This window comes from Leopardus geoffroyi, chromosome D1 (assembly GCF_018350155.1).
Source record: "Leopardus geoffroyi isolate Oge1 chromosome D1, O.geoffroyi_Oge1_pat1.0, whole genome shotgun sequence".
NCBI classification, from domain to species: Eukaryota; Metazoa; Chordata; class Mammalia; order Carnivora; family Felidae; genus Leopardus; species Leopardus geoffroyi.
In genome coordinates this window covers 114,655,572-114,794,115 of record NC_059329.1, presented here as the reverse complement: position 1 = coordinate 114,794,115, position 138,544 = coordinate 114,655,572, and the positions used below count along the sequence as shown (strand labels likewise).

The 138,544-nt window shown below is 60.9% G+C and overlaps 2 protein-coding genes and 1 long non-coding RNA gene across 19 annotated transcripts; 1 reads left to right on the top strand and 2 right to left on the bottom strand.

The window, feature by feature from the left end:
* Window positions 1-1,452: 1,452 nt before the first annotated feature.
* Window positions 1,453-20,548, bottom strand: LOC123602112 (toll interacting protein). The gene is made up of 6 exons (XM_045486375.1): window positions 20,348-20,548; window positions 10,056-10,205; window positions 8,696-8,878; window positions 7,418-7,570; window positions 6,511-6,601; window positions 1,453-3,862 (listed from the first exon to the last, which is right to left on the bottom strand). The coding sequence occupies exons 1-6, from the start codon at window positions 20,378-20,380 to the stop codon at window positions 3,648-3,650; spliced, it is 825 nt and encodes a 274-aa protein (XP_045342331.1). The 5' UTR covers window positions 20,381-20,548; the 3' UTR covers window positions 1,453-3,647.
* Window positions 20,549-41,761: 21,213 nt separating this feature from the next.
* On the bottom strand, window positions 41,762-45,478 carry LOC123602756. The gene is made up of 3 exons (XR_006714537.1): window positions 45,465-45,478; window positions 43,209-43,328; window positions 41,762-42,491 (listed from the first exon to the last, which is right to left on the bottom strand). It is a non-coding gene; the product is annotated as an uncharacterized LOC123602756 (long non-coding RNA).
* A 25,481-nt stretch (window positions 45,479-70,959) lies between these two features.
* BRSK2 (BR serine/threonine kinase 2) lies at window positions 70,960-133,122 on the top strand. 17 transcript variants are annotated; one of them, XR_006714372.1, is made up of 22 exons: window positions 70,961-71,387; window positions 107,552-107,646; window positions 108,900-108,985; window positions 111,555-111,695; window positions 112,725-112,841; window positions 113,511-113,544; window positions 113,716-113,784; window positions 113,895-114,041; window positions 115,103-115,134; window positions 115,467-115,631; window positions 115,724-115,821; window positions 115,907-116,057; window positions 118,128-118,193; window positions 120,249-120,309; window positions 121,048-121,255; window positions 121,869-121,917; window positions 125,266-125,389; window positions 126,727-126,907; window positions 126,979-127,068; window positions 127,259-127,353; window positions 129,609-129,656; window positions 131,295-133,122. XR_006714372.1 is itself a non-coding variant. In XM_045486357.1 (21 exons), exons 1-21 carry the CDS (start codon window positions 71,294-71,296, stop codon window positions 131,026-131,028), a joined length of 2,280 nt encoding a protein of 759 aa, XP_045342313.1. In that variant the 5' UTR covers window positions 70,960-71,293; the 3' UTR covers window positions 131,029-133,122. The 17 variants fall into 17 exon arrangements, 13 of the variants coding, with proteins under 13 accessions (XP_045342313.1, XP_045342325.1, XP_045342317.1 ...); XR_006714373.1 differs by lacking the exon at window positions 131,295-133,122 and adding an exon at window positions 130,853-130,921; XR_006714374.1 differs by lacking the exon at window positions 131,295-133,122 and adding an exon at window positions 130,805-130,825.
* The last annotated feature ends 5,422 nt before the right edge of the window (window positions 133,123-138,544 follow it).

The following is a 138,544-nucleotide window of genomic DNA, read 5'->3' as shown; positions in this document are numbered from 1 at the left end:
ACAGGACAGTGACCCCAGCCCTTCCCAGGGGCACCCCGGGATCAGATGGGCCACCAGGGCCCCGTTACCATCCGCGTCTACGGGGCCACAGACCCACCCGCCGTCATGTCTCGGCTGAGGGCACGGCTGCGACACCGGCAGACCCCACCAGTGATCCCCTTGATGTTGAGTAACAGCTCCTGCGGTTAAGGGGGAGCCCCGAACCCCAGATCTGTGTCACACCGTCATGGGCACTGGGTGCCACGCTCTGTGGGGCGCATGTGGCTCTTGAACCACTCCACGGTCTCCTGGGCAGTGTGCAACCCGCCGGCAGTCTGCCCGTTCAGCTGCCGTGTCCAGTGGCTGTGTCTCACTTCCGGCGGTTGCGGACTTCTTTCCGGTCTCTCAACCTCTCGTCCTCTGCTCCCACTCTGCGTTTTGTCCTGTTTTCCCATTTGAAGTCCCCGCTGGTGTTCGGGGCAGGTCTGAAGGTCTCGTGCTCCCAAGCCGTGCTTCACGGCCGCTCCCGTGCACACAGAAGTCCTGGGGCTGTGTGCCCGCTCGGTCCCTGGAGGCCGGGCCCACACCGTGTCCTTCCAGGAAGAACGTGTTTCTGCTCCCGGCACGCAGCATGATCTCTCCTCGGGGGCTCCCAGGGCTGCGGGCTTCCAGCAATCTCCGGCTTGCCTCCTGGGGCTGCCTTCCCTTCCAGCTCCCTCTCGCACCAGCCGGACAGCGGCCCCTCCATCGGGAGCCAGGCCCGTGGCCTTGAGAAGGCTCGTCCTGGGTGCCTAGGACCACAGAACCTGCCAGCACGACGGAGCGCCTGCCTCGCGGTGCGCATCTGGGGAACGTTGGGGAGCAGACGGACGGACCCCCCGTCCCCCCCAACGCTCCATGCAGCCCCCACAGACGCTCGGGGATGTCTTCTTCTAGCTCAGCCCTGCAGTGAGCTCGGCCTCGCTGGCACTCTGGGTGCTGCGTCCAGGGTCCGAACGAGGCGTGCTCCTGGCTTCCTCACGTGCCGTCGGCATGAGCTGTGGCCGCTGTGGGCAGAAGGCATTTATGGGGACACAGAGCCAGCGGCAGCGAGCCCCGTGGAGCAGCACACCCTGCGGGACCCCACCTCGGGGACGGGGTGGGGGCACGGGGCCACCTCCCTTGCGGGCCGGGCCGTGAAGGCCGGCCTGCTGCCGCAGCCCCTCGGGCACGCGGGCGCCCTCCGGAGACCCACTCGGAGCCCGAGTCCCCGGAGGTGAGGTCGTGACCCCAGGCGCAAACGCAGGACAAGTCCCACCCGCGGCACCGGGGCCTCCTCCCCGTCCCTGGAATCCAAACCGCAAACCTCCTGCCCTTTCAGGGTAACGTTCTGAACCGAGCCAGCGGCTTTTCCCTCTAGTCGTACATCCTGCAAGTGATTTATTAGCCAGTGTGCTCCAAGCAAAGTGAAAAACCACTCGGGAACCAAGACGGTCAAGTTTCATCGGAGGAGTTTAATTCTCTATTTTTATAGATATCATTTATTAAATTAGAAGGCTGATAAGCAAAAATATATTTTACAAAGATAGATCTGGACTCTGCACCCCAACAGACACTCGAGAAAGCTCTGAGGATCGTTCCCGCCAGCACGCCGCACACGTGCCGCTGGAGGGGGTCTGTTCGCCGAAGGAGCCGCGGGAAGAACCCACGTGCACAGACACCGCGTCCTCACCGCCCTGACAGCGCCGGGGCTGCCACCAGAGGAAACGCCACCGACCAGCTCGCGGAGGGCGGAGGCCCCGGGCCCCGGGCACCAGTAGCCGCCCTGGCTCGTGGGAGTCCGTGGTGGCCACGCCGCGGCCGCTTCGGAGGAACCGTGCCGTCCCCCAGGAGGAGCGGGCCGCCACAGGCACGAGCCCACACGCGGGACAGCGGGGCGCGCAGGAGGAAAGGACAGCCTAGCACAGGCAGCAATGGCCGGCTGGGTGCAGGCTCTCTAGGACGCCACAAACACGGTGTTGGCAAGAAAAGGGGAGCAGAAGCGACAGGTTCAGGGTCCCTCTCCTGCCAGCCCAGGCCCTGTGAGCTAGCCTGGTGCCTGTCCCCGAGGGGAGCACGTCCCTGACACGCACAAACACCCCCACAGCTTTAAGGCAGAAGGCGGCACTGGGGCCCGGGGGGACCTGGGGTCCCGGATGCGTGTCCGTGAAGGTCGCCCCCAAGTGAGAGCCGCGGGCCTGCCCAACGCTTTCGCCCGTTTGGGGAGGAATCTGCGCGAGGACGCGGGCCCAAACCGTCCGATGAGGGAACTCCTGCTTCGCGAGAAGGCAGGGCGCCCACGTCCTAGCCGGTGGTCGGGACTCAGTGGAGGCAAATCTTCATGGAGAACCCTCGCCTGGTGAGGCCGCCACGCCAGCCGGACACGCTCCTTCAGGCTTCTGTGCGCCGACCCCGGGCCACCACGCACTCGCCGCTGGCGGCAGCATCCTCCAACCGACAGGAGGCCCCGCGTGCAGCGAAGGCTGGACGGAGTCCGGTCCCCAGGCCGAGCCTTCGCAGGGCCACACCGTTGGGGGCTGCGGGGCCCACGGCAACAAGACCGTCTGGAGGCAAGTGTGCGTGCACGCGCCTGGGCTAAGCAGTGCCCGAGACCCCTCCCACGTTGCACATTTCCACAAGGTGTCCCCCACCCCGTCCCGTCCTGTGGTCACAACGGGAGCCTCGGCCGCCACGCGGTCCACAGCGCCGCACATGCACCCCTTGCCTCTAGGAAGCCTTAAACCTTCATCGGTTTGCTATTTTTTTTGTCCAAACTGAACCCACAGGACTGGTACACGTTTACTTAAATCAACGTCAGTTGTAAGCCAACGGTTCCTGATACCCTTTAATAAACAAATACAAAGTACTGCCCCTTCTACTTTTCACCCTCGGTTTTACGTTCTGTTCCAAGAGCTGGTCAGGGAGCGGAGGGGCAGTCCCTCGGAAAAACAGCCCACAAAATCGGCGTGAGACACAGCAGGAAAACGCTTAGCGGGGTCCCCAGGGCAGCCCTGCTCCAGAGCCCACGGGTGGGGACAGGCGGGTGGACGGACATCAGCGCTGAACCTGCTGCTGGCTGGCAACACAGAGGTCAGCTTGCCCAGGACGCTGGTGAGCGGCCCTGGACCACAGACAAGGAACAAGGGACGGACGTGAATTTGAAGCTTGACTCGTAAAAACCATCCCAATCGGCTGTCAATGTTCTATGTGCCTGAAATACAAGGTCTACCCCGACTGAGTAAAGTAACCGCATGCCATCGTCAAACCAGGAGGGCACGGGACGCTTTCTAAAGCGCCGGCAGAGTCAGGCTGCTCGCACGGAGCGCTCTCGGGACAGCGTGCGGAGAAGCACACGGCACTTGAAGACACACGTCCCTAAGCGGCAGGGGGGAGAGCGTGTGGACAGGACACGGCCCCCGTGCCCACTCTTCTCCCGACAAAGCGAGGGACAGGCCCGCCCACACCCGCACCCAAGCAGTGGTGGCACTCAGTGGCTGGGGACCAACGACCCGCATGCATCCCAGACGAGGGTGAGGACTGGGGCTACAGATGGCTGAGAAAAAAGGCTACATGGGGCTCCTTCACAGGAACGGGGAGGGGGGCGGGGCTGGCAGGTCGAGAGGGGCAGAGGCAGCGTGGCGGCCGGGGCCCTAAGACTCTTCGCCCATCTGGAGCAGGGAGTTGATGGCCGCGTCCCTGTCCCCTCTCTGGGCTTCCAGCACGGAGCGGATCACCTCCCGGTCCATGTTGGGGAACATGTCCTGGATGGCCTTCAGGTCCTCCTCGCTGCAGCGGGGCTGGGTGCTCACGGCTGCCGGGGGCAGGGCCACGGGCACCACGCCAGGGCCGCACACGGCGGGCACACCTGCAAGTGAGATGCGGTTGAGGGGCACCCACGATGGTACTGACGCCCACACCGAGCTCCGGCCCACGGCCCCACGCACGACTCCACCGCCCGCGGCCTTCCTCCCCAGCAGGTGCTCGCCATCCCAGAGCCGGGACGCGCCGCTCGAGCTGCGGTCTCTTAAAGTCCCGGATCATACCGCAGGGGCCCGCCTGCGGGACCTGAAGGCCACAAAGCGATTCTGCCAGGGAACGGCCGGCACAGGGGGTGGACGGCCCGCTGGTGACCACGGCGCGGGCCGTGTACCAGGCGGGTCCCTCTGCCGCCCCCGAGCACGCTAGCGAAACCCAAGAGCCAGGCACGCACCCGCGAGCATTTCTTATCACACGCCAAGCCGGGAGGAACCGCGGACCCAGCTCTCCAGTCCACTGTCTACAGGATGGATGGAAACACGGGCAGAACAGCGGCGGAGGATTTTCCAGACCAGGGGGCACCTTTCGCCATCTCTTAGGAACTGGCGTCCTTCACGCCCTGGCTCCACGGCCACCGTGCCTCCCAGGTACTACTTTGGCGCAGGAAAACCCGGAAGCAGAGAGAACTTCTGAAAGGCTCTTTCTTAGCGCTCCCAGGATCAGCTCCCCCATGGGACCCCCACCCCACCCCTGCAGCTCATGGGTCTGCCTGCTGGGGGGGGGGGGGTTGCACCTATAGTTAGCCCCCTCCCGTGGGGGCCACAGCTCAAAGGTTCTGCCCGCCCTCCGGAAGCAGGGTCCGCAGACACACGCATCACGTACGCGCACACCCATGCACACAAACACCGCAGGTCACACGTGCGCACGCACACACTCGCACACACTTCACTCGTCACACACATGCACACCCTCCTGATGAGGTCAGGGAAGTCTGTGTTCGCAGCAAAGGAGATGCTGCGGCACAAACTTCACGCAAACAGGGGCAGCGGGTGCAAGTCCTCGTTTGCGGGAAACGCGACTGGGGCCGGTGGCGCCTCGGTCCGAGACGTCCAGGCAGAAACGACTTCCTCTCCTTGGTAACTTCCCGCAACTCCATGTCCCAAAGCTTATCGATGCACGTCAAAAGAGAAGTTCAAAGTCTCCAATTACACAGAAGTCTGGCCTTTCCCAAAATAAACATTTTAGGGCAAACTTGAGCACAAAGTTCTCATATATACAATGAACTAAGAAACCAGAAAAAGGCCTGCGACACATCTGGTCTCCTGAGAAGGCAGACTTTCCGTTAACCGAATGTGTCCTGGTGCCGCTGGCCGTGTGGGTCCCCGCACGTCCCCCAGAAACACGTGTGAGGTCCCCACCCGGGCACACGTGAACAAGATGGCCGTCGGGAGCAGCGCCCGGAGAAAAGAGGTACAGGCACAGACCCCAGGAGGGGCCCCGTGACCACGGAGGCAGAGGCAGCGAGGCAGCCACAGCCCAGGCCGCCTGAGCCCCAGAAGCTAGAGGGGACCACAAGGGTCCCACCCCAGCACCTCTGCTGCCGACTCCCGGGGGCACGGCCCGCCCATGCCTCGACTTTGTGCTTCGGCCTCCAGAAGGGCGAAAAGAGATTCCTGCTGCCTTAGGCTATCACTGTCTGTGGGACTCTGTTACAGCCGCCCCGGGCGCTCATACCTTTGGCGAGCCCCACAAGGTGCCTGTTCGTCCTCCAACCTCCAACGAGGGGCAGTTAAACCATAAGCTCACACAGACCCTTTAACCGCCACAGGGAAGGGCGCCACTGAGACCCAAGGACAGAGGTCCTCACACTGACCTCAACGCAAAGCAGGGCTCCCCATGGCACTGTGCTCTGACCCAACTCCCTGCACCGTGCCATCTCAGGTAGAGGCCACCGTGACCCGGGGCCGCCCCGCCTCCCTTCTCTCAGGGAGGGATCACCGTCCTGCCTGCCCACCTGCTGCCGCCTCTTCCGTTCTGCCTACTTTTACGGCCATCTACCGCAGGGGCTGGTGAAGTCCAGTCACCGTTGCGGCCAGGAGCGGGAGTCAGCCAACAGCTGACATTAGAGTTTGAAAATTCAAAGGCGTGAAAGCTACAGTCCAATTGGATTTTGCCGTACAGCCACAAATTGCTACTTTTATAAAAGTGAATGAACACGACACAACAGGAACATCAGGGCATACGGTTCACTCTGCCCCACAGAGCGTGATCTTTCGTGCCGATAACGCATACGCTAACATGTTTAGAAATTACGTTTCCATACCTTGTCAACTTCAACTTGCCAATGATCAAGGGAAAAAAACCCTATATTCCACAGACGCATAAAAGATTCAAATATGGGGCGCCTGGGTGGCGCAGTCGGTTAAGCGTCCGACTTCAGCCAGGTCACGATCTCGCGGTCCGGGAGTTCGAGCCCCGCGTCAGGCTCTGGGCTGATGGCTCAGAGCCTGGAGCCTGTTTCCGATTCTGTGTCTCCCTCTCTCTCTGCCCCTCCCCCGTTCATGCTCTGTCTCTCTCTGTCCCAAAAATAAATAAACGTTGAAAAAAAAAAAATTAAAAAAAAAAAAAAAAAAAAAAAAAAGATTCAAATGTAAGACCAGACCCTCGTGTTTGGAAGGGCCCCACGAGTCACATGCAGACAGGGCTCAGCCTCCACGCTGCACTACGAGAGCCCGGGGCAGGAGAAGTGGCACGCACCTGTGATGGGCACGTAGCCGACACCTTGCTGGTACACAGTGGGCATCAGGACCACAGGCTGAGGCGGCATCATCACGGCAGCCGGCAGCGCCTAGAACACACCAAGGACGATCACAGGGTCACAGAAGAACACAGCACACACCGAAACCTCCCGTGTGGCCCTGCCCACGTGGATGTCCCAACACTGCCCTGGCGGAAGGTCGGGGCGAGTGGTTCGGCTACAGGGGTTGTTTAGAGCCTCCGATGGAGATGCGATCGGAAGGGAACACGGTTCCGGGAAGCAAGTCAGTACTCTCTGCGTCAGCACCCGTAACATTTCCTGACTGCCTCTAAAATCTTAACCGCTCAGCTATCGCGGTCACGATTCTGTGTTTACGCGAAAACTCTGTTAAAGTCGCGTAATGAGACATTTGAGTAAAATCACATCGGTGTTGGGATTTGCTTTCAAACAGCCCAGGGATGAGCAGCGGGGACGAAACTCTGCCGGGCTGGGAGACCACCCTCACAGCCCGACCACCCCCCTGCCACCACACCTGCAGCGGACTTCCTTGAGGCAAAGTGAAAACGAGGACACCACCACTCCCTTGGGGGGACAAAGGCAGTGGCAAGAGCCCAGGGTCCCAGACCCCTCCGCCCCTGCTTCCCACCCCCAGAGCAGCGGGTTGACGATGGAGCCACACAAGCCAGGGGACCCGAGGGCTGGCAGCTTCTCCTTTAAACGCCGTGTGGCCCTGAGACCCCTCTCTGCCACGGGGCGAGTCTGCCCCCCGGCCACAGGCCACCACACAACGGCGCTCCTCCTGCCAAAACACCCGATACCTGCTGGCCAAGGTCCCGTCCCTCGGGGACAAACAGCTCCACTGAGCTTAGCTGCCACTCAGCCTGCCCACACGGCCCACGCCCTCACCGTGTAGGACATGACCAGGTTGATCATGCCCTCCTTGTCGTCACCCTGCCGGCCACTCAGGCTGTACCACTCGTCCTCCACCTTGCCCTGCTTCAGGGACTCGGGAATGGTGACGTGTGTCCAGGCGATGCGGTCGTCCATGGAGAAGGCTCGCTGAGGGAGACACGGGGAGACACAGGGGCCACCACTGCCCTGAGGCCCCGCCCTCACCCAGCGGTCCCGCCCCACAGTGCCACCTCCTACCCGAGGCCCCACCCACAGCCTCACCCTGAAGCCCCGTCCCTGGGCCTGCCTCCTCCAAAGAGTTGTTCTTCTCCCCACCACCCCAGTATCTGGCCCCTGGCATTGTGCATCCTTCAGCCCTGGTCCAGGCAGTGAGGGCACAGCCTGGGGGGTTTGTGGGGGCTGCCCCTCTCTCTGCCTTGTACAGGTCCCCACCAGGGGAAGAGAGGACCCCACGGGGCCCCGCCCTCATTCCTGTAAGGTCAGGAGAGCCGTGGTCCGTGTCTGGAGATGCGTGGTCTCGTCTCTGCCCGCCCTCCCTGGATCCCTGGCAAGTCCAAAGCCCAGCGGGCATGGACGGGGGAAAGGAGGCACTCTCCCTGCTGACCATGCCCTCTGTCCTTCCCCTCCTGTTGCTAAGCAGAGGGAGAGATGGGGTAGGGGGAAGGAACCTGGAAGGAAAAAAAGCCGAGGGCACCACACTGGCGGGGGGAGGGGTCCACCTCTCAGCCCTGCTGCCGCCCAACTCCCTGTCACCTCTCATCCTGCCGACCAGAGCCCCCGGAGCTCCTGGGCCGGGCCGTGGGAGGCTGGGCTGTCCCACACAGGGGCCCGGGAAGAGCCCCACTGCATCTGATCCCCCTCAGGAACACCCGGGGGGCTGGCAACTTGCCCAAGAACCCCACTCCCACCCAGCATGGGGTCTGACACACTTGACATCCCACCTGGTCATGAAGGCCGGCCTCCACGAGCCTCGGGTTTGGGGACGAGTTTGGCACTTGGGGAAGGGGAGACGCGTCAACACCGTCTCCGAGTGCCTGGTGTCCCTGTCCCTGCTGATGCTGCTTCTGAATGTAGCTGCATGGGACGTATACCCTCCCCCGCCTCCGAGGACACCCGGGGACACCCGTCACAAAGCCATGACGTGCCCTGTGTCGGGGCACACCTGCAGCTCCTGGGCAGCCTCAGTGGCGGGAAGGCAGGGCACCCGTGGCTCTGGCGTCGCCGTGCGCGGCCTGCATCTGCCGGGCCCGTGAAGGCGACAGAACCTCTCACCTCGTCAAAGATTTCCAGGTAGAAGGAGTCCACGCCGGGGGGCACCGTGCACTGGATGACTTTATTCCAGCGAGGGTTCTTGGCGCCATTGTGGGCGGTGGGCGTCTCGTACACCGCGTAGCCCAGGCGCAGTCGGCAGTACGGGTCCATGCGGGTCATGCCGTAATTCTTCGCCAGCTTGGCCTGAAACACGACCAATGTAACTAAACAAGCGGCCGCCACCCGAGTGAGAGCTGCACGTCCACCTCAGCCTTCCACCCCCCAACTCCTCACTTCCGGCATTTTCCCGGGAGCCGGACGTGGCTGCAATCGTGCCCGTGGGCAACGGGTGCAGCAGGCCACTGGTCAAGTGAAGGGAGCCGCTGGGCCACGCAGGGCAGCTCCTCCGACGTCCCCTCTGAAGAGGCTGATCAGAGCCAAGAGCCACCCTGGAGCCACGGCCCGGCTTCACTTTCTGTCCTCTGTCCACTGCTGTGGGTCATGAACCCCGAGGAGCCCGGCCTTCGGCCGGACAGGCTGCGTTTGCAGGGAGGAGAAAGCGTGGACGCGGACGAAGGCGGAAGGCTCCGGGGGCCCAGGCGGTCGGTCAGCAAACGCTCATTCCAAGTGGGTCCGACTGGACCGTGATGCCTCCACACAGAACCCCACAAGGGAACATGAGGGAACAGCCCTGGCGGGGGCTGGGCAAAGACCAGGGGAGGAAGGGTGACTACACAGGTAGCGGGAAGCCACGGGCCACGCCGCGAGGCCCAGCGGGCAAAGTGGGAGCCCAAGCCACGAGGGTCTGGGAGGACCGTGTGGAGGGTGCGGACTGGCGGCTCGTGTGTACCTGAGGTGACCCCGTCGGCCCTGAGGGCGTGGCCAGAGTTAGTATCTGGGACGCGTGGTCACCGTAAAACCCACGGAACTCGTAAGGCCCGACCGTGGCTCTGTCTGCTGTATGTGTGCGTCTCCTCAAAACTGTGCGCAGTGACTTCCCTTGCTTCGCGGTTTTACAGGAAGTCGTGCTGACCAAAACCACTTTAGATCCTGACAGCGCATTTGGCTTTCCTTGGGATCCGTTCAGCAGCCGGGGCCGGCCTGGAGGGGCTGCCAGCCCACCCTCACGCCCTCACCTTCCCGGCAGCCGCGAGGCCGTCCACACACAGGAGCCCGAGGCCGTGCCTGGCCCGGAGCACGAGCCCGTGAAGCTGTTACTGACTACTCCTGCTCCTTCTGCTAGAACGTGGCAATTGTCGCTACTTTTCACGTCTATCGCTTCACCAGCTACGTTTCAGGAGCACGCCTCAGCAAAGCACGCGTCCACGCAGAAAGTGTGGCACGGCAGCTGGGGCCGGCGCTCCCCGCGCGGGACACCCACCTGCACCACGGTGACGCTGAGGCGGCCCACGGCACCCACCGCGCCTCCGTACTGCAGCTGCCGGGCTGCCTGCGCGTCCAGCTGCACCTGCTGCTGCGCGGCCGTGGGCGTGATGCGGAGGAAGTCCTGCGGGAGCTCGCCGACGTACACCTTCGGAGAGAGCGCACGCGCGTTAGCGGGGTGGGAGCTCAGCCTCTTCGTCTACGCAGTGAGGGGCCCGCGGGTGGAGGGTCTGCAGCCCAAGCGCCCCGAACCACCGCGCTGCCCGCGCCCACGGCGGCTGCTCTCTGGCCAGGAGCCCTGTCACTCGGGACAAAGGGGTCGCACGCCGGCCTCCCTGGGGGCTCGCCACCTGCTCTGGCCACTGACCACGGACTCTCCTGCTCACACCGGCTCCCTGGACAGTCTCAGGCCACGTCCAGGTGTCACACACCCTCTGCCTGCGTGTCTGTGATCTGCTTTGCCTGCTGCCACCAGGGCGAGCTGGGCCTGTGGGCCGCAACGCGCTCGTTCAAACACGGAGCGAGACGAAATTGGAAGCTGGGTTTCTAGTCACAAGGAAAACCCTCTCCTGCAACTGTTCAAGCTCAGCACCGCCCCAGAAGACAGAAGGAAGAGACAAACAAGAGCCCCAGAGACCTCACCCCTCTGCCTCTTGCTGAACCCTATGTCCAAGAGGTGGCCTGGCCTCCCGAGAAGGGCCCGGCTCCCAGATGGGGTGAGGACGCGCCGGGAGGGGGGCTGCGCGGTGGCCCGAAGGTTCCCAGAAGCCAGTTGTCCGTGAAGGGGCAGCGGCTGAAGCGGGAGTCGGTTGCGACATATGGCGCTGCTGGCCCTGGATGAGGCTCTCCCGGCACACACGAGCAGAGGGGGCGGCTGTGTCCCGGGGCCAGCAGAGCAAGGACCCACTGGGTGTTCACCACCCCGAGCAGCCTCACACCGCCGTCTCCCTGGGTTCAGGGTCTGGAATGCCCAGATGAACTCCTGGCACAGCCCCTGGGGCCACAGACCCCCTCAGAAGGGAGCAGGGCCTGTCCTCGAAACGGGACACGAGCTGCGGCACGGGGCCGGTGCTGCCTGTGGTGGTCCGGGGTCCTCCTTAGCCGCCCCACGGGGACACCACACGGGACTCTGGACAAGAGCCTCCAAGCAGCATTATTTTCAAGAAATGCCAAGGGAAACCCCCGCGTGTCAGTGAGTTATGGCAGATGGCATTTACTGACGCCAGCCACTAGGGACCACTGCAGCCGTCCGGGTGCTGGATACCCTAAGGCCTCAATTGCTGGAGTTCTGGACTTCCGGATGGCCCAGGCATCCAGCAGAATTCCAGAAAGCTCCACACTCGCTGAGCTCACAAGAACCACTGGGGAAGCATTTCTCCCCAAGTGCCTTTTGCTGTTTCATTTCAAAAGTCCCCAGAAAGGTCTAGGTTCCTGTCGGTGTCCCCATCTCAGGCCTGGAGACCACCCAAACCAGGCCCGGAAACCAATGGAAACCAACTCAGGACCCCGGGCCCAGGGACTCCCCCCGGCAACTTCCCCCTTGGCAGCAGTCAGCTGGGTGCCCCGGCAGCTTTTCTCTGCCAAGCAAGAGCACACCTCTCCTGGCTGCACCCCACGCCAGGCCCTCCCACGCTGGGACGTGCAGGAGTGATCTCGGCGCCTGGCGGGGGCAGCATCTCATTCGTTCTCATTCTCTGTGTCTGGACCGGGCAGCCTGGAGGGGCCCTGAGTACTCATTACAGACTGAAGGGAAGGCAGCAGCGCCCGGGAGGCCCAGCGTTGCCAGGTGAGGAGAGCGCTGCCTCCCAGGGGGCCTCCCGGCTCACCAGGAGGGCCCAGGGCTCGCCTCGCAAAGAAGGGCGCACGCCCTCCCGGAGGGCCGAGATGCTGTGGCCGGCTTCACGGCTGTGAGACCGATGTCAGTTGCCAGCTGCTGTGGGCAGACGGGAGCCACGTCCCCAGCCGGAGCTCTACCCAGCCGACACCGGGCCGGATGCCGCCTTGCCGACCGTCCATGGGCCTCGCAGCCTCCGCCTGCAGGGTCTGTGGCCGGTGCCTGCACCCACGGCTGGCAGACAGACTCACGCACGCGGACCACATTCTCGTTTGGTCTGAGAGTAACTGCTCACCCCATGCCACATACTGCAGCTCGGAGGACCCGGCAGGGTGGGCTGTGGACCACACACGCATACGCAGGGATGGTGGTGACAGCGTGCTGCTCAGGCATGGGGATCGTATGTCTATCACCTTCGTCCCATCATCAGTACAGGACTTCCAGAACTCATCTGGGCTTAAGGAGAACACTCTGCTTTTTAATTGGGGGTGGGGGAGGATAAAATTGTATCAAAGGCCAAAGACATAGTATTCTTTTCCAACAAGGTTTTAACGATAAAACTATAAATGTGAGACGAGGATTTTTATCACATGAATTAATAGCACAAACAAAACACGGGAAGGGAGAGAAGTGGACCCCATGAGCACTGACAGGCTGGGGGACACCAGGTTCCTGAGAAGCCCGGAGGACATCGTGTCCCGTGGTCTTCTCCCACCCGAGGGACGCATTACAGAATCCCCGAGCGGCAGGCCTTAGGCTGTCACAGTCCCCAGAACAAGCAAAGTCTGAGATGGCCCTGGAGCGCAGGCCACGGAGCACCTATGGCAGCTGGATGCCACACGGGGCCCTAGCCGGAACCTGAGCCCAGGAGGGACGGGGGGAGAAACGTGGGGTGTCCAAATCAAACCTGCAGTGGCAGTCACGTACCAAAGCCAAAGCCAGGTCTCTGGCTGTGACCAGGGGACCTTGGTGACACGAGGTGCAGATACACTGTCTATGAGAGCACGCTACAGCTCTCCACACCGTCTGCAACTGATCCATAACTCTAAAATTTCAGGTTTGTTAGAAAAAATTCCAATTTAACTTAACAAGGAAGAAAGAGGAAGGACACCGTGCTTCACTTCCGACAAAGTAAAAATCTTACAAAATCTCGGTGATGCACCTGCTGCCCAGGAGCTACCAGACAGGCCTGCCCGCTGTCGCAGCCCAAGTTCGTCCAAGCGAGCAGGTTCCACCACCTTAACCAGTCCCTGCTCATGACAAAATGGTGACGCGTCAGGTGTCCCACGCACGTCCAGGCGCCGACACGAACCCTCCTGCCCCAGTGACAGTCTGCAAAGGCCACGGTAACACCGGTATTACTGACACGTATTAAATTTTCAGGACTGATTTTTGCCACATTGTGATGGAGGAAGGGTCACGTAGAAACACATGCTTTATCCTGGCTCCCAGCCTGGAGGGAAAAGAGAACGATCACTCCTGCTACCACGTAAATAACAGATCCCATCTGAAAATGTAACCTGGCTCACATTTACAGGCTGAACACACAGAGTCCCGACCCAGGCCTGGGGCAGGCGGTCTCTCAAGGAGCGCTGCAAAACCACTTCTGCCCGCTGCCCCTCGTCAAGTCTAGGGCTGCAGACTCACCGTCTAGGGCTCCTGTCCCGTGCGCCCACTCGTGCTCTACGTACAAACAGGACTCTTCAGTTAATGTGGGGCTAAGAACGACTCAAGTTTGTATGTCAAAAGTTAGGTTAAAAACTGCAAAGCCATTGACACTTCACTTGGTATCCGTTTTTGCTGAGCAACCTTTAATGTAACTTATTTACTCACGTCAAATTACGCATACTCGTTAGCTATTCATGCAAACGTAGTACCGACATACCCAAGAATTTAAAAATTCATTCAACTGTTACTTTTCCAGTGAAGGTAAAACATCTGGAAATTTTTAAAAAAAAATTTTTTTTTTTTAACGTTTATTTATTTCTGAGACAGAGAGAGACAGAGCATGAACAGGGGAGCAGCAGAGAGAGAGGGAGACACAGAATCCGAAAGAGGCTCCAGGCTCTGAGCTGTCAGCACAGAGCCCGACGCGGGGCTCGAACTCACAGACCGCGAGATCGTGACCTGAGCCGAAGTCGGCCGCTTAACCGACTGAGCCACCCAGGCGCCCCAAAACATCTGGAAAATTTTTAATGAACTTTTAACTTTCGCGTGATGTGAGGAAGTACTTCCTAATCCACTGCTGGATGTTCTTTTTGGCGCCTCGGCTCGGTGGCAGGACAGAGAGATCCTGTGGCACGAAAACTAACATGAGAGCAGCTGCCACGAGGCACAGCGCCTGCGTCCCCCACTGAGTCCAGGGCAACACAACGCCCAACAAAACCGTGGCGACGTGCGGGCCGTCAGCCACGCTGAGGTCTTGGGTTCCTTCCGCACCCTCCGGGGGCTGGCATCCGCCGTGAGGATGCACTCAGGCCTCCGGACCCCACACCGTGACCCAGAGGCGACCCCACACAAAGGCCTCCATGGTCCCTGGCTCATCCCACGGCTCTCGTTCCACATCACTCACAACTGTAACTGAGGCCAAAGGGGATGGAGGAAATGTGACCGCCCAGAAACAGAAGCCCATGTGGCCAAGAACCGCAGGGGTGCCAAGGGCCTGGCGGCGAAGTCAGGCGCTCAGGGGACAAGGACCCCCAACCTCGGGATGGTGTCTGGTGGGCCAGGGGCCCTGGAGCCTCCCCGCGGTCCCAGGGGCCTGTCGTGCTGCGGCCTATCACACCCTGTGGCCTGTCCCCCCAAGTGACCGCATGGGGGGTGGCTCTGACCCCCAGCCTGGCTGCTGACTGAGTCCCCACTGCAGGGGGCCGAGGCACTGGCCCCAACGTCCCACGGGAGGGAGCCTGGGCAGCGAGGAGCCAGGCCTGCCGTGTCTCTCACTGAGCCCCGCCTGGCATCCAACCGCAGAGTGTGACAGCGGGTGGGCCGGTTGGACGAGGATGGCAGTGTGTGGGTGGCACAGAGGCAGAGAAGCAGAGTCTGTGTCCTCTGAAGGCAGAGAGGCAGGGCTTCCTAAGGGGACAGAGGGGAGGCGAGGTCATCCAAATGTTCCAGCCTGAGTGCTGCGCAGGGTGGAACCACTTCCATATGGGACAGGTGGGGGGGGGGGGGATGCAGGGGAAGGTGTGAGGGAACCAGGGGCTGCGTGGCGCTGTCTGGAACCTTCTGGGGAGAAGGCAAGGAGAGGCAGGACACACAGATGTGGAGTTCAGGAAGGAGACCTAGGAGGAGAGAGGAGGCAGGCAGCCACTATGGTGTTGGGGACCCGAAGCCAGGGTCCCCAAGTGAGCGAGGACACGCAGAAAAGGGGGAGGGGCGCCTGGGGGGCTCAGCCAGTTGGGCATCCAACTCTTGATTTCAGCTCAGGTCACAATCTCGTGGTTCACAGGTTCGAGCCCCGCGTCAGGCTCTGGGTAGACAGCGCGGAACCTGCTTGGAATTCTCTCTCTCTGCCCCTTCCCTTCCCCCTCTCTCAAAATAAACAAATAAACCTTTAAAAACAATTTAAAAAAAGAAAAGAGAAGGAGCTGGTGCAAGGACAGTCCAGGTAGAGACAGTGGCCTCAGAGCAGGGAGAGGCTGCTGTCCGCTGCCTCATGGGTGACGACCGTGCCCAGAGTGCCTGAGAACTCAGCCGGGGGAGCCTCTGAACCCTGAATGCACCGCTGCCGTGCCCCTGTTCAGAACGCCCTCCGCCCACGGTCCCCCAAAGCTCAGGCGGCCTCCAGGGGCCTCCTGCCCTCAGCTCACGCAGCGGCCCTCCCAGGGTCCCTAGTCCTGCACCAGCAGCCCCTCGGCCCCCACAGCGTCGGGGCAGAGTGGTGGGAGGTGTGGGAGACGGTAAATGGTGCCCACAAAAGGGCACAGACGGCCGTGGGGAAGTGCAGGGTTCCTCGAGAAGCGGAAATGAAGTTGCAGGAACCTAGCAGCTCACTCGTTCAGGTGCTTCCTGCGGGTTGGGCCCGGGCCAGGCTGCATTCATGCCACAGTCCGTCCTTGCGCGAGTCGGGTGAGCAGGAGCAGAGACGCCAGACAACCGGCCCACAGTCAGAGCTCACTGTCGCTCAGCGAACCGGACCGAGACCTCCGGGCCCACAGTGCTGACCCAGGACAGGGTTTGGGGGATGGGGGGAGGGCCCTGGAAATGCGGGGGGGGGGGGGGCAGCGGCCGATGCCAGGGGAAGGACGGCGCGTGCGGACCTGGACGACAATCAGGCCAGAGCCCTGCACAGGCGAGAAGAGGGGCGGCAGGTGGCATTTCAAAACCAAACCCGGGACAGCCAGCCTCCAGCGGAAATTCTCAAAGCAAAACAAAGTGGCCCGGAGGTCTGAGGAACAGGAAGAGGAAACAGCGACGGCAAATGTAACAAAACTGCACCCCCGTTGGGAAGACGTCCCCCAGGGTTACGTCCTGATCAGGAGGCGGGTAAATATAACTGACTTCAGACCCCGGTAAGTCTGCATGTTAAAGCTTCTACGATAACCACGAAGAGGGCAGAAAAGAAGAAAAAACTGAATTTCAAAAACTGTATTTAATCAGCCCAAAAGAAGGAGAAAAAAAGAAAAAATGGACAAACATACGTGCAAAGGAAAACATCTGAAAAAAACATGTGTATAACTATATAAAATTACTTAACACGTTTCACTTAAAAAACAAAGACACTTCTTAGATTTGACTTTAAAAATCTACACACTGTTGACGATAAACCAATCTTAAATATAAATGTGCAGAAAGATGTCAAGTCAAAGAATGGGAAAAAAAAACAAAAAACCCTAAGGCAAACATTCCCACGCTAACATCAGACAAAACAAGAAAGGTTCTGTGCAGCCAGTAAGGTCACCGCACCCTAACAAGGTGTGACCTACGGAAAGGTCCAGAATTCCGACCCTGGATGCAGCAGCCTCGGGCCAGAGCAGAGAGAAACGGGCTGCCCACCAGCCGCAGGACCCGGGCCAGCAGGGAGGGGCTGGCAGGGCAGGTGGGCCCACTGGAGCAGAAGAAGGCGTGCCACGGCAGACAGTGTGAGCAGGAGGCCCGTGGGCTCGCCACGGTGCCCAGAAAAGAAACGCCAAACACGAGCCTGAAGAGAAAACCACTCTTCCCTGCGGATCCCGGAAGTTCCAAGCAAGAACGGAGCCTGATCCAGCCTGTGCCGCACAACTGTGTTTCAGGACACACAGTCCCAGTTAATCACCACGGAACACGGGACAAAATACAAACACCACCCTCTGCCATCCCTGATGAAGTCCCTGGTTCAGCAATAATTATCAGTATCTGCACACTGCTATCTACATTGGCGACTTCTTTGCATTTACTTATGTGATTACGTGTTCGTTTGTTTGCATTTACGTGCAAGTGAGAACGTTCTTACCACGTTATCTTTCAAAAACAATCGTTGTCAATGAGGCTGATGAGGACCTGCAGGGCCTCAGGTCACTGGGACATCATCTAGCAGACCACCTTGGGCCAGGAGGGAAGGGGGTATTCAAGGGGAGGGCGGTGGGCTCAGCCCAAACCTGCTGACTGATCAGCCCCTCTAGAAGGATGACCAGGGGTCGTGCTCAGCCAGGGCACCATCAGCCTGAACTCCGTGGGGGCCACCCACACGTCTGTGAGGGAGCCCAAAAAAGCTGATGCTGCCTCTGACTGAGCCTTGATCCCCATCCCCTTGAGCTGATGGCACCACCGAGGGAACTCCCCTGAGTTCTAACAAGGCAGGGGGCCCATCAGGTGCCTCTCAAGAGTCTGTGCACTGGACAGAAACCCTGGAAAGAAAAAGGTTGTCGTTACAGGAATACCAGCACTGTTACCAGTGGGGCAAACAGCACGGGTCAGGGGCATCGCTCAGCTGAGGCTCCGGGAAGAAACCAGCCTGGACAGACAAATGCCAAAGAACCCTCTCAGCCCCACTGAAGGGACAAGGCGGAGCAGGGGCAACCGGGAGGAGCTAACCCTGCCCTGTCCTGGCCCCGCCCCGCCCCTCAGGCTTCCCTGAGCAAGGACACAGGAACCCCAAGCCCCAGGCAGGCTACCCTAGGGGGGGGACTCTGCGGGAGGCGGTGGTCCCGGTGGTCGGACTTCAGAGTACCCCCAGTGAGTCCAGGCTCTGGGTCCCCTGGAGTGCTGGTGCAGCACGCTGGGATGGGGCCCGCCGGCACAGGGCTAACGTTCAGGACCCGGCACCCCAGCACTGACAAATGCTCGCTTCGCCACCACCAGCTGGGATGGCAGCTGCCTTCTGTTCACGACCCGGCACCCGTGTTAGTCCTGTTCCTCCACAGGGAGTGGGGCTCGATCAAGTCAGTGAGCCCTGGCTAGAGGAGAGCCACCAGACCCTTACCAACTGCCACCGCCCGCCGGTGAGCCCGGAGGGGAGCAGCGGGCCGCGTGCCAGGCACCAGCTGTGAGAGCAGGTTTACACTGTAGCGACCGGATGAAGTCCAAGCACCAAACCCATTCGCTGCCCGCGGGCCTTTCGTCTGGAAAAGCACCCTGGCCGTGCCCGCTGCCCTCAGTGCCGCAGGCGCCCACCCTCTCTCCCTCCGGGCCTGCCTGCTTCCCAGCCCCGGCCCCACAACGCCAGCTCCTCCCTCAGGTGTCAGGGCTTGTGACACCTCCCACAAGAACCCTACCCACCCCAACCCCGATAGCGACAGGCCACCTGGAGTTAAGACGCACAGCTCTTGAGCGCGTGGCTCGTCTGCGTGCTTATGACCCGTTTGTTTCCCGTGCTGCGCTGGAAGAACCTGACGGCGGGCATACCTGGCCGCCCCAAACACCACGAGCAACGTCACGGCTGAGTACGTCACTGGCACTCAAGACCCCGGCCCCTGCTGACACCTCCCTGGAGCCCCCCAGCAGCTCTGGCCCACACGTAACGTTACTGCACGTGGACAAGCCGTGTGCTGCACACCCACACGCGGATGCAGGCCACACAAGTGTCACACATGCCAGGAAACAGCGCACACCGAGGAAGTCAGACCAGGAACCCTGGGAGGGCACAGACCCCATACGTGTGAGCACTGACACTCCTACTCGCTCGCTGTGGGGTGACGGGGCTTCCGCTGTGTGCTGTCACCACGCTGAATGTCCCCTCGGTGCCGGGACGCGCTCACCTTCCCTGACTGCTCCCTTCACACGGGACACCGAGCCCAGCTTTGCATGTGTTTACACTCAGTCTCGTGCCACCAGTGAAGTCCGCACAAGTTCCCAGGAGGGAAAGGAGCTCCCAGGAGGCTGGGGACACGTGACAGGCCAGGAGCCCACTGCTCCTGGGAGGAGGATGTGGGAAGAGAGACAAGCTGCTGATTTGGTCCCTTGCTTCTCGGATCCCCCAGTTGCATAAAACGGGAACCTGCCGGCAGTGAGCCCGCCCGCGGTAAGTCACTGAAGACGGAAAGATGGACACACTGCGAGGAGGGGCCCAGAACTCCCTCACAGGCTCTGGACGCTTCCACACTCCGGTCCGGTAAGCGTCTCGACCTAACGTGGGCTTCTAACAAAACCTGGTTTTCCTTTCAAGCTCGGGAACAACGTTCTGAGAAGATTCTCCTCTAGAGTGCACAACAGGATTCATCCACGTCCCCTCTGAACCACGAGAAGCCCTGCTACCCGGGAGCCTACACGCAGGAGCTGACTTAACTGAAAGCACATGGAGGTGTCACATCAGAGGAACCTTTTTCCTACGCAAAAAGGCCAAAACAGTCCTCTACTGTCCGTGTTGAGCCGCTGTTGATAAAAACCTCCCCGTTTGTGACAACCTGTCCCTGATGCAGTCTGAAGGAGCTGCTGGGAAGCCGCCTCACCCTGGAGCCATCCTGAGCCAGTCTACACTTGCTCTCCTGCAACAGCCCAATGAGCTTTGGGGACCAGACAGGAGCCCTCAGAACGAGAACTGGGAAGGTCCCTCCCAGGTCCTCGGTTCCCACCCTCTCATTTGCAAAACAAAGAAAAAATAAACAACCACAGGGTTTGAGAAGTGGCCTCTGACCCGGGACGCGGCTTGTGAACCTCACGCTGCCTGGGAGAAGCGCAGGGACCATCTGGGGTTCAGGGTCCTCCTCTATAGAGAGACAGTCTGGAGGAGCCTCCTTCACGTGAGGACCATCCGGGGTGCGCGGGACCTCCTCTACCCGGAGTGCGGAGTGGCACCCACCAGGGTGCGGGGGGCCTTCTCCGTCAGGGGGACCCAGCCGGGTGCAGGCGGCCTCCCCCGTCCAGGGAACCCACCGAGAGTGCGGGGTGGGGGGCCTGCTCCGCCCGGGGTGCGGGGCCTCCCCCGTTCCGGGCCGGCCCCGCCGCGCTGCCGCCCCGCCCGGAGCCCGTCGTCGGGCCCTCCCAGAGGCTCCGGAGACTGCCGCTCCCCGCTCCCCGTCCCCCGCCCGGACCCTCACCGGCCCGCGCTGCGTGCTGACGGTGGTCGCCATGGTGCTACGCGGCCTCCGCCTCGCCCACCGGGAGCGGACGCGCCCGCAACCCTCGGCGCCGGAGTCTGCGACGCCGACTGCTGTCCCCGCGAGGCCGCCGCCGCCTCGGTCAGCTGACGGCCGGCCCCGCCCCCGCACCGCCCACTGCGCAGGCGCCGAGTCCGCCCCACCCCTTCCGGCGCCGCACGCACGCACGCACGCACGCGCGCTCCCGGCAGGCGCCTGCGTAGCTGATCTCTCCGGGCCGCAGCCCCGCGAAATGGCTCCCGAGCTGGCCGTGTGCGCATGCACGCCGGCCGGTCGCGCCGATCACGTGGCTGGCGGAGGCCTCGCAGGGCGCGTGGCTCTGCTGCAGTGGAGCGGAGGGGCAGCCAGGGGCTGGGGCGGGTGACTTCTGGATTCTCCACCTCGGAGCCTCCGAGCGGAGCGGAGGCAAAGCGACCGGGTAGCCCTGCAGCTGCCCCAAATTCTCGGGGCGGGGGAGCCCTTACACGCAGATGTGTTGGCGCGGCGGGGGCCAGGGAGCTTCTGGGGCGCGGCCGGTCTCGGAGATCCAGTCGCGGTGCCCGCTGTCGCGCGAGGGCCGGTGCACGGGCCACTCGCTACCACCGGGCGCGGCGAGGCTGCGGCCGCCGTAGTCGTGTGCGACCACACGCACGCCCTCAGGGCCACGACTGCTTCCCAACGCCCTCCCGTGCCTTCCCCGCGTCCGCTTTGGGGATCACCTGCGGCGCTCTAGCCTCCCCTGGCCTTCTCTCCGTCCAGACGAGAAGTCAGTACACAGAATTACTTCTGCCCCCTGACAGCATCAGAACCAGAGCAGAAACCCGCTTCCTCACACCTGCATCATTACCTGCAGAAACCCAGTCCTTCGTGATGTTCTCCTTAGTTGCAACCGGTAATCACTCCAACTTGGTACACTTGACCTGGACCGTCCTTTCCCGCTGTGCACACTCACCAGGGCTGTCACAAGTGGCTGACCCACTCACTGCATAGTCTGTGCAGTCACCATATATGCCAGACCAACTGGGAGTTTTCCGCTGCCGGACTACCCATATATGTACCCTCCACTTGGACTACGTCCCATGGCACCACTGGTGACAATTTGAGGAATTGGGATGCCAATGCATGACACACATCCCCAGCGCTCAAGTTCCCCTTGGCAGAGATTTTATCCATGTGCTCATCAAATAGATGAGCAACTCAATCCTAGAATCCCATTTTGAGAGTGTTTTCTAGGGGCGCCTGGGTGGCGCAGTCGGTTAAGCGTCCGACTTCAGCCAGGTCACGATCTCGCGGTCCGGAAGTTCGAGCCCCACGTCAGGCTCTGGGCTGATGACTCAGAGCCTGGAGCCTGTTTCCGATTCTGTGTCTCCCTCTCTCTCTGCCCCTCCCCCGTTCATGCTCTGTCTCTCTCTGTCCCCAAAAATAAATAAACGTTGAGAGTGTTTTCTGGGGCCACTTCTGGTAGCAATTACTGTATCAGTCAGGGTCCCAGCAAGAAACGATGGCATGCTCAGAAAGATAATTGGAGGGATTTTAATAAATGAACTAGTTACAAAAGAGAGGCAGAGTTAAGTGAAAGAGTGAGTCATGGTGAGGGAGCCCTAAGCAGGGAAAGAGGCTTCCTTGGCAGAAGGTGTGGCTTTTGCACAGGAATGAAGTCCTCTGAACCCCAGGCCTGGGGGAGGGGTCTGGGGAAATAAATACTCTGACCTCTTCACTTCCCCCCACACTCATCTCCTGGTGCCCCCCCCCCCCACCCCGTTAACCCAACCTGTGGAGGTCAACTTCTGGAGCACAAAAGAAATCAGAGAAAGGTGGAGACTCTTCTACACGTGCATCTAAATATCAGCACTAACCAGAGGATGGAGTTTTGTCAAGTAGAAAAGACTTAGAAATAAAACCTTTTAAAGATTGTTAAACAAAAATTATAAAACTTTATTGAAAGATATTAAAGAATACCTGAATAGGTTAAGAACTATATACCACATTCATGGATAGGAGTGCTCAGTACCAGAAATCTGTCAATTCTCCCTCAAATTGCCCTACAAAAGAAATTCTCATTAAAATCCCAAAAGAGTGTTTTCAAAAGAAATTTAACAAGCTGATTCTAAAATGTATATGGAAGAACAAAAGCTGAATAATAGAACATTCTAGAAGAAGGATGAAAAGGAGGAAGAGATGGAAAGGAACTGTCCTATGAGATGTCAAAATGTATTGTAAAACTAGCAATTGAGGTTTTGATGTTGATACGGGGATAGACAGATTCACTGATGGAACAGAATATGGAAATGATTTACAAGCGTGCTGGCCTGGCTGAACAGTTGGGAAAGGAAACTTTTTTCAATAAATTTACTAAAACAATTGGCTGTACTTGGGAAAAATTTAAATTGGACCCCTATCATGCCAAACAAAAAAGCAATTCCTGGCTTTCATGGAATTGATCCAATAGACACCGGAGGAATCCAACATCTATGTCATGTTTGCAAAGGATAAAGTCAGGACAAGCCATCACCTCGGCTCTGATCCATCTAGGAAAATTTGAGCAAGAGTGGAGGAGTTGGGAGGTGGTGTGGACAGTGAGGGGGGGGCTACTTAGGAAATCAAACATGAGACCAAGGTGGTCAGCAGGCCAAGCAAGCTGACAATCAGGATATGGACTAGATGTCCTTGAGAAGGGCACAGGGTGCTGGTGGGTGGAAATAATGAGAGTGAGGTGGGAAAGGGGGTTTCCAAACCTGGAGTGGGGCTTTAGGTGGAATTAATGAGCCGCCGTCATGGGGCTTTAGTGAGTGGAGCAGGGGCCACAGAACTGGGCAGAGAACGTGCCTGGTGCAGGAGAAGCAAAGGCAGATTATTCCTGGGCTAAGTGTAGGTGGTAGAGGGAACTCTAATTTAAACACTGGTTCCTTTGATTGCTTGCGGTGTCTCAGAGATCCAGTGCTGACATTCTGAGCCCTGCCGCTGTGTCCCCTGAGTAGTGTCATTGCCTGTGACTGTGGGACCCAAGAAATTTAACAAAAATCCCCTACCCCTGGACAAGCAGAGCAAGACTAACTCCATTTTGTGCTACACCCACCATCTCATGTATAACCCCCTATGACCTAAGACACTCCCCACCCTAGTCAAGCCGCTGAGCACACCCTTACTGGAAACCGGCTCATTTAGGAATGCGGAACCCCTAACCGCCAAAAATGTAAACCCCGCCTTTTGCTCGCCAAACTTGCGGGCCAATTCTGACCAGAGTGATAGGCTAGTTCAAACAGTTACTATAGGGTAAATTGTAATTCAATTGGCCACCTGCGTGTGGACTGACATGAATGTGCAACTTTCTGTGTGTGTTACAATCTCATTGGCCACTGGCCCCCAAAAAACTGCTACGCCCCTTAACCAGAGGTCCAAGTCTCTGCTCCGCTGTGTTGGGTGTACTTGGGCCCAAACTCGAGCTTGCACATAAACCCTCGTGCGTTTGCATCCGTATCGGCTCCTTGGTGGTCTCTCGGATTCGGAATCGGGGGCATTACAGTGACATCAGTGCTGCCAGTCCATTTCCACATTGTCACGGGATTCCACTCTCCTGACCTCTTCGTCCAGGTTCCAATGGCACACACAGGTCTCAGTATCCATGGTGTTCATGGGGTGCCCTAATGTACCTGGGAGCCCCACACAGGCTTTCTGTATGTCTTGGGTGGGGTTCTTGAGACATAATAATGTCAGAATAACATCTTGAGTGCTCAGTCTCTACCAGCTATTGTTCTGTACATTTCGCGTCTATTGTCTCGTTAATTTCCAAAACCATCTTTTGGAGGACATGTTTTTCTTATCTGTGTGGAAGGTCAGGATAACAAATGAAGGATGAAAACGTTTATAATGTCTTCCACCAGCAACTCACTAGTGCCTGCAACATATAAATACCTCCCGTAAGTCACCGAATCCCATGAAACGAAAAGGGAGACCAGAGAGACGAGCCCTGAATGAACTGGAAGCCCCAAGCTTGGACAGGCCCCGTGGAGCGCTCAGCTCACTGCCGGCAAGAGAAACAACGTGACCTTGGCCAGAAGAGCCACGATTAGCGATTAGTGAGGAGGGGCCGCAGGTCCAGCTGAGGATTGGGTCGGGAAGCTCCTGCCTGGCTCCCTGGAGCGGCAGCGCACACTGGTGGAGGCTCCCTGAAGGGGCAGAGCAGCCGAGCTCAGGAAACGCTGCCCGTGAGCCGTCCCCGGAGGACGTGTTCTGGAAACCCTCACGCTGACCCACAAGCGAACCCGCCCGGGCTGTCTGTTGCACGGCTGTGTGGCCGAAGCTGGCAACCTCATCGTGTACCTTTGGAAGAACAAATAAACAAAATATGAAGGAAATACACATAGGATAGTACGCGATAGGGACAGACGATAAAGTCGGCGTCCACAGAACAGCTTGTGTGAGCTTCGTAAATCCACTCAAGTGTTGTAAGCAGCACTTTTAAGACACTAGCCAGGGCAGCGGTCCTGGTGACACAGGAAACAAGGTGATCCCCGTGACTGCCTCAGCTCACCGCGGAGAGAGCTTCCGGTCTGCCCGGCAGGGAGGGGCAGCCGGGCAGAGACCAGAGGCAGCCAGGAGACCGGGCACTGGTGCTGTGGGGTGCAGGGGGCGGGGGCCCCACACAGAGAAAAAGCGATGGTGTCTGTAGAGAACCGCCCGACAGATCAGCAAACACATGGGGTAAAGCTGCCCAAGGCTGCAGAAAGAACCGCTTGTAATAACTACGGAGTAATACCACCAGCCCCCCTGGAGCCTGGACCACTCCTATTCCCACCAGTCGGAGCAAAACTCACATGACGGACAGGACACTGAGTGGACCACTCAGCATGGTCTGCCTTAACACCTCCGGGGATAAAGTCGATCGTTTTTAAATGACAAAGAGACAGACATATCAAGAGGACATAAAGATCCTAAGAGTTTATACATCCAGTTACAGGGCGTCAGAACACTTAGAACAAAACACGACCGCAAGGAGAGCTGGGGGTCGCACGCCCTCCCTCAACGTTCAGCAGGATGGAGGGGAACTTAATAAGAGTGTAAAAGACCCAAACGACACGGTCAAACAGACGGTGGACATTTACAGAAAACTCCAACAACAGCAAAACACAGTTTTAAGTGCTCACTGAACACTTACCAACATAGACTGTATTTGAAGCTGGGAAACAGTCTAAAAGATTCAAATCATACAAATTATATTCTTTGACCAAAAGAGAATTAAATTGGAAATCGATATTAAAAATATATCTAGAAAATCCCCCCAAATACCTGGAAACTAAATAGGCCATGTATCAAAGAAGATATTAAAAGGAAGGGTAGTATTTTGAACTGAGTGAAGATTAAAAACAACACACTATGTTTTGTGGGATACAGCTAACATAGTACGTGGGGAAAATCCATGCCTATGTTAGAGAAGAAGGAAGGCTGAAATCACTGACATCAGCTGTATTTTTTTAAATTTTTTAACATTTATTTAATTTTGAGACACGGAGAGACAGAGTGCCAGCTGGGGAGGGGCAAAGAGAGAGGGAGACACAGAATCCGAAGCAGGCTCCAGGCTCCGAGCTGTCAGCACAGAGCCCAATACGGGGCTCGAACCCACGAACAGTGAGATCATGACCTGAGCCAAAGTCGGATGTCCAACAGACTGAGCCACCCAGGCGCCCCATCAGCTTTCACCTTTAGACACGAGAAAAAGAAGAGTGAATTAAATTCTAAGTAAGCAGGGAACAAGGAAAAAATAAAGTCATTAAATAAGTCAATGGCATAGAAAACAGAAAGACCACAGAGAAAAGCAGTAGGAACAAAAGCTAATTTTTTTAGAACACCAATAAAATTGATCAACCACTGGGCAGACTGATAAGGAAAAACAGAGAGAAGACACAAATTGCCAATTCCAGGAATGAGAAAGTTGGCATCACTACAAATTCTACACATACCAGAAGAATAATAAAGGGCCAAAGCAATCCTGAGAAAGAACAAAGCAGGAGGCACCACACTCCCAGATCTCAAACCATCCTACAAATCTATAGTCATCCACACAGTATGGTGCTGGCACTAAACCAGACACAGGGGCCAGTGGAACAGAACAGAGAGCCCAGAAGTAAAAACCCACACTTACAGGGTCTATTCATCTATGACAAGGAGGCAATCATACACAGTGGGGAGAGGACAGTCTCTTCAGTAAATGGAGCTGGGAAAACTGGACAGCCACATGCAAAAGAATGAAACTGGACCACCTTCTCACACCTTACACGAAAAAAGTCCAAAATGGATTAAAGATTTAAGCATAAGACCTAAAGCCATAGAATTCCTAAAAGAAAATAGAGGCAGTACGGGGCGCCTGGTTGGCTCAGTCAGTTAAGCGTCCGACTTCAGCTCAGGTCATGATGAGTTCGAGCCCCACGTTGGGCTCCGTGCTGACAGCTCAGAGCCTGGAACCTGCTTCATATTCTGTGTCTCCCTGTCTCTCTACCCCTCCCCTGCTCATGCTCTGTCTCAAAAATAAATAAAAACATTAAAAAAAATTTTTTTTTGGAAAATAGAGGTAGTAAACTCTTGGACATCAGTTCCAGCAAAATTTTTGGACACGTCTCCTCAGGCAAGGACAACACAAACGAAATAGCAGGGCTATGTCAAACCAAAGGCCTCTGCACAGCAAAGGAAAACCATCAACACAATGAAAAGGCAATCTGCTGAATGGGGGACGATATTTGCAAATTATATGTCCCACGAGGGGTTACTATTTAAAATATATAAAAAATTCATACACCTCAACATCAAAACAGATGATCCAACTGGAAAATGAGCAGAGGACCTGAGTAGACACTTTTCCAAAGAGCACTTCCAGATGTCCAGCAGATACGTGAAAAGATGCTCAACATCACTCGTCATCAGGGAAGTACAAAGCAAAACCACTGTGAGACGTCACCTGACACCTGTCAGAATGACTCGTGTCAAAAAGACAAGAACTAGGTGTTGGCGAGGATGTGAAGGGGGAGTACTCCAAAATAAATAATAAAACATTAAAAAAGTTAACAAAAGGATGAGATCTGGCCCTTTGCATCAGTGGCCCCAGAGAGTATTATGCTAAGTGAAAGAAATCAGAGAAAGACAAATACTATACGATTTCACTTACACGTGGAACCTAAAAACAAAACAAATGAACAAACAAAACAAAACAGCAACAGATTCATAGATACAGAGCACAGTCTGGTGGCTTCCACGGGTGGGGACGTAATGCATGGCATAGGAAAGACAGTCATAACTCTGTGTGACAACACGTGGTAGCTGCACTTTACTGTGGTGACAGCATCATATGCAACTGTCAGATCACTATGTTGTGCATCCGAAACTAGTACAATATTATCTGTCAACGATGCTTCCATTTATTGGTTTATTTATTTACTTTTAAATGTTTATTTATATTTGAGAGAGAGAGAGACAGAGACAGAGCACGAGTGGGGGAGGGACAGAGAGAGAGGGAGACACAGAATCCGAAGCAAGATCTAGGCTCTGAGCTGTCAGCACAGAGCCCTATGTGGGGCTCGAACACACGAACTGGGAGATCCTGACCTGAGCCAAAGTCGGACGCTTAACCAACTGAGCCACCCAGGCACTTAACTATGCTTCAGTTTAAAAAAAGAACAATGAGGGAATGTTGTGAACGACTTCACTTGAGTTACATGAAAGAGAACGTAATGGAAAAAACCCTTAAGAGACAAGCATCATCAAAGCTCGCTGGGGAAAAAACATAACACAAGCAGTTCTTTATTAAAGACGTTAAAAGCCTTTCCACGAAGAAAACTCCAGACTGAAATGGCTTTGCTGGCGAATTCTACGAATATCTGAGAAAGGAATAATCTCAATGCCACACAAACTCCTCCAGAAAACAGAAGTAGCACTGCGCAGCTGATTCTGTGAGGCCAGCATCGTGGTGGCACTGAAACCGGAAGGAGACATCCCAGGAAAACTCAAGCCAGCATCCCTTGCAACCAAGATGCAAAATTCTTAACAAAATGTCTAGTAAATTGAACCGGCCCACTTGTAGAAAGGATGATACAGCGTGACAACATGGCGTTTATCCCAGGAACACAAGGGCGGTTTAACACTGGGAAACCGTCCTGTGAAGTACCTTCCTGTATTCATAGACTGAAAAAGAAACGCCAGATGAGCATCCGAGTAGTCAGAAAAAGTGTCTGACAAAACCCCAAATCCATCCTAGATGTTAACTTTCTGCAAGACAGGAGTAGGGGGGCACCTCCAATGGTGACGGGGCATCAGTAAAGTGGCGCTGCAGACAGGGACCGGGGGCTCTCCTGCAAGCCGCAGAACCAGGCGAGGGTGCCCACTCTCGCCACTTCTGTTCAACCTTGTGTGGAGGCTGCGGCCAGGCCAGTCAGGCAACAAAACGAAACAAGGGGCATCCAGGTGAGATGTCTACTTATAGACAGAACGGGTGTCCCCCTGACGCACGTGTGGCACGTCTGTGGTGGGCCCGGGGCCTCGGCTACCCTGTTCGGTTTTGTTCACTCTGTGAGAATGAAGCTTTTCTCATGTTCAGTTTTGGGGGTTTCTGTTCTGTTGTCCTCAAGCCCCGAGATTCTTCCACCGGCCGCGTCCAGTCTCCCGATGACCCCACAAGGACAGTCTTTGTTTCTATCACGCAGTGGTGGATCCCCGACATCTCCTGCCCGTTCTCTCAGGACTTCCTTCTCTCTGCTCACCTTGGCCCTCTGTTCCTGCGCGTGGTTGGCCGCATCCATCGGAGCCCTGAGAGTATTCATCCCAGTAGTTTTACCCCCGGGTCTGCCAGCCCCGGTAGCCCTGATGAACTGGCCACATCTGCTCTGCCCTGTGTCTTCGAGAAGCTGCTGCGACTGGGCTGGGGGTGAGGTGGCAGTGAGGTGGCGGTGGGGTGGCAGCCCAGGGTGGCCTTGTCCTAGGTGCAGCGAGTGGGGGTCAGTCTCAAGTGAGCAGGCCCCCTGGGCTTTGACCTTCATGGGTGCTTCTCAGCCTTCCCCACCCCTGCAGCGGCCGGAGTCGGGCACACCCCTTCCTGCGGTCGGTTAGGCTCTGGTTCACTCGTGTCCCTGACGGTGGCCTTGTGAGCAGGGCCAGCAGGCCCTGGAGGATCCCCACCACTGGCCCGGGCCTCTCCCGACACAGATCATTCTCCCCAGCGTCCACTGTGGGAGCCCGGGAGCTCCAGGTGGGGACCCCACAGTGGGGTGGCCTCCTCCCTGCCCGCTGGGCCTCGGAGCCTCGTCTCCCAGGCTGGCGCCCGCGGACCTCCTGCTGTGGGTCACCTGGACAACTGGCCTGTGCTGCGGCCACACTGCGCCCTTTGACCTCACTCCTATTAGGGACCACGGGAGAGCTGCTGGTGTCTGTGTGTTCAGCTCTTCCACGGTGCGGAAGCAGCGGGGACTCCTAAGCTCCTTACATGCCAGACCAGAAACTAGTGGTTGGTTCATGAATTTTTTGCAAAAACACCAAGGCAATTCATTGGAAAAAGGATGGTGTTTTCTCAAACGGTGCTGGATATCCTCAACAACTCGGATATCCCTATGCAAAACAATGAACCTTGATCCATATCTGGCACCGTTTAGCAAAAGTTAACAAAAAATGAATCATAGATCTATGTGTAAATGTGAAAATACAAATCTTCCTCAAGAAAACAGGAGAAAACCTTTGTGATCTTGACGAAGTAAAGATTTTCTAGATACAATAGCAAAGCCCAGTGCATAAGAGAAAACGCTGATGAACTGGATGTCATTAAATTTAATAGCTTTGCTCTCCAAAGTTAAGCAAATAAAAAGACAAGCCACAGGCCAAGAGAAAACCCTTGCAAATCATATATCTGATAACAGGTTTGTATGTGGCATATATCAAGAACTTTTTAACACAATAAAAAGAAAATGACCCAATTAAATATGGGCAAAACAGGGGCACCTAGGTGGCTCATTTGGTTGAGAATCCAACTCTGGATTTCAGCTCAGGTCATGATCTCACAGTTTGTGGGTTCAAGCCCTGTGTCGGGCTCTGTGCTGACAGTTTGGAGCCTGGAGCCTGCTTCAGATTCTGTGTCTCCCTCTCTCTCTGCTCTTCCTCTGCTTGCACTCTGTCTCTCAAAAACAAATAAACATTAAAAAAAAAAAAAAAGATTCTGTCTCCCTCTCTGTCCTTCCCCAACTTGTGCACACGCTTCCTCTCTCTCTCAAAAAAAAAAAAAAAAAAAAAATGGGCAAAACATTTGAACAGACACTTCATCCAAGAAGCTATATGGGTGGCAAGTAAGCATGTGAAAAGCGTGTCAGCATGTTAGACACCGGGGAGATGCAAATTAAAACCTGCAGAGCGATGCCACTGTGCACCTATTAGGAAAAGATTGACCCTACCAGTTCCAGCGAGGGTTCAGAGGCCTGGCCAAGACCCCCGAGCTTGCCTGGCAGGGGCAATACAGTGTGGCTCTGGGAAGGCGGTTCAGCAGTTTCTTGAAAGGCTAAGCGAATTCCTACCGTCAGATCCCACCCCCAGGTCCTTCTCTGAGAGGAACCAAGGCACATGTCTGTACAAAGAATGCTTACATGGCATCCACAACGGGACTCAACCCAGATGTCCATCAACCTGTGAGTAGATAGACAGTGGCGCACCCATCCCCCCAGGCTCCTATGTCGGTGTTCTGACCCCCCACCCAGGACATGCCTGTATCTGGAGATGGGGCTTTACAGGGGTGATTGAGGAAATGTGGTCACCAGGGTGTGTCCTGGTCCCATGTGACTGGGGTCCTTGTAAGAAGAGGGAATCAGGACACAGACACACACAGAGGGACGACCCCGTGAGGACACAGGGAGAGGACGGCTGTCTACATACAAGGAGAGAGGCTTTGGGAGGCCCCGGTCCCGCCCACGCCTGTACCTCGGGCTCCGGCCTCCAGGACTGGAGGACGATGAATGTTGTATGAGCCTCCCCATCTTCGGGACTTTGTCACCGTCGCCCCAGGACACTCGCCCACCTCCTATCATTCCTGATATTTCCATGCCCTGGTTATTCCGGCCCCTGCGTGGCTCAGTGAAATAACGCACCTCTGCCTTCTACCCAGACTCTAGCCCTGCTGCATACTTGTTCTGGCTGCTTCTTCTCTGACTGCGTATCGGCGGGAAAGCCTAAGGGGAGCGCATGCTGTCTCCCCACCAGGGAAGCAGCGCTATGGTGCCTGATACTCAGTCCTCGAAGCACTGACACGCTGCCCCCCAGGGTCTGCACTCAGGTTGGCAGATGGCTATCATTCCACTGCTCCCAGAGCAGGGGCCTCCCCCGAAATCACTAGCCACAGATAGGGTCCCGCACCTCCCAGGGCGCCAGAACGCGTCTCTTTTCTATGGGAAGAAGTGACCCACATCGTTCCAGAAAGGGACGGAAGGCCTGGCCACGCTCAGGCGAATCCCCCAGCGAGCACACAGGAGGCAGGTGCGTTCCAGCGCGACCCGAAGGAAGCACAGTGTTTCCAGGCACCGGCCCCGGGAGGGCAGAGGCGTTTCGGGCCAGATTAAAGACAAGAAAAGACCAGCACGGTGAGAAACTACAAACAGGACTTTTAAGACATGCACAATAAAGCTTTTCTGCGGTGAAAACTACCAGGCCCAGAGAAAGCACTGCTCAGGTGGAGCGCGCCTGGCACGCCTCCCCGGCCCCGCCCCGGCCCCGCCCACAGATCCCGCCCACCCGGCCCCGCCCCACAGACCCGCCCTTCCCGCCCCGCCCCCATAGGCCCCGCCTACAGCCCCGCCCTCCCCGGCCCCGTCCCATAGTCCCAGCCCCATCGGCCCCGCCCCCTCCGGCCCCGCCCTTCCAGGCCCCCCCCATCGCCCCTCCCTCCTCGGACCCGCCCCTCAGTCCCTCCCTCCTCGGTCCCTCCCTCCCCGGTCCCGCCCCTCGGCCCCGCCTTCCTCCGCTCCGCTGTCCCAGCGCGGTAGCAGGTGGCCCACCCCGGGCTGGGTCCAGGTCCGCCGGGAGCGGGAGGAGGAAGGAAGGCGGCACACTCCTTACTCTCAGAGCGTCCAGAACCTGCTCGCTCGTCCCCCGGCCTCTGCGCGTGTGCAGACCAGGACACAGGCGTGGCTCCCCGGCGGGGTCCGAGGGCAGCGGGTCAGACTTGACCCAGGCTTACCACTCGAAGGCAGAGCTGCACCGGTGGGCAGGCCGCACCCCGCCACCGCCTGTTCCTGCTTCTGCCCCGGAAGAAGAGGCTGGGCTCCCTTCTGAGGATGCGGGACGTGACCCGGCAAGAAGATGCGAAACCAGTGGCCGGGGAACGTGGCCCTGGATTTGGGCCGTGGCCCCGGTGTTGGAAGAAGGCAAGGGCAGATTCTTAGCAGTCCCTTGTTCCGTGTTCAGCGTCCTCCACGTCCACCGCCCCCACCTGCCTTGTCCTGCTCTGGGTCACCCGCTTCCCCGCCCCTCCCCCGGTTCACACACCCTAGGGCCCACCCACTGCAACAGCACAACCTGATGGCTGTCGGGGCGTCCAGAACACCCCCACCCCGTACAGACGCCCTGCGCCCCCTTCCTAGTCACCCCCCGCCCGGCCCCTGGCACAACCTCCCGTTGTGGCGGGAGTCAGCGTCCGTCCTTTTTAAGGCTGAGCGACAGGCCAGTGTGCGGATGGACCGCGTCTTACTTATCCGTTCATCTGTCCACGGACCCTCGGGCTGCCTCCCTCTTTTCCCTGTTGTGAGTCATGGGCGGTGAACAGAGACGTGCAGGGGCCTCTGAGCTCCCGCGTTCACTCCCGCTTCATACTTTTTGCTGGCCAGCCACTCCCTGCACAGAGACAGCGTTTTGCTTACCCATTTCTTCCACTAGCTGCCTTTGTGAATAATGCCACTGTGGACATTGTGAGGTTTTATGTGGACGTGTTTTCATTTTTCTTGGTTATTACAACACCTCGTTCCCACCCTCTCCCCAAGCAATCCTCTGGCACCAGCTGGGTGTCCTACAAATCCCACTCAATTCTGGCCCAGTCTATCTGGAGACAGCGTCCGCCCCACAGGCAACGGCCCAGCCCCACAAGGCGGCCCCCGCTTCATGTTGTCACTCTGCTTCTGCCCCACCGGCCGGAAATCGGAGGTTCCCACGACTGTCCTTGGGTTTGATTAGTTTGCTGGTGCGGCTCACGGGACTCAGGAAACCAGTTTACTCACTAGATTACTGGCTGATCACAAAGGATAGTAAAGGGAGCAGATAAAACCAGATGGAGAGATGCACGGGTGAGGTCTGCGGGGAGGGGCCGGGGCTTTCGTGCAGGCCGTGCCACACACCCAAATCTCTGTGTTCATCCCCCCGATCCCTCCGCCTGCGAGTCCCTATCCACCACCTGCTGCCTAGAATACATCTATTCATCCATCGAGACCCGCTCTATGTCACCTCCTGTGTTAAGACTGTTCACACTCCTGGGCAGCCTTACCCGCTCCCTGGGACCCGGGCTCAGGCCAACAGGGAAACTGAGGTCAGGGAATCTGAGCACCTTACCCAAGATCACACGAAGAGTGGGGGAGGGGGTTGAGTGGGTGAGTTTGTACAGGAGAGATGTCCCGCAGGACGAGGCTACACGGGGGCCCGGCTCTCCCTTCCCCGATAGCATAGGATGGGTGTGCCCGGGGCAGACACACACAAAGCCGTCCAGGACAGGAGGCAGAGTCAGCAGCTAAAGTAGCTGCGTGAGAACGGCCTTTCTAGAGAATCTGCCAAATCCCAAATTCCTATAAATAGCAGCTCTTTGCAAAACATTGGGTGTTAATTTTCAAAGTGTTAACTCATTCAGAGATGTTTCGAGGGGCAAGTTTCAAATAACAGAATCTCTGGGAACAGCACTGGGTTGTAACGGAGCCTGGGTTTGAATGTGTTTATGTTTGTTTTTAAAGTTTTCATTCACTTATTTAAGTAATCTCCATACCCAGCATGGGGCTCGAACTCATGACCCTGAGATCAAGAGCCATATGCTCTTCCTACTGAGCCAGCCAGGCGCCCCATCGTTTTTAAATTTATTTCTAACGTATCATCCAGACGGAGCTGAACCTTCTGGCCGGCTCTGTCCCGTGGATCTGCTGTGTGTCCCCACCCGGCTGGAGGGAGGATGGTCTTGTGAGTGCCGGCCTCCCTTCCGGCTCCTTCCCCACCCACCCCCAGCACACACACCCCAGCCCCTCACTCCCAACCCGTCCCCACCTTCACCCCGCACCACCCCAGCCTCCTTGCATCTGACTCCAGCCCCTCCTCTGCACCTGAAGGCCTGCCTCTCTATGGTGGCCTCTTCCAGCCCTCTCTCCTTTTCCTTATTTTCACACTCAGGACAGACTTCAGGAAAACAGGCTCTTCCCGATGGTAGCTCCGAGGTTTCTCCTTGTGGGGACCATGCAACCAGCTAATGCCAGAGTTTCGTTCAGTGGAGTAATCGTTACAGATCTTACCGGCTTTATCCGACACTTCCCGAGTGGGTAGTGTCCCGTCTAGCAGACAGACAGGAGCTCCGGGCGCAGTGCACAGTGAGACCCACCCGCGGAAGCCGCAGGAACAGGTGGGCAGGGGGCCGGTGTCGATTCCTGGTTGACAGATTCCATTTCTCGGAGAGCCAAAGTCGAAGTCTCAGTTTGGTGACGTGGAACGTAGCAAAGGCAGTTCCATTTTGGGCCCGTCGCTTTGTTTTTAAGTTCTGCCCCGCGGCTGCTGCAGTGGACCCCACAGGCTTGCAGATCTGACCTCTAAATTTCCAGGGACTAGCAAGCCTCTGACGGGCTGAGTCACCGTTAACAGGTAATGTCCGTAAACTTGCAGTTAAATAAATTACGGCAAAGACGAAGGACAAAGGCAGTTCAGACTCACCAGTCACCACTTCCTAGAAATGGGCTGGCATCCTTCCGTGTGCCCAGAGGGGGCTGCCCGGGGCCGTGGCGCCCAGTGGACCCACTCCGAGATGCAGGGGTGAGCGTGCTCTCCAGGCCCGCGTGCCCACCGCCCGTGGGAGGGGTCCCACTGCGGAAAGCTCCATTCGCTGCTTTGCTGAGTGAAGAATGAGGAAAGAGCTAGGGACAGTGTTGATAACGGGGCTCAAGGAAGGTGGAGCCCTGTCTGCCCTCAAGTGGAGAAGCGCCCACAGAAGCAGGCGAGGCAGGGGACAAGGGACCCGCCAGCCACCCCTGTGGTCTGCTGCAAGAGTGACGCCCAGCAACACAGGGCCCACTGGGACCTCTCTCTCGGGGGCTCCCGCGCACGGTCGGACACCTCCTTTCCCAAGCTGGCTTCGCCCCCCCCCCCACAGGGCCCTGCGCACCCCACTCCCGCCCGCTCCCCCCCAGGACCCAGTGCCTGCCCCATGCGGCCTTCGCACCTTCTCGCCTTCTCGGCGCAGGTGTCCTGGAGAAACCCTCAGTCCCTCCACTTCTGCGCTGGGCCCTTGTCACAACCCCCCCTCGCTCGGTGGCGCCCTCTGATGGCAACCCACGGGGACACAGGGTGTCCTGCAGGGAGGTGATGTGTGGGGATGCGGCTGCAGTGTGGGGGGGATGGTAGTGGTGGCGGTGGTGACACGTGGGGAGGTCACCAGTGCGGACAGGCAGCGTCCATGCAGGGAGGCGCTCTGTGGGGGACACGGGGGTACCCATGCAGGGAGGTGATGACCAGTGCGGACAGGCAGTGTCTGTGTGCAGGGATGACCCACAGGGGACACGGGCAGCCATGCAGGGAGGCACCATGTGCAGGACTCAGGCTCTGCTGTCCCCAGGCGCCCCCCCCCCACCAGCCCTCACCACGTGGGCCCAGTTCACTGGGCAAACAGAGTGTCTGTAGGTTCTGGGCACCTTCCTCACCAGAGCCCACTGTCCCCTCTGGACTCCACCATCCAGGTCTAGAGGGTCCCCTGGGGCGGCCTCTGTCTGTCTCTGTCTCTCTCTGTCTCTCTGTCTCTGCGTCTCTCCCCTCCCAGGGTTCTCTTTGATGTCCACACGCTGGCTCCCCATTTGCTGTGATTGACCTTCCTCTGATCTTCCTTCTGGGCCAGGGTCTCTGTTCTCCAGGGCCCATCCACAGCCGAGGCTCCCACCTTCCCCGCACCTGTCCTGTCCTGGTCCTCTGTCTGCCCCTGGGCCCCGGGCTGGCAGCTGGGAGCCATCCCTCCACTGAGGCTCCTCGGTGACCGCCAGCTGCTTAGCCACCAACAGGAAGCGTGTCCTGCCTGCGTGGCCGAGCCTCTGGGGGCTCAGCAGTCCCTGCAAAGGCCACACCAGCCCCTGTGTGCTCCACACTGGCCAGCGCGGTTTCGTGCCTCTCATCCGGGTGTGTCGGCGGACCCTGCCCCTGGCATCCCGTCACTACAGCTGTGGGGCCGGCGTGACAGTGCACACATGTGAGCGTGCACGTACATGTAAACGTGCACAGGGACACGCGGGCGTGTGGCACTTGCACACGCGAGTGAGCATACGCGCGAGTGCACGGGGGACACGTGGATGTGTGCTGCCTCCGCACACGAGTGTGCACACACGGAAATATGTACAAGGACACGTAAGCGTGTGGCATTTTCACACGTGAGCGCACACACGTGGAAATGTGCACAGGACACGTAGGCGCGTGGCATTTACACACAGTGCGCACAGACAGAAACGTGCACAGGGACACGTGAGTGCGTGCGCACATGAGTGTGTACAGGGACACATAGGTGTGCTCCATCTGCACACACATGAGTGTGCCCGCATGTAAGTGTGCGTAGGGACTTTGGTGTGTTTTACATTTGCAGACACGTGAGTGTGTGGGTGTGGGTGCGGTGTGTCTGCATGTGAGTGCATGTGTGTGCACACACACGTGAGTGTGCGCAGGGACGTGTGCGTGTGCACACATGTGTAGGGGGTTTTACGTGAGGCCTTCAAGCCCGGCACACGAGGGCTTCTCCAGGGGAGCGGAGAGGACGAGCTCGCCGACGAGGGTGCGGGCGGCCGCCCAGGTGCACGGGCTCCGAGCACCACGAACACTGGCTGGCAGATGTCCACGCGTCCCTTATCGCTCTCTGACCCAGCTCCCTGCGTCCCTGCTCCCCAACGGTACAAGGGTGCTCCCCAGCCACGGCTCCTCTGGATGCCCCAGTGGGAGGCGGCGGGAGGCGGCGTCCAGGTCCTCCAGGGGAGCACCAGCAGAACTCAGGTAGGGCGCAAACCCCGACCGTAGCCTCGGGCAAGGAAAACCCAATTAATACGGTGACAGACTGGAGGGGCGGCGGCCAGACCCTCCGTAAACAGGAAATGCAAAACGGGACATGGGAAAGCACAAAGGCACCAGCGATCATGGACAAGTGTGGAGGGCGTCGCTTCCACGGAGGCCTCCGGCTCAGAGGGCCGCAGGCACCATCGGGAACCACACGGAGAGGAAGCTCTCAACAAGGGCGGGTTAAGGCCCCAGGCAGACGAACCAGACGGTTGTGTACCACAAATGCTCGCTTAGTAGGCTTGAGAGGGAAAAGGAGGGACGTTTTGCACTGACTGACGGTGTAATCCTCCGAAAAGACAACACTTACCGACCCGCAGCCCCTGGCTCGCCCCCAGAGCGCAGAAAGCAAAGCTTAGGTCTGGAACGGCCCCGCCGTCACAGTGAAACCCTCTGAGGCCCCACAGAGTGACCAGTGACCGAGCAGGATAAGCAGGTGCCCGGGATCGGGTGCCCTCGGGGCCAGTGTGTGCACGACCGAGAGAAGGGGAGAAACAAACAGAAAACCCCATCTTCTCGGGAGCACGCACAGTGGGGGGGTGGGGGGGGGTGCCCCGGGTCCCGCGCTTGCTTGCTAGGTGCTCCCCCCCGACACCGGAATCGGTTCCCTGGACACTTGAAAACACCTCTCTAGGTAACTTTCTGGTTAAAGAGGAAGAAAACGAGTTACAAGCTGCGTAGAAATGAAACACCGTGAGTCCACAGCGAAACCTCCAGGCTTTTTGTTTTTTGTTTTTTTTTAATTTTTTTTTAACGTTTTTATTTATTTTTGAGACAGAAAGAGACAGAGCATGAACGGGGGAGGGGCAGAGAGAGAGGGAGACACAGAATCGGAAACAGGCTCCAGGCTCTGAGCCATCAGCCCAGAGCCCGACGCGGGGCTCGAACTCACGGACCGCGAGATCGTGACCTGGCTGAAGTCGGACGCTTAACCGACTGCGCCACCCAGGCGCCCCATCCTCCAGGCTTTTTGGAAAACAGTGAGGATGAAAAGAAAACACTGAGCCTGGAACGAGGGACAGCAAGATGCACCCTCGGGAAGGAGTCGCTGAAGGCAAGATGCAAATTAGTAAAATAGGAAGTTAAGCGGTAGACTTGCTCCGTAAAACCCGAAGCCGGACTTAGAAAAAAATTAGTTTGATCGAAGTAAGAAAAAGACAAAAAAGGAAAATAATGATAGTTCCCAAAGAGACTGAAAGAGTTTAGAGAACTTTGCACATAAGTTTTACCCGTAAATGTGAAAAGTGTGGTGGAGGGGATCGTCTTCGAAGGCAACAGGGGGTAAAATGGACGCGTTGATTGTCTCAGTCATTCCTCGGGACGTCGGGGCGCGTCCTCTGCGCCAGGCTCTAGCGAGGGGCCGGTGTCACCGGCGGGGACGGGCAGCCAGACAGGGACCCCTGCCTCTCAGGCGCTGCCCTGACCGGACCCCCCAGAGGCAGGACACGGGAAGGAACAAGGACCAGGAAGGTGTGAAATGGTGGCCACAGCCCTCTGACCACACTGGGGAGGCCACGTGGCAGGGCATCCCGCGTGGCTCCGAGGAACACGCCGAGCCTCCCTTACACGGGCGGGTGCCCGACGTCCGGTGAAAGATGGTGGCGGAGCCGGGCGTGCGCGAGCCTCCCACTTCAGCACATACCCAGACAGACAGACACACACAAACAGCCGTACACACACACACCCCCCCAGACACACACAGCCGTAACACACACACAGACACACACACAGGCACACACACAGACACAAACACACAGCCACACACACACACTCAGACAGACATACACACAGCCATCTCTCACACACACACACACACACACACACACACACACCGAGACACACACACATACACACACAGACATCTGGCACACACAGACACACACAATCAGACACACACAGACACCCACACACATACACAATCACAGACAGACACACGCACACACACACAGCCATACACACCCACCCACACCTACCCGCACCCAGACACACACACACACCTAGACACACACAGCTGTATGCACACACACACACACACACCCAGACACACACACATACACACACAGCCATCTGACACACACAGACACACACACCCACACACATACACAATGGCAGACAGACACACACACAGACACACACAGAGATACATATACACACACGCAACCATCACACACACACACTCAGGCAGACATACACACAGCCATCTCTCTCTCTCTCACACACACACACACAATCAGACAGACACACAGACACCCACACCCACACACATACACAATCACAGACAGACACACACGCAGACACACACACACCTAGACACACACAGCCGTACACACACACACACACACACACACACAGACACACACAGCCATCACACACACACCCAGACAGACACACACACAGCCATCTGACGCACACACACAGACAGACACACAGACACACACACCCACACACACACAATCACAGACAGACACACATACACATCTGTACACATACACACATACACACACACAGAATCACAGACAGACACACACCCAGAAATACGTACAGACACATGTACACCGACACACGCAGCCATGCACACACACACATGCACACAATCAGACACACACCCAGAAATCTGTACAGACACAGACCCAGACGTGCGCGATAATACACAGAGATACACACACAGTCAGACATACACCCAGAAAGACTTACAGACACATAAGCACACACAAGTACACAGACCTGCACAATCGTACACACGCACACATGCACACAACCAGACAGACACACACCCAGAAATCTGTACAGACACACACACAGACACACACAGCCGTAGACACAAGCACATGCACAATCACAGACAGACGCACACCCAGAAATTTGTACGCAGACCCAGACCCGCATGATGGTACACACAGAGGTACACACGCGGTCACAGACACACCACCAGAGATACACGCAGACACATGTGCACACACACGCATCATCATACCCACAGAGGTACACGCACACAATCACACGGCCGTACACCCAGACACACACCAGGGAAATAAGGATGTGAAAGACAAAGCCAGGGACCGTGTCACAGGGGAGCGGAGACACAAACAGCCCGTAGGAGCCACGTACACGCTGCTGTCTCCCGCCCCTGCACCCCTGCACGGTTTCCTCGTCTAGAGTGATGGAGGCTTCGCACGCGTGGCGAGGGCAGGGTGGTTTCTGTGCTGCCTAAATGAAACAAGGGCCACTGGAGTCAGCGAGCGAGCCTGGCCGGAGAGGAGGCTGGTGCGTGCAGGCGAGGGGCCCCGCGCTGGGCGGTCTGTTACACACGCCAGTGCACTCAGACTTTCATGGTGACAACCCAGGGAACCAGGAACGCAGAGGCACTTTCTCCGTCTCACGACGTCAGAGAGCCGCCGCCACGGCCCCACTCGCTCGGTAGACATCACACGCATCCCCCCAAACTCTGCGGTGAGACGTGGGTGGAACGCCTGGGGGGCCGGACACCCCAACGAGACGGAGTCTTCCGGTCCGTGAAGATGGTGGGTTTCCCCATTCTCAGCGACGGTCTTCAAACGCCCTGAAAGTGCCGAAACGGTGTTCTTACACGTTTTCTGTTAGCTTCCCAGCTATTGGGTATTTTTGACGCTTTTGTAAATCTCGTTTCCAAACCCCATTTCCCATGGTTTGCTGCCAGCGCGTCAACAACTGATGTCTGCTTGCTGATTTTTCACTGCGGAGAAATAGACATAACATAAAAGTTACCATTTTAACCGTTCTAGTGAGCGGCATTCTCATCTTGTGCTGCGGTCCCCACCGTCCACCTCCAGCACTTTTTTTTTTAAATGTTTATTTACTTTTGTTTGTTTTGTTTTGTTAGTAGGCTCCGTGTCCAACGTGGAGCCCAACGTGGGGCTTGAACTCACGACCCTGAGATCAAGACCTGAGCTGAAATCAAGAGCCAGACTCTTAGCCCACTGAACCATCCAAGTGCCCCCAACGTTTATCTACTTTTGAAAGAGAGAAAGAGACAGAGCGTGAGCAGGGGAGGGGCAGAGAGAGAGGGAGGCACAGAATCCGAAGCAGGCTCCGGGCTCCGAGCCGGCAGCACAGACCCCGACGCGGGGCTCGAACTCATAAACTGCGAGATCATGACGTGAGCCGAAGTCGGACGCTCAACCGACTGAGCCCCCCGGGCGCCTCAGCATCAGCCTTAGAATAAGGCCCCTGGAGAGGACAGCCGGCCAGTGTTTCAAGAACACGGCCCAGAAGCCTGTGGGGAAGAGTCCGCTCCCCCCGAGAGGCCCTTGGCCGTCGCGCACGGGTGGGAGGCGCCCGCCCTGCACAGCCCGGCCCGGCCTTGGACAGGGCTCCCTGCTTCTGATCCAGGCAGCTGGGGAGCCCCTTCTGGGGTCCAATAGGGGTGGCTCGGGGAAGCAGCAGCAGGAAGCCGTGGGTACGCTGCTGGGGAGGGGCCCTGCTGGAGACAACATCATGGGGGCAGCCACGGTTGTGGGTGGCAGGAGGGGGAGCCCGCCCTCCTCCTTCATCCCCTCGGGGGAGCCAATCAAGAGAAGCAGCAAGGAAAGAAGGAGAGGGGCGAGGAGCCCACCCCCTTCTCCACCGGAGGCGCCAGCCCAGGTTCTGTCGGGCGGGGAGGAAAGGCTTTGACCTGGGGGACTGAAGTCGGTCAGGCCGCAGCGCACTTTCTGATTTCAGGAGAGGCCCTGATCTGCCCAGGGTGCCGCGGGGTGGACGCGTGGCTTCGTGAGCTGCGTCCTAGCCGTGTCACCTGCCACTGGAGAAAGACGGCTCCCCGTGTGTCCCTGTGGGCTCGGCTCCACCAGCCACGCTGTCTCTGTAAATGAAGAGCCACCACCCAGCTGTTTAGGCAGAAAGAAAGCTGAGAGTTGTCTGTGGCTTTCCCGTCACCCTCACCCCCACTTCTGGTTGGTGGCGAGGGTCCGCAGGAGGGGGATGTGGCCTGGGTTGCGTATTTCTTTGCAATAAAATTCCAAGTCCTTGCCATGCCCGCCGGAACCCGCTTTGCAAACCCCTCACCTGTGTTCAGGCTACCCTTACCCACTGCGCTGCTGCCTCGGGGCCCCTCCCTGCCCATCGGGCCGCTGGCACCCCTCTCCACCACCCACGTTCTGGACCGAATGAAAACAAAGGCCTGAGGCTAAGCTAGAGGCTGTGGGCGGGGGTGGGGGAGCCCCGGGGGCAGAGCGGCTGCCCCGGTCACCAGTGCACACAGTTGCAGCCCAGCGTGAGGCGCCACCACCAGGGGAACGGGCATTTGTAACTCAACAAACAAGATGCCAGCTGGACTGACAGCTCCCCCGAAAATCCAGCCCCTCATGGGATGCATGTCTACCGCCTCAGCCTCAGAGCCCCACCCCCAGTGTCGGGGGCGGGGGGTTACAGAGGGGGGTGGGGAGCAGCTCCGCCAGCTGACCCGGGCAGTTTGCTGCTCTTCCTGTGGCAGGTGGCACGATTCACGTGGGTCCCTGGGAAAGCCACCAAAAACACGTGTCCCGAGTTTCCCAGAGGAGAGCCCCCCCCCTCCACTTACATGCGCCCCGCTTTGTGGGGCCTTGCGATGCTGGTGTGGACGGCTCTTGGCTTGCAGGGTGGTCAGCGGGGGAGGCATGGAGGGCAGTCCCAGGGAAGCCCCTGCCTCCTGGCCCCTTTCCTATTAGAATTTAAATGAGGGTCCTTCAGTTTGATGGATGGTTTGTGGCTGTCACCGGACCAAGGGCACAAAGGCCCTGAGTCCCCAAGGCCCCAGCTGCTCCATCTGGCCTGACTCTGGGGGAGGAGAGGCTGGCTGGCTGCATGGGGACAGGCTCGGTGCCCCAGCTGCCGTCTTTGTTGCCTTTGTCCCTCCCCCGAGATGCTGGCTGTGGGCTCCCGCCCCCCGGGGCCCGGCAGTGACCACGGGGACTGGCCTTTCAGGTACAGAACACATGCCCAGAATGCCCACGGCCTGCTGTTGAGGCACTTCAGAGCCCTTTGGGTGTGGGCTTCAGGGCTGCAGGCGGCCTAGGCTCAGACACAAACACAGGCTGGTGTCCCTGCTGTCCTTCTAGAACCTTCTGGTGGCCTCTCCTCCTGCCCTCTCCGTGTTTCATCCTGGGTTGTCTCGGCTGATTCCCCTGACTGTCATGACACCCAGCCCCTTCCTACCCACAAGCCATCTGGGGTGCCCATCCCATCAGATTTGCTTCCTACCCTGGGGCTGAGCCTGACTTGCGGGCTCCATGGTGCTGCCCTGGTCTGCTGATGCAAGCCTTGCTCCAACACTGTTCCCAGGTGTGCCCCTCAGCCACACCTCACTGCGCTGGCTGTCCCTGCCGGCCAGCTGGCCCTTCCTTATATTCCTCCACTTTTCAGGTCCCCCTTCTTCCCCCTAGGAACGCATATCCCCCTCTCTTTCCAGGTTCAGCTGGAGGCTGGCCTTCTCTGGAAACACCTCTGGCTGTCTGGTGCCATGCAGGCAAACGCTCACTGCAGAACTTAATCGGTCTCAGAGCGGTTGCTTGTCTGAAGGGCTGTATGCTGGGGCAGAGTGCCAAACGAAGCTGGGTGGCCCTGCACTCCAGGGACGGAGGGAGCCAAGGAGGCACATCTCTGGTGGAGCAGGTACTGATTCTGTGCCTTTGCCCTTAATGTCATATACCCATCGGGTGACACCTGCTGCTGTCATACCTCCTCCCTGGTGCGCACCATCTTCCAGTTCTAGGGCGGAAACCCTGTAACACTCTTCCTCACTCATGCTCAGTCCCTGGCCTGGCACTGTGTTCATGGGAGGGCTTCCATGATCTGCTCCAACTGGACACACAGAGATGCTTCTAGGACTTTCCATCGGTCCCCATGTCTCTCAAGTTGTTCACCACTCAGTTTGTGACAATTTGGTATAGCAGCAATAGAAAACTACTACAATAGGGTAGAACAATTGGAAAGAATTGAAGATAAAAGGATAGCAATTGATGCAAGTAGAATATGCAGCAATAACAAACTCCAGGAAAAACAATAAGCCGTACAAGGAAGGAAATATACACTATCTGTTCACTAGGATGAACAATATTTGGCCAAAATGGCATAACTATTGCCTATTGATTCAAATTAGAGTTTTCTCTATATTGAGTCTGTGGGAAAGGACAAGCGAAGAGTTATAACAGAGCTAATCCTCATCTAGCGTAATGGAAGTTAGTGAATAATGTCTGAAAGTGACCAGTTAAAAGGTACTAGAGGAGAGCAGATAGTTGCACAGCATTTGTGAATGCACTTAATGCCACTGAGGTGCACACTTAAAAATGGTACATTTAATGTTATGTATATTTTAGCACAATTTAAAATTTTTGAGGAAACAAATAGCAAAGTTATGTGCATCCAGAAAGTATTACTGAGGCCTCTGTGCACAAGGCAGGATGAGACCCCAGCTTTGAGACTTCCTGGAGATGCAGAAGTAAATGTCAAATTGCATATTATCCTGCTGGGGCTGGATGGGGCAGGGGAGAATAAAGGAGGGAGGCGCTCGTAGTTCTGGTGCGTGTAGGGAGAGTGGTGTGTAAACAGAGAGGAAAGTGAGATCTCTCTGTTAGGATGCACTGAGACCTCGGACGGGCACAGCCATGTGCAAATTACAGAGATGAGGATTGCAGAGAGTGAGGATGCTACGTGCAATGGTCCTGGGGTGCAGCAGGCCCAGAGTGTGCAGCCTGCAAGTAGGCCAACAGGGCCAGAGTTAGGGGCTGGCCAGGAGAGTAGGGAGAGGTCAAGTCAGGGAGGTGGCAGCGGCTCGGGTGACGGGGAGTCGTTTACTCACTGGAGGGTCCAAACCGCTCTGGCTGCTGGAACACCTCCCCGGGGCTGGGGCAAAGGAGAGGCGGAGGAGATGGTGAGTGAGAGAGGAAGCTCCTGACCGCCAGGTGAGGAGTGCGCGGTGTCAGGATGTGCGTTGGGGGCGGAGCTGGCAGCACCACTTGCTACAGAACCAGGCATGGGTGTGGGGTCGAGGGTGCCCCCAACTTGGGTCTGAGCCCTGGGGTGGGGGGTTGCCATTTGTGGAGCTAAGCGCGGGAGGTCGTGCAGGGAGCCGCCTGGGGGAGGCATCAGGAGTGCAGTCTGGACACCGCGGCTTCGATGTGCCCCCTGGGTGCAGAGGCGACGCGTCAAAGGTGCCCCTGGATGCAGAGGAGACACGTCAAGGTGCCAGCTGGTGGACGGCCTGGGCTTCAGGGAACAGTCTGGGTGGCAGAGGTGACTATGGGCGAGAGACATGGGTGAGACAGGAAAGCGAGAAAGGGCAGAAGACCAGGGCCCAGAGCAGATGGAGAGGGAGGGGAGGGAGGCGAGGAGGAAGCCAGGGGAGCGCCAGGCAGGGGGAGCAGGAAGACGCAGGACGTGTGACCTTGGGTTTGGCAACAGGAGGCAACAGCCTGGAGGGGGTCCTGGGGGAGAGGAGGGGTGCAGAGAGCTGGGGGGCTGTGGATGGAGCTTCACGGCTGCACCCCTGCACCCGGGTGGGAGGCCGGGGGAGGGGCAGGGGTCCTGCACTCGCGCTGCTTAGATAGCCCTGACATGACTTTAAAAGAGGGTGGGATCCTTCTGTGTCCCCTCTGGGCTCCCGGGGGGGCGGGCGGGGCGCAGAGACAAACAGAATAGAGGAGGCCCTGCGCCCACCCCCAAGCCAGCTCCTCCCTCCTCCTCCAGGCCTTTGAGCCCGGATAATCCCAAAGGCTCCAGGCCCAGGTCTGGGTCAGAGGAGGTCAACCATCCACACTGGTGCCTGGCTTCTCCCTCTGGGGAAGGGTCTGTTTTGGGGGCTCAGCCTGGCCTCTGGTGTCGGCGAGTCGGGCACCAGCAGTGGTGGGGACCATTCAGCTGTGGTGAGGACGGTCCCCATCTGAGGCCGTGGGGAGCTCCCAGCCGCCGTGACCGCTCTGCCCATGAGCCCGGGGAGCAAGCAGCAGGCGTGACTCACGACATCCCCCGGCCGGTCCCGTCGTCCACCCCCTTGTGCCCGTTAGGAAAGGTCCACCCACACAGTCTGCCCCTGACGTCCTTGTCACCAACCCTCCCGACTGACTGCTTCCAAGTCCTGGACGTCCGAACAAACCACCGGCCACTTCCCGCGGATGTGGCGTCTGGTCAGGGCCTGCATCCTGCTTTGCGGACGACAGTCTTCTCTTGCGTCTTCGTGCCGCCGGGGGCAGGGAGACAGCGAAGCAAGCTCTGTCCTGTCCCTTCTCACAAGGGCGCTGATTCCTCACCCTCGTCCCCCGGTCCCCTCCAAAGGCCCCGCCACTCTGGGGTCAGGGCTTCGACAGAAGAACTGGGGGGAGGGGACACAAACATCCGGTCCACGGCAGGTGGCGCTGTGGCTGGAGTGTGAGCCACCCAAGCTGGCAACAAGTGTGTGTCCCCGGATGTTGGGGAAGGTCATCGAGAAGCCTGGACCCGGCACCTGGGAGCTCCTCCCACCCCTGCCACCCGCCCCGTCCTTGGAACGCGGGTTCCACTTGCCTTTCCCGTCCCGAGGCTGCTCAAGGTCACAGCCTGGAGGGGGTGATGTGCACAGTAGACGTGACCGAGCCCAGTTAAGGCCTCGTTATAAACCTGTCAGATGTGGAGGCGGGTGCGGGGATCCCCTCGTCTTGCTGCAGCCTCGCACGTAAGTTCTCTTGCTTACTAAGCGGCCACCTGTGAACCTGGAGCGGCCGCCCCTTGGGTCTCTCCCTGCCCGTCCCCTTCGCACACGGGGCCCAGTTTTAGATCCCAGCAGGGGGCTCCTGCGAGGGCCGGGTGTCAACACAGGACCCACCAGCCTGTGGCGTCCCCCCTCCGCGTAATGGCTGAATCTGGTGTCCCTCGAGGCCCCGGCCTAGCTGTCACTCCCCACCAAGGCCCAGTGGAGAGCCAAGTCTCCAAACAGAGTGGGTATTTTCAGACGAGGGCATGACCTTCGTCCCAAATGCCAGGCCAGGTCTGCCAGAGACTCCGCGTGGCATCCCCATCTGACACGGACCCTTTAAACACCTTCGATCTGTGGAGCCGCGGTGCAGAGGCCCGGAAGGCGGCCCAAACCTGCCAGGGACCTGTCCCTGTGAGCCCGTTCAGAACAGTACCCTAAACATAGTATATTACCCCTCCAGAATCCAATGAGGCCTCCCTCCTCGTGGCGGGGGGAACACACAGCAGCTGTGAGCACCTTAACCAACCCCAGGCCTCAGGGCGTCTTAAACTGCACTGAGAAGGCAGGGTCCTTGGTTTTGGTGGGTTTATCTCCCACCCTCCAGCCTCCAGTGTCTTCCTAAGGGCATCAGGACATTTGTTACTTCCTGCCAGGTCTGATCACCGCTGTGCCATCGGCAGACTTAACTGGCCTTCTGTTCTGTGGGGTGATCGGGGGTCCCGAGGTCTGTACTTTGACAAGAACAGAGACGTGACACAAGTCCCAGGCCAGTGGGCCAAGGTATACTGCTGTCCCTGCCAGGTGAAGGCGGCCATCCTCCACAGTCAGCTCCCACGCGCGGAGAACAGCGTTTGTCCGACAAGAGCTTCCTGTGTTCCACTACACGGACCACATCTGGAGGACAGAATGACCGTGTTTATGTAACCCACTGTCGTGTCCAAAATGCACGACAAGTAGATGAGGAAAAAGGAATCATGACAGAAATCTGAGATACTACTGCCAGCACGTACTGAAATGTTCCTCTCAGACTTCCCCAGGGAGGCCTGTGGCTCCGGTCCTGGGGTCAGGACAGCGGGGGGTGGGCTAGACGGAACGTGTGACGCCCCCAAGCTGCTACTCCACCCGTGCTGTTCTCATGGCCCTTCAGCAGGAGATCCGGACTCCCTCCTTTCCTTCCTTCCTTCTTCCTTCCTTCTTCCTTCCTTCTTCCTTCCTTCCTTCCTTCCTCCCTTCCTTCCTGACTTCCTTCCTTCCTTCCTTCTTCCTTCCTTCTTCCTTCCTTCTTCCTTCCTTCTTCCTTCCTTCCTTCCTTCCTTCCTTCCTGACTTCCTTCCTTCCTTCCTTCTTCCTTCCTTCCTTCCTTCCTTCCTTCCTTCCTTCCTCCCTTCCTTCCTGACTTCCTTCCTCCCTCCCTCCCTCCCTCCCTTCCTTCCTTCCTTCCTTCCATCCTTCCTGACTTCCTTCCTTCCTTCCTCCCTCTCTCTCTTTTTATTTCTAGGTTTTATTTATTTAAGTAATCTCTACACCCCATGGGGGGCTCGAACCCATGACCCTGAGATCAAGCGTTGCATGCTCTTCCAACTAGGCCCGCCAGGCGCCCCGATCTGGACTCCTCTCGCTCAGGAGCTCTGTGTCTGTGCGTCTCTCAGTTCTGGGACTGGGAAGGGTCATGAGTCTCCACCGTGTTGACCTGAGTCATTTCTCGGACCCCCCAGACTACAGGTGTTCCCTGTCACTCATTGGGGTCAGCAAAAACTCTGGGAGGTCACTTGTCTTTTTCAGTCCTAGGGACACTTGAGCAATTAGCCACTGCCAGAGGTGCTGCAGGGAAAACTGCTCTGGCAGTTACTTGTTGAGACAACGACACCCGCCTTGTGGCCGGCGGTGCCACCTGGCTTCTGACACCCAGGGTCACATTGTGCCATTGAATCCAGGGAGTCTGCCTCGGCGGGAGCGTCTCCCCCCAGCATCCTTATTCCACAGAACTTTTCAAGGATGCTGGTGCTCCCCGCCCCCCAACACATTCCCAATGCCTGTTTCCTCCAAAGAGACACTCGGGCGTGAACAGGTGCATGCAGTAAGCCCTCTAGCATTGCTGTCTCTGTGCTTTTGCATTCTTTCCCTCCCATTATACCAAGACCGTCTGACATCTCCCTTCTTTTGTGTCTGAGCTTCAGTCAAGCAACCAAACGAGCGTCTACAGCTACCGCCAGCTGCTCTTGAACAAACTCGCCGAACCCGGAGTCTCTGGCAAGTGAGCCCATGGTGATCGGTCCAACCCGACCCGGGGCCATGTTGCCCCCTCTGTGGCCTCATCTCTCAGAGCCTATTACCACACATGCCCCGGGCTCCCCCTGTTATAAGTTGGCAAAAACTTGCATTTGGTGTATGTGGTCTTCTCCTTGTGTCCGCGTGACGGTGTGCTCATTTTCACCCCTGCCTCTAGTCATCGATCTGGAAATCATGAGAGTTGGTGGAGGTGAGGCTTGACACTTGCCACCTGGTCCCCTGGTTGTTCCCCTGGGCGAGGTCCTCACAGGGTCCCCGGGTACGGACACACCAACCTCACATGGTGAGAAAGGGCTGCTTCTGCTGGTGGGGTGGTCCAGGGGATGTGGTGCTCAGGGGACTCACATCCAGTAACATCCACTCCAGTTCTCATGATCGCACTCTTTCCAAATAAATGCCCTAACTTTTACTGAAAAGACTTGGACTTGGTAAAACACGGACTGTACTTCAGCTGCAATGCATTAGCCTGCTAGATTAAAATTTCTTTAATGTTTATTTATTTTTGACAGAGAGAACACGAGCAGGAGAGGGGCAGAGAGAGAGGGAGACACTTAATCGGAAGCAGGCTCCGGGCTCTGAACTGTCAGCACAGAGCCCGACGCGGGGCTCGAACTCACAGACCGCGAAATCATGACTTGAGCCGAAGTCGGACATTCAACTGACTGAGCCACCCAGGCGCCCCTAGCCTGCTAGATTAAATTTGAGGTCCTCTTTAAAGAAAATTGCCCTGGGGCGCCTGGGTGGCGCAGTCGGTTAAGCGTCCGACTTCAGCCAGGTCACGATCTCGCGGTCCGTGAGTTCGAGCCCCGCGTCGGGCTCTGGGCTGATGGCTCAGAGCCTGGAGCCTGTTTCCGATTCTGTGTCTCCCTCTCTCTCTGCCCCTCCCCCGTTCATGCTCTGTCTCTCTCTGTCCCAAAAATAAATAAACGTTGAAAAAAAAATTTTTAAAAAGAAAATTGCCCTGAAAACTACAAGAAATAAAATAAGCTTCTTTTCAGAAGAGCCACAGAAGCACTCTGGTTCTTGGGCCGTGCCCTGAGCGGAGAACTTGGGCCACGGCTTGTCACTTCCTTGCTGCCAACCCACCAGCGTGCTCAGCAGGACCTCACTGGTCTCCAGCTCACAAGCCATCATAACCCTCTGTTGCGAGAGCCCTTGGTCCCTGGAAGCTGTCGTTCATTGGAATGACACTAGAACGGCTTCACTGGAAGCCATTTCAATGTGCCCCTCGTCACAAACCAGTGGAGGTGATATTTCATTAGTGACTATATTCATGGACTCTCTGCGGCCTGCCTCATATGGTCACAAAGTCATTACTTACCTCAGACTTAACCTGATCTGATAACTAAACCCAGATTCCTATTTTTAAGGTTCTACGATTCCTGGAAATACTGCTGATGCCAGGGAAGGTCAGAAGGGGGTAGCTGGCCAGAAAAATTGAAGTTACTTTAGGTATTTGGGGGTAGAAAGAGATTTATTGCAGGAAATTACAGGCTTACACAAACCCTGAGAAATCTGGAAATTGAAGGGGAGGAAGGTCGCTCTCTGGAGATCTGGAAGTTCCAGAATAGAGGGGGTGGGGAGGCCAGATCAGGGACCCCGGACGACTGCAGCACTAAAGTAGCTAGAGGCTGCCCCAGCGATCTCAGCCACCTGTGGTGCCAAGGGTGAGTCTCAGGCGAACCCTGGAAGCCAGGAAGCTACCCCCACTGACAGCAGTGGTCTCCCTGCAGCTGCCATGGAAAATAAGGGCTGTCCCCTCCCTCCGCCTTCTGCATCTTGCCCAAGGGGCTCTCACCATCAGAATGTATACTATACAGGGTGTTGGAAATCCTGGTGCTAGCTCTCTCTGCCGGGACACAGAAAAGAATACAGAGGCAAATAGGGATTATGCTGAATGAATGACAATCTGGCACTAAGTGCTTGTCTCCATTTCCAAATATATGAGTATTTTCTGCTTATCTTTTCTCTAGTGGATTCCAGCGTCATTCCACTGCGGTCAGAGAACAGACCCCATACACTTTCAATCCTTTCTGATTTTTAAAACACTTGCTTTATGGGCCAGGATAGGATTCATTTACGTAAATGATCCATGTGCTTAAAAAAAAAAAGGTACTATGCAGCTGTTGGTTTGTTCATATAATCTATGTGCTTACTGACATCTTCTCTACTTGTTGTATCAGTTACTGAGAGCTTTATTTAAAAAGTCCCACTATGACTGGGGATTATCCATCTCTCTTCGAAGTACTGTGAATTTCTGCTTTACGTGTTTTGAGACCATGTTATTAGGTGCATAAACATTTAGAATTCATATCTTCCTGGGGAAACAGGCCTGTTATCACTATGAAGTGCCCTCCTTATCCTAGTAAAGCTTTTACCTTAAAGTTTATTTGTTTCTGATATGGTTGTAACTATCCCATCTTTCTTTGGGTTAATACTTACATGGTATTCGCTTTCCCAGCATTTATTTTCAGTCTTCTACATCTTTATGATTTAGATATGTCTCCTGTACATATCACAGAGTTGAGTTTTATTTCCTTTTATCCAGCCTGACAATCTTTGTCTTTTAAGTGGAACATTTAGCCCATTTATATCTAATATAGTTACAGATACACTGGGGGCTAAATCATCATGTTATTACATGAGTTCTATTTATCCTGACTGTTCTGCGTTTCTTTTTCTTCCCAATGTTGCTTTCTGTTGAATGGATTGGGCCTTTCCTGTTATTGCATGGTTTTCCTTCTGTTAGTCTGTAATGTATATAGAATGTTGGAATGACTGATCAAAGATTCAATAATGGTACTCGGTTGGAGGGAAAGACTTTGCAAAGCTGGGCACTCTCTCAGAATTCCACCTGCTCAGCATTGATAGATGGTGCTGTTCCTAGTGGTGGCCGCTTCCTAACTGGAGCAGAAGCAGAAGCCCCAGTGGTGGCAGGACTCTACCAGGATTGGGTATTGTTTCTAAGACAATGATTCCTGATAAGTTTTTGTGACTTTTTAAACAAATCCTTTTCTGCTTAAATTACCAGCAGTGGATTCTGTTGTCTGTGATTAAGGACCCTGATCAACACAGACTTCAGTCTTTCATTTATACTTTTGAGCATTCTAAGTGCCCTTTGTCAGACTATTCTACAAAGTTAATTTTATATGATTGTATAACCGATAAATAATTAATATCCAGAACATACAAATAACTATTACAATCCAACAACAAACAAACTATGCTATTTTTAAATGGGCAAAGGACTTGAATAGACATTTCTCCAAAGAAGGTATGTGAATGGCCAATAAGCACGTGGAAAGATGCCCAACATCATTAATCACCAGGGAAATGCAAATCAAAACTACAATAAGAGATCACCTCACACCAATTATGACGCCTATCAGATGGCTGCTATCAAAAACAAAAACAAAAACAAAAACAAAAACAAAAACAAAAACCCAAAAAATAACAAGCGACAGCGAGGGTGTGGAGAAATTAGAGCACCGTGCCCTGTCGGTGAGAATGAAATCGGTGCAGTTGCCGTGGAAAACAGTGTGGTAGTTCCAGAACTACTGTTTGATCCAGCAATCCCACCACTGGGTATTTACCTTAAAGAACTGAGAACAGGGACTCGAGTGGATGTTTGCACATCTGTGTTCACAGCAGCTGAAACACGGAAGCAACCCAGTATCCATCTATGGACGAATGGATAGACGTGGTCCGTCCACTCCCGGGACTGTCACTCAGTCCTGACGAGGAGGGACGTTCTGACACCTGCCACCACGTGGATGGACCCGGGGAACGTGATGCTCACGTGTGATCCACTCACACGAGGCCCCTGGAGTCTCCAGACTCCCGGAGACAGAGAGTGGACGGTGGGTGCCGGGGCTGGGGAGGGGCTGGGGGTCCGTGATTCACGGGGACAGAGAGTGGACGGTGGGCGCTGGGGCTGGGGCTCCAAATTTCATGGGGACGAAGGTTCCGTTTGGGAAGATGGAAATTTCTGGAGACAGAGGGTGGGGACAGCTGCACAACAGGGTGAACGTGCTTAATGCCCCTGAGCTCGCGCTTAGAGATGGTGAAAACTGTACTTTTCATACTCTGTATATTTTACCACAGTTAAAAAATGAATTTATCTGGAATGCATTCGTGCTGTGACCATTGGCTCTTGTCACTCGTATTTCGGTTTTACCTCCACCAAGCTGCGAGATACCTTTAAAAATAAAAAAAATTAAAGCATTATTATGTGTGAAAGAAGCCAGACACAAAAGACTAGGTACAGTTTGATTTCATTTCTGCGAAATTCAAAAACAGGCAAAATGAGTGTGGGGTGCCAGACGTGCGAACGGTGCTTGCCGGGGGCACGTGACGGTCTCTGGGAGGCGCCCCGGGAGCACGCCGTGCCGCCATCGGGCCACACACGAGCGTGCGTTCAGCAGGAGTCATGAGATCGTGCTGCTGAATCTTCAGGTTTCAGGTGCAGATGTGTTTTCTCTTGGTTTAAGAAAAACGCGTGATGATCTAAGTGGAGAAGTAGACAAATCCACATTTGTTATTGGAAATCTTAACCCACTTCCCAGGGAGACGATAAAACAAGGGAAAAAAAATCCATACCTCTATAGGAGACGCGAATCCCGTGATAAAACAGACTGGTTCCCAGGAGCGATGCTGCTGGAACTCCCGCCTTCCCACGTGTAAACATCTGGAGGGACACAATCGTGTTCTGGTCCACGAAGCAAACGTGAACCGCTGAAAACGGTTGGCGCTGCGAAGGGTGTGCTCTCGAGGACGTCACCAGGGAACACCTGCACGTCTGGAAATCGGGAAGCGTGCCTGCCCCGTCGCCTGGCGTGGGGCCCGCTCGTCCCCACCGACCGCCTTGCCTTCGGGTCTGCTGGGTTCTTGCTCACCTGCCTGCGGGACTCCGGATTCCACCCGTGCCCTTCCAGGGTGTGCCTTCCAGTCTAACTGGGGACCGACTGCCCGCCCAGTGACCTCCCTACCGCCGGCAGGTGGGTCTCGGCGCCCCCCAGGCCCCCTCGTCGTGCTCCTCAGGTCCCCCCCTCACACCCCCATCCCCTGTGAACTGGGGACGACTCTGCCCGCCTCGCAGGGCGGCTTCAAGAGTGAAATAACGTCAGCAAGAGTGTTTTATGAAACCGGGAGCTCTGTTCGTGTACAAGGCCTCATTCTGAGGCCCTGCAGAGTGCGATGCAAGCAGGCGATGTGCCCCAGAGTCTCAGGATCTGCACCCGCGTCAGGAGGGCGGCAGGGACACCTAAAGTCAACCCGATGGCATGACATGATTGCAAGGTAAACCACACAGGTGCACGCAGGGGGAGCGTTCGGTGAGCAAGAGAGTGCTGGCAGGCAGAGGAGAGGCAGGGTCACCGAGGAAGGCTTTGCATGACCCACTCACCTTCCTGCAACCACGTCCTCTGATTCCATTCGTCGGCTGGGACCCCAACACCCGCTCGGGCTCAGCTGTGCCCGGGCCCCAGGGCTGGTCCTTTGGGGGGAGGTGGCATCTGGCAGCTAGGGGCCCCTGGCCACAGCCAATGACCCGGTCCCCTGTCAGGCTAGCCGCTGATCCCGGGGCCCCACTGGATAGATGCAAGTCTCCGGGAAGCACAAGGGGCCCGCGCCCAGCGGGAGTGTCTGGGAGGGCTTCCGGGAGGAGAGAGGCCGACACCCTGTTAGCAGCCCAGTGGAAGTCTCCCTGAGCGACTTCCTGGTCAGCAGAGTGAGAGGCCCCAGGGCCACAGTCAACAGCAGCCACAGCCAAGGGGCTCCTGGGGCAGGAGGCTTGGAGGCCCTTCCGGTGCTGCTCCCTCTGGGCCTAGAGGGAAGGAGGCAGGCCTGGCGGGGCCGAGGCTTCGGGGTGCTGCGTGCCTGGGGGCCTCTGAATGATCCGGCAGGGAAAAGGGTCATGTTCGGGCCTGGCAGCTGGAGGCAGCCACAGGGAAGGGGACGGCAGATCAAGGCTGGCTGGAGGTTGATGCTGGCTAACGCATCCTGTACTCCGGTCCCTGTTCTTCCCCGAGCCCAGCAGGCTGCATTGAGGTGGAGGCTCTCCCCGCCCCCTGGGTCTGCAGGGACTTCTAAGTGGCCCATGAAGCCAAGGTGTAAAAGGCGTAAAAGTCCTCCTGGGGGTCGGCCTTCCCCTGAAGGCCCTGGGAAAGGCCTGCGGGACCACGGTGGGGGTGGCGCAGAGAGGCATGGGGGCCGGCCCTCTCACAACAGTGAGGTGGGTGTGACGGTGGTCCTGGAGAAGGCGGGACCCGGGTGGGCTTGGCTGCTCAGCGGGCGGTGGCCTTCCAAGGCCCCTCACGCTGACCCCCGCAGAACCGCGCCCAGAGAGGCGAGCGTCCCGAGAAGGCCCCAGGGCTTCGTCTTCAGCAGACCTCTGAGCCAGACCACCGGGCACCGTCCACGGGACAGGCCCAGGAAGGGCGCTCCGCCAGGCCCCTGATGCGATCCCGCCTGGCTGCTTACTGAACACGCCCTCCCCGTCCAACAGTCCCTGTGACCCTGCACCGGGGGCTGCGGCCACCACCCTCACTCACGGACAGCAGAGGCCAGGAGAGGGAAGGGGCCCTGCCCTCCCGGAGGGGAAGCAGGATCTGAACCTAGCCGGGCCGAACCCTGACCTGGGGAGGCTAACCGCTGGACCGTCCCATCTGGACCATCACAGGGAGCCTCCTGTCCTCCGTAGAGCCAGGGAGCTGGGGGGTCTGCCCCAGGGTGTCAGGAGCCAGGGGAGCTCAGAGCCTCGGCCAAAGAGGAGACCCCCGCCACGTGGGCAGCCGACGCCGGCAGCCGGATTTCATTCCACCAGCGGGCAGTCCTGCCCGGTCTCTCCTTGTTTCTAATCCGCTCAGAGGGACTTGAAAGCTCGGGTCTGTTCACCCCCAGCCCTCCCGTTTCCTTCTTACCCCCAGCTTGTTTGCTCCTTGTGTAAAACCAAGCAGGGCACGTGCGGCGTCATCGCAGTCCGTGGGGCCCGGCCGCCGGGAGTCTAGGTCGGGCCAGGTTCAGTCACCGACCCTGGTTGTGCAGCCGCGACTCTAACACGGGTGCTGCTGGGTCCCGATTCCCGAGACTGGCCTCCAGACTGGCTGCCTGCAGCCCGGGAGCCCGGAGGCCGGAGGCAGCACAGACAGATGCAGTTTCTGTCTGTGGACGCTGGGCTCCGGGGGGGGGGGGGGGGGTTGGTCCTCTGGCTGGGCCTCGTCCCTGTGTCCCCCCACTGGACCTGAAGCGTGGAGGGGGAGCACCTCTGCAGCTCTGTCTCCACCCGCCCTCCTGCTGCCTCAATGTCCCTCCAGGCCCCAGAGCCCCAGGACACAGGCTGAAAGCCCACAAGGTTGCGGCCCAGCCCAGCGATCTGGCGTCCTGCCTGCTCCCCGCACGATCCCCGCCTACTTGGCCCCACCTGCACACACCTCTTACGCAGGGTGGGGGGGGGGCTCCCCAACCTGCTCACCGCGTTGCTGGGCAGATTGTAGGACACATTTGAATTTCAGATAAACAATGACTATTTTTTCCAGCATAAATATGCCCTAAATATTGCATAGGACACACTTATACTAAAAAAGATGTTCATTGCTTATCTGAAATTCAAATTCAACTGCACATTCCTTGTTTCTATTCACTAAATCCAGCCACAGACTTGCCCCATGTGCTACGCTGTCCGCCCTCAGCATCCTCGGACACAGGCTGAGCCCAAACCGTGCCCTGAGTCCCTCTCCTAGGGCGGCAGCCCCTGCCAGCCTCCACCCTCCCCCTGCCTCAGGGCCCTGGGGGGCCGTCCCGGTCTGGACAGATCCTCCCGCCTGACCTCAGCCCTCAGGCAGCAGCCTCCACCCGCCAGGCAGGTCCGTCTTAGGTCCTCCTGGGGCCCACATAGAGAGGTCCTCCTGGGGCCCAGAAAGCTCCCGGCTTCACAGAAGGGGCAGGCTCCCCCGGGCGCCGCAGGGGAGGGCCCTGGTGGTGGCGAGAGTAGGGGTGACACGGGGCCCCAGGCTGGCCCACGCCTCTGCACTCCTGTCCCCATGCACAGGCTCACGACACCAGCTCCAGTGGGCTGGCCGCTGCCCCCGGGCCACAGAGGCCCAGCAGGGCCGGGTGCAGGGTGCACGGGACGGTTAACCCTGGTGGTGACTGCTCTGACTCCGGCTCTTGGTGTCTGACTGCTGACAGCTTTTTGGGCCCCCCACACCCACCCCTGGGGAGCTGAGGAGAAGTGCTTTCTCCTCAAGCCCTGTGCCCTGCCCCCTGGGCTCACACAGTGGCCACCCATGAGCACAAGGACGGCCATCCCACCCCTCCCCCATGCCATCAGTCCCAGCGTGAGCCACGTTTTCGGCAGGGGTCGCGGGCCTCCCTCCCTCCCACCGGCAACTCGGTCATCTGCGGAACCGCCTCAGCCTTACCCAGGGCACTCCGTCAGCGGAACGCGCTTGGTGCCACAGCCTCTGAGCATCGTGAAGGAGATGCTCTCGTGTCCTCGTGTGTGGACATCCGGGCCTTGGGTCCCGGTCAGAGGCAACAAGGGCCCGAAGCCCGGGGTTGGGGTTGGGGCGAGGGGCGCACGCGGCTGGGCGTGGGTTTCCCCTGGCACTCCTCCCGGGGCGTACAGAGGAGTAGGAGAGGCCGTGGAGCCTTCAGCCCCGCGTTAGTCGGCACGACAAACACCCCAAACCGGCCGTGTCTGCGCAACGAGCATGTGCGGACCAGTGGAGCCACTGCGGGCTCTCTGGGGTCAGTGTGCTCCCTGTGTCTCCTCTGGGGAGCCCTTCAGAGATGGGGCTGGGACCCACATGCCACCCCTTGTGGCCACACCCACATGCCCAAGTCACACGGCCAAGTGGCCTTGGCGCCCGCGCCAGCGAAAGGGACCCGCTCTGTGCCAGGGTGGAGGGCAGGCCTGGGGTCAGGAACTGGTCCCCCAAACTGGGCCCAGGCCTGCATCGTGGACGGGCCACGACCTGTCCCAGGAGCCTGGGTGCTCTCGGAACCCATCTAACATCAGCATATCCAGACCAGGGGCCGTGTGAGGGAGGGCAGCGGGGAGAGCATGGGTGGGGGCAGGCATAACAAGACACCACAGCCCAGGGGCTCGTGCAATGGACATTCACTGTCCCCTGTCCTGAAGGCCGGAGCCCGAGGTCCAGGCGTGGGCAGGGCCGGGTCCCCCCGAGGCCTCTCTCCTTGTGTGTGGACGGCTGTCCTCTTCCAGTGTCCTCACGGGGTCGTCCCTCTGCCCGTGTCTGTGTCCTGATTTCGGCTTCTTGTAAGGACCCCGCTCACAAGGGATCGGGACACATCCCGGTGACTTTGTATCATCTCAGTCACCTCTGGAAAGGCCCCATTACCAATTATGGTCACATTCTGAGGTACTGGGGTTTAGCTTCAACATATACATTTGGGGCACACAATCCAGGCCGTAGTGAGGAAGTGACACACAGGGCCCGGTTCCCATCCCCCAGGCATGATCATCACATGACCTGGCCTGACAAGACCAAGGGAACCGCCCGGAGTACCCTTGAAGTCAGGTGCCTCAGCAGAGGCCTTGCTCTGGCTGGCCCTGCTGCTGGGGCAGAAGTCCTGCCTCGACCCCCCCACCCCCACCCCAGGTCAGCCCCCCAGACCGCACTGCTCACCTGGACTGTGAGTACGTCCCTCTGTTCCTTCCTACCCCAGCCATTTGTTCCTTCCCAGAGGGCCAGGCGGTAAAGAGAAAGGCCAGCGCCTTCCTTAGGAGCCAGTGGTTGGAGGGGAGATAAATCAGTAGAACAGGAACCGACAGAGACACAGCCAGTCTGGGGGGAGCCTGGAACTGGGTCCTGCTGGAATCTTCCGGAGAGGTGCTGTGGACCGGGGCCCAGTACAGGAGAGGCCAGGAGACCGGGAGACAGAGGCCCCACGAAGCCCGCGTGAGCAGGCCAGCGGCAGAAAGGGGGCCATGAAGACTGAGAAGGGGTGCAGACGAGGAGAAAGGGTGAGCCCCAGAGCTGGGGGCACAGAGCCGCGGGAGCCACAGGGCTCGTGGGGGTAAGGGGACCACAGGAGCCACGAGGCCACAGAAGCAGGGAAGCTCCAAGCTTGGAGAATGCCGAGTGGGATCAAGGCTGCCCCGAGGTGTACCAAGTGCAGGAGGAGCTGGTGCCCTCGGCCTGGCCCTGAGGTTGGGCTGGGGCTGAACGTTCCAGGGAGGGAGCAGGTCTTCCGCCGCCCTCCTGGGGCTGCCACACGTGGCCCGCGTGACCAGACCTGAGGGACGGGGAATCCTCGGGAGGAGAGCAGGGCCAGCGGGGGTGTCTTCTCTGTGCCGGTGCGCCCGTGGCGCCCTCTCCCTTTCGGGATGGGTCCCTCCCAGGACCGGCTGCCGGCAGCCCTCGGTAGCCTTGACCAGTCGCGTCCCGGCCGCCGAATTGCGGCCACCCGGCGTGACACGTGCCCAAGAACGCGGTCTCTGCGACTTTCCGTGGGTCTTCACCGGCGGACCCAGCTATAAAAGGTCACCTTCGGGTGACCAGGAAGCATTCCAAATTCGAACCCCTGAGACACCCCCACAGGACTCCTCCAGGGAGCACCGGCCTTCGCTGTTCATGCAGCTCCAGCCCCGAGCTCAAGCCCTCCTCCTGGGCCTTGGGGAGGGGCCTGGGGCCCCCAGATTAGGGCTGTCCGGGGCGGTGGGATGAGACTAAAGTTTCTCTGGTGAGCACATATGAGTGTGTGTGAATGGGCGTGAGCGGGAGTTTGTGGGCCTGTGTGAGCACCTGTGAATGTGGATGCGTGTGAGTGTGAGTGTGTGTGAGTGCATGTGGGCACGTGTGAGTGTGTGAGCACGTGTGGGCGTGTGATGGGGCGGAGCCAACATGACACCAATCAGATAGCCCAGACACCAGCCATGGACAGCCTCACCCCCTCATCCCCTCACCCATGACTCAGGAAATGGGTCAGGTCAAGACCGAGTGACCCATCCTCGCGTTGAAGGGGCCCCGGAAAGAAACAAGGGAAAAATCGCTTATTAAACACCAATGTCATGGGAATCACTTCCGTTGCATCAGTGCAAACCCGCGGGCTGGTCACGTGTGGAGAAGTGATTTGCGGGCTTACCCTGTGATGAAACAGGCAGTTTCCGAGAAGTGTAGACTCAATCCACGGAGTTATAGTAAGTTTAATTATTCACATTCCACGTAATTACGAGATATTTTTCTTCTGCTCACATCTGAGGAAAGCTCTCTGCCTGCCCTTTGGAGACATGTGACCCGCTTCTGGGGGTGAGCGAATGCCTGATGGACTTCTAATTCTGAAGAAACAAATAACAGTGATGACAATAATAATAAAAACAAATTGAAAACATAAATACACGGTCTGGTTACCAGGCGCCGAGCCCCGGCACCTGGAGGTGGGGCTGGGGCGCGGGGCGTCCTCCCTTGGACGCGCCGGGGCCTCTCCAGGGCCTCTCCAGCCATCGTCATCCATTGAGTAAGTGCGCAGACAGCCATCCCGAGACACATGGAATATGAGGCCACAATTCATCGGGGTATAAGGGTCCTTATCTCTTGATACGGCCGCTATCAATCAGCCGGGGAGACCCCCTTGGTGAGCTCTGTGCTCGAGCGCTCCCGGCGCGGTTTCTTTCTGCACTGGCTCTTTGCAGCTCGAGCTCCCGCGGGGAAGAAAACACGCACCCCCATCCCCCGCAGGTGCAGCCCTGCTCCGCAGCATTCACCCCCGAAGTGTAATCGAAAGCCTGGCCTGCCTCGTCCTTCCTCCTCCTCCTTGGCGGGAGGAGGGGGTGTGGGACTGCGCTGCCCCCGGAGGAACCAGATTAATGCTCCAAAAATATCCGGCCAGTGCCCGGAGAGCCGACTGGGAAACAATGCCCTCCTTCCACCCCTGTCCCCAGCGCCAGCCGGCTGCCTGTGCCGTTCCCAGCACCTCCCTCGGAAGTCACGGAGTGGGGAAAGAACAAAAAACCCCGCTTTTAAGAATATGACCCTCGTCTTCTTTTCCAGCCTGTTTTTAAATTTTTAATTGCAGCTAAAAATATACACAAGATTTACCATCTTAAGCGTTTTTAAGGGTGCTGTTCGCTAGTGTTAGGTACATTCACGTTGTCCCGTAGCCAATCTCTAGCACCCTGGGGGCTCCTACCTCCCCATTTCTTATTCAAATGCCAGTTGAAATACACAGGTGCCTTTGCCCTCCCATGACGCCTAAGGGGCCTGGGAGCAAGGCCACGCCTAGGCCCTCTATCTTGACCTGGCAGGTAGGAGGCTCTACACCCACCCACTGATGTGCACACTACCCCCCCTCCCCGAGCTGGCAGGACCTCAGAGCCTCCTGGGGTCCCAGGCCAGCCCACCCCACCTCTGAGTGACTGGAAGTCTTTCTGTGACCTGAGACCAGATCCCCGCCTCTTGGTCTCTTGGTCTTGGGCTCACCCATCTTTCCCCAGGCCAGCCCTCACTGGTCAGAGGCAGGCACAGACTCCCGAACTTGCCTTGCTTCACCGTCTCCCTCTTCAGCTCTTTCTCTTGTGCCTGAAGAGGGGGAAGGAGCCACAGCCTCAGTGTCTGCGGCGGGAGGCTGGAAAGGGGTCTGCGGAGGAGCCATCATCCTTGGGCTGCAGGGGCTTGGTCTCTCCCCCAGCAGGCAGCAGTAGCAGGGACATTGTTACTGGGACCCTCGGGCCAGTCAGCTCCGAGAGCCGGGAGTCCATTCCACAGAGCCACTGGGCACCGGCATGTCCCGGCACGGCGCAGCCGGGAGGCGCCTGGGGCCCAAGGGATGACCTGTGTCCCAGCACCTGCTCCAAGCCCTACACTCCCTCCCCCACCCTGAGCTGAGTGGATGGAGTCGTGACCCCCAAGGAGTGGTGACCTTTGCAGCCAGGAAGAAAGTAGAACTCGCTCTCAGGTTTTCCTCCAAGGCGAGTTGGGGGTGGGGGTGACACAAGTGGCAGCGCTTGGTGGCTCTCAAAGGTTTTATTTCAACAACTAGTGAGGATGCCAGACACCGCCCCTCCCCCTGCCCCACCACCAGCCCTTGTGCCCTGGATGGGCTTGGTCAAGGATCTCTTGTGGCAAGTGACCCACCTAGTTAAGCCCAGCGAAAGTGGAAAATGACCTCAAGGACACAGGACAAGAGGTCTCCTGGGCCAGAGGTCAGGCCTGGGGTACTGTCTTTATCCCTATCCGCTCATACGTCTCCCAGCCCAGCCCTCTCCTCCTCCCTGTTCTTTTTGTTAAAATTTTATTTAAATTTATTTTTGTTATCTTTTTTAATGTTTGTTTTTGAGAGAGAGAGAGAGCGAGTGCATGCATGCTAGAGGGGGAGGGTCCAAGAGAGAGGGAGACAGAGGGTCCAAAGCAGGCTCTGGACCCATGCAGAGCCCGATGCAGGGCTTGAACCCATGAACTGTGAGATCACGACCTGAGCTGAAGTTAGACCATCAACTGACTGAGCCCTCCCAGGCACCCCTATTTTTATTTTATTTTATTTTATTTTATTTTATTTTATTTTATTTATTTTTAAAAAATTTTTTTTTTCAACGTTTATTTATTTTTGGGACAGAGAGAGACAGAGCATGAACGGGGGAGGGGCAGAGAGAGAGGGAGACACAGAATCGGAAACAGGCTCCAGGCTCTGAGCCATCAGCCCAGAGCCTGACGCGGGGCTCGAACTCCCGGACCGCGAGATCGTGACCTGGCTGAAGTCGGACGCTTAACCGACTGCGCCACCCAGGCGCCCCTATTTTATTTTTTTTAATGTAGGCTCCACACCCAACATGGTGCTTGAACTCACATCCCTGAGATCAAGAGTTGCACTCTCCACCAACCGAGCCAGCCAGACGCCCCTCCCTCTCTGTTGTAATCTGACTTTGCCATCATCTCAGGGCCCCTGGGGCTGCCCCACCCTCACACTCCCAGGCTTCCGTGTCCTCAGGTCAAGTGGGCAGCACTGCCTGGTCATTAGTGTGGGTACTAGACCAATACTATAGGTGTCCTTACAAGAAGAGATGTGGACACAGTCATGCATGAGAGAGGGCACCCTGGTGACACAGGACCCATGGAAGGCATGAGCAGAGGAGGAATGAGATCTCACTTACATTCTCAGAGGGTCCCTTGTGTGCTGTATTTACCCCATAAGGGGCAAGGGTAAAGCCAAAGACCCCCAAGGACTCTGAAGCATGAATATACATGTTCACCAGCACATCAGATAACTTGGGGAGATGGGCGAAGTCCTAGAGAGACACAAACCATCAAAGCTAACTCTAGAAGAAGCAGAAAGCCTGGATAGACCTACAACAAGTAAAGAGATTGAATCCGTAATTTAAAAACTTCCCATGAAGGGACGCCTGGGTGGCACAGTCGGTTAAGCGTCCGACTTCAGCCAGGTCACGATCTCGCGGTCCGTGAGTTCGAGCCCCGCGTCAGGCTCTGGGCTGATGGCTCAGAGCCTGGAGCCTGTTTCCGATTCTGTGTCTCTCTCTCTCTCTGCCCCTCCCCCGTTCATGCTCTGTCTCTCTCTGTCCCAAAAATAAATAAACGCTGAAAAAAAAAAATTTAAAAACTTCCCATGAGGACAAACCCTTGGCCTGATGGCTTCTCTGGTAAATTGTACCCAATGCTAATGAAGAATTCACACCAGTCCTTCATGAACTACTCCAAGAAGAGGAGGGAGCACTTCCCCACTCGTTCTGTGTGGCTAGAACAACCCTGATACCAAACGAGACAAAGACATTACAAGTAAACTGCACACCAGTATACCCTATGAATATAGACACAAAAATCCCCAACAAAATATTAGCAGACTGAATCTAGGAGCATATAAAAGAAGAATTATAGACCATGACCAAGTGGTGTGTAACCCAGCAATGCAAGACTGGTTTGGTGTTTGAAAATCGGTTAATATAATACAGCATATCAATAGCTTAAAAAAAAAGTGCCACATTGTCATCTCAATAGATGTGGAACGAGCATTTGACAAAATCCAACCCCCTATCATGATCGGAAAAAGACAAAACAAAACATTTGACAAACTGGGGATAGAAGTGAACTTCTTCCACCTAATAAAGGGCATTTACAAAAAACACTGCAGCTAACATCACGCTTAATAGTGAAAGACTGGATATGCTCCTTATGACATCAGGAACAAGAAAAGGATGTGTGGCCTTGCTGATTTTATCCAACGTTGTATTGGAGATTCTGGACAGGATAATAAGGCAAGAAAAAGAAATAGAGACATCCAGATGGCGGCGGAGGGAGAAGCAAAACTACATTTGCAGGTGGCATGAGCTTGAATACAGAAAACCTGAGGACTCTACTAAAAACTATCAGAATGAGTGAGGTTGGCAAACGTGCAGGATGCAGTGCAAACATTTGTGTTTCTATACACTAGCAAGAGTGACCTGAAAATGAAATTAAGAAAGTAATTATAGGTGTGCCTGGGTGGCTCAGTTGGTTAAGCGTCCTACTTCAGCTCAGGTCATGATCTCACGGTCTGTGAGTTAGAGCCCCACGTGTGGCTCTATGCTGTCAGGTCAGAGCCTGGAGCCGTCTTCGGATACTGTCTCCCTCGTTCTCTGCCTCTCCCCCACTCACGCTCTGTCTCTCAAAATATGAATAAACGTTAAAAATAATTTAAAAAAAAGAAAGTACAATAGGAAGGAATAAATTTAACAGGTCTGTTCAATCTGTATTCTGGAAGCTACAAAGCATTGCAGACCTAAGTAATGAGGAGACAGACCATGTTCATGAACAGGAGGCTTGATACTGCTGTACAGAGATACTCCTCTTTTGTTTCTCTGTCCTGACTACTCTCAACAAAGGGGAGATTATAAACTGGGCAGAGGCCTCTCATGTCCAGGACTGCACCATTCCATTCCAGAGTGGCATGTGTGGGTCAGACGTGGCCCTCATCCAAGATAAGCCACTGGGGGCAGGAAGAGGAAGGGAGGACAGCAGAGAGGCTGGGTGGCCAGCAGGAGGACCCAGAGCCATTCTCCTTGGAGACACTAAGAACGAGAGGGGCAGAGGAAGGTGGGAGGCCAGGGGCTCCTTCTCCCTCCCCCAAGACCCAGAGGCAGAGCAGAAGTTGAGGGATAGGTGGAGTCTGGCCAGATGTGGGCCAGGTGGCCTAGTATACCCCTGAGGGAACTAGGGGTTTATGCATAGGATGGAGGGATAGCTAGGGTGGTCCGTGAGCAGGAGAGGAAGACTGAGAGGCAAGACAGACAGTTCCTAAGGTGATTGGGGTCAGAGAGGATCCTCATGTCCTTAAATGATGCTAGGAAAAGAAGGCCGCTGTCCTTCCCTTCTGGACACACCGCCCCTGGCAAATGGGCATGGGAGGCCCATTTCCCTGTGGGTGAAGGGGTGGGGAGAGGGGCTAGGAGGCACCTTTGTGCCCTGAGAATGCCAATAACAGACAGGTAGCTGCCCACCTGTCAGGTCAGCTGCCCATCCGAATGACTGTAACTTCTCCCCATGAGGATGCTCGAGGTGCCCTGCCCCCCCACCCCTGGCTTCAGGGCCCTGCTCCAGACTTTAGCCTTATAACCACAGTCTTGCCTTTTCTGTAACGTCGTACGAATGAAATCAGAGGATATGTTACCAGAGTCTTTCCCAAGGCAGGATGTCCCTGAGATCCGCCCATACAGTGCTTCCCTCTTTATCGTAGCAATGCACTGCTCATCCAGCGGTGGCCCACTGAAGGACATTTGGGGCACTTCGGACTTCTGGCGATTACAGATAAAGCTGCTGTAAACACTGGTGTCCAACCCTTGTGTGGACGAAGTTTTCGTTTTCTCGGGAAAATACCCATGCATAGAACTGTTGGATTGTGTGCCAAGTGTGTGTTGGATTTTGAGACATGGCCAAGCTGGTTTCCAAAGCGGCCAGACCATTTCTCATCCCCCATCAGCCACATCCAAGGGTTCCAGGTGCTCTGAGTTCCCGCCACGGGTGGTGTTGTCTGTGTTCTGAATGTCAGCCCTTACTTAACGGGCGTACAGTGGGCCCCAATGTAGTTTTACCGTTCCTGTATCGGGTGACTAATCCCTTTCTCATGTGCTTATGTGCCATCCGTGCGTCTTCTTGGGTGAAGTGTTTTGTCCAATCTTTCAATCCTGTTTGTATCTTAGCGACTAGTAAGCTCTGTATACTAGACACAAATCTTCTCCTAGAGAGAAGTTTCGAAAATATTTCCTCCCAATCTGTGGCTTTTCATTTTCTTTACAGAAGCAGCACAAAGGTTTTTAATTTTGATGGGGTCCAACTGTTATTTAAACATTGATCGGCTTGGTGCTTTTTGCATCTTATCTAAGAAATCTTTGCTTAACCCGAGGACACAAAGATTTTCTCCTGTGTTTTCTTCTTGAATTTTTATAGTTACAGCTCTTCTGTTTAGGTCTGTGGACTGTTTCTACTTAGTGCTTGTTAATATCAGCCAGTTAATCTAGTCAATATTTGTAGATGGTGTGAGGTAAGGGTTGAGGCTCCTTATCTGCATATGGATGTTTATTTAAGCACCTTTTTTTGAAAAGATTATCATTTCTTCATTGGACTACCTTTGCTCCTTTGTTGAAAGCCCACTGGCACGAACATCATTATTGATTTCTGGACTCTAGTGTTGTATTTTGATTTATAGGTCTATCTTTAAGCCAACAACATTCTGTTTTGACTGATGCAGCTTTACAGTGAGACTTGAAATCAGGTAGAGTGAATCTCCCAACTTTATTGTTCTTCAACACTGTTTGGGATTTCCTTGGTCTTTTATATTACTTTTTGCATTTTAGGGTCAGCTTATTAATTTCTAAAATTAAATAAATAAATAAATAAATAAATAAATAAATAAAGTCACTATGGTTTTGCTTGAAATTGCATTGAAAATATAGTTCAATTTGGGGAGAATTGATATCTTTTTAAATATTTATTTATTTTTGAAAGAGAGAAAGACAGCACGAGTGGGGGAAGAACAGAGAGAGAGGGAGACACAGAACCAGAAGCGGGCTCCAGGCTCTGAGCTGTCAGCATAGAACCTGACCGTGGGACTCGAGCTCACAAACTGTGAGATCATGACCTGAGCTGAAGTGGGACGCTCAACCAACTGAGCCACCCAGGTGCCCCAATAATTGATATCTTTTTTTAAAAAAAGTTTTAATGTCTATTCATTTTTGAGAGACAGAGAGTGAGTGGGGGAGGGGCTGAGAGAGAGGGAGACACAGAATCCGAAGCAGGATCCAGGCTCCAAGCTGTCAGCACAGAGCCTGATGTGGGGCTTGAATCCACAGAACGAGAGATGGTGACCTGAGCTAAAGTTGGATGCTTAACCGACTGAGCCATCCAGGGGCCCTGAGATTTGATATCTTAACAAGTCTTAGAATGAGCCATGCCAATAAGCATGGCATGACTCCATTTATTCAGGTCTTTTTTAGTCTCTCGGTGGTATTTTATAGTTTCCTGCGTGCATATTTCACACACATTTTGTTAAATTTACCTCTAAGTATCCCAAGGTCTTGATTCTGTTTGTGGGTGGTATTGTTTTTATAACTTCAATGTCTAATTGTCCATTGTTAGGATACAGAAATAGAATTTTTATATATAGGTCTTGTATCTTGTGATTTCACCAAACTCACTTGTTAGTTCTGGTAGCATTTTGTAGCTTAGGGCTTTCTACAGACAATAATGTCATCTGCGAATTGAGATAGCTTTAATTTTTCCTTTCCGATCATGTAAGAGCAGAAACACAGGTGTTCGTTTGTTTGTTTTTTGGTTTGTTTTCTTCATCCTACTCCGTTGGCCAAGCCCCTCCAGTTCAAGATATAGTGCAGGGACCCACTCCTGCCTCATCCCAACTGTCTTCCACCATCCAGGGAGAAGCCACTGGGGGGGCTTTGCAGATTCCCTTTCTTTATCAGATTGAAAGAATCTCTTCTGGTCCTAGTTTTCCAAGATTTTTATTTTTGAAATCATAGATCAGTATTCAATTTTGTCAAATGCTTTTTTTTTTTTAATATACACCTATTGAAATGATTGTATGGTTTTTCTATTCGACTGCTAGCATGGTGAGAACATCAGTCAATTCTGAAATGTTAAAGTCACTTTACATTCCTGGAATCTGCCCCGCTTGGTCATAGGCTTTCTTCTTTACCTACGTTGTTGAAATTGGTTTGCTAATATTCTGTTAAGGAGTTTTGTGTCTGGGCTCCTGAGGGATATTGGGCTTGGATCTTCTTTCCTTGCCTTATTCTTGTCTGGACCTGGTAGGGTTATGGTGGTCTCCTGGAAGCGGCTGGAAGGGCCCTGGAAGTGCTTATGCAGTATCTGTGTTATTTCTGACTTGAGTGTCTGGTGTACTGCTCCAGCCAGGCCTCCCACCGGCACTGAGGCCAGCACTGGACTGGGCTAACAGAAGCCTGACCGTGGGGGGTCGTGCTCTTGACCCCCACGACCACGGGGAGATGAGGTGTTCTGCCATGGAAGTGTTGAGTGTGAGAACTTGTACAACAGACGCAAGGAGAGGTTCAGGAGGGACCTGGCCCCACGGCCTGGAGCTGGGGTGAGGCTGGCAACTCAGGAACAGGCTGAGGCAGTCACCTGGAGGACATGGAGGGGCAAGGAAAGGGGTCCCCCACGGAGCCCTGAGAGATGTCGATGTGAGGGGGCCCCACAGAGAAGACTGAGAAATGGCCACAGAGGGGAGACCCCAGGAGCCAAGGGATGGGGTGGCAACGCAAAGTGGGAGTCTGGAAAGCCAGGAGCGCCCAGATGAGAGCTTTCAACAGGGCCGGGTGCTACTGGGGTTACACGGACGATGGGTCCTGACAAGTCCTGCAGGCTGGGGGTCCAGGTGACTGTGGTGGCAGCACTCCGGCGCAGGGGGTTGTGCAGGCAGCCGCTGGCCCTTGTTCGGGCACCTGTGCCTACGGGGGCCTCACCCATCACGCTCCCTTGATTGCTCTGCCTCCAGCTGGCCACTGGGTAACTTCAGTGCAAGGTCCCAGATGCTCCTTACATCCAGCCAGCCCCCGATCCCAGGCCTGGAGCGGAGCCTCTGGCCGTGTGTTCATCGCGGGGACCCCTACACGGGCAGGGCCCAGTCTAGGGCCGCCTCCCACCCCGGGAGGGGGGCTGGAAGGATCTGGAAGTTTGCAGTTCACACAGCCCTCCCCCCCCAAGGGTGGGCAGGAGCAGCGGACGGTCCTGATGGGAGTGAGGGCAGCTGGCGGTGAACAGCGGGAAGCGCGCAGCACAAACCCTTGCAGGTGTGCGGCGCCTGGGCACCGGCGGCTATGAGGCCGCGGGACCCGGCACACGCGGGGTTCTGGGCTCCCCGCCCCCGGCCCTCGCCTCCCCGCCCCCACCGTCTGCAGCGCTGGCGTCTTCCTGCGGAGCAACAGGGGCCCCGCACGTGTGGCGACCTCTGCAGCCGCCTCTCCCGAGCCGTCGGGGCCTGCGCGCCCGGCTCCAGCCGCCGACCCGACGGAAGCCCGTCCGCTCAAAGGCCCGAGAGCCGCCTCCGGAGGGAGGCCGCTGCTGTGTGACCTTGGGTGAGTTCCTTGACCCCGCTGTGCTGGTCATCGTGGACACCCGGGAAAACCGAGCGGAGCAGGGCGTCCCGGAGACCTCGCAAGGTCTCCGCCCGGCCGGCCACTCGCCTCCGCGGCGCCGCCCCGCCCGGGGCAGGGGAGGGGGCGAGAAAGTCCTTCCGACCGCGGTGGTCGCGGCCAGCAGGGACGGCGCGGGTGGGCCGGGAGTGGCCGCAGGCCGTGCGCTGCCCCCTGCCCGGGCGGCCCCGCCGCAGCAGCGTCCCGGGATGAGCCTCCACCGCCGCTAGCGGGGCTGCGGGCGCGCGGGGGCCGGGGAGGGGTCCGGGCCGGGCGAGGGCTGGGGCGGAGGGCTGGAGACGCCCAGGCAGCCGGCGCGGCCCCGCCCCCGGGACCCGGACCCCGCCCCGGCCCCGGCTCCGCCCCGCCCCGCCCCGCCCCGCCCCGCCTCGCCTCGCCTCCCCTCGCTTCGCCTCGCCTCGCCTCGCCTCACAGAGTAGGGCTCCAAGGAGAGCTCTCAGTAGCCGGGCGGGCAGAAAGGCGGAGCTACAGGCTAGGGCGTCAATGATTGGCTAATGCTAATGATTGGCGGCCATAGCAGCCACTCGCCGCCACCGCTGCAGCCCTATGCGCTCGTTCGGGCTCGGCTCGGCTCGGCCGCTAAGCTCGGCTCGGCTCGGCTCGACCCGGCCGTTCGGCTCAGCTCGGCTCGGCTCGGCTCGGCTCGGCCTCTCGGCTCGGCTCGGCTCGGCTCGGCCCGGCGGCTCGGCTCGGCTGGGCTGCGCGGCCACGGACTGACGGACGGGCGTGCGCGGGGGGCGCAGGGCGCGGGGCGCGGGCCTCGGCGGCGGCGGCGGCGGCGGCGGCGGCGGAAGCCTGGTGCCCCCGCCCGCCTGGTCCTCTCTGAGAGCAGAGGCAGCGCCGCGGGCGCGGGGGGCGGCGGCGCGGGGAGGCGCGGGGGGCGCGGAGCGAGCGCGGCCCGCCCGGGCGCCGCCGACCCGGCCCAGCGCACGGACGCGCGGACGGACGGACGGTCGGACGGACGCGGACGGACGCGGCCCCTCCCTGCCGCCGCCGCCCGCCCGGGGCTCCCACCTCGCCGGCGCCGGGCCCGGGAGCGATGACATCGACGGGGAAGGACGGCGGCGGGGCGCAGCACGCGCAGTATGTGGGGCCCTATCGGCTGGAGAAGACGCTGGGCAAGGGGCAGACAGGTGCGTGCTGGGCCGGGCCCGGGGACCCGCGGGACAAGGGGTGCGGGGAGACCAGGGGTGCGGGGGGGGGGGCGGGAACACCGAGGGGGCCCGGGGACACGGGGGTGGGGAGTCTGGGGACCCGGACACGGTGGGGGGGGGCAGAGGACGGGGGACACCGATGGAGAACGGGGGCCTGAGGGACCAGGGCGCCGAGGGGACAGGGGGTTTCGGGGAGACCAGGCGTCCGGGGGGAGCGGGAGTACCGAGGGGCCCAGGAACACGGTTGGAGGGGGTACCAGGGGACCAGGGACACCGAAGGGGACTGGGGACATGGATGCGGGCCGGGCGCTGGGGAGGACCAGGGGCGCTGGGGCGCCGGGGCGCACAGGCCGGCCGCCGAGAAGGCCGTGCTGACTGTGCGCCGATCGGGCGGGCGGACGGGGGGGGGGGGGGGTGGCGGCGGAAGGAGGTCGTCCCGAGCGGGGAGCCGTAGGCCCGGCCCGTGGCTCTGGCCGGCGGCCGCGAACAATGGGCGCCCGGGCACCGGGTCCCGCCGCGGAGCCCGTAGGCCGCGCCGCTGCGGTCGGCCGGGCGCGGCCCAAGGACACGCGGCGCGGACGGGGGCGCACGGGCCGGGCCGGGCCGGGCCGGGCCAGCGCCCCTCGGCTCCGGCTGCAGGTGCGCGGCCCCGGCCGCATTGTGCGCCGGAGCGACCGGGCCCATTGTGCCGCGGGAGGAGGGGGCCGAGCGGGCGCCCATCTGCCGTCTGCCGCGGCCGCGCTAATAGGCGTGCTGCCCGAGCAGCTGCGCCCCGAGCCGCGCGCCCCCGGCCGCGACCCCCAACTCCCGGCGGCAGGCAGGGAGGCGGCCCTACGGCGTCCTGCGGGCCCACCGGGCCACCTTGGCCAGGCTGGGACCTTCCTCCACGGTGGGACTGGGAGAGTACCGAGGCGGCCGTGAGGGCTGGACAGCGCCTTTCTCGCTCCTCCTAGCCTCTGTTCCGAATGTCTGCCACACTGCGCTCTCCCATGGGAGGGAGAGGGAGGCTGGTGCTGGACCCTTTGCCCGATCCCAGGCCATGGATCCCCAAACCCCAGTCTGTGGGAGGAGGGGGCTTCTTGGCCGGTCCTGGCTGGCTTTCTGGTGATCAGGCTAGGTCCTAGCCCAGCGGCCATGGTCTCATCCAGCTGGCCAGGCGTTCACAGAGTCGCTTTGTGGGAGGCTGGGCTCAGCCATTTTCTTTCTTCTCCCAGGATGGGCCTCTCCTGGCAGCCCAGAGGTCCGATTGGCACTGACTGCTTCTCCCTGTCTCTGGGAAGTTCCTGGGACCTAGGGCCGGTAGGGGGGAGGAGGAAGGGAAGACGAGGGTGCAGCAGTGCTGATCCCACTCCGCTGGTGCACGGCGGGGGTGGGGTGGGGGGACAGGAGGGAGCTGCTCCCGCCAGGGAGACTGCATGCAGGCCCTTCCCAAGCCCCTCTGGGCGGCACGGAGGAGGAGCCAAGAGGTGGTGTTAGGGAGGAAAGTGGGCCAGGCCCTGGGCTCTCCCAGGAGGGCAGTGGTTGTGATGTAACTAAGGCAGAGCGTGTATGAAGGGACCCGGGGGGGGGGGGGGGGGAGGGAAGCTGCCCCCCCCCCCACTGTGGGTAGACAGCCGCTGTGCCAACCGATGTGGCCCCGAGGGATCCCCGGCAGTAGGGCAGCGCTGTTGGGAGTGGGGGTGGTGTGGCCTGGGTTCAAGGTGGGAGACAGCCGGTGTCCCTCTGAGTTCAAAATAAGCATGTTTCCTGCAAGGAACCACTGGAGTTGGTGAAATCCTCAGTGGGGGAGGGGCCTGGGGCAGCACAACGTGAGAGCACTGAAATAATCTAATTATTGCACCTGTAAAATGTGATTATAAGGAAACATCATCGTGTGAGTGGTGACAGCGGTGAATTCTACGTGTGCTGCGCTCGCCGGTCGCCACGGGTGGGGGCCGGTCTCCGTACTCCTCACCGAGTTACAGTGTTGTACAGTTCATTACGGGACGTTTCCACCGTAATTAACAGTAACGAATACAAAAGGATAAGCCGCGCGCGTGTGTCAACACCGCGTTGCCATGTGATGTTTAGGAAACAGCTGCAAGTGGGACACAAAGCAGCGGGCCTTCTCCTCGGGTCCCTCTCCCCTCTGAGGGGAGTGGGCTCTCCCTGTGGCTGAGGCCCCCTCCCCAGGGATCTGTTGATCCTGCGTTCCTTGTGGCTTCGTCCAGGGCCCTGGGAGTGCCTGCTTCCCAGGAGGGCTGTCTCCCTGTCCCTTTTGCGGAAGGGTTGTCTGGACTTCGGTGGACGTGGGGCCCCGGGGGTGTGGGTGCACTGGGCCTGGCCACTCGGTTTGCTGGCTGGTCTTGGGCATCAAGTGCCAAGGGAGTTGCAGTTTCCCAGGCCTGTCCTTTTGCCCGGGAGATAAACGTCTGACCTTATCCGGGGTAGGCTTGCTGCCAAGAGACCTCAGTGGAAGACTGTGTGACCGAAGCTTCCGAGCGCTGCCTCCGTCCCCGGACTGCCTGTGCCCGGGTCCTCCCCGGTCCTCACGTGCGCTCTGCCTGGGGCCCTGGAAAGGGAGGGAGTCACCCAGGTGGCGGCGAGCTTCGTGCTGCCCACCCGTTGCGGGTACCCCGGCCGGCAGCCCCGAGCCAGGGGACCTGCTGCTCCGCCTCCAGATGCGGGAGTCGGGGGGACACTGCCGGCTGCCGAGCGCAGGTGTGGGCAGACTGCCCCTCTGCCTGGCTGGACGCCCCTCTGGTGGCTGGTGGGATCCCGCTTGTCCCTTCTGTAGCATCTTTTCGGTGGTTCTGTCTCGCTTGTGTGCTCTTGGCTCAGCAAGCGGGTTCTGTCACTTGTGTGGGCGTTAGACCTCTGCCTCCAGGCAGCATGGGTGTGACTGAGAGGTCATCTTCCTTCTGCCAGGGCATCTCCCCTACATGGCTGTCCTCGGTGTCCTGGGGTCGCCTGTGGAGGCTGCCCTGGGGAGGCGTCGTGTTCTCCGGTGGACGGGTGGGTCTTCGGCACCTACCCACCCTCCGGTGGGGGGCAGCTGTCCCTGTGCAGGCCGGAGTCCGCTGCCGAGGCTCTGTCTGACTCAGCCCTGATCCAGGAAAGGCTTCTTCAGCTGGGGAGCGGGGGGCACCTCCAGAGGGTCCAGGTGGGGCCCGAGCAGGTCCGGGGGGGGTGTGTATTGTGTAAGCCATGTGGCCCCCTGGCCTTCACCCTTCCAGCCCCACCAGGAAATGGAGCAGGGCAGGGATGCCCAAACTAGAGCATAGCAGGTGTCGATGGGGTTCAGCTCCCATAAGCCAGGAGGACCCTGTGGGAGGAGGAGGAAGGTGGTGGGCTCTCAGAGCTGGGCCCACAGTAGGATGTGGAGCCTGCCCTCAGGGACCCTTTGGTAGGTGGGAGCTGAGGACAAGGTGGCAGGGGCGGGGCTTTCAGATGATGGCCAGGGCAGCTCACAAGAGAAGACTCGGGTGAGGCAGCTGCCCACAGCTCACCTGGCTGGGCTTGAAGGCTGGAGCGTGGGCCAGGGGGAAGGATCTAGACTGCCACGCTGAGGGCACTGGGGTGTCCCCTTCAGGGTCTCCGGGGACCTTTAGGAGAATTCGTGTGGGGTGCTGGTCAGGCAGGCTGAGGAGAAGTCCTGGGGTGGGGGAAGCCAGTGAAGATGAGACTGAGGGAGGGAGGGAGAGACACAGGTGAGCTGGGAGAAGAGACAGGTGAAGGAGAGAGTCTGATAGACCTGGGGGTGGGTGGCCATGGCCCAGGGCAGAGCAGATGGGGGAGCAGAGCCAGAGGCAGGAGTCAGGGAAGGTGCCTTCGACCTGAAGGGCACAGTTGATTTTGGAAAGCTGTGTAGAAGAAGGCAGCTTGAGAGCCAGAGAGGCTGCAGGTCATGGGCCCTGCACACGGGGCTGGGGGGTGGGGCATTGGCTGGAGTGGGCCCTGGGGTGCTTTAGGGGGCTGAGGCCGGGAGAAGGGGCGTGGCCACGGCCACAAAGGTGGACAGGGCAGGGAGTGCGGTCAGCCTCCGCTGGCCATGTGTGGACCACCTGTTGTGTCTGAAGGTCTCCCCCTAGCCCCGTGAGCCTCCGCCCTCTGTGCAGCAGGCACGGTGCAGTCCGTCTGTCCGTAAGTGAGGAAGCCGGCTCAGAACTCAGTGCTTTGGCCAAGGGGAGCAGTTCCAGTCTGCTCAAGGCACAGGCTCGGTTTAAAAGTTCAGAGTAGCAGGACCCTGTTCTCAGATGGTCATGGACAGAGCTTGTGGGGAGCCCCCCCCCCCCGACGCCTGTCTCCCCTGGCCCCTCGGGAGCTGTTGGAGAGGCCTGTGCAGTGTCGGTCGGTGTCCCGCCCATGACTGAGTGGGACAGATAGCACTCCAGCCCACCTTCCACAGTGCAGGCTCTCTGCCAGGAAGCCCCCCGCCTGGACCGAAGGGCTGTCCCTGGGTGGGCTGTCCCCGTGGAGGGAGGGCAGCTCGGCATGGAGGTTTCTGGGGTGGACGAGTCCTGGGGTGGGCAGAGGCCATGTGCCCAGGGTGCAGAGATGTCTCTAGGACCGTCTGGGAATGGGGTGCCCCCAGCTGCACGTGCAGAGGCTGGCTCTCACTTCCTCTAAGATGCTTGGACAGCATTGCCCACAGCCCCAAGGAGGGGCTCTGTTTCTAACGGATCCTCACAGAAGGCTGTAGGGGTGACAGCTGCCCAGGACTGGGTTTGGGCAAGAGAAGCCGTGGGGTGAGGGGCTCCAGGTCCTGCCCCATTCCCAGCCTGCCTGAAGGTGGCCAGGGCCATCCGGATCCTCTCTGGTTGCTGACAGGCTTGACCACGCTTGGTGAAGCATGCGTGTTGGACGGGGCCTCCAGGGCTGGCTGGCTGTGCCCCCCCCCCCCGCCCCCACCGCCCCGCGGCCCCTCCCCGACTCACCTCCTCAAGGACTGTGTGGGGCCAGCAAGTGGGTTGCTGCAGGAAGCCAGCACTGGCCTGGGCCCCGCCCGGGGGCACGTTTCTCTGGCTGTTTCCTGTCCTGGTTTACCCAGGTGTTGTGGGATGACCTCAGGGCCTGAATGTGCACCGTCCGTATCCTCTGCCTGAGCATAAGCCCTGCTCTGTGCTTGGCACCTTCAGTGTTTCTGGAGCAGATGGGTCCTTCCGGCGTCAGAGGCTGGACGCTGTGGGTGGCGCCTTGGCCATGCTGCCTGTCTGCGGACACCACGGAGCGTCTGTGACTGGTGTTGACACGACGCAGTCAGGGCACCTTCGTGGTTACCTGGTGCTCTGGCTTGGAGAACACCTGTGCCTTCAAAGCCACTGGACTCAGAGCGGGTTTCTGGGGGGACCTTGGGAGGGTAAGGCTGCTTTGAGATCAGTGCCCCAGCCAGGTGGCAATGCCAGGGGTGGGGGGAGGAGCCATCTGACCGCTGTGGCCACCCTGCCTTTGCCCACTGGGGTGTGGGTGTGCCTGGGGCTCCCCGGACCCCAGAGCTCCCTCCTGCCCGTGCCCACCTCCGGTGGACGGCGTCCTTGTGGCCGGGGAGTGCTTGTGCTTTCTGGAGGCCTGTCGCCACACAGTGAGTGCGGGGGCCACACGCATCTCAGAGAGAAGCTTGCTGCCTGCCCGTGGCCCCATGTGCTCCCCACGTTGGCTGGTCCCTCCAGCCGTGCAGGGTGGGGCCCACCGGCCTTCATGGCCACCTTGGAACTTAACGGGGTGGTCTTGTGCTGGAGGCACACAGCAGGGGCAGCATGGACTCTGGCGCTTAGTAGCTGGTGGCTTTTGAGCCCCAGCCTCCACCCCCCAGAGCAGGGTTTCCTGCGGCTTTTGTGAAGCTCATGCTGGGAATGATGTCAGTTGGGGGGGGGGGGCACATCTGTTGTGGGCAGTGTCTGGTGGCAGGACAGCGGGTCCACATCTGTCAGGTCCCATCCAGGGTCTCAGGGGATGGGGGAACCCCCCCCCCCCCGCCCCCAGGTTCCTCTGGACTCTGCAGGAAGTGGGGAGAGCTGGTGTCTCCTACAGCCGCTCTCTGTTGGAGCCATTCTGGGTGCCTGGCCAGGTCAGCCCCGGGCCTGAGATGGGCCTCCACGAGCGTGGCCTGGAGCCCCGGGTCCTGGCCGAGGACGGCCGAGCTGCCCGCGCCCTGCCTGAGGCCTTGTCCCAGCCGTGCCGGCTGGCCGAGCGGGACTGCCGCGGGCACTGGACAGGATGGAGGCTGGGCTGGGACAGAGGCTGCAGGGACAAAGCGGGGATTGTGTCGGGCCCCACCCTGAGAGGTGGCCCCGGCCTTGCTCTGCAGTCTCTGAGGGGCCAGTGTTCTGGAGCTGGGCAGCAGCGCCCCGCCTCAGCCCCCAGAGCAGTGCTCCCAGAGGCCCCAGGGCTTAAGGGAGCAGAGCTTTTCTACCAGGGTGGTTTCCTTGCTGGAACCTGGGCTGACAGGGCCTCTGGGTGGACTCTGAGGGTCACAAAGATAAGGAGGACCAGATGATATCCTGGGGGGGGGGGTCTTTTTGTGAGGACAGAGCCACTTCCCCAGGTGGTCGCCACATTCTCACACACAGGCCTCCTACAGGCTCACCCCGTGAGCCTGGCCAAGGGGGACAGAAGGCTCCCTGGGCCTTATGGTTCTGGACTGGGCACTAGTGGAGGGACTGTGGGTCCCTGGGAGCGGGGGCTCGTGGCCTGCCACTGGTAATGGAGGCACCCCGGGGCACCCACACCATAGCCACCCACTGTGGGCTTAGGCGGGGCCCGAGGGTGGGCCCTGGAGGGCAGGGCTGGCCTCCCTGGCCCCAGGGCAGAGGTGGGAGGGCAGCCTAAACAGGGCCTGTGTGGCCTGAGTGACGCAGCAGGAGCCGGGGACACGTCAGGCTGCGGCTCCACATCACTGCCGTGGGCAGTTTGCGGGGGCGGCGGGAGGCCGCCTGGCCGGGAATGTGGCATCTGTGAGGCGTGGTTTGGCCCGAGTGCCCCTGGGTGACTGAGTCCCGTGGCCAACTTCAGCCTGAACTGCAGGCCGGGAGGCCAGAGTGGAGGTGATGCAGGGAGCCACTGCCTGGGCTGGCCCCGCCGGGTTGGGAGCTCACCTGAGTCCTGGCTGGCTGTTTCCCTGGGTAGGGGGCCTCCCCCAGGGGCCAAGCCGAGATGAGAAAGGCGATGGACAGAGGTGGCCGCTGGGTGAAGCAGGGCTGTGGTGGGAGGCAGCTCCAAGGCAGGGTACTTAACTCACCTGGCTCTGTCTGAGACGTGGGTCCAACGGCAGACCGGGCTCACGTGTCCGGCTTCCTGGCCTGACACCGGCCTCAGGCTCTCGGCCAGGGCCCAGCTGGGCAGGGGCAGTTGGGAGCCCAGGTCTGCGGAGGCCGGCGGAGCCCCCTTCCTGGGTGGGCAGCTGCAGGCTCTGTTAAACACTCCTTTCAGACGCTCCCCCAACCCCGCCCGCCTGGCCGAGAGCCTGGGTGTAGCCCCAGGGGGCTCACGGAGCTGGCCTCCTCCTGGGCACAGGGAGCACGAGGGGGCGAGTCCCCGATGCCTGTGGGGAGGAGCACCCTGGAACTTTCCAGCCCCTTTGTTCTTCAGAGTGTGCGGCTTGGTGTGTGTGAGGAGCTCAGGTCCCTTGGGATCGTTCAGGTATGTGGGGTTGGCGCGACCCCGAGGCCTCTCTCTCACCCATCCCTCCTGCGCCCACCCCTGGCACGGGGCGCTCGGGGGCCTGGAAGGAGCGGCCGGGTATGGGATGCTGTGACCGTCCGGGGTCTCGGGGTCATGCCCATACGCAGGGCCCCCACCCTCTGTTCCATGAACGGCCCAGACTGTTGATACCAGTGCGACTGCTTGGACGGTCTCACACCTCCATGGTTGTGTCTTCGCTCTCGTGTGTGATGCAGGACGTGCGGGACCGAACCCGCAGGGGACCGGTGTGTCCTGCTCGGGCCGTGTGCTGGACATGCTGCCTGAGGGGGGCCCTGGCTGGGGAGGGGGACCGTGGGGAGAAAGGAGGGCAGATGCACTGTGGGGACAGTGGGTGGGGGCTGTCGCAAGGCCTGGCTGGGCAGCCGTGCTGGGCTGCAGGGCCGGGTCGGGGGGGGGGGGGGCAGGGAGCACAGTCGGGGCCGCAGAGTGGCGGCTGCCCCAGCCGCAGGCTCCGAGCCGGTAAGGGGCTTATCCTGCCCTTCCCTTTGCCGCATGGTGCCACGGTGCCCTGGGACGTGGCCCTGCTCCTGGGGTGTCGACCGCAGAGCCCAGCCCACCCTCGGCAGCATGAGGCCAGTTTCGCTCCCTCCCCCACACCCGGCGTTAATGGGAGGTGAGTCCTAGAGCAGCTTCAGTATTTCGGTGTGTGTCTGACAGACTCTGAAAGAGCACAGTACCAGGTCACCCTGCGAAGGTAGCTGGGTTCCCCAAACCGGCAGAAATTCAGTCAGATGCTAGGTTTTTCACTTGAAGTGGCTGTTTCCCGGAGGCCCAGCATCCACCCTCAGCCAGGCCTCTGCCCTCGCTGCCTGGAGGCCGGGACTTCGGGGGTCCGTGTCCCTAACACCCTGGCAATGCACATGTGGGTGGGGCCCCTCACTCGCAACCCCCGCCCCCTGTGTGGTAGCGGTGTGGCCTCTGTTCTTTAGTCCACGGTCCTTTATGCTTGGTGCCGGTTGTGGGGCACAGCAGGGCAGGGGCTCAGCCCTTCCTGGGGCCCCAGACCTGCCCGGTCCGGACGCATCACTGCCCCTTGTGCACACGGAGGTCCAGGCCCAGCGGGGAGCATGTGTCATGCAGGGTCATGCTCCTCCCTGGGTCCCTCCTCCCATGCCCCCTGCTGCTGTAGGAGCGTCGATGAGGGAGGCGCCCTCCCAGTGTGGGCTGCCTGGTCCTCCTGGGTGCGGGGACCCTGTCCTCGGGTGCTTTGGGCTCCCTGGAAGGGCGGACAGACAGCAGTGTGTGCAGCGACCGGAGCTCAGCCGGGGTTGGCCACGGTCCTGCCCACCCTGGGCCCGTGTTCCCGCCCTGCCAGCCCACCTGGCCTGTGGCTTCAACATGTGACTTCACTGGAGCAGCTGAGCCCCCCCGCCCTTGTGGTGTCTGTGTTTTTGGGTTTCCTGCCTAGTGTTAGGGTGCTGCTTGAGGGAGTCGTGCCCACTCCTTGCCCTGCAGTCAGGGCTCATGTTGTATGTGCAAATGTATTCCTCGAGTGTGGGTGCATTTTGTGGTGGGCCATCTGACCAGGGCTGTGGTGGCCTGGAGGGGTCTCCCTTAAGCCCCTCAACTGTGTGCATGGCCTGGGCTGCCAGGAGCCCCTGTGCCCAGGGGCCAGCTCCCTGTGAGCCTTGTCCCTGGAGCAGGGCCATCAGGGCTGGAATGGGAGTGGGGTGGGGGCAGGCAGGCAGTGTTCCTGGGAGCGCCCCTCATTGGTCCTTGCCAGCAGCCTGTGGTGCCCCCACCCGGTCCCCCCTTCCTGGGTCTCCAGGGGGAGCAGTCACAAGCTCTGGGTCGTGCCCCCATCTCTGCTGCGCCATCCTTGCGGGGAGGGGGCTGTGGGGACAAGGCTGGGGCAGCTTGCTGGCCACGCTCTGACTCTGGGGCCTTCAGACTGGGAGAAGACTGCCCTGTGCCCAGTCCTGGGTGTGGGGGTGCAAGGGGCCAGTCCCTCTCCCTGGAAAGGCCTGCCCGCGGCTGGGGAGCTGTCCAGCAGGGCCGTGCTGAAGTCGGCAGCTTCCGTTCCCTGTGAGGGAGGCCGCAGCTGGCAGCGTGTCCTCAAATCTCTGCTGCCGTGGGAAGGTCCAGGTGTCTGGCAGGCTCCTGTGCCTGTCGCCTGGCTGTGGGACCAGTTCTGTGCTAACAAGGGGCAGGAGGTGGGAGCTGCCTGGGTGCTAAATGTACTTAGTGGTGGCAAGCCTTCTGTCGTGCTCCCAGGGGAGACCCCGGCCCCCAGGCTCTCCCTCCTCTTGCAGGAGGAGCCACTGGCCCAGTCTCCTGGGGGCAAGGGGAGAGCCAGGCCTCACAGAGGCTGTGGGCACGAGGGGATCTTCTCTGGCTCTGGGGTTGATTTGAGGTGACTTCCCAGAGCAGCCCCCCCACTCCCCTATAATATTTACCTTGTATCTCTGGGGCAAGAACCTTCCTTCTGGTTCCCTTGGAGATGTGTGTGGGTGCTGTGAGGGCACAGGACAACCTGGGAGTTCTCGGCCGGTCCCCTGGCCCAATGCCCTAGAGGCTGTGGGTGCCCTGCACCGTTAGGGCTCCTTGAAGGGGAGGTCTGGTCCCCACCGGCCAGTTTTTGCCCTGCCTTGCTGCCAGCTCCTCTTGTTTCGGGGGTCGTGACCTGGGGGTGGATGGAGTGTGAAAGTGTCTACAGAACACTGGGCCATGGGTAGACGGCCTTGGGGTGTCTGAGGGGGCTGGGTTCTGGGTCACAGGTGTGGCTGCTTGAGCCCCTCACCTGGGGGGACAGAGATGTGGGGGTGTGAAGGCGCCAGATGTCACCCTCCCACAGCCCCCTCCTTGGGCCCGGGCATTACTGGGAACTGGGTAGAATTCAGGAAGCCAGGCTCTCAGCCCCAAACCCGCATCCTGGGCTTGCTGGGGAGGGAGGGGATGTGTGTCTGAGAACGAGGCAGAGGAGGGAGTGTGTCCTGTTGTTGGAGGGCTGTGGGCTTGGCGGATAGTGAAGGGTTGATGCTGGCTTATCTCTAAAGAGGCAGAGGGCTTGTCACAGATTGGAGGTTTGCTGATTCTAAACCCCAAATCCCAAGGGATTTATAACTAATCATAAAGTGGCACAGATAGAACATCCTCCAGCAGACGCCACGGAGCCACGGGGAGGGGGGGGCATGTGTACACGTGGGCTGTGTTGTCCTAGGCGGCAGAACAGACAAATGGAGGGCTCGGCTGGGGCTACAGGGGAGCCCCCAGGTGACGCCCAGCGGCCCAGGGTTTCAGAGTGGGTCCCATCAGATTCCTTCTAGCTTTGCTGCTGACCAGGGGCAGGGGTGGGGGGCATGCATGCCGTTGTCCCCAGAGGGCTGTTGCCCTGTGAGGTGGGGACAGGCCCACATCCAGGCCTCCACCTCCCGGGTCCCTCTGCCTGCGGGCGGCTCAGACCCACAGTCCACAGCTCGGGGTCAGCTGGCCGCGGGCTAAATACCACACCACCCCCTCCACAGCGCACCGCCCTGGTGTCTGCAGCAGTGGGACCTGGAGCTCAGCGGGGTCAGTGGGGGGCCAGTCACGGTTGTCCCTACATCCAGAGACCCGGAAAGGTGGCCACTCCCTACCCCAGGCCATGTCCTCCTCGGTCCATGGGTCAGTATGAGGAAGGATCACTTCCTGGTCAGGTTGGTGCTGCAGATGCTCCTGTGGGGGGGCCAGGTGACCCGCGGGGGGTGTTGGAGCGAAGGGCACATCCAGGTGAGGGCTGGGGCCCCACCTGAGCTGGCTGGCCAGCCCTGTGGTTCTCACTCACTGCTCCTTCTGTCCAGGGATCTGCAGCATCCTGAGTCACCCCAGCTGGGCGGCCTCTAGGTGACAGTGCCACCACACCCCAGATGACTCGAGCAGGGTCCTGTCCTGCCCATCTGTCTCTGCGGCAGGACTTTAAGGTGTAACAGTAGGTCTCTCTACTGAGGGACAGCCTTCTCCTTAGCCTCTGTGTGGCTGGTCTCTCTCTGTGAGGGCCCCTGGGGGAGCCAGGCCCCCTGTGAGGGGCTGGCAGCTGCGGGCACGCTCCCCAGGCCCTGGCTGGGGGGCTCACGAGTGCAGTGAGTCCCGCGTACAGGGAGGGCTGCAGGCCGGTGCCCTCCCCACGGAGGTGCTCCTTCTCTGGATGCTAGGTGCCTCTACCCTGGGGCCTGGTAACTCCCAGAAATGGCACGGGCAAGCAGAGCGAGGCTGTCAGCTCTGAGCAGGCACAGGACAGGTGTTGCCTGGGTGGTGCCCTGTGCCTCTCCTCCTCTGCCTGCTCTGGAGCCCTGGGCAGGAGGGGGCTGGGCCTGTCAGCGGGTCCGCAGAGACAGAGGCTGGGAACCCCACGCTGGCAGGATCGCGTCGGGTTCTCTGGCGTGTGCGGCCTCTGGATGGGTGGCCTGCGCTTGGGTGCAGGACTTCGTTTTTTTAATGTTTATTTATTTATTTTTTAACATTTTTTAAAATGTTTATTTATTTTTGAGAGAGACCGCACGAGTGGGGGAGGAGCAGAGAGAGAGGGAGACACAGAATCGGAAGCAGGCTCCAGGCTCCGAGCTGTCAGCTCAAACCCATGAGCTGTGAGATCATGACCTGAGCCCAAGTCAGACGCTTAACCCGCTGAGCCACCCAGGCGCCCCAAGGCCTTCATAAACCAGGCCCGTGTACAGCGGGCCTGAGCTGAGACTAACCTGCAGGTTTCCCAGGGCAGAGGACATGTGTGTGTAGCGAGCACCTGGCCTGCCCCGGCCCCTGGGCAGTGGGTGCTGGTGGGGGTGGGGAGGCTCGTGGGACAGGGCAGTGGTCTGGGGGCGCCGAGCAGGGGCCCTTGGGGCAGGGAGTGGTGGGCACATCGAGGACCGCAGGGACCTTGTGCCCCTTCTCGCCGTCTGGGGGGCAGATGCCACCACCCGAGTGCCAGCCCCAGCAGGGAAGAGGTCGCAGGGGTACACGTCCCCCTCGCCCCGGGCTCCAAGACCGTGGACAGCTGTGGGCAGGGGGCCCTCCCGGAAGTGGTCCTCAGACCCGTGAGGGTGTTTGGCAGGATGAGGGTGACACGTGTGACAGGCGGGTCTTTGACTGTGTCCTCTCTCTCTGTCCTTTGGAGCAAGCTGCCTGCTAAGCACATTCTATGATTACCCCTAGCGGGAGATTACACCCTCCCGCGTCCTTCCGGGGACGGGGGTGGGCGGGCTCTCCTGGCTCCCAACCTCCGCTGCGCGGGGGCGGCGAAGGGCCGCAGGGCTGCTCTCCTACTTCCTGCCGGTGTTGCAGGTGGGCCTTGCGGCCAGCGGTCTGTCTGTCCCGGGAGCACATCCCCCTGAGGGACCCAAGCGCGTCTGGATTTGCTCCCAGGGAGGTTGCACTCCTGGCAGAGGGGCTTGGGAGTACCCCCAGACCTCTGTGCTTCGCCCAAGCCTGGTCCCAGGCTCCAGGGTCCGCCTTGGCCAGGCGGGGAATGGCCACCCCCCCCAACCTTGGCATCTTGGCATCTGTGTCATGTGGGGCACCAGCCAGGGTCCCTGGGCCCAGCCACCCTGCCCCAGCATCTGCCTCCGCCCCCAGCCCCTCTGGGTCAGGTGCTCCCCACAGTCGGGGTCTCTGTGCCTTGGTACGGAGGAGCAAAGTGAGGCCCAGGGCCCGCCCACAGCTAGCACCCAGCAGGTTCTGGACAGTGGGCTCCAGGCCTGGCCTCCTTTTCTAGGTAGTGCCACCCTGTCCTGCCCAGGACCCCCGAGCCAGGGCTGCTCTCCCAGGGCCCTAGGAAGAGGGCATGACTCAATGTGCCCCCACCCCATAAGCAGGGAGGGGACACAAGCTCACTGGCCCCTGGGAGGGTGGGACTCGAGACTGCTGTAGTGATTGGGGAATCCAAGTCAGATAGTTGTTATTTTATTTTATTTTTTTAAGGTTTATTCATTTTTCAGAGACAGAAACAGAGTGTGAGGAGGGGAGGGGCAAAGAGAGAGGGAGACACAGAATCCGAAGCAGGCTCCAGGCTCTGAGCTGTCAGCACAGAGCCCGACACGGGGCTTGAACCCATGAACTATGAGATCATGACCTGAGCTGAAGTCGGATGCTTAAATGCTTAACCGACTGAGCCACCCAGGCACCCCCAGGTAGTTATTTTAAGTGTAGATCAGGTCTTTTTTTCAATGCTAAACCCCAAATTGACAGTGCAGAGTGGCCCCCATGGTCTCTGCTCCCCTGCAGAGTCTCTGTTTCTTGTGACATTCCCACAGAAACCCTACTTGGGGGACAGGAGGCCTCGCTGTGCCACAGGGGTCCACCCGCCCTCACGTTCCTCTTCCAGCCTGCTGGGCCTCCAGGGCCAACCCGGGTAGCCGCCCCAGGGCTTCTGGCAAAGGGGCCACCAGGGGTGCCTGGTGACCACAGGTGGGTGGGCTGTGACTTCATCTGCTTGACCACGGGCTGGCCAGCGGATGCAGGGGGCCTCACCTGCCTGTGGCTTCACTGTGTCCTATGTCAGGGGGCTGGGGACAGCCAGGGTGCTCGTGGGAGCTGGGAAGCAGTCAGGGGTGGAGGGTGGCCGACCTCCGGTGTCTGGTCACCTGCAGCTCCCACTTTACAGGGCAGGGACTGTGGGGAGGCCAGGAAGCTTCTAGAAAGTATTTCCACCCCTGCCTTAGCTTGTGAGTGCCCCTGGGCCCGGCTCTGTGCCCGAGGGTCCCCCACACCTTGCAGGTGTGTGCAAGGACAGGTGTGTGCGCATAGTGACAGGTGTGCCCAGTGACAGATGTATATACACAGTGACAGATGTGTGTGCAGGGGCAGGTGTGCGCAGGTGTGCACGCGGGGGCAGGTGTGTGTGTGTGTGCAGCGGCAGGTGTGTGTGGTGACAGATGTGACGTGTGCGTGGGGGCAGGTATGCACATGGGGGCAGGTGTGTGTGCCTAGTGACAGGTGTGTGTGTATGGTGACAGGTGTGCACACGGGGGCAGGTGTGTGCTCAGTGACAGGCGTGTGCAGGGGCAGGTGTGTGTGTGCAGTGGCCGGTGATCCCACTGCTGTCCCTGGGGCCTGGCGGGAGGGGGGCGGCAGGTGTGGAGAAGGGAGGGAGGCGCACCTGTGCTTTGCTGGGCAGGTAGACTGAGGTATGTGTCTGCTGCTGGGACCTGCTCGCTGCCCACCTCTCCTGGCGGCCCCTCCTCTAACCTCTGCACGAAACTCAGTCGCTGACTCGGGTGCTCTGCCAGCTGCCCCTGCACTGCCCCACCCCACCCCCACAGCCCCACACCTCCCTGGGGGACTGGGCAGTGTGGGCCATCAGCAGTGCTACCTCTGGCCACGCCACAGTGTCCACACTGCAGGTGTGACCCCAGCCCCTGCAGCCTCGCCTTCTTGCGCACTGGGTTCCTTGTGTGCTAGACCCTCCCCCTTCCCTTCGCGGCAGCCCCCAAGCCCTCGTCTTCTGCCTCCTGCTCCCCGCAAGCGTCAGACCCTTCCTCGGGCCCCCAGCCCCACCACCTTCCTGCCTCCAGCCTGTGGGCACTGGCAGGTGACCCTGTCATCAGCCTTCAGTCCTGAGGCTCCTGAAACTAGAACACCAGCTTATAAAAACCACAATTTACCAGACTGAATTTCTGAATAGTTGTGGGGTTTAATCAAAATATTTCACTGGGCTGATTTTACAGCATTGAATTGAAAACCAGTTGGTAAAAATCTAACGTGGTCGTCTGCCACCGTTGGAACCGGAGACGTGGTTGGTCCCCGCTCGCCTGCCCCTCTGAAGGCATGTTCCTCCGGATTTCCCAGTACGGAGTGGGCGGAGGTTGGGGCGGAAAGGGGCACGCGGGGGCCGGGCCAGCTGCTTGCCGTCGCTGCACCCAGCGTACCCCCGGAACTGATGGTTTCGCAGCATTCTGCCCCCAAGACACGGCCACGGTGTCCCCTTGGGTGTCCTGCCCCGTGCCTGCGTGCGGCTGGCCCGGCCCTCCCTGCCCACGGGGCCATGGCCAGAGGGGTGTTGGGGCCCAGCTGTGTCGGAGGTGGTGGGCACCTTCCCCTTCCCCCCTGCCTCTCCCCCAGGCAGAGGGACCCCCTGTCCTTCTCAGGTCAGGCCATCGGGTCTCGTAGCGCCTGGGCCTGGTGCTCATAGGATGCAGACCTGGGCACACAGTAGGTGGACGCCCCTTGGGGATGCTGGCTGGGTGGGTGGGCTGCCCAGGCCGAGGGAGACCCTGCTGAGCCTGGAGGAGCCCGGCCTGGAGGCAGGGACGGTGATGCCCCGCTCTGGACGGCGGCCAGGGGAGCGCAGCGGGGGGAGGAGCGCCTGCCCTCCTGTCTGGCTCCAGGGCGAGTGGCCATCTGGGGGCTCCTGGTCCTGGGGGAGTTGTCCCGGGGGTGGGGAGGAGAGGGAGGGGTGTCCCATTGCATCACACACGCCACCCCCCACCCTGTCAGTCCCCCGCCGCCTCTGGTCGCCATGGCAACCACCCAGCGCCCAGCCTGTGACTCTGGAGGAGAGGGGAATCCGCTCCCTCCTCCAGCCAGCCCTGCCCCCTGTGGGCTGGGTCCTTCAGCTCAGGGAGGAGGCTGCAGCCTCCTGGGGACGTGGGCAGCCCCGGCCTCCTCTGGCCTCCCGCTCCATGGAGCTCACGGTGCCTTGCCAGGGAGTCCCCTGGCTCCCTCCCCGCCCCACACCCGGACTCCACAGTCCTGGGAGGAGGGGTGGGCTCCCCGGCCCACCTCGACCTGGCTCTTCCTACAGCCCGGAGCGAGCCCCTGCTTGGGGTGGGATGGAGTAGGGTGTCCCAGACACAAATGCTGGCTGGGTCCCAGGGCAGTGGTGTCCTCGGAAGGAACTGGGGCAGGTGCGGCATCACGGGGGCCTTCACGCCACAGCCCCAGGCTCAAGGGGACTCGAGATGGCCTGCCCTGCCCTTGCCTCCTGGACTCACCAGGGAGGTGGCCAGGGAATGGGGGCCTCTGGCCAGGAAAGTCAGGCCACACTGGGGAGGCTGGCATCCTCCGGCTCCTGCGGTCCCCCCAACTCTGCCTTGAGCCCCTGGGCCTCGCCACAGAAGGGGCCCTGGCAGCGTCTGCCTCACAGGGCGTGGGACCCGCGCACCAGGGTAGTGGCGCCGTGCTGGGACCGGGCGCCCAGTGGCGCCTGCTTCCGTGTGTGTTCTTGTCACTGCACCCGCCCCTGACCTCCAGGCATCCTCAGCCAGACGCGGACAGTAAGGGCCGGCGCTTGCTTTATTCTCGAGGCCTCCTTGGCCCACCTGCAGGTGATTTAAGGCGGCATGTGGTGGCGGGGCTGCGGCTGTGTCTCCACGGATTGGTCCCCTGCCACGCAGTAGCCAGGACCGTGGTGTCTACGCATGCCTCAGGGTGGGGCCCGAGTGGGTGGCCGGGAGCACTGCAGGGGTGGTGGGTCAGGGACCAGACAGGCCTCCAGCCATTCCCTGACGCAGGAGGGGTCCGACCCTGGTGGGCGGGGGTGGGGGGGCTAGGTTGGGGATCTGGCCTTTTGTGCGGGAGGCAGATGTTCCCAGAGCTGAGACCAGGCCCACTGCTGGGGGCAGGGAGGCCCCGAGGCCAGTGTGGGCTGCGGCCCCTGGAGCCCGCCCAGCTCAAGGAGCAGAGAAAGCAGGGGGTTGGGGGAGAGCGCTTAGTGCGCCTGCCTTTTCTGCTCTCGTTGCCATGGCAACAGATGGCGGTTTGGCAGCAGAGAGGAGGGGGAGGGCTTTGTACGAGGCTGCTCAGGGTTTGGAAACCAGCTGGGGTCCTTCAGGGGTGGGGTGGGAGCTCTGGCCACCAGGCTGAGCAGGCTCCCCGGCCCCGGCCCCCAGGGGCAAAGTGCAAAGCCACTCGGGGCTTTCCTTTCCCGGGAGCTCCAGCCTCACACCTGCTCACAGTGGCGCCCTCTCGCCCCCTCCCCTCCCTCTTTCCTCCTCTCCTGGGCCAGAGCCCCCACCCGGACACCCCCACGAGCCTGGGTCAGCGGGCAGCGTCGGGGGCACTGCAGCTGAACAGCAGGCATGGCCCTGCACTGCCTTCCGACCACAGGGACGCCTGCCACCCCAGGATGGTCGTGTCCCAGTGAGGCCTGGGGACACACCCTGTCCCCTCTCTGCTCCTCTGTAGCTGGTGGGAGGGCCCAGGCTGTCCAGAGTGATCACCTGGGCGCACGGAGCCCGCGCCCCTTCCTCAAAGCCAGTGTGGCTCCCGCTGCAGAGATAATTTCCACCCTGCAGGCTCAGCCCCGACTGCCGGGTTATCTCCCTGCGTGGGTGTGAGTCCGTGTGTGCACGTGTGTATGTGAGTGTGTGAGAGCGCCACCCGGGGAAGGGCTCTGCGCGTTCACCGGCCCCAGGTGTGGCCCAGCTGTGAGGTTCCCAGGTGGGAATGCGTGCACCTGACAGGAGTCCTTGGCCCGCCACCACCCACGCCCCGGCAGAGGAGGCCGCGGGCCACCGGCCACGGCTTGGGGACCTCTGACCAGGCCACCTCGGGTGGGCTCTCCCACCAGGTCTGGCCCCTGAGGCCCTGCTGTTGCCCGTCTCTCATGTGCTACCCTCCCAGACCAGCAACACGGCCGGGCAGGGGCTGCCCGGCCCCAGCCCCAGAGGCAGCTCCAGGCACTCAAGGCTCATCCCGGGGCCTCTCCTCCTGCCCCTCCCCACCCCCCCCCCCCCCCTACGACTGCTGCTCTTGGGCTGGTGTTAGGCCTTGTGCGCTGTCTGCCCTGCAGGCCTGTTGGGAAGGACCCGGTGCTACGGGGCTGATGCCTCTGTGGCATCTTGGGGCCCTCGGGGCTCAGACATAAGCCAGGGTCGGAGGGAGCGGGGCAGCCCAGGGCCTATCCCGAGTTGCTCTGCTGTCAGCACCCTGGGGGCATCTGCCCCATCACCAAGGCCCTGGCAATGCCCTCCCTGCAGCCTTCAGCCCGATGCCTCCCAAAGGCTTCCCTGGGACCCCCGAGGGCTGACCCATTCGTTCACCTGGGTCTGTGCCTCGGCCCCACCACCGTCTCTCATCAGCCCGGGAGACCCCTCCTCTGCCCCACCTTCTATCTCCTTGCAGCCCCTGTCAGCGGCTACTGGGGAGGACCTGGCCCCGGGCCCAGTGCTGCGGGCCCCCCAAAGATGCTTTTCCGGGACTAGATCTCCCCGTCAGGGGCCTCGAGCTGGGGCTCAGGGAGATTGACCAGTGTGGGAGGCGTGGGGCCTGGTGAGGTCCCTGTGCGGCAGAAGGTCCCCAGAGGGCCCGGGCTGCGGGCTGCCTTCTTGATCTTTCGTTAGGAAAGAGGTGCGTGGTGACGGGAAGCACGTCAAACTTGCACCGTTAGTGTGCGTGCGTGTACACGTCTTCCTGTGAGGGCAGGGCCTCCAGGCCCCGCCCCTGCCCAGCACTAACCAGAGGGGGAGGGGTGGGCTTGGCACCGCCCCCCACGGCGCCCCGCCCCTGCAGCTGCCCTCCCCTTTGGGGTGATGAGGGCCGGTCCTCCACCTCCGGTCTCTAGTCTCTGCAGCCTGCTTCTCGAACTCTGGGCACGCGGCCTCAGAGCAGACAGCTGACCTATCCCCCCGGGTGGGGAGTGCACCAGGGAAGCCGTGGCTATGGTGGGAACTCCCCTCTCCTCTGCCCTGTGCCACTGGGGGAGGTCTCTGCCTGCTCCCAAGGCTGGGGGACTGGAATGGGAGTGTGCCCCTGCCACCCGGCCCCACGGGCCTCTGGAGGAGGTGGGGAGCAGCCAGGCCTGGGGTGGGGGCCGCTTCCTGCCCCTTTTCCTAGGGGTCCTTTTCAGAGTTGGGGCGGCACCTGCCATGCTCCCACCCTTGGAGAAGTTGTAGGCAAAGGGCGGGCTGGCTGTCGCACCTGCTGGTGGAGAAAAATGAATTTCATAGCTGGTTTGGTAAAGTGCTTGCTTTTTTTCTGGCCGGACTTCGCTCGACTGTTTTCGATCTAAGAAAACTATTCCTGGAAGGCGGGGAGGGGCAGGCCAGAGCCAGCAGAAGTTTGGGGTGAGGCCACCAAGTAGGGAGACATGGGGGGCAGCCGGGCTGGGGCCAGGGGTATGTGGGGCCATGATGCTGAGGCTGTCTTCCCGCCAGCCACACCCCGCCCTCGGGGTCCCCTGCTCCCCGACAGAGCCCCCTAACTCAGGAGGGGAGTAGACATGAAGCATCTGGGCCTGTGGAACTGGGGCTCTTCCCACACTGTCCTGCCATTGCTGTCCCCTGACCCCTCTAATCCAAGAGCTGTGAGGGCCAGGAGAAGGGGTCCTGACCTCAGCCCTGCAGTCAGCGGGACCCGCTACCACCCCCCACCCCCGCTCTGCCAGTCCCTCACGCCACCTTCAGGGACACTGGTGGTTGAGGGGCGGGTGAACTTGCAGTGGCCGTGACCCCCCTCCCCCACACCGGGACAGTGCAGGAATGCTGCGCTGGATGTGCTGACTGCTGACCCTGACCTTGGCTGCATGCAGCCAGATGGATGTGGCCCCTGGGTGGGCTCCAAGACCAAGGCCAAGGGCAGCCCCGGCCAGCACTGCAGGGCTTGGGACTGGGGCCACCCCTGGGGCCGAGGCTCGTCCACAGCTCCTGGCACGTGAGTGGGGCTGCCCGCAACAGCTGTGTCTGGATGCCTGTGGGTCTGCGTGGTGAACCTGCCCCAAACCGTGGGACCCCCTTGGATGATGGCCCCCCCCCCCCCAGGACAGGTTCTTGCATCTCACCCTGATGCCCAGATGGCTGTTTCTTAGCTGCCCTTCTTTATACAACAAATCTTTGGCAATTGTCATGGGCTAATCAGTGATGACTGCTGTTTCTTGATCTGTGCTTTAGTTCTAAAACAATCATCAAATAACTTCGTTTAAAAGAATTTTCTTTCATTTTCAAGGATAGCAGAGTAAAATATTTTGTGTAGGAACTAAGATTTGCACTTGCCAAAAAAGTTGACCCCCGGAGGTCACCCAGTGTGATTTGAACAGAAGCTCCCGGGGTCGGGTGCAGTGGCCTCCCCCTGCTGGCCCTCGGGTTCACGCTCTGTCCCGTGTGGTGGGCTTGCTCCGACGAGAGGGTGGGGCCCGCCAGCTTCCAGGGGGACTCTGTGGCTGTCCTCCTGCTGCACCGAGGCCACCACCCTGAGAAGGCAGCCGTGGGAGCCCTGGAGCAGCTGGCCTGGGGCCCCCAGCACTCTCGGTACTTCTGTGCTTAGCTTGTACAGGTTTGTGCAACTCAAGAGTTTTGAAGTCCAGCGGGGACCCGAAACAAGATGGATAGAGTTCATTACTGGCTCCTGTGGCAACCCCGGGCCTCCTCTGGCACATGGGGTGCTTCCCAGTGGCCGGGGCAGTGTGGCCCCGGGGGAGGGGGCAGCTGGGAAGCGAGGCTGCAAGTGGGGGAGTGGGGCACCTGGTTGGCCGGCTACTTCCTGGCTGGGCTGGCCAGCCCAGAGCCGTGTCTCGGTGTGGACGGGGTGGCTGCCTGCACAGAGTGCCGGGCAGGCTTTCTGGCAGGATGTCCGGGAGGCGAGCCAGCTGCCCCGAGGGGTTGCTGCTGGTCTCTCGAGCCCTGTAGACCCTGTGAGGCGGGTTTTGTCTTTATTTTGTACCAAGGTGGCGCACATATAGCAGACCACGCGTGGTCCGGAATGGGGCTCTGCAGCCCCTCCCTGAGATGTGACAGGACGGCCGACCTTGAGTCATTCTCAGCCTAGTATGTTAGTGTGACGTGACAGAGTGAAGTGGCGGAAAGGACACCCTATAGTCCGCGCAATACGAGCCCACACGTCCACCCATCTTGTCCTGGTCCGCAGGCTGCACTCTGAGTGGTCTGGGTGTGGGGGGCTCAGCACGCACAGCCCCCTGGTGGGGAGCTTGCACCTGAGTCTCGACTGGCACTTAAGGCAGTGCCCGGTGGCCCCTGCACCTCCCTGTCGCTGGTGCTAGACAGCACGGCTCTTCTCGGGTACTCCTGCGCTCAGTTTGTAAATACCACACTAATCCGGCTCCATCAAGGTGGGGTGGCATCTCTTCTCTTCCGTCCCATCCTCCTAAAAGATACTTTCACCTTCCCCCACCCCGCCGCCCAGCAAAATAGCGTTTCTGTGTGTGTGTCAGCCACACCATGTTTTCTGGGGTTTGACTGTTGGTTGACCTTCAAAAATGAAGTCATAAAGAGGGTTTCCATAATTGTCAGTGTGGAAGTTCTGTTCGGTGCTGGGCTCAGTGGTGTGCCCAGATTTATCTGCCCTTGCCAGGCTGGAGTTCTGTAACCCACTAGAAGGAAGCTGTGTGTGTGCGCCTGGTGGTTCTGCTCTGGGACCTGGTTGCTATGGATTTGGGAAAATCAGAGGCTTCAAAGTCCTTTGACGGATTGTCTTTTCTGACATCCCGTGAATGTTTACATTTGTGATGCATTCCTTTTGCATCGCCACAACTTTCTTGGGAGTCCTTTGATTTTTCTGGAGTTTCCAGTTGCCTTTTTTCCCCCATTGCACTATTTGTCATAAACGTGTGTGTGTGTGTGTGTGTGTGTGTGTGTGTGTGTGTGTGTGTGTGTAGAGGGAGAGAGAGAGGGAAAGGGAAAGGGGTGGAGGTGGGGAGGGAGACAGATTGATCATCCATTCTACCTAGTTTTCTTTTTTTCTTGGTAACCTCATTCTGGGAGCCCTTTGTCCTTCTTCAAACTGCTGTGTTTTTCTAAAAAAGCCACCTTCAGGGGGTTTCCCAGGACACCCCCTGGGTGGGATCTACTGCTTCCTTCTGGACTACCACCTCATTTTGTCAAGTCGCTTCCTAGGAAAAGTTACGTGGAAGAGAAGCATTTCTAAGTCCCAGAACTGAAATTATCTTCTCTGTGCACACCTGTCCCCACAGGGAGTCCTTTGCCCCAAGCACTTGGAAGATTCGGTTCCATTAGCTCCTGACCTCAGTGGACAGAGCAAAGATGCCAGTCTGATTCACCTGCCTTTTTCCTTGCCTCCATTTATATCAAAGCTCCTGAAAAGTGTTAGTCTTGTTGAACCCACATCTTTTCTCTTTATCTCTTGACCCTGCTACCCTACTGAAGTGACCTGAATGGTGGCAAGCCAATGGTCCTCTCTCAGTCCTTAGTTAGCCAGCAGCATTTGACACAGTGGAACATTCCCCTCTATTCTTCTTTTCACTCTGCTCATGAAATTCCACATTTGTCCTTATTTTCCTACACACCATCCATTTTCCCCCAGTCTGTTTTGCTGGCTCTTCCTCATCCGGGAGTACCCCAGGGTCACTCTGGGTGATCCCATCCATTCCCATGTGCTGAGACCCTTCAGCATGGTCTCATCTTTATCATCCTTATACTTCCAACCTATGTGTCCTTGTATTTAAAGCATGTCTCTTGTAAACAACACACAATTAGGTCTTAGACTTCCTTTTCCCTCTGACAATCTTTTTAAACTTTTTATGGTTTGATTTCAATCTGCCATCTTTCTATTTATTCCGTTTGTTCTTTGTACACTCGTTCCTCTTTTTCTGTCTTATTTTGCATCAGCCAGGTGTTTTTAAAAAAAATTTATTTCACTTTCTTTACTGTATCAATGTTTCTGCTATGCTGCTTTCCCCTTATTATCTCTTTAGGGGTTCCTCTAGAGCAGCTGTTCCCAGAGTCTTAGGCCAGGGGCCCCCTTGGGGAAATCCCTACAAGTGTCTATTTTGTTTTTTTATTGAAGGATATTTTTGCTGGGTATAGAATTCTAGGATTTCTTCCTGCACTGAGGAGGTGGTATGCCACTGCCTCCTGGTCATACTCTTCCTGGAGAGAAGTCAGGCACTACTGGTACTCCCCCAGTGAAGTGCATCTTTTTCTTTGGCTAGTTTTAGGATTTTCTCACTTTCTTTCAATTGTATCAGGTTAGCAGTGATATGCCATGGTGCGGTTTTCTACGTTTCTGCCCTGCTTTTGGTTCAGTGAGCCTCAGGGATCTGTGGGCTGATGTATATAATACATTTAGGAGAAAATCTTGCCCATTATCTCTTAAAATATGTCTTTTGCTTTGTTCTCTCTTTCTCTCCTCTTTTTCTGGGACTCCTATTACAGTTATGTTAGACTTTTTGGAATTGTCACATGGGTCTCTGATGTGCTGTTATGTTTGTTTGTTTGTTTTTCATTCTTTTGCTTTCTGTATTTCAGTTTGGGCAGTTTCTATTGACCTGTTATAGAGTTCACTAATCCTTTTGTGTGTGTCTGCTCTGCTGTTAAGCCCATCCAATGGTTTTTTTTTTGTTTGTTTTTCCTTTTCTGTAATTAAAAAACATTTATGAGGGAAGAAGAGGGAGAGGACAGAGAAAAGGTGTATATATTTATAATGTTATCTTAAAGTCCTTTTCTGAAAATTTTAATATGTGGGTTAGCTGTGGCCTGCTTCTATTGGCTATTTTTTCTCTTGAGAGTAGGGTCACATTTTCCCACTCCTTTGTGTCCGGCGTCATTTTTATTGTATGCCGGATATTGTTTATTTAAAAAAAAAAAAAAAAAAAAAAGAACAGTTCAACTGCACCAGGTAAGGTTTTTCCAGAATGGGCACATCCCTCCCTGTCAGGCATTTAGGGTGGGGCCGGTCAGTTTGATCTATGCGGGACTTCAGCTGGGTCAGGACCGCGTGGCCACTTCAGTGAGTTTCTGTTCAGCGCTAAGTATGTTGAGTGTGCGGGGCCTTTCGCTGTGACGTGTCCATCCCCACCGGGCCTTGGGCCTTAGGAACATCGGTCCACTCTCAGCTCCTCTTGGTTCGTGTCTTGTCTCTGTGCTCAGTCGCGCCGCACTGCTCACACTGCGGTGCTGCGTTCCGCTGTCCCTTCCCCCCGAAGGCTAGTCTCGACTTCCCAGAGCTCCTTCCTCACATCTCATCCTTTCTGCAGGCTTCTTGTTTTACAGATGTAGCAGCTTACTAAATCTGAGCGAGTCATTGCGCTCATCAGGAAGAGAACTTCTGAACACCTGTTTCCGCCAGGTCGGTTCTGTCTCTCTGTCCTGGACTCCCTCTGGTAACGCGTAGTTGGCTGTTTCCCGAACTGAGGAGGCCCGCACGGTGGCACGGCTCCTCCCGTGTGGGAAGTGGGTCTCTCTGGTGGGGGTGGGGGGATCCCCTGCTCAGAGTGTGGGATGTCGGGGCGGGGGAGGTGCGCACAGGCAGGGGACTGGCCATCAGGCCTGTCGGAACAAGAAGACTTGCTCGGGGCAGCCTCCTGGCCCCTAGAGTGCTGGATTTTGTCCCAGGCTGTCTGTCCTTCTTGGCATGGAGAGGGGCGTGCCAACCTGGGCTGTTCCCGTCTCTACACCCTCAGCAAGTGCCACATCTGTCTTTGCAGCCCTGCCCTCAGGCCTGCCGCGTGCTCCCTGGCTGACACTGACACCTGGAGCTTCCCTTGGGTCTCCTGGAGACTGGCAGGCCCAGTCCTCGTCCTGTCCCTCGTTACCTGCTCCCTGACTGACCCCCTGTGGAGACCCCCTGGCTCTGCCCAGGGTTAGTCCCCCTCCACACACATAGCTGAGCCTCTTTATGGGCGCAATCCCAGGCTGCCTCTGGGAGGGGAAGGGGTCAAGTATAGGGTGCTTCAGGTGGCGGGCGTGTGTGCATGGGGCGGGTCTCATTCCATCTTTACACAGGTGGAGAGGGTGTTAGGATACCCCAAGGTTGATGGAGCCACTGAAGACCCGCCCCAGGAGAGGAGGGGGAGCCAAGCTTCCAAGCCTGGTCCTTGCCTATGGTAGGGCTGCACAGAGGCAGAGATGGCCCGCTGTACCTGGGAAGGGCCTTTGGGCCCCAGAAGAGCCCCCTGTGATGCAAGGAGCTCTCGAATGACCAGGGAGGCAGGAAGAGGCAGACGGGGTGGGTATGGAGCCGGCCTCTCCCCTCCCCCATGTCCCTTTCCTCCCCGGGGTCAAGGTGACAGGAGGAGGGGCTCCCCTGCATCCTGCAGAGGGGGTGGCAGGCCCCCACGTGGTGTTTGGGTGCTGTGGGTGGGGAGGGCGGGGAGCTTGGCAGAGGGGCCCAGCGGCTACAGCGGGTGTGAAATATTTCAGGGCTTAATTAATTTAATTTGAGAGGTTCCTTTTCAGAGCGTGAACAGTTGTCTCCCAAGAGACGCGCGCCACCGCCTCCCCCCTGGCGCCTGGTGGGCGAAGGAAACGGCGGGATCTATATTGAGACTGAGCCTGCTGGGGCCAGTGTCCCCTTCCTCCCTGTCCCCTCTCTGGGCCCCCCCGTCGGGTCCTCCTTCCCAGCCTGGGAGGAGCATGCGTGGGTGTGAACCAGGAGCCGGCCGCGTGATGGTGAGGCGTGGGGGTGTCGCCGGCCTGCGGGGCCTCCACGGAGCCCAGAAACGTGGGTGCACAGGGCTTATGGATCCGCCGCGCAAGCTGAGGGTGGGGATCTGCACCTCCCCGCCCCCAAAGTGAAGGAAGAAGGGTTTGGGGAGCACGGAGCCCCAGGAGGAGGCCGGGAGAACCAGGGTGCCAACCTAGCACCCCTCCTCCCCCTCCCCCAGCGCTGGGGCAAGGGCCTGCAGGCGGGGAAAGGAGGTCGGGTCTGGTGGGCACGGGCGCCGGAGGAACGCAGGCCCAGACGATGCTTCGGGCAACAAGGCGCTTTGAAGTCTGGGCAACTTCAAAGCGGCCGCCCCCCACCCCCATATCAGTAGTCAGTTGGAGTCTGCGAGCCCAGGGCGGCTGGGGGGTGGGGCTCGGGCTCACAGCCGGCCTTTCTGCAGAGGTGCGGTGCGTCTGAAGCGAATCTGCTGGGTCTGTGTGTCCCACGTGGGCAGGGGTGCTCCTGGAACCTGGGAGCTAAACGCGCCCACCGGGCGCCCCACCCCCCAAGGGCGCACAATCGATCTTCCGCCGGCAGCGGCGGCAGAGCCCCCTCAGAAGCCAGACATGAGCGCTGGCGGCCCTGGGTCCCAGCCCGGGAGAGCAGAGAGGAGAGGGCGATGCTGAGGGCTCGGGGTGGGTGGGGCGGGCAGCCTCCCAAACGGCTTCCTCGTCGCCCATGTGGTGTCCGGGCGCCTGGTCAGGGTGCGGGGTAAGCGCTCAGTGGGCTGCTGGACGGTGGGGCATGTGCCGATTTATTCATCAGAATAGACACCAGGCCTGGGGCCTGACCCCAAGCCCCTCACCCCCAAGGAGCTGGAGGCAGGGGGGAGTGGGCGGCAAGCAGCTGGAGGCCCCGCCCAATGTCCTGTTGTGGCAGGCCCCTGGGTGGAGGGGCTGGGCCTCGGCACGGCCTCCACCGCCGTCTTTCACCAGAGCCTAGTGGGGAACACGGGGTGGGGGTGGGGGGGGGGCGCCTGGGTGGCTCAGTCGGTTGAGCGACCGACTTCGGCTCAGGTCACGATCTCGCGGTTTGTGAGTTCGAGCCCCGCGTCAGGCTCTCTGCTGAGGACTCAGAGCCTGGAGCCTGCTTCGGATTCTGTGTCTCCCCCTCTCTCTGCCCCTCCCCTGCTCATACTCAGTTTCCATCTCTCAGTAATGAATAAACATTTAAAAAAAGCGGGCACAGGGGGAGGTGCCGCCAGGACCTGCAGGGTTTCCAGGCTGGGGACCCCCAGTGGGGCCTACGCAGTGATGCCCTCCCACCTGAGTCCAGAGGGACCTGGCAGTCTCCCTGACCATGGGTCTCAGACCCTCCGTCGGGATCCACGCCCACTGGTGTGTGAGTGCACAGAGCCCCTGGCAGTCCTGGCCTCCCGGAGGCTCTCCCCGGCTACAGCTTGCCACCAGGTGGGTGCCCTTCCAGGAAGGGGGGGCCTCCACAGCGTCCCCTCACCCTTTGGAGGGCGTGTTCTAGCCACGGAGGGCTGGTCCCTCGGCCCTATGCGCCCCGAGTGTCCTGGTGCCGGAGTCCTGGGGCGCGGCTCCTGGGGTTGCCGCAGGTGCCCGAGGTGGGTCAGACGTGCGTATGTGCTCCACTTGGTGTCCTGGGCTCACAGGTTACTGCCATGCCACGGCCCCCAGAACGTGGGCAGCCAGGCTCGGGAAGGAGCAGGGGTGTGGTCAGAGGAGGTGCCCAGGGAGTGCTGACCACCGGCTTCCCAGGGCACCCTGGCTCTGGTGTCACCCAGCTGTGTAGCCCTGAGCAAGTCCCCCAAGCCGGAGGGCTGCGGGGAGGGGGGGTGGGGCTGCACTGGTCCCTGTCCACGGTCCCTGGTCCCTGTCCACGGTGCTGAAAGGACCCCCCTCCCCACTGTGGCGGGAACCTGAACTCATTCCCTTCAGCGTCTTTGGGCTTCCGCCCCACCCAGCTGACTCCCTGAGCCTGTTCAAAGGGGGTGCTGGGGCTGGGGCTGGGGCTTGTGCCTGACCCAGCTGGGGAAGCGCTGCCCCCAGGCCCAGGCATGGGCAGGCTTCACCCTGACCCCTTGGGCAGTGGCAGGAGAATGGGCCCCCTGCTGTGAGGACCGAGGTTCAAGTGGAAAATACTTAGGAGTCTCCTTCCTGACCAGCGGCATGGCTGGAGCGGGCGGCCACCTCCAGGCGTGGCCATCCCCCCAGAGCCCAACCTGCCCCAGGGCCTTAGCCAGGGCTCAAGTGACTGAGGCTGCGGTCCACAGGGTGCCTTCCCCCAGGGCTGTGCCTGATGCAGGCAGGGCAGTGGGGAGAGCCTCTTACGGAGGAGGCAGGACCAGACCCCCTCCCGCAAATCCTGTCCTTAACGCCTTCAGGCTGATGCTGGGTCAGGAGGCCCTGTGAGCTTTGATGCTGTAGCAGCTGCCTGCTCTGGCCAGGCACAGTGGCTTGCTGAGTGTGTGTGTGCGTGCGTGCGTGCATGTGTGTGTGTGGGGGGGGGTGGGGCGGGCCGGGAGAGAACCTCCCGTTATAGTGAGGGCCCTGGACACATGTGCTTAGCCGAGGTCACAGTCGAATGAATAGGAAGCTTTCTGAGATGCACTGGGAGGTTTACGATGGTGGAAAGGTCCAAGAAATACGTACGTGAGCAGAAGAGGCGTGGTGTCTGTCCCTGGGGCCGACAGAACAGCATACCCCTGTCTCAGTTGTGGGGACCAGAGGCCTGAGGGCTGTGGGGGGGCCCATTCCAGTCCCCTTCCCCGCTTCTGGCCGCTTGCTGGCCACCCGTGTCTGCTTTCACGTCTGTGTGGCATGCTCGCTGTGCCCCTCTCACAAGAGTGCTTGTCATTGGCTTCAGGGGCCACTCTGGAGGATCATCATTCTCACGATGAGATCTAGAGTTGACCTCTGCAAGAGCTCTTTTTCCAAATGAGGTCACATTCGTGAGTTCCAAGGAATAGGACCCGGACTGAGCCAGGCTAGCAGAGGGTCTCTAGCCTGGAGACCCCATCGGGTGCGGAGAGAGGCACAGCCTGGTGTGCCCCTCCTCCAGTCCCCGAGTCTCCAGGAGAGCTCCATGCTGTCCAGAAGGGTCCGGGTGGGAGGGGCTGTTTTCCCCACTTCCACAGGTGAGGTGAGGAAACTCAGGCTGGGGCGCCTGTCTGGGAGCACCCGCCAGGCCGTCCGTGAGGCCATGCACCTGACTCCAGGAGGCTGCTTCCCACGTGTGTCCAGATCATACCAGATGCCAGACCTTGGCCCTGGTGGTTGGAGGGCGGACCGTGTTTGTGACCTGCTGTTACCTAACAAGGGGCCCCCAAACTTGGTGGCTTGAGACAGCAAATGCTCTCTCGTGGTTCCTGAGGGTCAGGGGTCCAGGGGCAGCTGAGCCAGGCAGCTGTGCTCAGGAATCGCACGAGGTTGCGGGTGAGGGCCAGGCTGCATTGGCTGGAGGCCTCTGTTCTTTGCCTCAAGACAAGGCAGTGGGCTCCTCAGCTCAGGGACCCTGGGGAGTGGACGCCAGAAGGAAGCTGTAGCTGTCACCTCTCCTTGAAGGACACAGGGTTCTTTTCTGCCACCGTTCATTGGCCACACGGGCCAGCGTGGTGCAGTGTGGGAAGGACCGCAGGGCTAGGAGGCTGGCTTCCAGCAAGAGGGGCCTGTACCTCCTTCCTCACGGCCTCTGCGCACGAGCTGCTCCTGGGAGCTGGGGGAGGGGCCTCTGCAGCCCCCAAACCAGCTCTATTCTGGGCTCAGCTCAGTGCTCAGCTTCTTTGGGAAGCCCCCCGGCCGGCTGGTTCTGCGGCCCACTGCCTCTGGCTGCGTGCCCCAGGCATGTCTGACTGCACCGAGCTCCCATCTGGGACCCTTGGCCTATGGAGAACGCCATGCCTGGCCCCTGCCCCTTTGGTTCTGCCTCCAGATCCAGGCATGTGGGTCCTGGCCTTGGCGTGGGGTGGTTGTATGTGTGGGGACAGTGGCCAGGGCAGGACCACGAGGCTGCTGGGGGCAGCTGAGACCACCTATGATGTCCAGAGCTTCCCCCAGCGAGGCGGTGTGCCTCTGCCCTGCCTGCCGTGGGCGGCTTGGGGGAGGGGGCTGGCTCAGGGCCACCAGCCCTGCTGACTCATTTTTCCAACAGCCAGTGTGGTGCCACCTCCCTGCCTCCTCCAAGGAGAGCCCAGGCAGGAGGGGTGACAGGGCTGTCCACCCCCAGGAAGGCAGGCGTGTCTGCTGTGCCGGGCTCCCTCACACCCCCGCGAGCAGAGCCCCAGAGTGAGGCATGTTGAGGTGGCAGAAAATGGGTCACTCTTAGCTATGCTTTGCGGCCCCAGGGGAGCTGGCTGCATGGTCCCAGAGGTGCAGCGGCTAGTGATGGTCTCAGGTGTTAGTGACCCTCGGGTGGCCCTGTGAGCACTGGTGGCCGGACACTGGTCTCTCCCGAGACGCAGATGGGAACCCCACGAGGTTGGGCAGGCGCTGTGCCTGGGTCAGCAGAAGCTTCCTGCCCCGGCCCCCATGAGCCTCCCTCCCCAGAACCCACGGCAGGAGCTGCTGTCCCTTGTCCCCCGTGCCCAGGGACCCGCTGACACAGCACAGGCCCCCAGCGTGAGCACACTGCGGGTTCCGTGGGCAGGCAGCGGCTTGGTCAGCACCGCGGACAGTGGCCTTCCTCTTCAGGGCCAGGTTCCAGATCTCAGAGAGCCACCCTCCTCCCCAGAGGGACTGCTGTGTCCTGCCCCTCGGCCCACGTGCTCTCCTCCACAGGCTTTTCCGGAGCTCAGCTGCCCCCACCCTCTCCCTGAACTCTCACCTTCCTCCCGGGTCTTCAGGCTGCCAGACACCAAGAAGGGCCTTCTGGCCAACTCCTGAGGCAGGACCACGGCCTGTGGCTGAGGGGGGCGCAGGGGCTCCGTGGGCGCCCACGGAGCCCCTGCAGACGGTGTGGGGGTAGGGGGTGCCCAAGTCTCCATCACGTTCAGAGAAGCCCCAGCCCCAAGGGGCTCCACTCCCCAGGGGTGGGCGCCCGTGGTGATGGCAGGATCTAGACGTGGTGACTGGAATGAGAAGCGGCTGAGGCAGTCATTTCTGCCTTTGCTTGTGGCCCCGTGCGCATCGCTTCACGGGGCTCTGCAGGCAGGGCCGGTGGCGTTTCCAGGTGCCTGCAGAGCCCTCGGGACTCACGTGGCCCCGGCCCGCGGCCAGTCGGCAGTGCGGGGGGTGCAGGCGTGGCAGATCATGCCACGGGGCCTGTGCTGCGTGTGCACACGCCTCTCGTGCTCCGGGTTCCTCTCTGCGTGGGGCCCTCCGCCCCGGCACGTGGCGGACACGCAGAGAGGGCGGCCAGTGGGTGCCTGCCGTGGCGCTGGCGGTTAATGACCTCACGTGGCTCCGCGGGGAGACTTCGAGGTCGGTCTGCCGTCGTCACCTGACTCCTCTCAGGCTCCCCCACGGGGGACGGGACAGGGGCCTGCCAGGGAGGGGAGGATGCACAGAGGCAGGGGGTTGGAGGGATTGGGCCATCGTGCTCTTCTGCCCGTCCAGGGGCTCAGGCAGGGGGGCAGCGCACGGGGACATCAGAGATGGCCCTCACACAGGAATGTTACCAGAAGGAGTCAGGCCTCTGTTTGGTCCCCGCCTCCCTGCAGCAGCCATGCAGGGTGGCTGGAAAAGGGTGCTCAGCTCAGGACGCCGTGGAGCCAGCCCGGGGAGCGCTGGACCTGGCGGCCACAGGTGGAGGAATGGGGGCAGGGTGCTCGTGTGACGTGTTCCCAAGCACTTGGAGGAGGCCATGCCGTGGGGCCCCAGTGCCTGGAGGGAGAGGAGTGGACGGCCGAGGGCTTCAGGGACGGTTCTTGGCCCCGTTAAGGAAGGACAGACTGGATGGGCCCCAGGGGTGCTGAGCTGCATGTCCGTGGGGTCTGCAGGGCTCGAAGCAGATAGTGGATGGAGTGACCAGGACTCCTGAGGGTCAGGCTCAGGGCAGCAGGCTGTGGCCAGGCCACCCTGAGAGACCGAGAGGCAGGCCTGGGGCCACGTCAGACCAGGGCTTTCCCCAGGTGGGCGCCTTTGGCCCTTGTGGTGGAAATGGCACTGGAGGCTGGAAAGCATGGAGGGCTCATCGAAAGCCCCACCTGTCCACGTAGGGAGGGCCATCCCCAGGCTGTCCCACCGCCCATCAGCCCTGACCACCCTCCTTGGCGACGGGGCTGGCGCTTGGGGCACAGAGGGTTCCCCTCCCTCCCAGATGCAGCACCGTCACTTGCTCCCCGACCTCCGCCCAAACCGAAGGGCAGTGTCTGGGCAGTGATGTCCGGGTCCTCCTCTGGGGGCTCCCGGGGCTCGGGGCACTCCAGCGTGGTTTTATTCCAAAGGACCATGACCACGAAGAGAAGGGAGGGCAAGGTCAAGCCCCAGGAGCCAGAGGGTGAGGCATCTGCTCAGGACTGCCCCCGGCCCTCCAAGGCCCCATAGGCCACCTCCGTCCGGGGGCCCCGGAGGGTCTGGCCCTTGCCAGCCCCGCCTGTCTGCTCCCCACGGCTCTGGGGCTGCCCTGGGCCCCTCACAGCCACTCGGGGCCCAGCACACGCAGGGCCAACCTCCTTCCCCCTCCAGACCACCGCAGCAGGTGTGAGGGCCGGTCAGAGCCACCAGGGCAGGAGGGCCGGGCACTGCCTGCAGAGAGCTGCTGAGCCCACCCTGGAGAGCACAGCCAGTCCAGCAGCTCCCCGCCCACCCGCTCTCTGGCCCCCTCTGGGCCCCAGGGGCCCCAATAGCTGAGTGAGAGCGCAGGAGTGCACCCCTGGAGCCCTGTCCCCGGCCTGGCACGGGGAGGGCCCCACACTGTCTGGGGCCCTGGGCCCTGCGTGCAGGCTCTGCTCTCAGATGGCGGCCTACAGGCCTCTGGACTCTCCTGGCCAGGCTTGGGGCCTTGGGGGGGGGCACCCCCGTTAAGGCACAGGTGTGTTTGTGCCCAAGTCTGGGGTGCAGTGGGGAGCCAGTGAGTGGGACAGCCCTGGGGGGCTCGGGGCTGTTCCTTGGCCTTTCGCCTGAGCCCCCCCCGGGATGCCCCTGGGGCTCCTTGATGCCTGGAGTCTTCCTGCAGCGTGGACACAGGCAGTCCAGCACCCTCAAGCGCCCGCCGCCTGGGCGGGACCACGTCCGCTGCTCCGGCGATCATTTGTGACGCGGCAGACTTTTCCTGCGTTGGTGTGCGCCCATGTTTGCTGCAAACACAATCATACATCACAATGGGGAGCTCTGCCTGCGCAGCTGCAGGGTTGGGGAATTAGTCTGATTGCAGGCTTCCCTGCAGACGCTGTCCTCCCACCATCCCGAGCCTGCTTAGGAGGGCTCCCCGGTGCACACTCTCCACTCTCTGTCTCTGGGGAAATGGCAGGCCTGCTGGGAACCCAGACACCCCACCCCAGAGGCCCCCAGGGCTAGGTCACCTCCCAGGGTGGCAGGGAAGCTTCACTAAGGAGGGGCACCTCCACGCTGGGTTTTGAGGGGTGTGTAGGAGTCTGCGGGCCTGAAGACTTTCTCGGCAGGGGTAGCAAGTGGCAGAAGACGAAGGCAGGGAGGGGGCTGCCAGAGTTCCAGGTCATTGCCCAGCGCAACCCCCCCGCACCTGGCCGTGCCTCCTGGCTGGCCTCGCCCCACAGGCCCATGAGGTGCTGTTGGGGGGCCGGGCCCGTGGCGTGGGGCTTGTCTGGCATCCATTGTCCTCTGGGCCCTTCGTCCCTTGGCCTTTCTGTGCAGCTGTGCAGCGGCTGGCGATGGGACCACCGAGTTTCCTTGTGTACGAGGTGGGAGTCCCTCTTCTCACACAGCGCCCGGCACGGGGCACTCGCCAGGATGGCTGTTCCGGCCACGGCGGTGGCACCGGCTGGGTCGTGTCCCGCTCCTGCCGTCGGCTGGCGTGTTTGTCAAGCGCCCTGTCACTTTGACACCCGTTTGTTTTCCTTTTCTCGAAGCAGGAGGATGTTTTTCCCCCCGCACGTCTGTGGTTCCCGCCTTCTAAGGACGCGCGTGCACTGGTGTGTGCGGTGTGTGCGCGTGTGTCCTCGTGTGGGCCCCGCCCATCTGCCCAAGCGCGTCGTCCCTGCTGTGCCGTCCAGCTGTGTTGCGTTTTCAAGTTGCTGGGTTCCCTGGTGGCTGAGCCAGAAGCACTTCACGCCTTCCCGCTCGAGGACACCTGTCCCTGCCCGGTCTTTGCTGCGCGAACAGTCTGGCAGAGCTGGCCCCAGGTCACGCCGTCCGGTTTCGGGAGTGCTCTCCCAGATGCGGCGATGGCTGTCTGCCCTGTGGGGGTCGCGTGTCTGGACCACGGGTGTCTCTTCACGGGAGGCGTCTGTCCTGAGCCTGTGGGGGTCACGGGAGCCTGTCCCCTTTGGGGTGGTGGCCTTTGCTGCCTGTTTCCCCAGGTCCCCTTGGCCCTTCAGCCTTGTTCTGGGGACTTGCCAGGCAGAGTCCTGCTTCGAACTCTGGCTTGTGCCTGCTGTCTGGAGATAGGACGGGCGGTGGGGCCGGTTCTGTCCTGGAGGCCGTGAGCCCCCGGGCCTCCAGCCATGGGTTACAGATGGGTGACAGCAACGCACCTGCCGTCTCCTCTTCCTGCTGTGCACTCCCTGCCCCTCCCGCAGACCCGGAATCACAGGGCCCAGGGCCAGAGCAAAGGCAGCCCCAAGAGGCCCCAGGGGTCTGCAGCCCTTCCTGGGGTGGGAGCCGGGGGCCTCGGGGGCCTCAGCGGCCTCAGCGGCCACGACGCCTAGCCCAGGAGCTCATCTGTCTTCGCTGAGCACGGGAGCTCTGGCCCACGGGCCCCACCCACGAAGGTGCCCTCCCAGAGCTCCCTGGGCACCCGAGAGGCTGTGGCTGGCAGGCCCGCCCATCCTGACTCAAGGGGCGAGTGAGAAGCTGGGCCTGGAGGGTCAGGGGTGACCACGCTCCACGGGAGGCCACGGAGGCCACGCAGAGTTACAGATGTGCGGTCCGTTAAGGGGCCGTGTTTTCCATCATATGGCGAGGGATCCATTTCCCATAAAGTTGAAGGGCTCTTGCAAGTTGGTAAGAATCTCCCCTACCTAGGCCCGGCGTAAAAGTGGGGGAAGGGCACACCAAGCAGCTGGTGAGCACGAGGAGTTCAAGGTCACGGCCGAAGCAGCAGCAACGGGGCCTGCGTCACCCTGAACATGGGGCAGGCATGTGCTCCGGGCCCTGACTTTGACCAGGTCTGGGTGAAGCAGTGCGGGCATCCCTCAATCCCCGTAGGAGGGGCACCCCCGGCAGAGCACAAGTCAGGGTCGGGCTGCGATGCTAAGGTCAAGGGTCCTGCCCCCTTGTCCCCAAATGCTGGAGGTAGGGGCCATCACGATAACCTTCACACGCCTGTCTGAGAATGACAGTCACCTTGGAGGACGTCACAGTTGGGGGTCCGGGCTCAGGAACGGACAGGTGGGGATGTCCTGGTCCCAAGGCCACAGCAGGGTCCAGCCAGAGGTTAGGAGGGCGGCTGGCCGTGGCTGGGCTGCAGCAGGGGTGAGGCTGCTGGTGGCCCTGGTGGCCTGTCCCAGCCAGGGAGGGGAAGCGGATGCCTGGCTGTGGCCACATGACAAGGGAGCAGCAACCAGGACTGTGAGCCCTAGAAGCATGGTCATGAGAGCAGAGGTGGGTTCTGTCCTGTGGGGGACCCAGGACGGGGGGGCATGGGCATGGCAGGCTGGGGTGGTGCTGCCCAGGGAGTGGCCTTAGGCCCGTCCTGCTGTCCCTGGACACCAGTGAGCTGGACACTGTTGTGTGGGGAGGGGTGGCCCTGAACCCGAGGGCACCCTGGCTCCCCTGCTGGAGGTGCCTGGGCAGTGGCTGAAGGCCTGGGGCGGGGGCTCTCGGTGTTATGGCCTCCAGGGCATGGGGGAGGGGTGCAGGGGGTCAAGAGGGCTGGTCCCTGGGAGGGGGACATGGTGTGGGGCAGGGCTGCTGCTCCAAGACAGAGCTGTTCTGGGCAGTGACCAAGGGACATGGGAGGGCGGGCAGTGGCTGTGGGTATCTTGAGGCATACTTAGCAGAGAGAGGTGGGGGACAGGAACCAGACCCTGAGTGAGGGGCCTGTGTGGGGAGTGGGTGGGGTCCCTACCGACTGGGGCCCTGGATGGGGTCTGAGGGGGCTTCTGTACCCCACAGGCCTCGTGAAGCTGGGGATTCACTGTGTCACATGCCAGAAGGTGGCCATCAAAATTGTCAACCGGGAGAAGCTCAGCGAGTCTGTGTTGATGAAGGTGAGCTCAGGTGGGGGGCCTAAGGGGGCCCTTTGGGGGGTCTGGGGGGACAGCCTGGCGGCGGGTCCCGTGGTGAGAGTCCCATGGGTGGGGTTACAGAGAAGCCAGCCCAGGTGGGTCCCACTCGCTCCTGCTGGAGCCCAGGGCGGGCAGCTCCTGGCTACAGAGCAGCCTCCCTGTGCTGGCGTCCAGTGACCACCTTGCGCCTGGCTTCCCTCCTCAGCCCTGCCCGCCCTTTCTCCTCGCCTCAGCCGGGGGCCCAGGAGGGACAGGCCGCATCCTGGGGCACAGTCCGGGTGCCGTACCAACCTGCTGGGATAGCTGGCTGGGCCTCAGTTTCCCCAGTTAGACCCAGGAGGAGGCCCCTTCCTCTGAGGAAGTGACAGTTCCCCAGGGACCACAACAGCTCCTCCTGCTTCCCACCCCCCTCCCTCCCCCCATCCCGGGAGCCCGTCCTGTGGTGGAATCTGGACCCCCTTTGGGACCGGACCGGGCCCCGCAGGGACTGGTGCTTGGTGGGAAGGGGTTGCCCAGGCCTCAGGTTCCCCCACCTGCCTGCTCACTGGGGGTGTGGCACTTACACCTCTGCGCGTGGGTGGCATGCTGGGGGCTCCGCATCACCGTGGCTGCCCCCTGCCCTGGGGACTGTGCCTCCCTCATTTCCCCAGACATCTCCCGAGGCGGGCATGTGTGGCCAGTATGCCAGGAGGGCAGGGAGGGACTGGGGTGGGCCCCACTGAGGAACCCCAGGGACCAAAGGTGGGACAGTTTTAAGAGAAGGCAACGGTGGCTTGGACGGGTGGGGGCAGATCCCGACTTTGCCTTGGACAGCTCCTGGGACCGTGTTCATTTGGGGACCCTGAGTTCAAGATGCACATAAGCTATCTGAACAGAGACCAGCTCAGTGGCAGGAGCCCACAAGGCCTGGCAGGGCCAGGGTGGAGGCGCGGAGGGGCGGCCCCCCTTGTGTGATGCCCCTGGGACGGGATGGACCAGCCCACAGGGGCGGAGACCCCATCTAGGCTGGCCCTGCTCCAAAGCCTCCACCGCCCCCATGAGCCTGACCGAGGTGTCAGGCGGGGGGCACAGCCCACTCAGATCCTACTGTCTCCCCACCAGCCAGAGACCCCCTCGAGGTCAGGGCAGCGTGGCGTCTACCTGGCCCCAGGGCTGTGTGTAGGAGGGGACGGGGTGGGTGGATGCAGGTGGCAGGGGACGCTCCCGCCCCCAGCTGGACCTCTCTCCCCGTGCAGGTGGAGCGGGAGATTGCCATCCTGAAGCTCATCGAACACCCTCACGTTCTAAAGCTGCACGATGTTTATGAAAACAAAAAATATTTGTAGGTATTGCCGGGTCTGGAGAGCTGGGGAGGGGGCAGAGGCGAGGCCGTGGGGCCCCGGGGAGGGAGCCAACTCAAGAGGGTGTCCACGGTCAGTGCTCCTGGCCCAGACCACGGCAGAGCCACCAGCTTGAACTGCCGAGGGCGTAGGGCTTCTCTGGAGGCAGGGGCTGGGGGCCGGGGTCAAGCACAGGAACCACTTGGCCCAGTCACTCTGCCAGGGCCCCCAGGGACCCTCCCCATTCCCACTGAGGCCCCCCTCTGCTCCCTCACGGGACTGGGACCCCAGGTTGGCCGACGGCTCGATGGCCACACCAGGCCCCTCACCCTCCCTGGGCACCCACCCCTGTGCTGCCGAGTCAGAGGCCAGCGGAAATCTCACTATCTTGGGCGCACCTGGGTTGCAAATTGGAGACTGCCCCCCCCTCCCCCGGCCCCAGGTCGCCTGCCGTGTGGCCTCAATGAGCTCACCCGGGGTGTGGGTGGTGGTCACTGGGTCACTGCAAGGGGGCGCTCAGCCCTGTCACTACTGCCTGTGTGGCTGTAGGAGGGCCCCATCCTGTGATGCCCTGTCCCTCAGGGAGGGGCTCCAGTGGCACTTTTCTTGGGGGCATTCAGATTGAGTGAGGAAATGCATGCAGGGGTCTGGCCCAGGGGACCTCGAGGTCTCAACTCCAAGCCCCAAGCTCCAGGCCCGACTTGGGGTCCCCGGAAAAGACGTGGGCACCTCATGGGTCAGGCCGGCTGGCGCCAGGTGGCCATCCACAGCCCGCCCATACTGTCCTGGGCCATGGGGGTTGGGGCACGAAGCCGGACAGCGAGGGCTGCTCTGGGGGAGCAGGAAGGCTTGGGCACATAGATTGAGGATGGTCCTAATCCCACCCCTGACAAGTTTGTCCCTCTTTGGGCCTCAGTTTCCTCATAGCTGTGGCACCCCCGCCCGCCCCCCTTGCCGTGGCAGCTGGAGGCCCAGTGGCATGAGTGGCCAACTCCAAGTGTTTGAGGGTAGGGTGACCAGAGTTGCCCACGTGGGGGCCGGAGATGAGTCAGTATAGCTGTAGGGGCACCAGGAGGTGGGTTGTGGTCCTGGGGCCCCTGACACCAGTGAGTACGAGGAACTCTGTCTCCCTGAGACACCTGCACGACCCGCCACCATCGGCCTGACTGGGGCCCACCTTGCGGTCAGTGTCCAGCGACATCCCATGAGTGTGGGGGCCGGCATTGTTGGCCACCTTCACACACAACATGCAGGGGACCCATCGTGTCTCATTTATGTTGAGATACTTGCAGGGATGGACCTGGGGTGGGGGTCAGGAAGCCAGGGAGGGGCCCGGGACGGCAAGGCCCAGCGGAGGCACGGCTGGGCACAGGCCCAATGACAGGGACACCACGGCCAGCAGGAGAGCGATCAGGCGGCCAGGCTGGGTCCCGCTGGGCCCAGCACCCTCCCCAAGGCAGCCCTGGGAGCAGGCAGGGGACCCCTTCACCGAGGTGCTGTGTTTGGGCCTCCCCCTCAGGAGCAGGGCAGGACCCCTGGGATGGCCCCTCCTGCCAGAATCCCACCTGTGCCCCCTCCCTGCCCCTTCTCTCCTCAGGCCCCCTGTGCCCCCACCCCTGCTGAGCCCTCCGTTCCTGCAAGACAAGCTTTTGAGACGGCTGGTTCCCTACCTCCTGGCCCTCTGCCCATGCCCTTGGCCTCCTCCAGCAAGTCCTCGGGGGTTCCTGTGGGCATCAGTGAGGCTGAGCTTGGACACGGGCGGGGGGGGGGGGGTGGGGGGGTCCCTCCCCTGCAGCCACTGTCACCAGGCCAGAGACTGTACTTGCCTCCTCCAGCTGTCCCCATCCTGCCCTGCACAGGAGCCCAGAGGGCCCTTCGTCCCTGGACCCCTGCCAGCCACCTGCTCTGCAGACCAGGAAGCAGGCTAGCATAGGGGAGTGCTGGACTGGGGACCACTGGCCTTGGGGCAGGTGCTCTGCTCTGGCCCACAGAACCAGGGAGCCCAGGCCCCTGTCAGAACCCCCTAGTGGCCCAGCCCCCAGCCCCAGCCCCAGTCAGGCCCCCAGGGCCCCCTGAGCCAGTGGGGGCAGTTACTATCCTGCTGGGGGGCCACCCTGTTTACGCTGTCTTCCAAGACCCCGTTTGAGGGCCAGCCCTGGGGGACCCCCCGGCCATACCCTGCCCCAGCCCCTTGGCCCACCCTGTTTTGGGGTCTCCCCTGTTGGCCTGGGCGCCCCGAAGGCCTAAGCGTCTGATTCATTCCCCTGCTCTGGGAGCCCAACCTGCACTGGCAGGGGAGGGCCTAGAAGGGTCACAGCCCGGCTTGTATGGGCGTCAGCGGCCACAGCGCCCCTCTTGCCTTGAGGCCCAGCGGCCCCTCAGCCAGGGGGTCGGGCGTGGCCTGCTCCCAGCTTCCCTGCATCAGAGGCCTCCCGAGGCTGCGCTGGAGGCAGGCCTGCCAGGAGGCCCATCGTGCTGAGGGTGCCGGAGGCTGGGACGAGGCAGAGGTTGGCACCGGGGCAGGCTGACCACATGGTGCGCAGCCAGCTGACGCCCACCTGTCCCCTGCAGATACCTGGTGCTAGAACACGTGTCTGGTGGAGAGCTCTTCGACTACCTTGTCAAGAAGGGCAGGCTGACCCCCAAAGAGGCTCGGAAGTTCTTCCGACAGATCATCTCTGCGCTAGACTTTTGCCACAGCCACTCCATATGGTGTGTGCCCCGACCCTGTCAGATGCCCCCATCCCATCAGGTGGCCCCATCCCCCACTGGGTACCCCCTATACCATCAGGTGCCCCCCACCCTACCAGGTCCCCCCCCTGTCTCCCACCGAGTGCCCTCCCATCCCCCCAGGTGCCCCCCACCCCACCAGGTGCCCCCCATCCCACCGGTGCCCCCCACCCCACCAGGTACCCCCCTGTCTCCCACCAGGTGCCCATCCCCCACCCCACCAGGTGCCCCCCCATCCCCCCAGGTGCCCCCCATCCCATCAGATGCCCCCCACCCCACCAGGTACCCCCCCCATCTCCCACCAGGTACCCCCCTGTCTCCCACCAGGTGCCCATCCCCCCCAGGTGCCCCCCCGTCTCCCACCAGGTTCCCCCACCCCATCAGGTGCCCCCCCATTCCCCCAGGTGCCCCCTAATCCCACTAGGTGCCCCCCACCCCACCAGGTGCCCTCCCATCCCACCAGGTACCCTCCCCGTCTCCCACCAGGTGCCCCTCCCCGTCTCCCACCAGGTACCCCCCCACCCCCTCCCGTCTCCCACCAGGTGCCCATCCCCCACCAGGTTCCCCCTCCCCACCCTTGCACTCCCCCCACCCCGCCCCGTGCCCCTCGGGCAGACAGCACATTCTCTTTTGACCCCTTTCAGGAACATCAGGAAGCTTCTGCCAGGTGTCCACCCAAGGCTCTGGGAGCCCCTTCCTCAGCCTTTTTAGGACTCCTGGGGCCAGGTCACCCTGGATTGGAGGGGCTCGGGATGGCCTCAGCCCAGAGCTCTTAGGGTGGGGAGACCCCAGAGAGTAAGGCAGAGCCTGCCCAGGATGGGTGGGAGCACGTGGTGTGACCCCAGAGGGTCCCCGTTTCTCCATCCCGGCAGCCAGGCAGGCGACTTCTGATTGGCTGCCTGTGACATCACCAGGCTGGGCTGCCATTGGCCCCGTGCTGTGTGGGTGGGCTTTGGGGGAGGGGGAGGCAGCTAGGGGACCGGTCAGCCTCATTCCCGCCTTCCTTCCCAGCCACAGGGATCTGAAGCCAGAAAACCTTCTACTGGATGAGAAGAACAACATCCGAATCGCGGATTTCGGCATGGCGTCGCTGCAGGTTGGCGACAGCCTGCTGGAGACCAGCTGCGGGTGAGCGGAGCCGCAGGGCCAGGAGGGGGCCGGGCCGCTGCCCCTGAAGGCCTGCGCTCGGGCACAGCCCCCAGCCCCGCCCCCCCATACAGGCCGCCAGTGGTCTCTGCTGCGGCCGGGTGGGGGTGGGGCGGCCACAGCCCCAGGACCTCCGGCTCCGCTCCCTGATTCTGCTCCCAAGTGCCGTGCAGTGAGTGACCCGCCAGGCCCAGACCCTCCTTCTGCTCTCTGGCCGCGTCCTGGAAGGCTGGTCCAGTCCCAGCGGCCACCTGCTCGCTCAGGGGCATCCCGGGCGGGCCATCTCTCTGCGGAGCCCATTCAGCAGCGCCCCAAGGTCCTTCTTCCGACTGTGCTCTCCTGGGACCCTGACGGCAGGCAGATGGCCTCGAGCATGGCAGAGCCCAGAGGCTCCACAGCCCCTGTCTCCCCCAGAAGCACACAGTGTACCCAGCGGGGATTAGGTTGTAAGGGGGTTGTCCTCAAAGTCCCCTGAGCTTCCTGCTGGGCCTGAGGGCCCCACAGCGGGGCCTCTGCTGCGGGCAGAGCGTGCCTCAGGGTGTCTGCGCCGCTGTGCTCCTGGGGGCGGCCCGGAGGTCCGGGTGGGGTGGGACAGCCAGGGCAGGCAGCAGGGCCCGGGGCCTCGGACCTGACTGCCGCTTTTGCCTGCAGGTCCCCCCACTACGCCTGCCCCGAGGTGATCCGGGTAAGTGGCCGTTGCCCCCACACCCCCACCCTAGTCCCTGCCGGACCAAGGGCCTTCCCCACGTCAGCTGTGCGGACCCCCAGGCCCCGGCTGGCTCCCTCCCCGACCCTGGGTCTGGGCGAAGCCCCCCACCCCGGGCGCTCACCCCGCCAACCCCACTGCCGCCTGCAGGGGGAAAAGTATGACGGCCGCAAGGCGGACGTGTGGAGCTGCGGCGTGATCCTGTTCGCCCTGTTGGTGGTGAGCCCCCTGCCCGTCCTCCCTCCCTCCCTCCCGTGGTGCTGCCCGCCCCCCCTCCCCCCCCCCCCCCCCCCCGCCCCGCCTGAAGTGACCCCGGTCCCTGCCGGCAGGGGGCTCTGCCCTTTGACGACGACAACCTGAGGCAGCTGCTGGAGAAGGTGAAGCGGGGTGTTTTCCACATGCCGCACTTCATCCCGCCCGACTGCCAGAGCCTGCTGCGCGGCATGATCGAGGTGGACGCGGCCCGGCGCCTCACGGTGGGTCCCAGGCGTCGTGGAGGGCCCCCCCCCCCACCCCCGGAGCCTGCGAGATCCCTGCCAGGGGCCACCCTGTTAGGGCCGGGCTCCCAGAGGGAAGGGCCGGCCCGTGCCCGAGTGTCGTACGGGGGGCTCTGGGTGCGTACGGCGTGTGTGAGAGGGAGCACAAGGGTCGGAACCGTGTGCACGTACACGTGTGCACAGCTGCGCGGGCGTGTGTGCACAAGCACAGGCGGGCACACAGGGATGCACACGTGGTTTGGGAGTGCTGGTGTGCCTGGCAGGCCGGTGCCCACAATACAGGCCCCTGCCTCCCGGGCTGTCCAGGCCTAGGTTGGTGTGAATGGTTCCTCACCACCGCTCCCCAGGACGGCTGGGGACCAGAGAGGGTGGCGGGGGGTAAGCTCCCACTTCTGAAAGAGGCCCCCGGCTGGCCGTCTCCAGCCTCCCTGGGGCTCAGCTAGTGCCGGGATGGCAGGTCCCCAGAGCGAGGGCAGCAGGACTCCCCTGACTGTCCTCTGCAGGACAGGGGCGGCCCGGTGCCCAAGGGGCCACCCTCTCCCCTCCTCCCAGCCAAGCTGTCCTGGGTGGAGTTGGGGGGAGAGCAGGGCTGGCCCCCAAGCCTCCTGCTCACACCTGCACCCAGCCCCTCCCTGTGCACAAGGAGGGCCGCCCTGGCCGCTTCCCCTGCTCTCCTCCCCTGGCCTCGGCCTGGAGCCGCCAGACCCAGGAGGCCACTCTGCTTCCCTGCTCTCTCCCTCTGCCCCCAGCCCTGCCTGCAGCCCCCAGCCCTGCCCACCTTCCTTCTTTCTCTAGGCCAGCATTTCCTCTTCCACTTGGGATACGCAGGGTCAGGGGTACTAGGTCAGGGGTGCAGCCCCTCTCCATGCTCCCCCCACATCGCCCCCCCGTCCCTTCGCTCCTCCCCTCCCCACCCCTCCTGTGCTGCTCTCTGCACACTCCTGTGGTCCTCCCTCCCCGTGCTCCCGCCCCCTCTGGCCTCCTAACGTGGGCTCCTCCCTCCCTGCTCGTACTAACTCCCTGTTTCTCTTTCCTTGTAGCTAGAGCACATTCAGAAACACATATGGTATATGTAAGTAGCTTTTCCTCCCACATCACCTGCTTTGCCTGTCACCCGTCACCGTGGCCTGGAGGGCCTGCTAGGGAAGGCGGGGGGCGACCCAGCCCAGCGCAGGCCGGCTCCCAGCCTCAGCCGCTCCTGGCTCTCAAGGCCCCCCGGGCCGGCCTGCGCTGGGCACAGGCCGGACGCAGGAGGTGTGCAGGGGCCGGGTGCAGGGAGAGCAGCAAGCTGCAGGGCCCCAGGAAGGGGTGGGCCCCGCCCTCCCAGCACCTCAGGGTGGGGGCGGAGAAGCCCCAGGCTGCAGAGGCGGGGGTGAGTGACCCCACGGTGCCTGTCATCCGCAGAGGGGGCAAGAACGAGCCGGAGCCGGAGCAGCCCATCCCCCGCAAGGTGCAGATCCGCTCGCTGCCCAGCCTGGAGGACATCGACCCCGACGTGCTGGACAGCATGCACTCGCTGGGCTGCTTCCGGGACCGCAACAAGCTGTTGCAGGACCTGCTGTCCGAGGAGTACGTTGGCGGGGGCTGCGCTGTGGCCAGGGGGCGGGGCCCCTCGGGGAATGGACTTGCCGACCCTTCTCCCTGCCTCTCACCCACTGCAGGGAAAACCAGGAGAAAATGATTTATTTCCTCCTCCTGGACCGGAAAGAAAGGTACCCGAGCCACGAGGACGAGGACCTGCCCCCCAGAAACGAAATAGGTATAAGGTCCCAGGGTGGCCTGGTCCCATACTGCCCCCTCCAGGCCCAGCGGGCTGCCTGGCCCTGACCCCTGTCTGCACACAGACCCTCCTCGGAAGCGTGTGGACTCCCCAATGCTGAACCGGCATGGCAAGCGGCGGCCGGAACGCAAGTCCATGGAGGTGCTCAGCGTGACAGACGGCGGCTCCCCGGTGCCCGCGCGGCGGGCCATCGAGATGGCCCAGCATGGCCAGAGGTGCGTGCCTTCCAGGAGGACCCAGCACTCTGCCTCCTGGTGGCCCGGCCTGGTCGGCATTGGCACTCCTTCCTCACGGGCTGTGCTGGGCCTGGCGTGGCTCACCTCCGCCCCCTGGTCCTGGGGCTGGGCCAAGGCCACCGGGTGGGGCTGGACCACGCGCTGTGCCAGGGGCTCGGTGGGGCTGCTTGGGCTGCTTGGGCTGGACTGGACTGAGCTGGACTTGGCTGAGCTGGGCTGAGCTGGACTGGGTTAGACTGGGCTAGACTGGGCTGGACTGGGCTAGACTGGGCTGGGCTTGGCTAGACTGAGCTGGACTGGACTGAGCTAGATTTGGCTGGGCTGGACTGGACTAAACCGGGCTAGACTGGACTGGACTGAGTTGGATTTGGCTGTGCTGGACTTGGCTGTGCTGGGCTGGACTGAGCTGGACTGGGTTAGGCTGGGCTGGGCCGGGCTGAGCTACACTGGGCTCGGCTAGACTGAGCTAGACTGGACTGAGCTGGGCTGAGCTGGCCTGGACTGGACTGGACTGGATTGAGCTGGGCTGGACTGAGCTGGGCTTGGCTAGACTGGACTGGGTTGAGATAGGATGGGCTGGACTGGGCCGAACCGAGTGGGATTGGGGTGGACTGGGTTGGACCGAGCTGGGTTAGACTGGATTGGGATGGATCAGGTTGGACTGGATTGAGCTGGGCTGGGCTGAGCTGAGCAGAGCTTTGCTCTGTTGGCCTGTGTTGAACCCAGCTAGTCAGGGGTTGGGCTGGACTGGAGTGGCCTGGACTTGGCTACACTGGGGGTGGTCAAGCCATGTTCAGAGCTACCTAGGAGGCCTGTCCCCACTTGATGCTGGCCCCATGTTTGGGTCACCTGTGGTAGTGTTGGGATCAAGGGCATGGAATTCTGTGGTGGGGATGGGGTGGGCAGGGGGAGGGGACACGGGGCGGGGAGGGGGGGGGGCGGCGAGCAGGTGTGGGCTGAACCAGCAGCGCCCCCTGGAGGAAGGAAGGGCGTCCTGGTCCTGCAGAGCCTCCGTGGACTCTGGCTGGCTGGGAGAGGCCCTTGGCAAATCAAATCCTCACCCTGGCACTGGGCGGGGTCTTTTTGGGGTGAGGCCCAATGTTCCTGCCCAGGCAGGGGCTTTAGCCAGAGCTCTGGGGCGGATGGAGACCACCATGGGAGGTCCCAGCTCTCCGGTCAGCTGGGGGCTAGGTGCTGGGGCCAGCCGGGCCTCCCAAGGAATTTGCCAGGAAACAGGATCACTGTCAGGATTAGAGTGGGCACGGCTCCCTCGGTGGTCCCAGGCCTTCCCTGGGGCAACAGGCTGGCTCCGGACAACCACGGCCCGCTGCCCGTGGGCTCTGGCACTGGGAGGCTGGCTAGGGTGGTGGGGAGAAAGGTGTCTGTCTGCTGGCTGAGCTCCTGCCCTGACTGCCTCGCGTCCTGCTTGTTGTGGGCACCCCTCTCCCCAGGAGGCCCCCAGGGTGAGAGGCCACCTCTCCCCAGCCCACCTTTCCTGAGCCTTGCTCCTGGCCTCCCGTCCGGCCTGCCCGGGGCAGGCCGACTGCTGACGTGGGGCCCACCTCATCCCAGCCACCCCACGTCCCTCCCTCCTCACCCGTTTAGAACAGGGGCCAGGCGTGGGAGGCCACCGGGCCGAGTCTCCCGTTCTGCCTTCCAGGCCTGGCCACCTTGGGGCGGGAGGCGCTGGGACCGGGTCGGCTGTGGGCCATCCCAGTGGTCACTGGAAAAGCCCCTTCCTCCCGGCACCTCCCAACTTGCCGCTGCTGCTCCAGACTCTGCTTCCTCTGGCTTGGCCGCTCCGCACTGGGGCTGGAGGGGCCCTAGGGCTGCTGGTGGGTGCTGGGCATATCCTCCAAGGCCTGGCCAGGCCACCCTGCCCGGCAGGTCATCAGGGTGGGGTGCGCTGCGGCCCTGGCACCCTCCTGCCTGGCCTCCCCTCGCGCCCACGTGCCCGGCCTGTGTGGAGCTGTGTGGAGGTCCGGCCTCCCAGGCCGCCTGCTGGGGCTGCGTCAGTAACTCTGTTTTCTCGCTTTGTTCCTGCTGTAGTAAAGCAATGTTCAGTAAAAGCCTGGATATCGCTGAAGCCCACCCCCAATTCAGCAAAGAAGACAGGTATACACCCTGCCCACCCATCCCCCGCCCCCCAGCCCCGAAGACGACGGTGGGCCTGGTGGCAGGGCTGGGCCCGAGGCGCATCCGGCCCTCTCAGCTCTGGCGAGGGAACCCTCCAGCGAGCTGGGGACGGGCCTGGGCCAGACAGGGCTGAGGCCCCGAGGAGGTGTGGGCTGCTGGGGCAAGGCTGATGGCCGGCCTGAGAAGGGCTGGGAGACCCACTGCGCTCTCCCTGCCCTGGGACCCCCCGAGTGTTTGCAGGCTGTGAGGCCCCCCTCTGTGTAGCCCTGGTAAACCTCCCCTCCTCTGTTCTGTGCTGGCCTTGGGTCCTGGGGTCACCCTGCTGCCCACAGGGGCCAGAGTGGAGGTGACAGCCCAAGGCGGCTGCAGGCTCCCCAGGAGGGGGCAGGAGGCATGACAGTCTTAGGGGTCTCTGCATGGGGCCTGGTGTTCCTGAGCACCCCCCCCCCCCCCACCCAACCTTGCAGGGCCTGCTGCCTGTGGGCAACGGTGGTTGGGCCTCACCCCTGTTGCCCTCCCCCTGCCTCCACACCTGCCCGTGTCCCTGCCTGCTCACCGCTGGCCTCTTGCCGCCTACCTGTCGCCCGGCCCTGGCTGTTCTCTGTGCCGGCCCCATCCTTTCTGTCTCGGGCAGGTGCAGCCTGGTTTCCGGGGCCGCCTGCTTAGACAGGAGGGTATGGAGGCAGCCCCCACCCCTGTTCCTTCCACTGCTGCTTTTCTGGTTTCCTTGTGCCGAGTGATAAGCGCATGGCTGGCCTAGTGGCAGGCAGGCCCTGGGCGCTGGCCCTCACTCTCGGCTGCTGCCCTGCTGGCCTGCAGCTGCTGGGGTGGGCACCAGCTGGGACCGACGGCCCCCACTCCTTTCCCAGCATTCGGAAGCTTTGGACCCAGGCCTGGCTCTGGGCACTGTCCTGGCCATGGGCATGCTGGGCTGGGGGGGCGGAAGCAAGGTCAGCGCCACCCCCTGGCTCCGTGGCTGTGTTAGGTGGGGGAGTTGGAGGGTCGCTGCCATGGGGTCCCAGCCCACAGGTGCCGGGGTCCTGGTCAGAGTGGGCTCAGCTCCTCCCTGAGGCCCAAGGGCTGGGCCGAGGTGTGGGCAGGCAGGCCGGCGGGTGGGCGGGAGCCCTCTCAGGGCCAGGCTGGCTGGTGGGGGTGGGCCTTCACTCATTTCCTTTTCTCTCCCGTGGCTGCCTCGGCACCACACCCCCCCTCCCCCATTTCCTTCTTCGAAAGGGGGCAGGTGCCAGTACCCAGGGCTGAGCGGGCGTGGTGTGCCCTCCCTTGAGGCCGTGTGGTGTGGTGCAGCGAGGCCTCTTGGGGTGCCGGGTGCCTGCCCGGCCAGGTCTGTGGGCCGAGTGGGGCCGGTGGTGGACTAGGCTCGTGGTTTCAGCCAACACTTACCCCGGCCTTGCCTTGCCCAGGCCCTCCTGTGCCAGGAGGAGAGGGCTGCAGGCTGGTGTGCTGTGGGTGGCTCTGGGCTGGGCAGGTGGGCTATGGGCATGGAAGGGTTGGGCTGGTGCCCAGCTGGTGGCCCACGTGGCAGGATGGGAGGTGCTCAGCAAAGCGCAGGACTCGGGGCCTGTGACAGTTCAGCCTTGGGGGTTCTGGCCGGGCTCAGGGCCCCCGGGGCCTGGAGAATGGACCAGGCATGGGCTGGATTCAGCTCACCGGAGGCACCCGTCTCCCCTCGTCCCTCTAGCCACCTGAGCCCCTGACAGACCCTTGCCGAGGGCTCCCCTGTGCTGTCCTGGGCCTGGACCTTGGACCCGGGGCAGCTTCCACGTAGAGAAGAGGCAGAGCCCCTGGGGGGGCAGGCGGCCAGCCACCCCACTGGGGCTCTGACGGGGACCCCGATGGGGCTGCGGGGCCCTCCCGGGCCTGGGGAGAGACGGGGGTGGGGGGGCACCGCTGGATAGCCCTGGGCCGCCTCGAGGCTCTCGGCCAGGGCTCCCGTCCTCGTGGAGGGTCCCCCTGGGGGACAGAAGTGGAGAGCACGGCCCCTCCCAGCTGACCTGCCCGCCCCTGTGTCCGCAGGTCCAGGTCTATCAGCGGCGCCTCCTCGGGCCTCTCCACCAGCCCGCTGAGCAGCCCCCGGGTGAGCCCCCCGCCCCGACAGGCCCGGCGTGCACGGGGGGGCAGGGGAGGCTCCCAGAGCCGGGGAAGCAGGCCCCCTTCGCCAGCTGCTGGGGCCGCCCGCGGTTGCCGCTGCCCTTGCTAACTGCACGTCTTTGTTTTGTTTCGTTTTGTTTGTTTTTCTCCTGTGTTATTTGTGTACTCTTATGGCACCCGCTCCCACCCCCACGCCTGCCTGCCCCCGCTGGTCCTGCCTTGGGGTCCTGCTTGAACGTTGCTTTTCTGGTTCTCCTGGTGCCGTGTGTGCATGCGGGGCGGGGGTGGGCGCATGCACGGTGGCTCTCGGGGACCCCTCGCGCGCTGATCCCTGCCCTCCGCGCCTGCCCTGTAGCCTGTTAGAAAGTTTGCCCTGCCCCCCCCACCCTCCGAGAGCCCCTTTGTGGCCTGCCCCCTGGCCACCTCCGTGGAGCCTGAAGCTTGTCGGAGCGCCTCTCGGCCCGGACACACCCTCCCTCCACAGGCCACCTCGCGGCCCAACCCCAAGACCCAGACCTTGCCGAGCAAGGCCAAGCTGACCGACAAGCCGCTGCAGGGCACCAAGTCCAACCCACTCCCGGCCGGCACCCAGGCCCGACCCCCTGTCCCGGGGGGCCTAGGCCCCCAGCTGGCCCTGCCCCCGGGCCCGCCGCCCATGCCGGCCCCCACCCGGCTGCCACCCGTTGGGACTGAACCGAACACCAAATCTGTCCCCACCATACAGGTGACCCCTCACCCCTCTCCAAGGGGTAGTCCCCTCCCCACCCCTAAGGGGACGCCCGTGCACACGCCCAAGGAGAGCCCGGCAGGCACACCCAACCCCACGCCACCGTCCAGCCCCAGCGTCGGAGGGGTGCCCTGGAGGACACGGCTTAACTCCATCAAGAACAGTTTCCTGGGGTCACCTCGCTTCCACCGCCGGAAATTGCAGGGTAAGCGGAGGGGAGGGGGGCCGGTGGGGCAGGTGGGGCGGCAGGAGCCGCCCCCTCCCCACTTTCCTGGTTCACCCCATCAAAAAGCACCAGGCAGTGGCCTGAGTCCTCTAGGCCAGCAAGGGCCCAGGCAGCGGCCCCGATGCCTGCTTACTCCCGAGCCTGCTCATGGTGCGCGTCGAGGGCCTGGCGGGTGTGGCCGGGCCGGGCTACCTGAGCCCAGGGAGGGGAGCCGGCCGAGGGGCGGGTGTGGGCGAGGACAGTCAGAAGCCCGTGGGACCGGGGCAGCGGTGGCCAGCCTGCTCCTGCACGCTGGGTGCCGAGGGTCGGTTGGCAGCTCCGCTGGCTGTTGGAGCCTATAGCGCAGCGGATGGGCGGGCGTGGGGGGACCATGGCTGGCTGTTGGTGACGCCAGGGCTGGCTGGAGGCTAGAGAAAGCACACCCCGATTACAGCACCGTGGGACTGCCCCGCGGCCCTAGGCGCTGGTGGTGAGCCCCCAGGAGCTTGTGGGGTGGCTCCCTAAGACCCTGCCCGCAGTGCAGGGGGATCCCTGGTGAGGGAAGGGCAGAGGGTCACCGTGCCTTCTCTTCCTGTCCTTCCCATGCGCACAGTTCCAACACCCGAGGAGATGTCCAACCTGACCCCGGAGTCGTCCCCAGAGTAAGTGGCCACTGCCCAACGTCCACTGTGAGCCACTGGCCTCCCTCCTGGTGCCCAGACACCGAGTGCGTGGGGAGGCTGGTGCTGGGTCCTCCCACATGGCGGGCCGGGGACCCGCGAAGGCTTTGGGGTAAAGCACCCCAGCCCCTCCGGGCGCTTAGTCCCTCTCCCTGTGACCCTGTGCTTGCCCCAGGTGCCCCCTCCACCTCCTGCCTCTGGGACACCTCCTCTCCGGCACTCACAGCTCTGTGTCCTGTGCTGTGAACGCCAGGTCAGGGAACTGGGTCTGGGGTAGGGAGCCTGGCTGGAGACCAGGGAGGGCACGGCCGTGCCTTGGAGACAGACTGCCGCACACCAGCCTGAAAGCCCGGGCTCCACACTGGGGGAAGCGTGTGGACCCTGAGCCCGAGCCCTGGTGGCCAGGCGTGCTCACGACTCTCTGGGCGCAGGCTCAGCCCTGGACGCGCTGGGCCCGGGGGGCCTGCGAAGGACCGGCCTGTGGTGCTTGCGGCAGGCGGCCTCCGGGGAGAGGAGCGCTGGGCCGTGCTGACACGGGCTTTCCAAGGGCGGAGTGGAGCCCAGGATGCGTCCAGGAATTTGGGGGCTCGTCAGGATGGAGGGTCTCAAGGCGAAAACGTGGCGCTGGCCGAGGAGGAGGAGGAGGAGGAAGCGGGCCGCGGAGGGTGGCACTGCGCGAGGGTGCCAGGGGCAGACCAAGCCCTCAGCTAACCGTCGCCATTAAGGAGGAGCAGGTCCCGCGGGAGGCGATGGGCGCGCGGAGCCACAGCCACCCCGCAGCTGGCCTCAACTGTGGCAGAGACCCTGGAGAGGCCCCGCCCCCACCCTCCTGGCCCTCGTGGTGGCCTTGGCCTGCGGCTCTGGCAGCATGGCACAAACAGGAAGCGAGGCGTGGGTGTGGGACGGGGCCAGCGAGGCGAGCAGGAAGCCGCCATGGCCTCACACGGGCAGCCTATTCGAAGGCCACGGTCTTGCTGACTGAGCAGAAGGTGCCGCCATGGGGCAGGCTTCACGCGGGGCCTGGGGACGCGGTGCCTGCAGGCAGGGCGGACACCCGGGCCGCGGCAGGTGCGGCAGGCGAGCCCCACGTGCTGGGTTAGGGCCTCGTCGACCCTTCCTGCTGTTGTCGCCACTCACAGACAGCCCTGTAACAGGACTGTTGTGCTGGCGGACGAGTCAGCTCCCACAGCGCCTGATGCCCTGAGGCCTTCCCGTCCTTGAGTCCCTTTGGGGGCCTCGCCCCTCCTGGGGGTCCCGATGGGACCCGGCAGGTGCGCGGCCGCCCAGGGAGCTCGGTGCAGTTCATCCCCAGCGCCGCCTCCTACAGGGGACATCCTCGCCGGCCGCGTGTCGGTCAGGGTCCCCCCACCCGGTGGGGTGCGAGTGCACCGGTGTGTACACGTGGGGCTGTTTCTCCGAACTGGCTCCCATGATTGTGGGGGCCGGCAGGCCTCAGGCCGTGGGTTCGGCAGGTGGAAATAAGCAGGTTTGGGTGATGTTACAGCCCCGAGTGTGAAATGTGCAGGTGGGGAACCCCGTGGTGCTCTGTCCAGCGGAACTCCTTAGGGAAACTGCAGCCTTCCCTCTCGAAGCCTTCACCTGGTTGGATGAGGCCCACCACATCCCGGAGAGGGGTCTGCTTTACTCAGAGACGCCTGGCTGCCACACGTCTCAGCAGCAGCACCTGGCAGCCGCCCGGGTGGCCGAGCTGACTTGTGGAGTCGACCGGCAAGAGCCTCTCTGGCTCTCTCAGGCACGGGACTGTTTGTGCCAGCTGCCCAACAGCTGGGCTCCCAGGGTACAAACAAATGGCGTTTTCAGTGACTCTTCTATCGTCTCTGTCAAAGGAGGAGAAAGAGAACCCCCGGCGGGTTCCAGACGGACTCCCGAGTACCTCTTGGGCTGCAGGCCCTGGGCACGGGTGCTGGGGCAGAAGCCTGCGCTCCAGGGCAAGGAAGCAGAGCAGAGGGCTGGCGGGGAGGCAGGGATGGGGGGTGGGGGGATGTGCACTGTGGGGTCAGGGTCCCCGAGCTGAGCAGAGGCCGCTTGGGCCCACAGCAACGTGCCCGGCGGGGCCCTGCCTGTGCCTCGCTGGCTGCCTCGAGGTCTGAATGGGGGTGTTCGATGGCTTGACGGGCGGAACTCGGGTCCGGTGTCACTGATGCGGTGAGAGACGGTGAGACAGCGGCCTGGGAGACCGCTCCAAAGCTTAGCAGCTTCAACGACACGCATTCCTCCTCTCGGGCTCTGTGGGTCAGGACCCCGGGCGGCCCCGCTGGGCCCCCTGCTGCAGGTGGTCGGCGAGCTGTGGTCCTCTCAAGGCTCAGCAGGAGCAGGGCCTGCGCCAGGCTCGTGTGGCTGTGGGCAGGACGCGGGTTCCTCGGATACGGGCCTCTCTGTCGTGTTAGCTGGCTCTGTCACAGTGCCGTGGGGACCTGCTGGCAAGCAGGAGTCGCGGCCTGTGCAACGTGTTCTTGGAGGCGACATCTGTCACTCTCGGGGCTCCCAAGGGAGGGGCCAGCATGGGCGTGTGAGTGCGGGAGGCAGGACGGTGGGGCCAACCGAGGGTCTCCCGCGCTGGTGTGCTCTGAGTACGTGGTGGCCCCAGAGGCAGGGCAGAATAACAAGGCCGGACGGAAGACAGAGGACAGTAAGGGAAGCCCTGGGCGCCAGTGAGGTGAGGGGCTCAGTGTGTGCGGGAGGATGTGGCCCCTGCCCTGCCCAGGAGAGCAGCTGGGTTGGAAGCAGCCCCCGTGTTCCACGGGGTGAGCGGGCTGGGCAGCAGGAATGTGGACGGCCAGGCGGCCCCTGGTCCTCCAGGACAGAGGGTGGCACCCGGGGAGCCAAGGCTGCCCCGTCAGGTGGGAGGGGCACACAGCCTTCTGGGCCCCCAGCCCCCATTCTCCACGCAGCGTCCCCCCCATCCACGTGTCCACGTGGGTGCACGTGTGGGTGCAGAGTTCCCCGGCCAGCCGCGACCCCCTACCCTGGCCTCCTGCGCTGCGCCCGCTCCCTGTGCAGCCCCAGGGCAGGGGCACCTCCCTCAGGGATGGTGTAGAGCCAGTTTCCCCAAAACTCGGTGGCTGAAGCAGGAGTGAGGCTGGGCTCTACCTTCCTTTGTGGTGGGTTCTGCTGGGCACTGCCCAGACCCAGGCGGGCACGGGAGGGGGGCGGGGGGGAGGAGTCGGGAGCTAGAGCAAGAGTGGGGGATGGGGAGGGGGGGGGCAGCAGGGCAGTGAGCCGGCCTCGGCCTGGAGGGGAGCGCGGGCCTGTCCCCAGAATCTCTGCCGACAGTGAGCAGACCCTGCCCCCGCCCCCCCCCCTGCCCAGGCTCGCCAAGAAGTCGTGGTTTGGGAACTTCATCAACCTGGAGAAGGAGGAGCAGATCTTCGTGGTTATCAAGGACAAGCCCTTGAGCTCCATCAAAGCCGACATTGTTCACGCCTTCCTGTCGGTGAGCCCCCACGACCCCACCCACCTGCGATGCACATGTCACACAGCCACTGGCTCCAACTGCCCTGGCTGGCGCCTGAGGGTCACCACGTGGGCCCCTGGCCTGGGACAGGCCGCGGGCTCCTGAGGAGGCACTAGCGTGTCGGGGGCGGGAGACAGGTATGCACGAAACAAGTCATGCTGAGCTGGGGCTCAGAGTGGGGCTGGGCCTCGAGGGCCGAGGGCCGGGAGTGCTGGGGGCTGGGGTTGAGCCCCGGGGGGTGACACCTCACTGAGACCGGCAACCATGTAGCAGCTCCCCAGGGAGGGGACGTGGGGTCTGGACACAGAAGGCCCTCTGCTGGGTCTGGTGGACATACTGTGGCCTCGGGAACTGTCCCAGAGGCCTGTCCCCTGTGTGCTCTCCGCCCACCCCCACGTGTCTCTGAGGGAGGCCTGGTGGCTCATAGGGTGGGCTGCCCTCAGGCCCTGGGCGTGCTCCTTTTGTCTTTGCGAGACCTCTGAGCATGTGAAGCAGAAAGCCCTGAACGTTTTCTTCCGGGTCCTGTCAGGGGCCTCGCCCGGGGCTGGGTCCCCCAGGACCACGGCACCCCTGCAGCTCAAGCTGGGCCACCCCAACCAGGGTGGACAGGACCCGCCAGTGTGGTTCCCTGGGCTCAGTGCGGCCTCAGCCCTGCCGTCCCGGCTGCGGCCAAAGTTCCCTTTGGGCGAGGGGACAGCTTAGAGCTCTGAGAGAAGTCTCCGGGGGCCAGGAGGAGCCAGCAGCAGGCCCGGGGTGGGGGGTGGGGGGCAGCCTGCCTGCTCGCCTCCTCAGTGCCCCCAGTCTGGGTCTCCCTCTCCCTCAAGCCCTCCCAAGGGCTCCTCCCAAGTGTGATGGGGATTCGGCCGACACCCCGTTCAGCCTCCTGGCACGGCTGCTCTCCTGAGCAGCAGAGCGCCGTCCTAGGGGTGAACCCCCCCCCCCCCCCCGCCAAGGCAAACCACCTCCCGAGTCCGTCTTCAGGGGCATGCCCCCTTGCTGCCCGTGACTCAGGTGCACAGGGGCCCTTCTGCCCGAGCTCAGCGATGGCCAAGTGGCCTCAGCCTCCGGAGGCACCTTCGCAAAGCACAGCAGAGGCTTTAGCCCCGATCCTGGCCGCCACCGCCGCTGCTCTCAGGGGCCTGCACCGCCCTCCTTGTTCCTGCCTCCCTGTTCCCCCCCACCCTCTGCTCTTCCACTCGGCTCTCGTGTCCCAGCCTGCACGGAAGTTCAGGGTTAGGGGCTCCAGCCTGGTCCACAGGGTGGTGTGGAGGACCAGCTCGGGCACTGCACACTCACACCACCCTGCCGCCCTGCAGATCCCCAGCCTCAGCCACAGCGTCATCTCCCAGACCAGCTTCCGGGCTGAGTATAAGGCGACAGGGGGCCCGGCGGTGTTCCAGAAGCCGGTCAAGTTCCAGGTGGACATCACCTACACCGAGGGCGGGGCAGCGCAGAAGGAGAATGGCATCTATTCTGTCACATTCACGCTCCTGTCAGGTGAGCCGCTGGCCCAGGGCACGGGCTCCGGGCTAACCCTGGGCCTGGGCATGACCCCCTATCTCCCCCAGGCCCGAGCCGCCGCTTCAAGAGGGTCGTGGAGACCATTCAGACCCAGCTACTGAGCACACACGACCAGCCCTCCGCCCAGCATTTGTCAGGTGAGGCGGGGGCTCAGCTTGGGCTGCCCTGCGGGCTGGTGAGCAGGGGTGTGGCCCCCTCCGACGTGCCCACCTCGCTGCCCCCCAGGGGGCAGGGCCCTCCCCGGCGCAGTGGGCCGGCCCGTCTCTGCACACCCAGGGAGGTAGGGCCCAGCACACCACACTGAAAGGCGCCTCTTGTCCACTGTAGAACCCCCCCCGCCAGCGCCAGGACTAAGCTGGGGTGCTGGGCTTAAGGGCCAGAAGGTGGCCACCAGCTACGAGAGTAGCCTCTGACGCTGGCAGGTAAGGTGTCCGGCCCCGCCGCAGGGGCAGGGAGGGGGCTGCGGGCAGAGCCTCTGGCGAGAGCCAGACTGGCCCCAAGAAGGGCACCCCGTGCCCACTCACACATCCAGCGGCCAGCTCCCGGCCCTGGACAGACCGTCTAGGCCCAGCACCCAGGCTGAGCAGCCGGACGCGGGCAGCCTGGCCCCAGGCCGGTGAGAGCAGGCTCCAGAAGAGCAGTGGCCAAGGTCCTGCGGGGAGCCTGCCACCCTCCGGGCTCCCCCCGCCGTACCCTGCGAGGCTGTGGGCCTAGTGCCCACACTGGCTGACACACTGTGGGGCTACCTGCCACCTGACTTCCCCGTGACAGGCCCGTGATCGTCTGCCCTTGAGCAAGACAGGGGGCGGCCTGAGTGCCCAAAGGAAGAACTCCCCAGCTGGGCCTACGGGGTGCGGGGGGGAGGGGGGCGGGGGGCGGTGGTCACACAGGGAGAAGGGGCTGCCCAGGCCTGGAGGTGCTGGGGGTCCGAGAGCCCGAGGGTCCACGCTGCTCAGCACCTGGTGGGGAGTGGGCTACGTGCCCGCTGCAGGGGTGGGTGAGCCTGTGCACACGCAGCTGTCCGTTAGCGAGGGTGTGCGGGTCCTGTCAGGATGGTGGTAAGGCACTTGTTGCCGTGACGGCCCAGTCTGGGTTTAGGGTCTGGGGAGCACGGCGACCGGCACAAGCCCTGCCTCTCTGAGCCCCCCCTCAGGGGGCCCCTTTTCCAGCCTGGTGGGGTCCCAGAGGCCAGACCAGCCCCGCTCATCCACCCTGCCCCTGCCATCCTCATTCCATCGTATGTGTTTCACCCTTTTCACCCCCAACGTGTGCCTCCTCACCCCACTGGCAGGTCAGGGCTGGGGTGCCCCCAGCATGCTAGCCCTAAGCCCACGGAGTGGGCTCTGGGAGCCAGGCTGGCACTGGAGGCAGGGAGCAGGGGGGACAGGTGTCAGGTGCCTCTGGCTCCCTGGGAGCCTTCAAGGCCTCCACATCAGAGCAGAGCAGGGCTGACAGAGGGAAACTGAGGCCAGGGAAGGACAGAGCTTGTTGAGGGAGGTGAGCGAAGGCCAGGGCCTGGTGTGTTGCCCAGAGGGTACCCAGGCCTGCTCCTGGCTGGGTCATTCTGCCCATCAGCCGGCGTCCCTCATGCCAAGTACCAGGCACAGCAGTGAGCAAGGTGGACGCTACTCTTCCCCTGGGCTCCACACCCCACCGCAGTCCTGCCCCCACCCCAAAGCGGGGGCCCCTGTTAGTCCTGACCCCACTCAGCCTTGCGTCCAAAGCTGTGTCCCTGCAAACTCTCGGGTACCCCCTCTGGGCTCCAGGCCCGTCTCCCCTGACCTCCTTCAGGGGGTCTGGGACCTGGGGAGCCTAATCCAGGATCCTAGCCCATGCCCTGGCCCCATCCCTAGGCCTCCTGTACGCTCTGGCCTTTCCCAGCACCCTCCCTCCCGGTCTGGATGCTCTTGTCTGTCGAGCTCAGTTCAAGAGCCACTGTGAGCAGGGGGCAGAAGTGGGGGCCCCTTAGCTACTAGGGCAAGAGACCTGGTGGTCACTCCAATTAGGGAAAGGAGGCCAAGAGGTCACATCCCACCCAGCATAGGCCCCTGTGAGAGCCTTGAGGAGCCCTACACTAGGCCCCTGGAGCACCAACACTCCCAGGCCCAGCAGAAGGGAACGGGGTGCCAGCACCAGCTGAGGGGCAGATACAGCTGCCTGAGCTGCAGAGTGGCAGGATGAGGACACTCACCTGTCCAGGGTAGGCCACAACCAGAGCCCTGAGCTTCTCGGTTCCAGAGCACATGTCTCGGGCCCAGGGCAGGACAGAGGAGACGGAGGGCCAGGTGGGTGCAGGTCACCCGATGGGCAGGGCCCCGTTCGGCCCTCAGGCTCTGGTTGCAGCAGGACCCTCCTCTGACCAGGATACTGCCCCACCCCCCTCACTGCACACAGTCTGAGCCGGCCACACCCCAGGCTCCACCCACCCCCCCCAAGTCCCACCCAACTCCAGCTGGAACCCACCCTACCTGCCCCAACCCCCCTGCTCTGGGCTCCACCCCTCCCAGCCTCTTAGCCTCCTTCTCCAGCGTGCCAGCCCCCGCAGCACCGGCCCCTCCCCCCCGTGGCCCCTCCCTGAGGGCCTGGCCAGAGGCTGAGGGCAGTGCCTGGCCTGGGCTCCGAGTGGGAAGACTTTTTCACACGTCTCCCTCCCTCCTTTCTCCATTCTGTGCTCCAGACACCACTAACTGTATGGAAATGATGACGGGGAGGCTTTCCAAATGTGGTAAGAACCCCTCACGCTCACCTGGGATCCCCCAGCCTGTCACCCCCACCTGCAGCCCGCTCCTGGCTGGGTGCTACCCCTGCCACCCTTAGGGCCACCCTGGGGTCCCTGTATACACGTGGGGCCCAGACACGCACACTCGGGCCCCCCCAGCCCCCCCACCTCTGCCAGGAACAGCCTCGGTCACCCACCCCCTCGGGCAGCCACTGGCCCAGCCCTAGGATCCAGGCAGGCCAGGAAGGGAACCCGAGACTCAGATCAGTCAAGGGTCTCCATGCCCCAGGGCCAGCAAGGGTCTGTGTGGGCTCTGGTCTGGGGTCTGGGTGGACTCCAGACCTTGGGCAGGAGGCCGCTGTGAAAGCTTTCTGTCCACTGAAGGGTGGGGTGGGGGAGGGTGCCGTGCACGCACGCCCCTGCCCACTGCTCCGGGCTGGGGGAGTCAGGTTTAAGAGGTAGAGCGGAGGCACCTGGACAGTAGGACAAGGCCCCCAGGTGGGGGTGGTCAAACCATCTCTGCCTTCTTCCTCGGGATCAGGGCCCCCACTCTGGCCGCCTGCCCCCAGCCCTCCCATACCCACGCTCTCCATGCCTGTTCCACCCGTCCGTCCATCTGTGTGTCTGCTGCTGACCTCTGTGTCCATGCGGTGCTGCCCGGGCTGGCCAGGGGCCGGGCTCCAAGCCTCCCGGGAGGAGCGTGGCGGGCACACTGGCTCCAGCCTCCCCAGCCCAGAGAAGGCTCCCTGGTCCCGTGCGAGGAGGCAGCCGGGGGCCCCAGGGTCCTGCTCAGCCCTGGGGCTTGTGGCAGTGGTGGCTTTTCTGCCTCGGTCTCCAGAGTGGGGCTGGCCGGGTGGCCAGGCCATGGGGCGGCTGAGGTGCAGGGGGGTCAGGGCCTCAGGGCCGGGCGCAGTGAGGGAGGAGGGGTCTCTCCACCTGCTGCCCCCACCCCTCGCTTGCTGCCCACCTGCCCCCCCCCACCCCGCCTGCCACGCCCGGCTCAGACCTCATCTCGTTGGGTTTTCCTTCTCTCGTGGAGACCCTTTCGTTCATTTGTTTGTTTGTTCTCTTTCTCTCTCCTTACCCCCCTTCCTCTTTCTCTTTTTTTTTTCTTTTTTCTTTTTTCTCTTTTGTCTTCTGTTCTGTGTACCCAGGCAGCCCATTGAGTAACTTCTTTGACGTAATTAAACAACTTTTTTCAGACGAGAAGAACGGGCAGGCGGCCCAGGCCCCCAGCACGCCCGCCAAGCGGAGTGCCCACGGCCCACTCGGTGACTCCGCGGCCGCTGGCCCCGGCCCTGGAGGGGACGCCGAGTACCCAACGGGCAAGGACACGGCCAAGACGGGGCCGCCCGCCGCCCGCCGCGAGCAGCCTTAGACACATAGCCCCCTCCCCCAGCACGGCCCTGACAGTGGCCCCCAAGGCCAGCCCCGCCGCCCGCCCGCCCGCCGCCGCCCGCCCGCCCGCGTGGACCCGGGGCCGCGCCCGTCCGCCCGGCTAGACTGTTGCGGAGCCGGGGAGGAAAGGAAAGGGGGCACCGGGGGCCAGCGCCTGCGGCGGGGCCCGCCCGTGCTCGCTCTTTCTCTCACTGTCTCTCTCTCTGCCTGCCTCTGACAACGCCACTGTTTCCGCTCTGATACCAGGAATTATCCCGAAAAGTTAACATGTCACCTCCACGAGGCCGTCCTCTGTGCTCCGCGCCGGACACCGGCTGACCGAAGGCAGCTGCCGCGGACCCGCCCTCTCTCGTCTCCTGCTGCTGCCGCCCGCGGCGAGGCCCCGCCCACCCGCGCGCCGCACCGCCCCCGCCCGCCCCGCCCGCGGCGAGGCCCCGCCCACCCGCGCGCCGCGCCGCCCCCGCCCGCCCCGCCCGCGGCGAGGCCCCGCCCACCCGCGTGGCGGCTCCGCGCCGGCCGGCCGGCCGGCCGGGCTCCGGACTCGCGGCGACCTCCCCGGCCGGGCCGCGGCGGGGCGGGACAGCCGAAGTCAGCCGGCCCGCCGGCCAGCCTGCACGCGGCCTCCCCCGGCACGGCCCCTGCCTGCAGCCGCCCGCCCGCCCCGCCGCTCGCTCGCGTCCACCCGCCCCCTCCCCACCCCCCCCTTCCCCGCTCGCCTGGGGCTGCAGCGTGCTCTCGCGCTTGGCGACCCTGCCTGGCCCGGGTGGACCCTGACCCTGCAGGCACCGGAGCCGCCTGCCTGCTCCACGGCTGGCCGAGATCAGTATTATTTATTTGCTGTTTTAACTTATTGAGTTTCTTTCACTTCTCTGTTCAGGGAAGGGGCAGCAGCAGCGTCCTCCTGCCATCTGTGTGTCTTGGGCAGGGCGGGGTCTGGGACCGAGGAGGCGCCCTGAGGAGGGAGCCGTCGGAGCGCTGGGGGGCGGCGGGGGGCAGGCCGGTGGATGCAGCGCCGGCAAGCTACTGTAAACTTTAAAGAATTCCTGCAAGATATTTTTATAAACTTTTTTTTCTTGGTTGTTTTTGGAAAAGGGTGTGGGGGTGGGGGGAGCCGCTGGGGCAGGGCTAGGTTTTGTGTTCAGGTCTTTGCTCTTGGTTCTTTCTATATACATACACATATATATATTTAAAGAACGGCGCGGTTCGCTCTGTCCCATGTTCTGTCCGGTTACTGTGTAGACGCAACTCCAGTCCCACGGGGTGGGGGGGGTAGGGACGGGGCAGGGCGCTGTCTCCTAGCAGGATGGCCCTGCCCAGGGCCCCTCTGTCAGGCCCAGGCTGGGGACCATCTTGGTTTTGTCTGAGAGTGGGGATCGGAGGAAGGCCCTGGGCTGGCTCCCACACACGGGACAGCAGAGGCACCGCAGGGTTTTTTACTAAAATGACAAAAAGTAAAAAAAAAAAAAAGAAAAGGAAAAAGTTGGCGGCGTCCTCCGCAGTGTGTGTTCTCTGTACACAGCAAGGTCACGGGGTGTGGCCGCCTCACTCCGTCCCTGTCCCCAGCTTCTGCTTGTTTCTGTTGGTGGGCCCGGTCCCTCCAGGCTGGCACAGGCCCCCGTGGTGTTGAGAGTGCGCGGGGGGGCCTGGCCGCTGTTGGGAGGCACCAGGCCAGCGGCGGGCCAGGATGGCAGGTTTTGATTGCATGCCTTCGCTGTAACGAGTCCACTTTGCTTTTGGTGTGTCTTCCGCCTCCCCGCCCGCCCTGCCCCCCTCCCATCGTGGACAGCTTTTAATGCTTCTGTTACATTGACCCCCCCCCCCCACCACAGGCTGGGATTTCAATACATAAGAAACAATTAAACACCTATAACAGCATAAGCCACGCGGTACAAGCGGGAGGGGCTTCTCCAGAGACAGAAGACACCGAAAGCAATACCTCTTGTTAGCCTTCCTCTTTTGTACTCGGGACACACGCAGACGTCACGGAAACGAACAAGCCCCACCCCGTGTATCCCCTGTCAAATAACTGTGAGCAACCTTAGTTCTGGAACAATAAATTCCTTCAGTAAAAATACCCGACGCCAGTCTCCGTCCAGGCGGGGGTGGGGCAGGGATGTGGGACAACCGGGTCCAGCTCTTGTCCCCCCACGTGCATTCCTCTGGGCTCTGCCGGGTGTGGACGCTCCAGACAAAGAGGCCAGCCTCCTGTGCAGAGTTGGGGACTGCCCCCCACAGACTGCCCCAGACCGAGCAGGGATCACGTGCTTGGCTGGGGGCAGGGGAGGCCCAGGGGCACAGGGAAGCACGCCTGCGGCTGACGTGGAGCACCGCCCTGCCCTGCCGCTGCAGCTCTAGTGCCAACCCCTGACCCCACGGGGTCACCCTGGCACCTGGAGAATGAACCTTCTTTTCGCTCCTCTCTTGGTAAGGGGCAGACGGAGTGCCAGGACCCACAGCCCTGGAAGTGATGGGCGAAGGCTGCTGGATGGCAGCCCCAGGAAAACCTGGGCTGGCCTCTTCCGCGGAGGGGAGTGGCCCGAGCCGTGCCCACCACGCCTGTCAGCCACATGGGCACCATGACCACGCACCGGCCATCCGTCCCCCACCGGCTCCAGGGCTGCCCAGCCCCAGGTCGTGCAGGAGCACTTGGGAGTCTACCACAGAGCCCCGAGGATGGGTGAGGAGTGGTCCCCGACGAGCGGTCCGAACAGAGACCCCGACACCCACGGAGCCCTCCCAGGCCTCCCACACAGGCACCCTCTCCCTGTATGTGAAGATCAGGCACAGCGTGGGCACGTAGCTTTGTGGCAGGGCCTGACTACACCCAGCTGTCTTCACAGCAGGATCCGGCTGCCACGGCACTGACATTTGGGGCCCGCTGGTCCTCTGTGGCGGCGGGGGCTGACCTGCATTCTACAGAACATCAACACTGTCTCTGCTCTCCCCCTGCTAGATGCCTGTAGCCGCCCCCTACCTCCGTGTGACAAAACCACTCCCCGAGGTGGCCACGTGGCCCCTGGTGAGCGGGGCCAGCCCCGGAGCCCACGCTCCTACGCCCTGTGCCATCTTGCTGGAGCAGAGTGCTGCCAAGGCCCCGGGCGCCTCTGCCAGAACGACGGCCTCCAGCTCGGCTCAAGGCCCTGGACGTGAGAAAGAACCTGGGGTTGCGGAGCTGGGTGGGCTCCTCCTGTGCTGGCCCTGGAACAGCACCGTGCCTCTGAGGGGGGTGGGCGCCCAGAAGGTACCTCCGAAGGGCTGAGGGACAGGCTCCACTGCAGTCACTGAGCTGCACGGTGTCCCGTTAGCCGCAGCTCAGAAATAGGCTGAAGGAGGAGCTTCAGTTGCTCCAGGTCAGCTGGGCATGACCACAGAGCTCCCGGGGGCCTGGGCTGCCGGCCGCGGGAGCAGTTTCCCTGACCGGTGGTTCTGCATCCGCTTTACCCAATGAGCGGCGACGCACAGACCTCATCCTCCTCTACTTGGCCCTCTGAACACTGCAAAGTGTCAGCCGTAGCGGGCCACGTGACGGGAATCCCGAGTATCACAGCACGCCTGCCGCCTGCCCACCGCACCCCTTCGTCGTGCCACCCCCCTTCTGACGCCAAGCTCCCTCTTGGTTGTAAGAAACAGAAACCAAGGCAAGCGAAGCCAAAGACCGTTAGTATTAATATTTACTAATATAAAGTGTATATAAGGAACTTGCTATGCAACAGACACTGCCCTGAGCACTTACACTGAGCAGTAAGCCAGACGGTCCCACGCTATTTCTGTAAGGTACAAACTGAAACGGGGACTTACACCGGAAGGGAGACGGTGGTGGACCTGGCACCCGGTAAGAGGACGGTCTCTCAGGACTGTCAGTTCTCAGGCACTGACACACGTTGGGGGCCAGCCATTGCTGGCCTGTGGCCCCAGTGAACAGACACATGCCCCGCCCCCCCCCCCCCCCCAGGAGCTCTGAGTGCCAGCAGGTGGCAGAGGCAGGGTGGAGGCCCACGAGGAGGATGTGCTCTGCTCTGCTCAGAGCCTGCCCTAGACCGTGCATGCTGTCAGCTGACAGTGGAGGCAGAGGGCCCCACAGGCTCCTAAGCTGTGAGACCGAGCGACTGCTGGTGTCTTGAGGCCTCAGAGCTTGGAGAGGGGGGCGCACCCTCAAAGTCCCGCAACCCAGCTTCAGGGAAGGGTGCTACAGCATCCCAGCTCACACTTCTCCCACGCCAGGGAGCTCACTACCAGCAGCGGCCCAGCCCTCGCCAGTGGCTCCGCCTCTCCCTCGCCCTGCAGCTCAGTGCCCACTCCCCTCTGCCCTCACTCCAGGCTACCAGCCCCACCCTGTGGCTTCTCCCCTCCCCCCACCCCCATGCTTCCCCTTCCTGGATCCACCCCACTCCCCACCATCAAGTCGAATTTCTGCCGGTGTGATTCATCAAGGGCTGGAGGTTAGCAGGGAGCGGAGGAGATGACCAGTGACAGGAAGAGAAAGAACCAGTGGTGAGCATCAGGGCAGTGATGCCGGCCGGAGGAGAAAAGCAGCTGGGACGGACGGAGGCGAGGGAGGGGGCACCTCTGACCCGGGCAGTGCGCCCGCCTGGGGCTCAGGTGGGATGGCAGTCTATGCTGCTGTCTGTCCAGCTCATCCTGGGTGTCGGGCCCTGGGCTAAGTGCCTTCAGAGGCCATCTCTGTGTGCCCTCAAAATGACCCTCCAAGAGCTCCATGGCCCACCTTCAAGATGTACTAGTTTCCCACCTGCCGGAACAAGTGAGCACAAACTTTCAACGCCGATCGTTACCAAGTTCTGCAGGTCAAGAAGTGGGTCTCACTGGGCTACAATCACGGACTTGCCAGGGCTGGCTCCTTCTGGAGGTTCTGCAGGAGAATCTGTTTCCTGGTCCTTCGCGGCTTCCGGAGGCACCTGCATCCCTTGCGTAGCGCCCTCCTCCACCCTCAAGGCAGGGGCACCAGGCCAAGCCCTCGTCCCGCCTTCCGGCTCTGGTTCCCCTTCTTCTGCCCCCTCCCCCAGTTTTAAGGAATCCTGTGATTACACTGGGCCCAGACAATCTCCGCATCTCAAGCTTATTAGCAACTTCACTCCGTCTGCAACTTTAAACCTTTTGCTGTGCAGGTAACATGCTCACAAATCCCGGGGACTAGGGTGTGGACGTTTGGAGGAGACCTCCTTCTGCCCCCTGCAGACGGCCCTCTAGCACAACCACCTCACATGGAAAATTACTCACCCCAAACTTTGAGGTCCCCCAAACTCTCAACAGCATCAAGTCAAGCCCCAAACGTCACCCAAGTCACTCAGTCAGGTATGGGTGAGACTTGCATGATCCATCCCAGTGCAAAACCCCTTTCCACGTGCCATCTTGGACACTGGAAATGCTACCTGCTTCCAGAATACAAAGGTGGGGCAGGCACAGGACATTTCCATCCCCAAGGGGGAAGACAAGTGGAAGGGGAGACAGCAGAAGAAAGTGGGCATCACTGGGCCCAGCCAGGCAAACCCCACGAGGTGCCGGCAAGGCCTGGGAATAACTCTGTGGCTCAAGGCTCTCCCCTCTGGGCTCGCAGCTCCCCCTGCAGGCCACGCTTTCTTTCAAGAAAGGCAGCCCAGCAGCTGCCGGTTCCCCGTTCCCCCGTGTCTCCTGCCCACGGGGCCTGATTCCCTCCTCCCTATGCGCCCTCATCCCATCTGGCAGGGTTTCTGGTGCATGAGATTCTCAAGCACGGCATGGGTCTCCTGTGTACGCCATGGGGATTTGCTCCACAAGACGAGAGGCGCCTCCAGATCCTTCCAAAAAAATCTTTTCTTCTGTTTTGGCTTTTGCCGAGAGGAAGGAGGCGTCTGTCAGTCATGCGTACAATCTCCTCCGAGTGCCCTCCGCAGGACTGAACGCTCTGACCTTACTCATCTTGCCCAGGTATTAACCAAAGGCTGTCCAGCTGCGCCCTCGACTTGTTCTCTAGAGCACATTGTCTCTGACCATGAACCTGCCGTCCTTTGGCTCGGCTAAGTTCCCAAACCGTCAAGTGCCAGGTCCTTTTGGGTCAAGAGCTCTGCCTTCCGTCTGACTCTCCTCCCCCGTGTCGCCACAAGCCGCAGAGCAGCAGGAAACGACGCTGCGCAGCTACACTTTGCTTGGAAACCTTCTCGGCTACACATCCACACGGACTGCTCCCAAGTCCTGCTTTCCTACAACCGAGGGGCAGAACTCGGAGGAGCTTTCCACGAGGTAATGCTGCACATCCAGCCTCCGTTCCCGCTGACCTGGGCCCCGCTGTTCTGGGCCCTCACCGGCAGCGCCCCACATCCCTGCTTCTGCCGACAGACGCTCGCGCTGGTTCCGGGCAGTCCTCAAGGTGAACTCACCAGGGTTCCTCCATGGCGCCCCTCATTTACTCCTGGGTCTTTGGTAGGGGACACATCAATGTCCGGGCCCCCTCCTACCAATCGTCTTGCTTCAGAAGACCGAGGCTTTTTCTACTGTGCCCCTCAAAATCCTTCTAGCCTCTGCCACTGCCGCACCCCAAGGCCACTTCTAAATTTTATGTGTTTGCTGCAGTAGCACCCCACCCCGGGACCGAAATCTGCATTTATTTCCTGTCCCCGCTGTGGCTGCTTACCACAAACCTAGTGGCTTACGTCGCAGCTCTGGAAGACAGAAGTCCAAGATGGTCCCTACCGGGCGACAATCCGATGTCAGCACAGCTGCTTCTTTCTGAGGCTCAAGGGGGAGAAAACGTTTTCTTCCTCTTCCAGCTTCTCGAGGTGCTGCACTCTGACTCAGGGCCCTTTCTCTCCCCTTCATCGAGCCTCTCCCTCCACTGATACGGAGTCCTGTGTGCTTTCTCGTTTTCCGGGAAGAGCGAACGACGGGGTGTGGGCGGGTAAGCGAACGGCTTGTCGGGGCAGAGCGGGGACTCCACTCCGGGTGCGCCCACCGAAAGCTGAGTCCTCAGCACGGAGCCCAGCTGCCCCGGGAGCGCTGCATGCAGCCACTTGCCGTGCGGGCCAAGGAACCAATGCAGAGGCGAGAAGGCTTCCCCGAGGCTTAAGCGGGCCGGGATGTTCTGGCTCTTGCAGCAAAGAGCCAGCCAGCTGGAGGAGAGCACAGGGCACTGCCCTCGCCCTCAGGAGGTGTGCGGACTGCTCCTCATCCTGGCTGCCTGTCCCTTCCTGGGTAGACTTTCTGAGTCCCGGTGCCAGTGCTGTGCCCACGGATCCCACAGCTCTTTCCTGAGTCAGAGCTACACGGACCATGTGTGTCCTGGACAGCTTTCTGCAGATGCAGGTGTCACACACGTACACTCACACGCAGAGACCACGACTCCCACCGTGTACGGGGTGTTGGGGGAAGCAACAGGACAGCCGTCAACAGTCAGAGAAGGCAGTCCCCAGGCCAGATGTCAGGGCACGGCGCCCTCTTCTCTCTCCTCTGCCCACACAGTACCTAGACTGACTCCAGGGTTCAGGTACCCCTTCCCCTTCTGCTCC

Bases quoted from the DNA above. Each gene is read 5' to 3' on its own strand.
- LOC123602112 (XM_045486375.1), bottom strand. From the start codon at position 20,380: ATGGCGACCACCGTCAGCACGCAGCGCGGGCCG. The intron at 6,602-7,417 runs GTGAGGGCGTGG...GGTGTGTTCTAG, and splicing joins ACCTGGTCATGTCCTACACG to GCGCTGCCGGCTGCCGTGAT. The intron at 3,863-6,510 runs GTGCGTGCCACT...TCTCACTTGCAG, and splicing joins CGGCTACGTGCCCATCACAG to GTGTGCCCGCCGTGTGCGGC.
- BRSK2 (XM_045486357.1), top strand. From the start codon at position 71,294: ATGACATCGACGGGGAAGGACGGCGGCGGGGCGCAGCACGCGCAGTAT. The intron at 120,310-121,047 runs GTGAGCCCCCCG...CCCACCATACAG, and splicing joins GCCCGCTGAGCAGCCCCCGG to GTGACCCCTCACCCCTCTCC. The intron at 121,918-125,265 runs GTAAGTGGCCAC...CCCCCTGCCCAG, and splicing joins ACCCCGGAGTCGTCCCCAGA to GCTCGCCAAGAAGTCGTGGT.